Source organism: Sabethes cyaneus, chromosome 1 (assembly GCF_943734655.1).
Source record: "Sabethes cyaneus chromosome 1, idSabCyanKW18_F2, whole genome shotgun sequence".
Classification (NCBI taxonomy): Eukaryota; Metazoa; Arthropoda; class Insecta; order Diptera; family Culicidae; genus Sabethes; species Sabethes cyaneus.
The window spans coordinates 111,913,624-112,041,595 of NC_071353.1; the positions used below are offsets into that span (position 1 = coordinate 111,913,624).

At 41.7% G+C, this 127,972-nt stretch overlaps 9 protein-coding genes across 12 annotated transcripts; 6 read left to right on the forward strand and 3 right to left on the reverse strand.

The window, feature by feature from the left end:
• The first annotated feature begins 2,608 nt into the window (after nucleotides 1-2,608).
• LOC128735121 (phosphatidylglycerophosphatase and protein-tyrosine phosphatase 1) lies at nucleotides 2,609-10,947 on the forward strand. Of its 4 annotated transcripts, none has more exons than XM_053829627.1 (5): nucleotides 2,609-2,712; nucleotides 2,820-3,020; nucleotides 3,295-3,339; nucleotides 3,470-3,943; nucleotides 10,608-10,947. In XM_053829627.1, exons 2-5 carry the CDS (start codon nucleotides 3,012-3,014, stop codon nucleotides 10,770-10,772), a joined length of 693 nt encoding a protein of 230 aa, XP_053685602.1. In that variant the 5' UTR covers nucleotides 2,609-2,712; nucleotides 2,820-3,011; the 3' UTR covers nucleotides 10,773-10,947. The 4 variants fall into 4 exon arrangements, with proteins under 4 accessions (XP_053685602.1, XP_053685593.1, XP_053685610.1 ...); XM_053829618.1 differs by having other exon boundaries at nucleotides 2,637-2,712; nucleotides 2,796-3,020; XM_053829635.1 differs by having other exon boundaries at nucleotides 2,637-2,712; nucleotides 2,796-3,020; nucleotides 3,298-3,339.
• LOC128735151 (succinate dehydrogenase [ubiquinone] cytochrome b small subunit, mitochondrial) lies at nucleotides 10,887-11,829 on the reverse strand. Its single transcript, XM_053829650.1, has 3 exons — nucleotides 11,635-11,829; nucleotides 11,270-11,552; nucleotides 10,887-11,208 (listed from the first exon to the last, which is right to left on the reverse strand). Exons 1-3 carry the CDS (start codon nucleotides 11,675-11,677, stop codon nucleotides 11,019-11,021), a joined length of 516 nt encoding a protein of 171 aa, XP_053685625.1. The 5' UTR covers nucleotides 11,678-11,829; the 3' UTR covers nucleotides 10,887-11,018.
• Nucleotides 11,830-12,460: 631 nt separating this feature from the next.
• LOC128732487 (mediator of RNA polymerase II transcription subunit 10) lies at nucleotides 12,461-13,075 on the reverse strand. The gene is made up of 2 exons (XM_053825745.1): nucleotides 12,899-13,075; nucleotides 12,461-12,838 (listed from the first exon to the last, which is right to left on the reverse strand). The coding sequence occupies exons 1-2, from the start codon at nucleotides 13,018-13,020 to the stop codon at nucleotides 12,568-12,570; spliced, it is 393 nt and encodes a 130-aa protein (XP_053681720.1). The 5' UTR covers nucleotides 13,021-13,075; the 3' UTR covers nucleotides 12,461-12,567.
• Nucleotides 13,076-17,552: 4,477 nt separating this feature from the next.
• LOC128733487 (5-demethoxyubiquinone hydroxylase, mitochondrial) lies at nucleotides 17,553-30,953 on the forward strand. Its single transcript, XM_053827105.1, has 3 exons — nucleotides 17,553-17,621; nucleotides 17,745-17,923; nucleotides 30,457-30,953. Exons 2-3 carry the CDS (start codon nucleotides 17,752-17,754, stop codon nucleotides 30,885-30,887), a joined length of 603 nt encoding a protein of 200 aa, XP_053683080.1. The 5' UTR covers nucleotides 17,553-17,621; nucleotides 17,745-17,751; the 3' UTR covers nucleotides 30,888-30,953.
• LOC128733479 (protein shifted) lies at nucleotides 30,927-33,490 on the reverse strand. Its single transcript, XM_053827092.1, has 6 exons — nucleotides 33,076-33,490; nucleotides 32,823-33,005; nucleotides 31,627-31,827; nucleotides 31,472-31,567; nucleotides 31,210-31,413; nucleotides 30,927-31,144 (listed from the first exon to the last, which is right to left on the reverse strand). Exons 1-6 carry the CDS (start codon nucleotides 33,488-33,490, stop codon nucleotides 31,101-31,103), a joined length of 1,143 nt encoding a protein of 380 aa, XP_053683067.1. The 3' UTR covers nucleotides 30,927-31,100.
• A 6,905-nt stretch (nucleotides 33,491-40,395) lies between these two features.
• Nucleotides 40,396-43,065, forward strand: LOC128746106 (uncharacterized). The gene has a single exon (XM_053843155.1). The coding sequence runs from the start codon at nucleotides 40,396-40,398 to the stop codon at nucleotides 43,063-43,065; it is 2,670 nt and encodes an 889-aa protein (XP_053699130.1).
• A 3,834-nt stretch (nucleotides 43,066-46,899) lies between these two features.
• On the forward strand, nucleotides 46,900-48,409 carry LOC128745325 (non-structural maintenance of chromosomes element 3 homolog). Its single transcript, XM_053842367.1, has 3 exons — nucleotides 46,900-47,003; nucleotides 47,063-47,370; nucleotides 47,434-48,409. The coding sequence occupies exons 2-3, from the start codon at nucleotides 47,089-47,091 to the stop codon at nucleotides 47,932-47,934; spliced, it is 783 nt and encodes a 260-aa protein (XP_053698342.1). The 5' UTR covers nucleotides 46,900-47,003; nucleotides 47,063-47,088; the 3' UTR covers nucleotides 47,935-48,409.
• A 1,364-nt stretch (nucleotides 48,410-49,773) lies between these two features.
• LOC128733168 (nuclear pore complex protein Nup205) lies at nucleotides 49,774-56,298 on the forward strand. The gene is made up of 5 exons (XM_053826816.1): nucleotides 49,774-49,895; nucleotides 50,018-53,139; nucleotides 53,222-55,721; nucleotides 55,779-55,955; nucleotides 56,015-56,298. Exons 1-5 carry the CDS (start codon nucleotides 49,868-49,870, stop codon nucleotides 56,224-56,226), a joined length of 6,039 nt encoding a protein of 2,012 aa, XP_053682791.1. The 5' UTR covers nucleotides 49,774-49,867; the 3' UTR covers nucleotides 56,227-56,298.
• Nucleotides 56,299-61,576: 5,278 nt separating this feature from the next.
• On the forward strand, nucleotides 61,577-88,891 carry LOC128737666 (cytosolic endo-beta-N-acetylglucosaminidase). The gene is made up of 4 exons (XM_053832346.1): nucleotides 61,577-61,725; nucleotides 72,097-72,605; nucleotides 72,659-73,728; nucleotides 88,410-88,891. The coding sequence occupies exons 1-4, from the start codon at nucleotides 61,701-61,703 to the stop codon at nucleotides 88,588-88,590; spliced, it is 1,785 nt and encodes a 594-aa protein (XP_053688321.1). The 5' UTR covers nucleotides 61,577-61,700; the 3' UTR covers nucleotides 88,591-88,891.
• Nucleotides 88,892-127,972: the final 39,081 nt, after the last annotated feature.

Genomic DNA, 127,972 nt, shown 5'->3' on the forward strand with positions numbered 1-127,972 from the left:
CGCGTTTTGTTACCAAAGAAATGGGCAATATATTTAGCACCCGGGTAAAAGTATGTAAATATCAAGGGTAAGTCGCTGAGAACATTCCGTTCACCTCATTCATATGTCGAATTTGTTTATTCAATCTGGGTTGGAACTGGATGAACTTTTTGTGTTAATTTTCTCCTATCTGACAGATAAAATTCATCCAGTTTCAACTCGGATTGAATAAACAAATTCGACAATAGAAATTATGTTCAGTCTGTGCCTTACTGTGCCGCTGAAGTGCTGATCGTGTGAAACCTGTCAAATTCGCCTGCGCCCAGCCAGACTGTTTTGATCAGCGGGGTGCTATCCCTATCTTAACGAACGGTGTTTGACAGTCGACTTAACGAAGGGCGCTATTGCAAGAAAAGCGCCCGTCTGACAGGTAAATTTGCTGCCAACCATGTCGAGATGTGCTGAGATGTTGGAAACAGAAACATGGCACCCATCGCAAGCCCCTGCCCGCTTACGAAAAAGTCGGATGCCTGGCAGAAATCGAACAGAACCAATATGGCGCCGGCTGAATTTGACATTCAGAACCGGTTCATCTTCTTCGTTTTTCGCTCTACTCTCTTTATGTCAGAACAAGTGACAAGAGACGACACGCGCTGCTCGTTGCAGTTTCCGATTCTAGGTAAGGAAATTACAAATTCATATCTGCAAACTTCAGTTTTTGTTCGTATAGCCACACTAAACAAATTAAACAATCTGCATCTATAACTAATCACAAAAATGTTTGTTTTGTTTAGTGTGATACATTTATAACCAGACCTTTTTTCAGAAAATTGTTTCCAGTGCCGGTGTTCTTTTGTGCGCCATTTAGGATGTGCTTATGATAATGTAAATAAAAAGCTAGAAAAATAAATATAAATTTGGTTTAACGTAATTTGTATGATGACATTCTATCTTTAATATTGAAAAATAATACAAAAAAGGAAAATCAGCCGAACCGGTTCCTGCACCGGTTCTGTTCGATATGACTGGCAGAAATCGAACAGAACTGGGGCAGAAAAATCAAAACAAAACCGTTAGGCGAAATTTCTGCCCGAATCGGTTGTTGCATTTCTGCTAGTTTTCACGGGTGACGGCGGCCAGAAATCCGGCAGAATGTCCAATTTTGCCCGGTTACGAAAATTTCGGATGCCTGGCAGAAATCCTACAGAATCGACATGGCGCCGACAGAACTTGACAACTAGAACCGGTTCGTTTTTGATGATTCGTGATAATAGTGTTAGTTTTTCGCCCTGTCATGTCAAAGTGGACATTCAAGAAACAAGCTTTCTGCCATGTGTTGCTTGTGTTCGCATTTGGCACAGAGAATACATGTAAATTTAGTATCAAAGGTAAGAAAATAATGTTTATTATAATATGCAATCTCCAGAGTTGTTTTGTTTTCAGTTATCTACAACGCATAAACACCAAGGCTCGTCATATTTTTATGCCAACAGTGGAAGTGCACAAAATGCGCCAGTGCAGGATAACTGGAAGCTTCTTGGTGACGCTTCAATACTGTAGTACCTATACACTAGAGTAACTGCAATTTAATATGTGTAATAATAAATATTTCTTGTCTCTATATGAAACAAGTATTGCTTTTAACGATGACAATTTTTGCATCAGAAAAAAAAATAAACGAAAAATCCCAACCGGTTCGAGAACCGGTTCTGTTCGGCATGGCTGGTAGAAATCGAACAGAAATCCGGCAGCAAAATTAAAACAAAACCGTTAGGCGAAATGTCTGCCGGAATCGGTTGTTGCATTTCTGCCAGTTTTCACGGGTGACGGCGGCCAGAAATCCGGCAGAATGTCTGGCAGAAAAAGTTTTTCGCTGACAGATTTTTATTCGATTTCTGCCGGACGCGCCTAAGCGGGTGGCTACTTGCTACCGATAATTGAATTATTCTCTATGACAAATAACGCAATTTTAAGTTCCTACTACCAATTTTTTGGTTGAAAAACTACTCAAAATCTGAGTTTGTACACTTTAAGGGCATTTTGAGTAGTTTCAACCTAACTTTAACTAAATCCGACCAATTTACAGGTAGAATCATTTAAGAGTGTGGGTGGTCGTCTGAAATTCCGTCGATTTGGCAGCCCTGCATACGTTTTTAAAAACCAGCAACGTTGCCAAAGGTGCAAACATATGCGTGGTTGCGTGATTTTATCAATATTAGCAGCTTATTGTATGTTTCGTGTTGACTCAATTTCTATTGTTTATTGACTGTTAACATTTAAAATTGGAACGTTTTCTTCAAAAATGAAGTATTTTTTGTCATTCTACTTAAGTTTAATCACAGAGAATTCTACAAACAGCTTTTATGAATGTTAAACACTAGAAATCCTCGCCGTAAGCGGCCTGTATTGTGTGAGCTTATTTAGTCACAGAAGAAGTTAGTCAAAACAATGTAACTTTTTAAATTATATCTTGGTGCTAATCGACCTGAGCCAGGTTAATTTATGAATTCGCTAATTAGATTTTTATTTTTGACCAAGTATTTCGTTAATCCGCCCACAGTGTCGTAAAAATTACACTCATGATGCTTATTGTTTGCGTTCTGTGTTCCTGTCACCGAACCAACTGATTATGTCAAAATAAAATTTGAACTGACTGAAAAATGTAAAACATAATGTAAACAGTGTTGTGTTGGAAGAAAAAATTAATTTTTTTAAAACAATGGGTTACTAGTGGTAGGTTTTATTTATTTTTAGCTGATTGATAAAAATACTACCTACTATTAATTTTTGAAAAACTACATAAGTGATAAATAAAGTTATATTTCCCGCAAACAAAATAGACGAGAAATCGCATAACCAGGCCGAAAAGTAAATCCAAGATCCACGTTTTGAACACTTTGATCAAGAGAGAGAGAGAGAAGAGCGATCGTCGTCGCGACGGTGGAGAGCGAGCCGAAAAGTTATCACCGCGGATCGATCTTCAATTTTACCACAAGCAACGGTAGTGGAGGCTCCGGCAGTCCATTCTCAGGATGACGACGGTAGAGTAAACTTTCACTTACATTTGTTCGTGTGCTTATTAAGCTTTTTATGTCTCGAAGAGAGTGCCCGTCTGTGAAATATTCGGGTTCGTTGCTTGATTTGCTATATGTAGTACATGTTTCCTCACTGATAAGAGTAGTGTGTGAATAAAATAGTAGAATTTATGTTACTGGACGAAATTTTGTGTACTAATTGTGTTACGTCTTTTGTATCTGCATGGGCTTTGGTTGTGCCTTTGCTTTAAAATTTACACCCGACGTTGTTGGATTTTAGCAGCAGCAGCATCAACCACGTAGAAATAATCAGCAATTGAAGCAGGTATGCCACCTATTCACATAGCTGGGTTTATATGTCATCATTGTCGTCACACAGTACCACTCAAGCCGCGTGCTTGTAAAACTGGTTCTAATATTTAAATCAGTATTTTTCTTTTTTTTTTTTTCTTCAGGCGATGTTTGCACGAGTCTCATTCTATCCGACGTTGTTCTACAACGTGTTTATGGAGAAAGTGACCAAACGTAACTGGTATGATAGAGTCGATGAAAACATGATCCTCGGGGCTCTGCCGTTTCGCTCTATGGCACCGGAAATGGTGCGGCAAGAGAACATTAAAGCGGTAGTATCAATGAACGAAGACTACGAGTTGTGGGTGTTTTCGAACAATCGAGAACGATGGGCCAAACTGGGAGTGGACTTTCTGCAGTTGGCCACTACCGACATTTTTGAGTCACCATGTCAGGAGAAATTGTGGAACGGTGTTAAATTTATCAATCAGTTTCTGCCGAGGGAGAAACGCGTTAGCGCGTTGAAAGAAGACGGCACGGAGGATGGATTTCGGGAAGATCGCGTAGGAACCGTGTATGTACACTGTAAAGCTGGAAGAACGAGAAGTGCCACGCTGGTCGGATGCTACCTGATGATGGTGAGTCGATATTTAACATGTATGATGTAATTAGTCTCTATACTATAGAATAAGATGAGTGATGATTGCTTGAAGTGATTTTTGTGTGTGCAACGAGTTGTTGCACAAAAAGTTGGGCCAGCTTTTTATGAGAGAAATGTTCTTTAGCATGTTTAAACTCTTCAAAAGATCATGTGACACATTCCTAAATGAATTTTTGATAGGAAAGTGTCAGATCATAGTTCACAAAAGGCATTACTAAAACGAGGATAAAGACAACGAGTACAGCCAACTTTACCATGAAGATATGCCAAATTAGTGTTTAAATTGTAACAGCAAGCAAAGCAAAGCGCCTAGGTACTATACACTCCGTTATCGAAACCTTCTGTTTTTGTTACGACAGACTACGCAGCCAGCTGTTGCAGGACAATTGCAATGCATTGCAGTTGCTACGATCCTATTGACTCTAATTGTAACAGCATAAGGGACTAAACTTCCACACGATTGTGCTGCTTGAGTCACACATGCTGATATCTGCTGAATATCATATTAATTATGAAATAAATGTTATTCATCATTGCTTAATTCTGTGCAAGAATAGTTAGCAGCAAGCTGGACGATGTAGAAAATCCTTAACAAGCGGGGAAGGAGCCATCGCTATTTCGGGAGCCTTAACTTAAACACTAGCAAAACATAAATCGAGAACGCGACTATTTTCGTGAACAATGTTGTTGACTTGTTGAATGGTAGTAGCAGAGGGATGGAGGGAGAATGGAAGCTTGAGTCAGCATACATGAAACCATTGCCGCGTTTGCGCCACTATCTCAGGCAGGATAGACACCGCCTTGTCAGCATACCGATAGAGAAAGAGGACTTTATAACAGCAAGAGATAAAATGTACGAAGCTGCTAGAATCGACGGTTTCGATAATAATTTTGTCGATAAAATAATTCGTTGTCATGAGCGCAAGAGATGAAGGAATAATGCCGCTACATTACAGCCACAGAAAGATGATGTACAAAGAATCAGCATGCCATTCTACCCGAAAGCCACCAATCCGATTAGCCAACGCCTTAAACGACATGGGTATCATGTAGTGTACAAAAGTAATAATACACTACGGGATCTACTTTGTAACGCGAAAGATAATATCCCCACCGAAGAAAAATCGGGAATTTATCAAATCGAGTGCCAAGATTGCCCGGCGATATATATCGGCCAAACCAGAACGAAAGCGTGCTTGTGGGCGTGCGAGAGCCTATACTTGTTTATTTTGTTTATTTTGTTTATTTAAAAATTTTCCATCTGACAATGATGTCTTAATGAATAAAATTGGCTAATATCTACGGTTAATTACTAATGACCTAATTCTATTCATAAAATTCCTAGTCGGTTCGTTAAACTCAAAGTGTTCTTCAACTGTCGTGAAAGCGCGAATGCATGCAGAAACCGGTTCATTGTATCCAAACAACGTTCGATGGAAATTTGATTGCAGTAGCGTCGTATTTCGAAGAGATCTGCTTGGTATGCGAAAGTTCAAAATTGAGAGTAGTTCAGGGGCATCGATTTCACTATTAAGTAACTTGGCTATAAACAGCGCTTGCTGAATTTTCCGTCGTTGTTCCAGAGTATCAAGGCCCAAAAGCCGGCATCTATCAGGATACGGTGGCAAGTTTTCGGGATCACGCCAAGGCAAGTTTCTCAGCGCCAGACGTATAAACCGTTTCTGAACTCGCTCAATCCTAAGGCACCATGTGAGTTGGTAAGGATGCCATACGACAGACGCATTTTCCAAAATTGGACGAACGAGTGCACAATACAATGACTTCCAGCAATACGGGTCCGAAAAATCCTTTGCTACCTTGGCAACAAACCCCAACTGTCGCGAAGCCTTGGATATGATTGTTGAACAATGCAGATCGAATGACATTTTTGCATCTAGGAGAATTCCTAAATCAGTTACTTTAGTAACTCTTGCCAAAGTAACACCGCCGATGTGGTAGTCGAATAATATTGGCTGGACCGTACGATGAAACGTGATCACTTGGCATTTTCCAACACTGATAATCAGTTTGTTTGTGTGGCACCAATTCGCAAATGCTATTAGCGAGTTTTGTAGGCGCCAACAGTCCTCTAGCGTGCGCACTGTTACGTATAACTTTAAATCGTCTGCATAAACGAGCTGGAAGCTCTCGTCCAATGTGAAAGTAGCGTCATTGAAAAATAAAATGAACAGCAGTGGCCCAAGATTGCTGCCTTGTGGAACTCCGGAGCTGTTCGAGAAAGGTTGCGACACATAACCATCAACCTTGACCCTTAGTTCGCGTTCCGTAAGGTAGGATTCTAACCAAGCTGTCAGTTGCGTAGAAATACCAAGACGGGATAGTTTGTATAGCAGTATTTTGTGGTCTATTTTGTCGAAAGCTGCCTTCAAGTCTGTATAAATGACATCCACTTGCGCTTTTTCCTCCATGCTATGTATTACCTTCGTCGCAAACGTCACTAAATTTGTAGTGACAGACCGTTTGGGCATAAAACCGTGTTGAATCGTGGATATAGAATGTTTTGCGGCATTGTGCAGTTGTTTATGCACTATAATTTCAAACAATTTTGAAACGGCTGAAAGACTCGTAATCCCTCGATAATTTTCGACGTTATGGCGGTCACCACGTTTGAAAACCGGTGTCATGAACGACTGCTTCCAGACACGAGGGAATCTGGCTTGTTGGAATGAGCAGTTAAATATATCGCACAAAGGCTGAGCTAAAAAATCAACACAACGACATATTAAAATTGCGGGTAGACCGTCAGGACCAGGAGCAAACGATCGTTTTAGTTGTTTGGCAGCTAATGAGACCATGTCGGGATTTACGGTGAATATTCCAGCATTGATTAAATCAATAGGAACATCGCGAATGGCTTCATCAATTTCTATCCTTGAGGTCGCATCTGGTGCGAAAACAGATGCAAAATGCTCAGCAAATAACTGGCATGAGTCTATGGTAGATTCTGCAATTACGTCATTTTTACGGATATTCTTTGGGATTGTAGTACTTTTCCGTTTTGAATTTACGAAACGCCAAAACCCTCGCGGATTGGATTTCAAATTTGTTTGCACACGTAATACATATGACTTGTACAAAGAAGCGTTCAAAAGTCTGTATGCATTACTAGCTTGCTTAAACCGCTGCTTATTGCTTATCGTTCGCTGACGTCGCAGTTTCCGTTGACAAGCATTCCGTACGCGTTTTAATGAATGTAAATGCGAATTACTCCATACGGGCGTAAGTGGGGGCTGGACTCGTGGGACATTCAAAACCAGCCAATCGTTCAGCACAGAACAGAAACTTTCCGCCATTGCATCTACGTTGTCAAACGTAAAAATTGCATTCCAGTCTACAGTTAACAAATAATCCGAAAGCGCTGTGAAATCAAGCTTCCGAAAATTCAACGGCTGGTCAACTTGCCTTTCAATCGGCTCGTCATACACCACATGAACAGGCAAAGAGATTTCAAGCGGGGGGTGGTGTGAATCGACAGGCAGCAGCGGTACTGTGCAGCTCATCACATTGGCCTCACAGTTAGGCAAACAAAAAACAAGATCGAGAATGCGATTGAGTGCGTTGTGTACGAGGTTTCTCTGGCTAAGGCACAAATAATCCATGCCGTCTAAAAGAGTGCTACTGGACGGCGGCAGCTGAGTACAATCGCATTGGATAACACTGTCCACTGAACACCAGCGCATGCGTGGTTGGTTAAAATCACCACATATCAATACATCGTCACCGGGTTTGCATACTTGCTCGACGGGCAACCAATCGATGTCACGTCGATGACGGAGGCCTGCTACCGGCGGTGGACTGCAATCAAAACTCCGCCTCCCGTAGCTTTGCGGCTGTTGTGCACAGTTCGTTCACAGCGAAAGACCTCGTATCTCGGCCCATATACTTGCTGAGAGTACGTACGGTTGTCAAGCAAAGTCAAGGTTAGGGTCAGCACGATTATCTCGTACTGTATTACTACTCGGGCTGTCGGAGCATGCTAGCAGATAGTCAGAAACGCTCGCGACACTAACGTTCTGGCAATAGACATCAATTGCATGGAGTTCTGGGAGGTTCAGCCGATAAGCTGCAAAAAAAAGAACGGATCAGCAAAGGGGCTGAGATTAGCGATTTCAAACTTGCTTGACACTTTGACAGGCAATTTTGGAAACCCCGTTCGCTAGTTGTCCGATCCTAAAAGGTTAACTGCTGGTGTGAGACAGGACTGCATTTTATCACCGGTGTTGGTTCTCATCGTCATGGATGAAATATTTGGAGTTGGAGCGAATAGCGATTGACAGTAGACCAAATCGAGCATTTCCTTGAAGTCCTTTAACGATGGAGCAGCTAAATGGCCTCACCCTAACCGATGGCATTGTTTTGCTCGCACAACACGAAATCGATATTCAGAGCAAGTTAGATGACCTATCCGAGAGGCAGGCAACAGGTCTCACAGTCAATATGGTAGTGAACTTACTACAAAAGTTCAATTCAATGGACAAAGTAGTCTAAGTCCCCCCTAACAAAAAAAATGGTAGTGAACACTGATAATCTCACCAACATTACTCTAGCGGGACAACTGGTTGAGCAGGTTTAAATATCTTGGTAGCCAGACAACGCCCGATGGTATGAAGATATAGCCGTACAAAAATTAGGAAGGTGAGGGGTGCCTTTGCAGGTCTGTGAAGTATTTTCGTTCAACACAGGTCCCTACAAACGAAAACCCGAATTTTCAACCCAAACGATAAATCCGTATTACTGTGCGCCTGAAAAAACGTGGTGCGTATCAGCGGAGACAACGCAAAAACTACAGGTATTTAATAATTGCTTCCGGTGAAGTATCATTCGTGCCAGATGCCGTGACAGCTGGATTACAGAGAACAGACATCCAAGCGAAAGGTCCCCAATTGGATAAAACTTATGTCAAATTAGTTGGGAAACTATAGTGATGGTGTCGCTAAAGGCGCATAAAATTCTACACTAAACTCACAACAGCTATCTTCTGGCGCTAGCATAACGCATATAGTCCATATATACTAGCGCAGAGGAGCCAAAGGTTGTCAGCGTGCAAATCAAAAGAATAATTTAGTTGGGAAACTAAAGGGGTGGTGTCGCTAGCATATTAGGTGATTTTAATTTAAAATTTTATCCAAGAATTCCCGAAAAATTTGTTCCTGAATGGATGTCTGTTCTCTGTGGCTAGATATCAAACGAGGAACTCGATTGTCGATGTCCTCAACGGCCGATAGCAACAGAAACTAGTGAACGTAGGTGAAAGTGAATCGAACACACCTCGATGAAAACAACGAACGAGATATGCAGAGAAGCACCTGTCCTGGCGACAGGTAATAGCCATGGCGGGTAACTGTCAGCAGTCGATATCTCTGATTGAATTCCTTTGTTCTGCCGGAACGGCGGACATAGATACATAAGTAAAGTAAGTGAATTCAAGCTGGACGCTTCGATCAAGAAGCATACGCTGCCGCACAAAGTTGTCGACGTGCAAACCGCTAATTAGACCAGTAGTCCTCTACGCTCTACAACTCTACGTATACGTGCTCTATGATGCTAGAAGTTAGCAAGTAATGTTATGGTGCTAGAGAGCCCAAGCTCGGTTGCATGGTCTTTTATTATATAGTGATACCTTCGCTGTAAATGTTCCGTGACGCCGTATCAGCCGATCGCTGTCACTTATTGCGAACAGATCCCGCTGACCTGGGTGGTCCGGAAGCAAAAGGACAAGTTTAGGCCTTGTCACGAGAGAGATTGAGTTTGAGAGGTGGCACAGGTCTCAAGTTGTCCCTTAACCTCAAGTTGCGTCGCTGAATCGGGGAATTCGTCTGTGCAACCCGCCCAGTTAGCTCCGAGGTACGATGCTGGTCGAACAAGCCAGTCGTCGTAGGTTCGAGTCCCGACTGAACGGTGCCGTTATTGAGTCAATAGGATCTTTACACTAGCCCCGTTGTTTTCCTGTACTCTAATAAACGGCTGCGAAGTCTTGTCGGTAAAGAAGGGTCAAGTTTTTGAGCACGTTTATACCAATGGCTTTGCTTTGCTTTTGTCTGTGCAACCTGTCGTCTGCTGTCGTAGTTGAAGTCCTGTTCCAGCTCCATGTCCATCAACACGTTAAAAATGCGTACTGCTAACCAAGCATTTATGCCTAGGCAATAGGCATGCATCGCATTACATCGAGGATTATAGTCTCCTTCCGGAACTTACTTTGTATTAAGCATGCGCCAATGCTGCTTAATACATTGAGCGTAAATTTTTTAACGAGATGCATCACGGAAGAGTTTGTTGCTGGAACAAAAGAACGCTGGAACGCATTCAACGACGTAGGCAATATCAATTAAAATTTTGTGTTAAAGTCAAATGGGCATTATTTGCCAAAGTAATGCGTATTATTGTCACAATCAGCCTTGCATTTAGCTCATATTACAATTTAGGCAGGGATCAAGAGTACTCGCTTTGAGTAAGATAGTTGAACGACTGAGAAAATAAATGACAGAAAGACGAATAATGTTAAACGCTTGTCCAATCTCAAGAATTCATAATGGGAGGAACGCGACTACTCGGATAAGACTATTGGAAAGTTTTGATCAGACGATGTTGCTCATTTTCCTTTTTCATTATTTTATCTGCAGCGCAACGGTTGGAGCCCTGAACGAGCGGTGGAACATATGCGTGCCTGTCGACCACACGTGCTGCTCGGCAGCAAACAGTGGGAAGCCCTACGGATATTCCGCAGCACCCGAGTGACCTCTAACTCTAACGGGGATCAGCAAGGGTCTCCCGGAGCAATGAACTAACGAAACGCTCAGTAGTCGTCACTAACAACGTAGGACTATTCAATTGTAAATAGACCGGTGCATGTTCAATACACATGATAATGGATAGGTTTGAAAGAAAAAACATACTCTGATTTGAATCAATATTTATTTAAATATGAAACGGCTTTGCGTTATGCAAATTTCGCCCAGTAAGATCATATCACTAGCTCCCTTTTGTGTTTTATTTTTTCGTTCCGAAATACTTCTTTGTTCCTGATTGAATACTTAAGCCTTCGTTTTGGTGGCCCAGATAGTGCGAATAGTGTTGGCAATACCGATATCGTTGTGGATAAAGTAAAACAGTCCTCCGAGGGTGGCCGCGGAAACAACTATCAGTAGAGCGTGGCAAATTTTCGGCACGGTATGACCAACAAGAATTGGGCGGACATAATCGGTAACAATAGCTTCCAATCCCCTATGGAAAAGAAGAGTGAATTAACACATCTAGATTGAAATGATGCAATTTTCATCCCTACCAGTGCATATGCATTACGACGCCAACGGCAATAGCAGCATCAGTGACCTGGGAAGGGTACAACAAGCCAACCGGCAGAATACCCAGCAGTGCGAGGGAAAGTGCTTTTTCTGCGGTCCATAGCGTAGAATGGTTTCCACCGGCAGCCGCCCGGCGGACTGGTGTTGCAGTGAAATGACGCAGAGAGCCGCTCAGCAGAGTAGGAGCACTGACTTTCGGAACCAGCGAGCGAGTCACCGGCACCGACAAGCGGCCGGCATTAACCAACGAACCAAACAGTGGAGCTGCCGGGTAAAAATAATAAAGATTATGTAATCGGAACTCTTCCTGCGACAATTTTTGTTTGGAAACCTTGAACGAACTTACCCGAGCTACGGCAGGTCGAACGAAGGACAAAATTGAGAGCCATAGAGGTAGTGTGTATTATTGCCTTAGATTTTCGTAAAAATTGCTCAAGTTAAACCCGACCGGGCTAGTTTGTTAGAAAAACTAATGCACAGATGAAAATACTGACCGAAATTTTTCGTTATGTTCGCGATCGCGAATACGTGAATCGTGAATGTGTCATTTTAGATGCGAGCAAAAATGCTGCGTAAATAGTTGCCAGGTTTTATATTGAAATTCTAAAGTCCATAAAAATATTATAAATAGCTAATATTTATGTAACTAATGATTTTAAAGCTGTTTTATTTGTTATAATTTTGCCTCAATCAGTCAAGATGTTACGGAATTGATCTTCAATGCGGTATCTGAATTGCAATTATAATATTTGTAAACATATTTTCAACTGGCATCCCTGCAGTCAATTATAAAACTTGTCTGTGATCACTGTGACATATATGCGACCAATAGAGATGTGAGCCGATTTTTATTTATTTTCATGTTGTGTACCGTATTTCCTTAGGTAATTTTTAAAGGTCACTAAAATCTAAATTGCCAAAATGGTTAATCGGGATAATCCTTTGTTCAAATGAAGCATAAGTTAGTTTTTTGATTGAATCACAATTATTCAAAATCTAACCTGCATGCTACAAGCTACAACATACTTTTGATGAAATGACGCTATCAATCAAGAACATTTTATGGTCTAAGTTATCGGACATGGATCTACCGTCAGCTTTTAAATGCCATACGACAAATACTTCAATGATACGGTCAGATAGAACAGAATCATTAAGAAAATAGTTATAACTTTTGGTTACCTCAGAAAATATATTTATTCATGTAATCCGATAGAGAACTTAATTCGTACTTAACTCTAAATATAAACGACCGATGCCGACAACGCATTCGCTAATACTATTCATCACCGCGGATTGCCTTATATTTGCTGATCTCGACGGGAAACATTTCGCCTAGCTCTTTCAGCAGATTGCTCTTGAACTTCCGATAGGAATCGATCTTACCCTTGACCTCTTCGTTCTTGGTTAATGCCTTATCGATGCAGTCCTTGGTGTACAGTTGCGGATTTCTACCCTGATCAATGTAATCGAATACCTCTAGCGGTACGTTTACATCGACTTGGTTTTTGAGCTTGTCGATTTCTTGTAGTCCCGTCACCAGAGATTGACTGAAAGTGAGGATGTGTATTTTTGATCTAAAACAGCGAGCTAGTCACCAGCATACTTACATTTTCTGATTCAACACGTTTTGACCTTGCGGTTGGAAGTCGCTAACAATTATCCGTATTTGACGCACGTTCTCAATGAACATTTCCAAATGATTTTCAAGATTTTCCAGTGGGGAAGTCATCTTTTGCTAAGATTTCGGCAGGCAATCTCACTAAAACTAAACGGAGCTTTGCAGATGGACGCTTTTGTTTTGAATTGGCATTTGGCATTGGCTGCCCCTGTCAGTAGTGTCAGTGAACTGTAAGCTGTCACTGTGATGACGTTTAGTACTTTTTCAAAAAGGCGTATAATCAGAGATGCCATATTTTCTGAACAAAAGTCTGGAACTGCTCGAAAACCGAAAAAATCGAGCAGTTTTCCGGCTACTCGAATTTTCTGATTTGAAAATAATCTGCGAAAATCTGCACACTTTTTTAGGAAGTCTGTGAAAGTTTAAAGAGCTTCGAACAAAAATCTGCACCAAAACAATAAAAGTAATAAAAACTGCAAATATCTGCAAATTTATAATGATCTGCAAGACCGTTCCAAAAATCTGGAATTTGCAGACAAATCTGCAAGTCTGGTATCCCTGCGTATAATCCGTAAAGTGAACAGAGCAGAGATGCCAGATTTTTCTAGAAATGTGCAACTACTCGAAAACCAAAAAAAGAACTGTTTGAAATCTGTTATAGCGAATTCATAAATTAACCTGGCTCAGGTCGATTAGCACTCAGTTTTAATCGAAGTGCTGTCAAAGTGTTCATAAATTAACCGAGATTGCACCCAGGTTAATTTATGAATTCGCTATTAGAAATGTTGCTTCAAGCAAATCATTCCACTGGCAACTGTAATACTGGCAACTCTGCCAAAAGTCGAGAAACAGTAACAGGAACACCATCTGCCGAGTCAAAGTTGAACTAACACATACTACCGTGGACCCCCGTTCGTTTGACCGTTTTTAATTTGAACACTTTTTAATTTGAACTCCGTTGGTTTGCACGACGTGCAAATTAAAAATGGTTCAAATGTCATTCTCAATATGGCATCATTTGTTTATTCAGTTAATGCACATTAACACGATTTGTTTGTACCGATCTAGCGTGTTTAATCTGTTTCACAATGCGTTTTCTCAACGATTATGGTAGAAATCTGATCGGAGAATGAAATATTCGCTGCTTGCAACTGCCAACTGAATCAAACCACCAAAACAATAACAAAGAACAGGGCAGCCAGTTCACATAAGCTCCAGCATATTTAGGGTTACCAGTGGTTCAAATTAAAAGCTAACCCTGTTAGTTTGCATGAGGAATCGTTCAAACGAACGGGGGTCCACTGTAGTACACTCAAGTCGCTTTTTACGCTAAGGATACGTTCCGCGTAAATCAAAATCCCGTAGAAAAAACCGCGTAAATTCCGAAATTCGCGTAAAAAACCGTGTTAACTCCAAAATTTGCTTAAAAAAAACTTGAAGAAATAGACCAATTGAGCACATCCGCGTAAACGCCGAAATTCGCGTAAAAAACCGCGTAAATTCCGAAAGTCGCGTAAAAAAACCGCGTAAATTCCGAAATTCGCATAAAAATAGTCGTTATGTATATTCGCTATGTGCGCGAAAAGATGTTGCAACTAACTCAAGTTTGTTCTATTTGTGAAGCAGAATATGGGTTTGTTACAGAGTGCAAAGGATAGCCAATACTTTACACAAATCTTCACAAACTTTCCATATATGGCAGTTCTATGAGAGTACAAGAGATCCATTGATACTGAATAAATATGCTGAATCACGGGGCGAATCACTTCAAATTTATTAAATATACACGGTAAAAAATCGTCACGCTCAAATCAAGTGTTCTTGCATTTGAATCAATCTGTTACGCAGCATTGCATATTGAAGTGATTTAGTGTTGATTTTCGAGAGATTTCCATTTTTCGAAGAAGAGATCTTCCATTGAATACTATTCAATGGAAATCACCATCGAATCATAATCCATATCTATTGAATTTGCAACTAATCATTTTTCGCTTTCACAACTGTCAAAAACTCGCGAAGTTTACTTCAGTAATTGAAAAGCAAAGTATCCTTCAGTAGGCAATCGAAAAAAAAATCATAAACCCAGAAGGTGAAAATACGTTTTCGACTGAAATTAATGCTTTTCTAGAGTGTGAGTATAGCTAAATTATGTATGTCGGTAAAACTAATAAATCGTTATCTATTTTCAGGTTGTTTCTGGTTTCAGGTTGGACCACCTCTGTTATGACAACAATCAACCATATTTGGACATGCCTGCATTACATAGAGTAATCCACTTTATTATCAACTGAGGTTAATTTTTTTTATTTGTATATTGTTTAATAAAATTAATAAAAACAATCAAACATTATTGATTTTGAATCGAATACATTTAATTCATTTGACAGCTCAAAAGTTTAAAACATAGTGCATTGGAAATTAAAGTGATTTTCTGTTGATTTCATTTTGCTTTGTGTTGATTCATTTTCAGTGGATTTTCATTTCGAATCGTAATGATAGGCAAGTAGTGCGAATCCAACGTTAAATCACTTCGCTTCAATGCGTTATTTTTCTACCGTGTATTAAATATATCCGGAGTGATTCGCGATAAGGGCGCAACTAGCAAAGTGTAAACAAGTGAGCTTGCTGACGTTTATCGTACGCACACATCGACGCGCGATTTGTTGTTGCTGTTGTTAGATTTTACATTGATTTTACACGTTTGTTTTTGTTTTCCCCCAGTTGTACCCCGGTATAAAAACATACATTTGAGTGAAAAACGATTAGTTTTTGTAGCCTTTTGCACTGGGCTTAGCAAGCTCTATGAGGAATATCACTATGATAATTTGCAAGTACATTTTTAAGTCATAATATAAATAGAGTTACAAAAATCGAGTTTAAAGACATATATTGGTGTAGAATAAATCAATCTTATATTGCGCTCTTCACACTCAATTGGACTCCACAGTTATTAAGTGCAACCTTCAAAACTGTTCTTCTTGGCTTGTTATTATTTTAACATTTTTGTTCTCTTTCTTACGTATTTTTGCCTATACTGTTATAATATCGTTATTAATTATTAACGATAAGAAAACTTTATCAATAATCGTTATGGATTTTGATCGGCATTTCCCATCATTACAACTCTCCCATCTGAGCTGACATTTGATTTAGCAGTGGCGCCAGTACCAGTTGGTGGAAAAGCAAAAAGTATTTAATTTTTCATTTATTTCATATATGCTGCATATTTGTTAAAGTTATGAATTATGCGTGGAATTATGTATTTAGAAACTATTTTTATATTATTCGTAGCGTCGATAACAATTGTACGTAAGCATTAGAATTCAAATAGGAATCAACCAAGATTCATGGGTTTTCCCACGAAATTTTGGCAACTTTTCTCACCTACAAAATGTGTGACTGAACAAGTGTGTTCAAAATCCAACTTTCAATGCAAAGAGCAATAATTTCACAACAATACTGCATAAAATTTGTGCATTCAAACTCAAAATCTAAGTTTTATAGTTTAACCCCTTGGAATGAGCCTCAAAGCATGTTGACAATGAGATTCGCCCAGCCCTGTTTCGCCTTGTTTTGATTTTTTATTTAGTTTCGCCTGTTTACAATGGCCTGTGTTTTGAAAACAACCCAGTTTCGCTCTTTACTATCGCCTGTTTACAAAACGGTTTGCAAATAAGCCTGTTACTTCATAACAATGAAGGGGCTAAACTGCAAATTTTTGTTTTGATTAAACACTTCTATCGCACATCACTAAAAACTTGTTTTAAATAATTCTAACGATTAAAACAGAAGATAGGATTCTTGCCATGGATATTATCAGTCTTTTTAAGGCTGATGGTGTAATAAAAAGATTTGTTTACAATTTGCTAGCACAGACATAACTCTTGGAAGAAAAATCAACCAAAATTATCGTACCTCACATTTAGCCTGAACACTAGCACCATCTATGATCGACATTCCCAAATATCAAATAGCAACATGGGAGACATTCCCAACTACGAACAAATTTGAAATGACGGTTTAATCGGTACGACGAATGGATAACGAGTGTTATGCCTGATTGTCTGTGTTGCTAGTTTACCCCCAATCGCGAATCACTCCGGATATTTATGCATATTTATTGTTGTTGCAGTTGAAAACCGTAATAATCGATGTGCGACATTCGGTTTTATTCTTGTGCTGTGTGCCGTAACTACGTCGCACGTGGTGCGCTGTATTCGCACATTGCTGCGCTATACAGCGAAATTGATTTGCGTTTGCCGCCTTTTTCATGTGAGCAACGAAAATGTGACGTCATATCAGCCCCCTGAGCCCCTAGGCTTTGGCTTTGCTAAACCTACGGGGTGAAGTGGCTGTCAAATTCATACATTTTCGATGTCCCACGCATAGGTATCAAAATGTTAATTTTGACAGGTATCAAAAAATTTGCTGGGAATTCTCCTTTACCGAGGACCATTTGAAGGTTGCTCTCTTCACTCCTACATGAGAAAGAGATAGCAACACACCATGCCCTTGTGCTAAACAACAAAATAATCGCTCTGCTTAGTTTGGCTTATTGGCCCTTTTCAAATGTTGGTCGAGAAATAGTTATAAAACTGAGAGCCCTGCCGTTAATGACAGTCCGGACTTAGAGATGTTAGGCGTTATTTGTTGATCTTTCTAAGTTCATATTTCCAATTTAAAGAGCGGTGAAAACGCTGAAAAGTAATTCGGTAATACTTGAAGAAATACGCCTGCTTTTTGCAGAATGTGATCAATGATCTGATCAGTCATCAGCAAAATATATCGCTTTAATCTCATTTTAATATTCTCGTTTTATGTCTTCCCCGAAATAGGTTAATCATGATCAAGTTCAATGGCGCACTGTTAAGGAGCATTCACACGAGCGCAGTGCTTGCAAACAACAGCGATGTGACGAAACGTTGTCCGGAGCTGATAGACCGTATTATTCGGGTTGACCATGCTGGCGAGCTAGGGGCCAATCAAATCTATCGCGGACAAATGGCCGTCTTGGGTAAGTATGGATTGTCGATTGGAGTTTTAGCCTAATTGTAATATAAATTGCTTTTACTCAACAAGATAATGTGCACTCTTAAATGATTCTACCTGTAAATAGGTCAGATTTAGTTAAAGCTAGGTTGAAACTACTCAAAATGCCCTTAAAGTGTACAAACTCAAACTTTGGGTAAAAATTTCAACCAATTTTGGCTACTTGCTACCGATAATTGAATTATTCTCTATGACAAATAACGCACTTGTAAGTTCCTACTACCAATTTTTTGGTTAAAAAACTACTCAAAATCTGAGTTTGTACACTTTAAGGGCATTTTGAGTAGTTTCAACCTAGCTTTAACTAAATCCGACCAATTTACAGGTAGAATCATTTAAGAGTGTGGAGCATCATCGTTAGTATCAAACCAACCTTATTAAGTCAGCGCAATATTTATACCAAAAGCCAATAAAAAAGATAAGTCCTCTCCCAAATCATTCAGACCAATTAGTCTCTCGTCAATTTTCTTGAAATTAATGGTGTTGGAGACGTGGACATCCCTACATCGTTACTGTCGGAGACGTCGACATTCGTAACCTCGTTACGGCCAAGCTCTCTGGTCACAGTGACAGCTGTCATCAGTTGATGCTCGCCAGTGCTGACAACAGGACGTTCACGTTCCTGTTCCGTTTTACCGCGAAAATGAGACTCGCACAATTGTACCTCGTTATATTTTAATAAAGTTAAGTTTTAATTTGTTTAATGTACGGGTCGTGTTCTACATTCATCATTTCGGTCACCTCCGAACGCGAACCGTAACAGTGGCGACGCGAACGTAACAGTGACGACGAGTAGTGAAACGAGGAATTTACCCATCAGTCAAAATTCCCTCACCCACGTGGACAATTAAGCGGGTTCATCAGGACATAACCCCAAACAGCAGCAGCAACCACCGGGAGTTAGTCAGCAGCAAGGCCTATTTCAAGCAACAGTAGGTCAAAGGCATCCCACGATGCAGCAGAATGGTACAATTCCACCCGGACAGCAATCTCCAGATGCACCGTTCGCCCAGTTCTTCCAGCAATTGATGCAGCAGCAGCTGATCTTCATGCAACAGCAACAGCAGCAGCTAATGCACCAGCAACAGGAATTCTTCAGGAACGTTATGTCGTCCATACATGTCCAAGTTCTATCAAACCCTGAGATAATTCTCAATTCACTGGCAAATAACATGAAGGAGTTCCACTACTGTCCAGAGCACAACAACAATATCCTGGAACATTTTTTGGAAGACTGCCAACGGTCGATGTGTTCAAAACGGGACACGGCAATGATAGATTCGACACCGACGTCATCAGTTCAGTATATCGGTCGAAAAAAGCAGTTCTCAAATCGTCCGTCAAAACCTTCAGTAAATTCTGGCAGCAGTGCCGAAAACATACCAGCTACGCCTTATTGGTATTGCGGCGCAATGCACTTCGTCAAAGATTGCAGCTACAAAAGTCACGAATGCGAAGAGTGCGGTATCATCGGGCACCGTGAAGGTTATTGTTCTAGTGTAAAACAAAATCGGAAAGCAACACACCGTAAACGCCAGCAGCCAGAGAGGAACGAGACAAAAGCAGTAAATCTGTCATTGAATGCAGCAAACAATAGGCGCCGATACGTACAGTCGCAGCTCAACGGTGTGGAAGTGCAGCTTCAGTTGGACACAGGGTCCGACGTCAGTATTGTTTCAAAACAAACGTGGGAGAGAATAGGCAGACCGCCAACATCGACTGCTAGGAAAAAAGTAACGACAGCAACAGGAGATCCTCTGCAGTTCCTGTTCACATTTGAGTGTGATATCTGCATTAATAATATTCATCAGCAAGGACAGTTTTATGTTGTGAAGAAACAAATTCATCTTCTTGGCAATGATTTGCTCGATGCGTTCTCGTTATGGACAGAACCGATCAGTGAATATTGCAACAACATTGTTAATCAAACACAGCGCACTCAACAGTTCTACCCCAGAAAAAAAAATCACCAGCAGAAATCATATTCAGAACCAGTTTAGAAAAGCTTCGTCCATCGTTAATAATCGAAAAAGTGACACTGGAGTAAATCGTCAGTACAGCAGAGGTGGTTATGTGTACACCAAAATTTTTATCAAAAATCAATGGCACTGGCCATCAGGCAAAATTTTGGAACGTGTTGGTCATGTAATGTATAATGTTTTGGTAAACGATCGCAAGCTGGTACGATCTCACGTAAACCATATTCGAGATTGTAACACACACAGTAAACCAGTATCAAAGAAACGTAAGCATCTACCGCTCAGTATCCTGCTAGATGATTGGAATACCAGCATTCCCGCTAGTGTCAATTCGTCAGCACAGTCTACACAGTAAGCTAGCAATCATCAAAAGCACATGCTGAGCCACCGGTTGTCCCAACGTTATCAACATGATCTTCGTCATCAAGTTCGTCATACGACTTCATGTCTGCAACCGAAAATGAATCAGCTGTTCAGGTTCCTCGCCGCTCTTCCCGTGCACGAAGGGCTTCGCAACGGTTTAACCCTTACCAGGTGAATTAGAGGGGAGATGTTGGAGACGTGGACATCCCTACATCGTTACTGTCGGAGACGTCGACATTCGTAACCTCGTTACGGCCAAGCTCTCTGGTCACAGTGACAGCTGTCATCAGTTGATGCTCGCCAGTGCTGACAACAGGACGTTCACGTTCCTGTTCCGTTTTACCGCGAAAATGAGACTCGCACAATTGTACCTCGTTATATTTTAATAAAGTTAAGTTTTAATTTGTTTAATGTACGGGTCGTGTTCTACATTCATCATTTCGGTCACCTCCGAACGCGAACCGTAACAGTGGCGACGCGAACGTAACAAATGGAAAAACTGATCGATGAGTACGTTAAATCTGAAATACTTCCTAAAAATCCACTAACCAAAGAGCAATTTGCTTATCAAGCAGGCAAATCAACGATAACAGCTCTTCACACTCTTGTAACAAAAATTGAAAAATCTTTCGCTACCAAAGAAATTCTTTTAGCGTCATTTCTTGATATTGAAGGTGCTTTTGATAATGCATCTTTCCTATCCATGAAGAATGCCATGAGAAATCGTGGCTTCAATGTAAGTATAATCGATTGGGTTGTGGAAATGCTATCAAACAGGGAAATATCAGCTAATCTTGGAGACACAGAAGTAAAAGTAATAGCTGTCAAAGGCTGTCCTCAAGGGGGTGTCCTGTCCCCTCTTTTGTGGTCTCTAGTAGTTGATGATCTTCTCGTTAAACTGAAGCATAAAGGATTTGAAACAATCGGATTTGCGGATGATATTGTTATCATTGTCCGCGGAAAGTACGATACTGATCATATCTGATAGAATGCAAAGCGCATTAAACTTCACATTATCATGGTGCAAATGCGAGGGATTGAGCATAAATCCTACGAAAACAACAATTGTGCCATTTACTAAAAGACGCAAAGTGTCTTTCACCGATTTAAAACTAGGAGACGTAAAGTTGTCTCTATCTACAGATGTCAAGTATTTGGGCGTTACCTTAGATAAACAACTTTGTTGGAACACGCATATCGAACAACAAACAAGTAAAGCAATAAATGCTTTTTGGGTCTGTAAAAGAACCTTCGGTAAAAAATGGGGTCTTAAACCAAATATGATTTACTGGATATACTCAGCAATAGTTAAACCTAGAATCACTTATGCATCGCTTATCTGGTGGCCGAAAACAAAACAAAAAACGGCTCAAATTAAGTTGAACAAGTTACAAAGGCTTGCTACCATCTCCATAACAGGAGCTATGAGTAGCACTCCCTCTAAAGCCTTAGAAGCTCTACTCAATCTTCTTCCTCTACATCAATTCATCCAATTAGATGCTATGAAAAGTGCTTTGAGGCTCTAGCGATCCATGAGGTTCTTCGATGGGGATCTCGTTGGACACTCAAAGAGTTTTCCATAAATCCCTTAATATTAATGAACGAAGATCATATGCCTAAGCGTAACTACTTCGATCGCAAATTTCGTGTTCTTGATTTTACGCGTTCTGATTGGAATGTCAGAGAACCTAACTTTCGCTCAGGATCACTGGTGTTCTACACAGACGGATCAAGACAAAATAACATGGCAGGTGCTGGTATAACAGGCCCAGGGATTAACGTTTCGATTTCAATGGGAAAACATCCCACTGTATTTCAAGCAGAAATTTATGCAATACTAGAGTGTGTATCTATCTGCATAAAAAGAAACTAGAAAAATGCAAATATCTGCATTTGCTCGGATAGTCAAGCAGCATTGAATGCTTTAAAATCAAAAACTCACACTTCCAAATTGGTGTGGGAATGCATAAAACTGTTGGAAAAACTTTCCTGTCGCAATATGGTCAACCTCTATTGGGTCCCTGGTCACTGCCGAATCAAAGGGAATGAAACTGCTGATCAACTGGCAAAGAAGGGGTCAGCCATGCAGTTCATAGGACCCGAACCTTTTTTTGGACTATCTTCATGTGCCCTTAAAATGGAACTTAGGAATTTGGAAAAACTAAAGGTACAGTCTAACTGGAATATTACCTCGAATGCCCGGCAATCGAAACGTTTTATAGAGCCAAATGCCCTTCAATCACAAAAACTATTAAACCTTTCAAAATCCGTCTTGAGCACATACACCGGTTTGATAACAGGACATTGTCCTTGTAAGTACCACCTGAAACTCATCGGTAAACTTAATGAAGCTAACTGTCGCTTTTGTAATCATGAAATTGAAAGCTCCGAACATTTGTTGTGCGACTGTGTTGCACTATATCATAAACGACGTAGATATCTTGATAAGGGGCTGACTCAGCCCTGTGATATTTGGAATGCTGCTCCTAATCAGGTGATAAATTTCATACGAAATGCATCACCTGATTGGGATAAATGCCGACAGTAGTTGAGGTGGCTCATCAAACTTTGATAGCTCACTGATACGACATGGCATAAATTAAAAGAGAACACACCACAATAGATCAAAATAATGGTCGCGGTGGTAAGTCCCCAACACGGGAAAAAAAACCTTATTAAGCGAGCATAACAAATTTATAAAGAAATCCATCGTGATTTTTAGAGATCAGATTTTTAGTGGAACACGCGTAATATATGAATTCCGAATAATATCACCAAAACCAAACCAGTACCGCAGGTCTCCCGCGCGACGTATGATTATGCTTGGCATCCTTATGGTTAAATTGCTTGGTAGTGACCATTTACCTATTTTAATTTCAACTAGTAATGAGTCATACTGCAGCCGATCGATTGGTATTCCTTATGACCAGACATGGAATATTATTCTACAAATGTCTCATATATAACTTTGTCAAATTTTTCTCGGCTGAGACGGTATTTACTGCCCAACAAACATTTTCGCTGTATAATTCTAGATAGAATTAACAAAAGGGCGTATGTCGCAAATGTAAACAAAACGGGTGAGAGTTATTTTTTGCTGGACCAGCATAGGAGAATCAACCCTCACTCGGTTTGTTTACGCTTGCAATACTCGCCCTTTTGTTAATTCTGTCTTCAATTGATTATCAAGCGCTTAGTTATTGAATATGGGCTGTGTAACGGTTGAATAATCTACTATTCAAATAAAATGTTTAATGCCAAATGAATCAAAATTGAGTGAAAGTGATTGAACCATCCCTGATGGTATCCAAACAGAACGAGACAAGGCGTGAAGGGGAAATAGTGGAAAATAAGGATGTGGAGTGGAGATAAGGAACGGTAATTGAAGCAACGCTTAAGAAGTTGTGCACCGTCGCTCACCTTAGCTGCGCAATCCGCGGGTAGAAACAAGCTACGATCGGAGCAAATTATAACCGGTCTCGAACCCACTTCTCCCCGGCCCTGTCGATCAAAGATACCTGTGATCCTTTAAACCACAGTGAACTGGATATAAAGGGGACTCCACAACCTCCTTATTAAACGTGCGACATATTTCAAACTTCAACACTGGCGGGTTCACCGAAAAGAATCAACAAGCTCTAATACTATTAGTGCCACGGTGATCTAAATAAGCAAATAACTTGCGAGTTGAGGTATTTTTAGATACAAATTGTGCCTCTTCCTCCGTCTATTATAGTTAAACTACCGAAAGAGAAGTTTAATTTAACTCGTTTTACTGACGGGACGACGAAAATGTACAGGAACTTGCTACTAGCATTGGGCGATACTGCGAGAAGTATCGATATTCGAATATCGATATAAATTTTTTTAAAGTATCGATCCGACTGAAATATCGGGCGGCAAGCATCGATACCAGTGGTATCGATATCGGTATCGATACACTGGCAGGGTACACGCAACCACAACGAAAACCATACTTTTGTTTAACCTTCCTAGTGCATTGGGGTCGTTTTCGACCCATCGGCATACTTACAAAGCTTGATACTCAGTAACGGTACGAGCTAGAGACTTGAAATTTTCTGACTTTTCCTAACTTTGGAAAATTAGCATTGTGGGGGAGTTTCAGCTTTCAGCGACATCTAGAAGAGCCACAGCAAAAAAAGTTACATATTATGCATTAAGGGTCGAAAACGACCCAAGTTTTGAAATTGCTCTCATTCATCCATTTTCAATCCGAATTTCGTTTTCTTTACCTCGTTTGAAAGATATGGCCAAAACCTAGCACCCAAGGTATGTTGGGGAATATTTGTTGACTGATGGCCACTTCTGCGTCGGTTCCGGAACACCCACTACCAGGTCCCGGGGAATATTTTTATATTTTGAGATAATTCATTTTGCGGCACATCAAATCACATTGGCTTGATAAAATAAGACTAGTGGAAGTACAATGGGGACATTTTGGACCCGAATGGCCACTTCCCCATCGGTTACGGAACATCCGGTACCTGGTTTTTGAGGCCATTTTTGAATTTTAGGATGATTTCTATTGCGGCACGTCAAATTTCATCACATTGATAACATAAGACTATTGAAAGTATAATAAACACATGTTGAAGGCAAATGGCCACATCAGCATCGGTCCTGGAACACCCGGTACCCGGTTTTTGGGGACATTTTTGTATTTTAGGATAACTCATCTTGCGACATATCAAATCACATCGGCTTTATAAAATAAGACTGATGGAAGTATAACAATGTCATTTAGAACCCAAATGGCCACTTTACCATCGGTACTGGGTCATCCGGTACAAGTTTCGGGGGACATTTTTGGCTTTTGATATAACTCACCATGCGGCACCTCAAATCACATCGGGTTGATAAAATAACAACAATGGAAGTATAATGCGGCGTCAGTCGCATATAATCCGGTACCCGGTATTTATACCGGGGGAGATGGATTACCCTGTAATCCAAAAATGACCCCAAAACCCGGATACCGGATAGTCCGGAACCGATGGTGAAATGGTAATTTTGGCTTCCATTAGTGTTATTTCATCAAGCCAATGTGATTTGATGTGCTGCATGATGAATTATCCTATCCAAAAATGTTCTCATAAACCGTGCACACGAAGTTTCGGAACAGTTCGGTAACTGTCTTATTTGTTCAAGGCGTTGTGATTCGATGTGCCGCACGATGAGTTATTTCAAAATCCAAAAATGTCCCGCGGAACCAGGTACCGGATGTTCCAGAACCGGTGGTAAAGTGGCCATTTGGCTTTTAAATGACCTTATTTCACTTCCATTAGTCTTATTTAATCAAGCCGATGTGATTTGATGTGTCGCAAGATGAGTTATCCTAAAATACAAAAATGGGCCCAAAAACCGGGTACTGGATGTTCCGGGACCAAAGCTGATGAGGCCATTTGCTTTCAAAATGTCTTTATTATACTTTCAATAGTCTAATGATATCAAGCTGACGTAATTTGACGTGTGGCAAGATAAATCATCCTAAAATTCAAAATTGTCCTCAAAAACCGGGTACCGGATGTTTCAGAACCAATGAGGAAATGGCCGCTTGGGTCCAAAATGTTCCCATTGCACTTCCATTAATCTTATTTTATCAAGTCAATGTGATTTGATGTGCCGCAAAATGAATTATCTCAAAATATAAAAATGTCCCCCGGGACCTGGTAGTGGGTGTTCCGGAACCGACGCAGAAGTGGCCATCAGTCAACAAATATTCCCCAACATACCTTGGGTGCTAGTTTTTGGCCATATCTTTCAAACGAGGTGAAGAAAACGAAATTCGGATTGAAAATGGATGAATGAGAGCAATTTCAAAACTTGGGTCGTTTTCGACCCTTAATGCATAATATGTAACTTTTTTCTAATGCATTAGGAAGGTTAAGTTTATTAAGCTAAATAAGCTTAATTTTTAAAAAATTATATGCGTGTGCTTTTGCTGCTGTTGATTCTCTTTCCTACTCATACGAAATCTCGTTAGGAACGAAATAATAGCTGATGTCGGACTGGTTAGGCCTGCGGTTTTAAACTCTTTTGACCGGAAACTGCAACGAATTGCTCAGGATTGCTAATACATTTATTAGAAAATCTAGCGGAATGATGGAAATAAAAAATAAATTTTAAAAATCGAACAAAAAATACAAATCCGTTTTCTTAAGTCGGTAAACCAACTTTTTGCCAGATTGACCGGTCACCGGCTTTGCAAGTGAAAAACCGGCCGGGCCGGCCAGAAATCGACCACTCAGCAACCTTACAGACAATAATGCTAGAAATGGAACTTATAAATATTAAACGAGGTAACCATATCGGTCGACCTAAAAATTCAGAACATTTTCTGCCCAAACATGCGGATTAAGATTTAGATTCGACAAACCAACTAATTTAACCCCCTTCCACTTCTGTTTACGCTACAGAAGGTACAAGCCATACAAAGCTGGACAAATATGATGACCGTGAGAATGTACCTCTACAACCATACACTCAAAATATATTTCACGTCGAAGTTACCTGAAAAGTTATGTGAATATTTTCCACCCAGCTTTTCCTGTACTATTTACGTGATTTTCAGGTAGTTCGCACGCATACTAATGCGTTAACGTGAAAATCAGATAGATGTTATTATTTTTTCCAATAACGATCATTTGAAAGTCAGGTAAATCCCTGTAGAGAAATTTACGTGATTTTTCACGTGGAAAGGACGTGTGGATTATTTTGAGTGTACATATAACCAAATTAAACACCTTGCTCTACAAGTGTTTTGGAGACTTCAGATCAGAGATGACCAAACTGCCCCTTTTAGAAATGAACCGTGCGACATGCGGATTGTATTGAGGTGGAGGAGAATTGTAAATTATTTTTTTAATGGCTGAGGGTATATCTAATTTAACCGAGGTGCCTAGTGCTCGTGCGCGCTGTGGAGCCAAATGCTTTCTAGTATGAACGCTATGGCGAAGTTAGCTAATCTTAACTATCATGGAAATTGCACCGAAAACCAATGCAAAAGCCGCCAAGAAATCTGTCAAGTTTCAGAAAAACATTTATTACTTTATCATAACTTTACTAACAGGAAACAATGCCCCAATGGCCCTTAACACCTAATACAGTAAACATCGAAACATTAAAATAAATGTAGAACGTAACACTTGCTGAGACAGATGAAATCAAACATTGCTGAAATTTGGTTGAATGCACGTTGCAGACCAGTGATGGCGCTATCAGCAAGAGAGCCAAGAAAAAAAATGCTACGTCGTAACGAGCCGGGGTGGATTGTGCTATATCAAGAACTCGCAAGTCAGTTTCAACCTGGTGCCGATGGTGCATTCGTACAACATGCCAGCCGGCAGGTGTACGATGGGAATCTTTCAAAGTAGTGCCTGCAGCTCGTGGTTTATACGCCTGGACCGCTCTCTGCTTCCAGTTACCAACACCTTGCGTTCAAATACGGCAAATGCACTTATATTTTGCGTACGGTTTATGCTCCTTGATCGAAATCGCTTACGAAGGGAAAAGTAGACCAGATATAGCTAGAATGCGTCGATGAATCTGCCTACTCGTATTATTAACGGCGGTTGCCAGAAATCCCTAATTTATGAATTCATCAACCCCTTCCAGTTCATCTCCGTCAAAAGTCACTCCATGCACTCAGGGTTTCTTCACTTAACAACGCGGTTGACAGTCTAGCGTATCCAACGACATCCATCTTCGAGTGCCAAGACAGCTAGCTCCATTGAAGAAAGCAAAGCTTCACTCAGCAAGTGCGCGTAGTTCTCAGCAACTTGCGAGTTGTCTAATTGATCACATTTGAAATTAATTTTAAAATCGGAGCACTTGAAATTTTACTTAAAATTGAACCTGAAATTAAACTTGATATTGAACTTGAAATGGGAACTGAAATTTAACTTAGAATTAAGCATGGCATTATGCTTAAAATAGAATTTCAAATTGATATTGTGCTTTGCAGCTGTACCTGGATTAATCCAGATTATTTTCTCTAATGCCAATGTATATGACAAAACAAAACAGCAACATTGTAGTTGTTACTCTTTCTCTTTCTCACTCACAGCATTCGCATTGTCGCAGTTTTTGTGCCAGTCGCACTTTTAGACTGCGGTGTTCAGTAAGGTGCAAAATGCGGGATATTGACCCAGGTAACCAATAAGCATTTCCAATGCAATTTAAAAGCAAGCCAATAAGCATTTAAGTTGCCTTAAATGCTACTTAAATGCTATTTTGGCAAAATATGCGGCTACTTTACTGCTAGCCCTCTTATAGTGCTGACAATGCTTATTTGCAGCTAGTTACCAACAAGAAGAATTTAAATAGAATTGTGGATGCCACTTTACAACAGTTATGCAGTCAATAAGCTGATAAACAACAACCTGCAGTAGAAAACGCCAGGGATGCTAATAAACGACTGATTTACTGCTTATTTTAATGCTTATTGGTTACCTGGGGATGATCAAATGATATTGGACTTCAGTTTGCATCAATTTCAACTTAAATTTGCACTGGAATTAAGACTTTAAATTGAACTTAAAATTAAACTAAAAGTGAAACTTGAATTTGGACTTCAAATTACACTTAAAATTGGACGTGAAGTTAAACTTAAGTTTGGACCAATTCAGACTACAATATATAAATTGGACTTGAAATTACACATGAAATAGGACTTGAAGACATGAGAAAATGAGACATGAAATTGAACTTGAAATAGGACACAATAGAGAACTTAAAATTTTACTTGAAACTAACCTTGAATTGGATGTAAAATTTGACTAGAAAGTATGCTTACAACTTTGCCAGAAATTGGAGTTAAATTGCCCAAGTAACAATTTGGGTTTTATTACACTCTCATGATGGCATTTAAGACCAAAATTGGTCTTGAAGACCACCATAAGAGTACAATAAAACTCACATTGTGGCTTGGGCGGATTAAAAATGGAACTTCGAATTGGACTTGAAATTGAATTTGTTTTTTTACATCGCCCAAGAAATCCGACTTGAAATTGTATTTCAAATTGAAATTGAAATTTTACTTAAAATTTGATTTAAGACTGGAACTAGGAATGCATCTATTTTTGCAGAGTTAGTTTATCTATCGAAAAAAATTAGCCGCCGTACTTTTAATTAGGTACACCTCTTATTTTAATTTCTAAAAGTTCGAGGTGGTGAACGAGTTTGTGTACTTCGGGTCGTTGATGACGTCGGATAACAACTGCAGCAGAGAAATGCACCTCACCATTCTTGCTGGAAGTCGTGCTTACTACGGATTCTACAAGACCATAAAATCTGGCAAGCTTCATCCTTGTACCAAATGTACCATGTACAAAGCGCAAATAAGACCGATAGTCTACGGGCACGAAACGTGACCAATGCTCGACAGAGACTTGAAAGCGCTACAGCGGCCATGGCCACTTTTGGACGTTGTGTGCTCATCTTTGGTGGTGTATGTGAGTACGGTGTATGGAGGAAAAACATGAATCACAAGTTGACGCAGCTTTTCGGCGAACCCAGTATTCAGAAGTATTGCTGAGGCTGGAAGGGTACAATGGGTGGGACATGTTGTGAGTATGCCGGAAAACAATCCCGTAAAAATGATGTTTGCCTCGAATTCGGTTGGTACAAGGCGCAGAGGTACGCAGCGTGCTCGACGGTTAGACCAAATGGACTCCATTTAATGGAGCAAGTCCTGGAAAGTGTGGGACATTCGAGAAATTGGAGGCGAACAGCCATGGACCGAGTTTGTTATGCAGATGAAATCCTAACGGACATCGCATTAGGATAAGTAAGGTTATTAATTAGGATAAGCATTTTAGTTTCTCTAGCTTTTACTATAAAGGTATCGATACAAATATCGGCGTTTTAGCATCGATACTGACCGGTATCGGGACATTCAGTATCGATCCAAAATATCGATGTATCGGCCCAAAAGTATCGATTTTTTCGATACAGATACAGTATCGCCCAATGCTACTTGCTACTTACAGGCGCTGTATGTCAGTATGTTAATCGCGTTTCTCAACGCGGGGAGGGCTCCGTTCCTATCGAACGATCAGTGCCTTGTAAGTAGCAAGTGTAAGTAACTGTTGCAAAAGCTTCAACTTTTTATGAAACTGCTTTGTTTACTCCGAAGGTCACACGAAGATGGGCGATACCATCCAACACATGTGGGAACAGGAGAAAGTACACAAGGCAGAGTTTGATCGCTTGATGAACAAGTATCGTGCTAGGCCAACTGCCCTACTTCCACTGTGGAACATTGCTGGCTTCGCTCTCGGAGCCGGCAGTGCACTTCTGGGAGAGAAGGCAGCGATGGCCTGTACGGTAGCGGTCGAGTCCGTCATCGTTGAACACTACAACGATCAGCTGCGCACATTGATGGAAGATCCCAGTTTCAAAGAGCAGGATCTACTGGAAGTGATTACCCGATGCCGAGATGAAGAACAGGAACATCACGATACCGGCATGGATGAAGGAGCCGAACAGGCGCCATTCTATCAGGCACTCACCGGCGTCATCAAGTTCGGCTGTCGAGCGGCGATAAAAATAGCTGAACGAGTGTGAATAGATGTCATTAAGTTTGTTTAGTTTTAGTACCGAGAAACTATAAATTTTCGTTTATTTATCACAACAAAATACACATGTGGCTTTATTCTCTCTTGGAGCGTTGGCTGGAGAGGCATAAGGAAAGAAACCAATAAAATGTCAAACGCAAATGCAGGGCGTTTATGGACAAACAGCAGGCGTTGCGATTTCTCTAGGAAACAATTATCGTTATTATCTTTTCGGCAGTTTGGAACTATGGCGCTGTTTCTTCTCTCCTGTAATAATAATAAATATTCAATATTATTGTGTGATTCACCCTTTTCGAGGAAACGCATTTTACTTCTATTGCAAAGCTTCCCGAACCATCCGGAATCGCAGGCACAGTTATGGTCTGGTTTGCATGTCCCGTGTTTGCATGGTCTCTTGCAGGTCGATCGCTGGCGACGTCCAATCTGGCAGTGGTCCCCACTGAGACCTGGTTTACAGCGGCACTTGTTCACTCCTTTGCACTTGCCCTCGTGCAGACAGGGGATTACACATTTCGCTGAAATTATGTAAAATAAAATTAAAATCGGAAAATAATTTATTCAACGAGTACCTACTGAATTCACATCGTAATCCGTAGTAACCCTTGGTGCATTCGCATTTATCCTTTTGGATGCATTTTCCTCCGTTCAGACACTTTTCCGAACAAATTCCTGGTTAAAAATGGGTGTTAGAATAGTGTTGATAACTACAATCAAATTGTAGCACTTACCTCCTTCGCAGTGTCGTCCCTGGTAACCGGGTGGACATGAGCAGTTGCCGGGTGCTGTGCAGTTGCCTCCGTTCATGCACTGAGGATAGCAGAGCGCCGTCTGACAATACTGGCCCATATAACCCTCAGGACAGACGCAGATCTTGTCTTCGTTGCAGACGCCCTTATTGGCGCATTTACGATCACATTCCGGATCAGGTCCTTCAAAGTTTTAGGTGGGTGCGTGCGAGCGTGCGTGCGTTTGCAATTCGTGTCAGTAATATCGTGATGGATTCAAGATTTGGACCAGGATAGCCGGCAAACCACCGTTGGTCGATGGTTTCCGTTGAAAGGTTCCGTGAAAATGGGTGGGGAGCGGGAGAAAAAAGGGATCGAGGGATACGCCAGTGATGACAGAGACTTGAGAATAATTTTCCACCCTTTTTGGTTTTGTTTGTTTTTTTTTTTAGTTTTAGCATTTATCACATATGTAGTTACCATGCGTTCAAGGCTTGTTTTTTGAAGGGGCGTGACACAGCATTTCTTCACCGGGTTTGGCCGAAAAAAGCAGTTTACCGTACCGTATCTTTGGGTTGGCAAGCAAAAATTTGGACGTTTAGAAATGCTCTGATGGTACAAGTGGTATCAAGCGATCTACTTTTTTGTAAGAAAATGAAACAAATATTAGCTTTCAACTAAGCGGCCATTCGTTCAAGCGGTTCTACAGCCAAGCGAATAAAAAAATAAATAAATAAACAATCACACCGCGCCGAAGCAAAGAAGAGCGGCTAGCTCTTCTTTGCAATACATTTCCGACCGGTCGTAATTGATTATGAACACCGTACGATGGTTAATTAAAAGACGCAGGCTCGTTTCGATAATTGAGCACCCGAAAACGCAGGCACGAATCGTGCGAGGAAGAACCAACATGTTGAATAAACAAACGTATTGCGCTGGAATTTCGATTTAAATGTGCCGGAAAAAAGCAGAAAAACAATCGGCGTGCGCACGTGAGATTGGACAAAAGAGATGCCGAGATAACGTTACGTTTGTCACTATAGGAGAGTGGATCTTCGCTCGCGCAAAACCAAAAGAGGAGAAATTACCACACGAGAGGCAGTAACAAAGAGTGAGAGAAAGTATGTATAGGTAGAAAAGCGATAGCGACAGAGAGAAGATAGGGAGTGAGTAATATTAAATAAAAAGGCATACACTACCTTGCGAAGATGCTAGAGAAGAAGTTCTATCATACACACCTCTATGTGCACATTCCTTACGAAGCTTGATTCGGAGTGGCGTACCGGGCACCGGTTTACCCTTGCGACTTTGTATCAGAAGCCCAATACTGAAAACCGCGGTGCCCGACACATTGCCAGAGCAGGGCAGTGTGACACTAAATTCTAAAATGTGGAACATAAGTGGATTATTATTTCTACCCTGATCAATTCTGTACAGGAATTACAAACTCACCCTTTGCATTTTTCGGTACACGTCCACTGGTTTTGATCGATATGGTCGGCGGTTTCAAAACGGACTCGTCCTCGGACATAAGCCGATCGAAGTTGTAGTGGTACTTTTTCGTCCCGGCTTTCCAAGTAAAGTTAACGCAGCTCACTTCGGAAGGGATAACCGGTAGATACTGGCTGAACATCGGATCGCGAATATGCGGGGATACGCGTCCATTGTCGATAGCGTAAATCTTCATAGCTACTCCGCTAAAGATCTTCACCTGCTGCTCGTTGATCCACAGCGAAAGATCGTCATCGTATGGATCCTGGTAGCTGTAGTAGTGGTCCTGGCGTGAACGCACATGACTGACGATCATCACCAGCATCAGTATCAGCGAGTGCTTGATTACTGTCCGGATCAGCTTATGTTTCACCATGCTTGCGTAGCGGACGGTCTGTTTCGGACAGCGAAGAAAAACCTGCAATACCGAGGCGATAAGATCACCTGGAGGGGAAATTTCAAAATGATAAACGATCCGTACAACATTGTTGCAATCTTCTGGCGTTAAGAAAGCACAATCGCTTATCTGATCGGATGCATAAAGGAGAATAATAATGGGCAATTCATCGATCCGATCACTTGATCGTTTGTTACCGATAACAGCAAGGAACATTGTTTCTGACGGGCAAGAAGTGTCAATAACGATCATTGATTTTCAATTTACCCATGGTAAGATATATTCTGTCATGGAACGTAATCACGAAAATCGATCGCTCCTTAAGAGAAGAAACATTGGGAGGAGAGAGAGAGAGAGAGAGAGAGAGAGAGAGAGCGAGATTTTTTGCTGGCACAGCCATAACATGCTGGTTTATGAATGAGAACTGCATATATAGGCTGCTCGTTAAATTAACCCATAAGAGCCGACAAACGAAGCGAGTAATACTAATGAGCAGCCTCAGCCGCGTGAGCCGAAAGGGTGGCACCTTCAGGCACACACAAAAAAGGCATAGAATGCAAAACCAAGAACAGCACAGGCAAAATATTCTACCACAGTATGATTATGATCGCCTGGTACGAACGTTCTTAATATGGAAATGTGAGTAGGCGATGTTGTTGGTGTGATCACTGCAGGACGGACCTCGATATTGCGTTTGGCCTATAGGTTGCAATCCCCAGGAGACTTGATCCAATTTGTCAGATGACACTTTACGTGTAAGCCTTTCACGTTCAAACCAATTTGCGCCTTAATATCGGAAAACTATCATCAATCTTAATTATTCACTTCCTTTTTAATTTTATTTAACTAATTGTATTCGTTGCCCGTCGCACTCGCTCTCTCAAGGCATCGTCTGCCATTTCGCTCAGCTCCACCCTCTTCGTTTGCAGCGAGCGTGCCCGCGCACACGATCGTTGCCCGCTCATTGCCGCCAGTATGCGCAGACAGGCAGGCAGCGTGAGAGAGTTCGCGTAAGCATCGAAAATTGAAGTTAATCCACTTAAATGTTTAATTGTTGGTGCTTCTCTGGCCTGTTTTCCTCTTCGGTTTGAAAGAGCCGCATTAAGGAGTTTTTAGTACAATGTAGCTTCGAAGCAGGAACAATCGTTAAGTCAAACGTAAACGTTAAAGTTTGAATCAAGTTAACGTGATCACTGTTTGGCCAAATTCACACAGGTTTCTGAAGCATGAGAATAGTGCCCAAATCAGCATCTTATATTGACACAATTCAAGTATTTTATTTCAAAGCGGGTAGTACGAAACATGGTAATGCACTTTATATTTGACAAACTGTTATAAGCGAATTGGGTGGGGCAGAATCTATTTAAACAAAACAGTAGTGCAGAGTTTAAAACAACCACAGTTTTTGGACATCAAAATATTGGACTTAGTTTTCATTAATCTCTGGTATACTGATGATTACTGATCGAACTCATTGTGTTGGACCACTGTATTACTTCGTAATTATTAACTGTTACTATATTATTATCTCACTTTGCCATTTGTTCACCAAGAACTAATAGCATTCTAATTTGCTATACTAAAATCAATCAACTAAAATCAGTTAGATCGCATGTGACTCTTCCTCTGTATTGATACAGTATCAAACTCCGATTCAGTTTTTCTTCAATTTCCCACTACCGACACACATCCGTAATCCGTCTCTGCCTTCCATTCATTGCCGGTTTCGTTTTTGCGCATCTTCGCGTTCGCGTTGTTTCGTTCCCTGTGTGCACTTCGTCTACCCTCTTTTTTCGCCTATGCCTGCCGCATCTGTTTTCTCTCCTCCTCTTCCTCCTCGTCGTCCTCTCGCACGGCCGTTGATTCGGTCGACACTTTTTCCATCAACCGACGGCAGTCATCGTCGTCGTTTGCGGACTTTTCCCAGCAGACGTGAAGGCGATCGTTTTCTCTTCTTTTTTGCCCCATATGCGATTCGTGATCGGAAGATTTTTGCTCCCGCACAGTAAAATTTAAAACGCATCCAATAAATTTTACTCGCTTGGACATGCCGAAGCCGTTATGATGCTGTCTCCTAGAGAGCACAACATTTGGTTTCAGCATTTTAAAACGGATGTTTGTCGCCATTAATAATGTATATGATAGTCAAATTAATATTTAACAAAAAAAATACGCACTATAAAAAGCTTCTTCGGTAGGCTCCGCCCACTTGAAAACAGGTGTCCCTGGCACCAGCAAGATCTAACGATTACAATAATCGAAAGAAAAAAAACTATTGCAATAAATTTACTACAGCCGCAGTCTAATATAAACGAGTTTCAATAATCGTAAAACACCGTTGTTATGAAACCGAACTAATCCCGTCGACGTTAACTGCTGCACTGAGGACCTCTCTGGTTCCAGATTTGACGAGCGAAGGAGGAACCTGTTCTCATCTCCGATCAGTTGGACTCAGAGACTCATGCCAAACATGTGCCGGGCTGGTTTCAGAGAGCGGGTATCAGAGCAAGAGACCATCATAACAGAGAGTAAATTTAGCTGAGAGCGTTGCGCATGAATGATCGATTCTGGTCAATTTAAACTGATGAATTTCAAATCAAAGAATTATTAACGTGTGCAGCAACTGATAAAAACTGTTCCGCCTTTGGTCGAACATTGGTATGATGATGCTCATCTTGTATGCACACGTTTTCTACGAAAATTTTATCCACTGTATAAATAAATGCGTAAGTAATTAATCTCACTCTGTCATTAAACTGCCTTTATCATTGTTGATAGTTTCGACCTTTTCGCGCGGTTAATGGCGGCTAGTGGGTACACTTTTCGACAACGTTTATCCATCTTTTCGCGCAGTTAACGCCGGCTAGTGGGTACACTTTTCGACAATGTTTATTTGCTTTTGGGAACTCCGCTCACGTATGTTTGAAAGTTCTACAACAACAATTAAAGCTGGAAATATCAACTTGATGTGAATAAAGTTGCCAAAGGCATGCTAAAGTTTTCCGAAAGTTGTACCCACTACTGTTTTACCTGACTCACTGCGAATATGTGTATTATTGAAATAAAACGTAACCATACGTTTTATTCGTTAATATCGATAACAAACGATTTTTTATAAGTTGTGCTTTTGATATTGCATTTAATTTGTAAAAAGTTGCATAAATAACAATTCAGTTTCACAATACAATTATTGCGTACTACTGTCACATGAAATATAACGTTTAAGTACGTTATTTTTAGTGATCAAACAACGCATATTCGCAGTGAGTCAGGTAACACAGTAGCCGCCATTACGCACGCGAAAAGGTCGGTAGATAGTAGGGTAACCAACCGAATTTGGACCCCTAGAGGAAGTAATTTTACATTTATTGGAATAAAATATTTATTACCTTCTTTTGTTATGCAATTCATGCACGTCTCTCTTTTAGAACAACTTACCTAAATTGCAAAGTATTGTTGGGTCATCTATATCACAGAGAACAGACATCCAAGCAAAAGGTCCCCACTTGGATAAAACTTATGTCAAATTAGTTGGGAAACTATAGTGATGATGTCGCCGAAGGCGCATAAAATTCTACACTAAACTCACAACAGCTAGCTTCTGGCGCTAGCATAACGCATATAGTCCATATATACTAGCGCCAGGAGAGCCAAAGGTTGTCAGTGTGCAAATCAAAAGAATCATTTAGTTGGGAAACTATAGTGGTGGTGACGCTAGCATATTAGGTGATTTTAATTTGAAATTTTATCCAAGAATTGGGTATTTTAATTTTCCCAAAAAAGTGGATTTTTCTATCTCATTTGATAGCCCGTCGTTTCCTGAATCTAGCAGTTCTTTTTATATTTCAATTAAGTCAATATTCGATTAAAAAATTAATAAAAATCAAAACTAGAATGATTTGCTGTTTGACAGATATCAACCAAGCCGATTGATTGACTTGATGTCAGAAGTTCTCTCCCTCTCTTCTATCTCTCTGATAGAGCTCTTCATTTTAACCGAGCTTTTAAAGCTCTCATATGAAACCTGTATCGTTCGATGACCATAGTGTATCTATTCACTGTGTTGTCTAAGACGAGCTAAAAAGAAAAGTGGTTTACTTGTAAGCTATCGTCTTATTCCAAAATTTTTTTTCAAATATAAAAAAAATGTTTTTTCATTACTTCCATTAGTCAAATTCGGAAAAGTCTTCATGTAGCGATTGAATGGCATCCAATTGGATGAGATCGTAAATTTGAATATAAAGTCAAACGCGACTTTATATGGTTTAAATTCGTTATTTAATTATGCTTTTTTGGAAGACTTTTCAGCAACATTTGATTACTGTAAATAAAATACCCTCCGTTTATCATGTAACATTACAGTTATCTGTCTTCATGTTTATTGATTATATCGGACGTGAAATTTAAATAGTTGAAACGTTAGCAAATATCCTCAGGCAGGAGGATAAAATATTCAAAATTTAATGTAACCAAAGTCCAAATTATTGCATTCTTGGTATCGGATTCGTCGAGAAAATCCTATCGAGAAATACTTCCTTCTGCGTCCGATTGAATTACTGGAAACGTTTTCAGGGTTGTTAGAGCTCTAATTTGCAGCTCACTACCAGTCTCGATTAGCGAATCATTTTGTTCATGATACGGTATTTAGTGACAGGGCATCTGTTGCGGACAACTGTGACCGCTAATGCTACGATCGTTTGGCCGATGAGGCGAGAAAAAATTTGACAAGCGATAGAAAGTTAAAATGACAAACCGGAAGGGATAGTAGAAGATAAAAAAAAAAGGTAACAAGTAAGAAGACAGAATAGAAGTGGGCATTGAGGATTTTTTGATAATTTGATTAAAGAAAAGATAGTGAAAAGAAACTTAGTACATATTATTAGATCTAAAAGTGTTATTTAATAAAGATTGAAGAAGTAAGTTTAAAATATAATTAAAAGAAACGTTTAATTATAAATTAAAATCATATAGGTGCGAGCTGTAAATTAGAGGTTAGGTTTATACGTGCTATCGTGGAATTCGTATAACCGTAACCGTGAGTATTCACACTTATCGAAAATAACATCAACTAATTTACAAATGCCTTTAAGGTAAAGAGGAAAAGCAGAAGAGTAGAGCGGTTGATAGAAGGAAGAGGAGGTTGGATAGGAAAGATAAAAGGGAAACATTAATGTAAGTACTGATACACATTTGGAAAGTAAAACGAAGCATAACGGCTAGTTTAAAATATATTTTTAGCTTTGATCGGCTAAGGAGTCGATTTACAGAGATTGTTTGTCGTCAGTTCCAATTCCGAACAAAATCAAAGATTAATCCTTTGCATTGGATTGCTCTACAATGGCTTCATCAGCTTCCGAAGGAAAACACGATGATCTCTGTCTAGCATGTGGAAAGGTGGAATCCGACGACGTCGATTGTCCAATGTAAGAATTGTGAGCGTCATGCGTTAACGTAGACGAGAAGATAGTCGAAGTGGATTGACTTTGCCCACAATGCGGCCCTAATGTCCAGTCGTTATCCGTTCCGAAGCAGTCGAAGAAGAGTTCGAAAAAGATCTCGAAAAGTGACGTTGGTTCTCATCGTAGAACTGGTTCTGTCCTAAATCTAACTGAGCAGCAGTTAGAGGAAGAACAGCTCGCACGTGAAACGGAATTCGCGAAGCAGATGGAGATTCGAAGGAAGCGAATTGCGCTTGAAATGGCTTGGAACGAGAAACAGATGGAACAAGAACGAGAGATTCGAAAAATGGAATTGCAGGCTCGGCGCGAAATGCAAAATCGGCAGCTAATGGAAGAAAACCAAATGTTGAAAGCTGAGTTGGCGGATGAGCAGAATTTTATAAGACAACGTGATGAAATTCGGACTAAAATGAACAGAAGTATCCAAAACGTCAGAATGCAATTAAAAAACGCAAACGGTGTTGGAAGAACATTAGAGCCGAAGAAAACAAAAACGGTGAATGACTGGTTGAAAAGACAAGATAGCTGCGATAATCAAGAGCATGGAAGAAGCGAAAATGTAGTGGGAATGGGAACTTCGAATAGAATAAATGAAATCGATGAAGGTCCCGCCGAGTCACTTGCTAGTGGAGAAGCTGAACGCGAATCTGACTTTGGTGATGCAAACTCGAATGTTCGAATAAATACCCTTCCAGCTAGAAGTGGGCAAAACGGCTCTTTTGTATGAGCGGTACCGAACCGTTCATTTGCTGCTGCGAACCGATTCAAATGAGCGGCTCATGGCTCACAGTTCGTTGTTCGGCAGGTTGACAGTTCGGTAAATTACGATTCCCGAACCAAACTTCGTGTCGCCTTCGGGTGCGTTTGAGGAACCGTGGTTCTTTTTCAAGAGCCGTTCGTTTGAACGTTCTTTTTTGTGAACCGGTTCATTTGAACGGCTCGTGAGCCGTTCGCCCATCTCTACTTCCAGCTAACAGATTCGGTGAAGGAACGGTGAACCAGGTTGCTAGGCTCACTCCGGATCAATTAGCGACTCGCATAGCTATTTGCAATAGCTTGCCCAAGTTTAATGGAGATGCTCAAATCTGGCCACTTTTTATCAGTAGCTATGATCACTCTACTGCAGCTTGCGGGTACAACAATTTAGAAAACCTTAAGCGCTTCCAAGATAGCCTTGAAGGTGATGCTTTGAACGCAGTTCGCAGTATGTTAGTGCTTCCAGACTCAGTACCAGAAGTTATTGAGGATTTACGTAGGCTTTTCGGGCAACCGGAAAAGTTAATGAGGACGTTTGAAAAAGTAAAACACGCTCCAGCTCCAAAAGCCGATAGATTAGGCACGTTTATTTCATTCGGCATCACAGTGAAACAGCTTTGCGACCATCTAGAGGCTGCGCGTTTGAATGACCATTTAAATAACCCTATGATGGTGCAAGAGCTAGTGGACAAGCTACCGCCAAGCTACAAGCTGGAATGGGTCAGATTTAAACGAGGAAGAGAAGGCACGCCTATAAGAAAATTCACTAATTTCATCACCGAGATCGTTGCGGATGTATCCGAAGTGGCAGATTTCTCCGTGGCTGAAAAGGAACAAATGCGACCTGCCAGGACAAGCCCTAGTAAAAAGGAGTATGTGCATTTACATGACTCAGGCCCAGAGCGAAGCGTCACTTCACAATGCGGAACATTCAGCAAGGCGTGTTGGATTTGCAATAGAACGGATCACATGATCAAATTCTGTGACGATTTCAAGAAAATGAACCTAGCGGATCGCTTGAAAGCGGTCGAACGAGAAAAGTTGTGCGGTATTTGTCTGAACAAACACGGTAGCCACCGGTTTAATTCTAAGATTCGCTGTAATATCAGGAATTGTCGAGGAAACCACCATCCTCTTCCACATCGTGCAGAAGGGACGGTCCAGATGCAGAAGGTCGTATGCAACACGCACGATGAAGGAAGAACAGTAATTTTCCGCGTGGTACCAGTAACGCTGCACGCTGGAAATAACAGATTTGATACACTGGCCTTTCTTGACGAGGGATCGTCCACGACTCTTGTGGATGAAATAGTAGCGAATCACCTACAAGTGACTGGCAAATGTGAGCCTCTTATTGTTACGTGGACTGGAAACGTTAACCGTTTTGAAAATAGTTCACGAAAGATAGAAATTTCACTATCAGCGAGAGGTTCGAAGCGAATGTTTCCATTAGAAAATGTACGAACAGTTACAAAACTAGACTTGCCGAAACAGGAGCTACGATTTTCACAGATAGCGGTCAAATATAAGCATTTGGAAAGTGTACCCGTGCTAGATTATCCGTTGGAGCAACCGACGATTCTCATTGGTTTGGACAATTTACATTTATTTGCGCCACTAGAATCGCGGGTTGGTGCTAAGAATGAGCCGATTGCTGTACGTAAGAAAATGGGTTGGACCATCTACGGGCCAGAAAAGAATAAGGTGGGGGCGAAAGCTTATTTGAATCTACACTCGACTTTACCAGTCAGTAACCAACAATTGCACGATATGCTGCAGACCCAGTACGTGCTGGATGAAACCGGTGTGTCGTGTTTCGCTATCCCTGAGCCGAAGGAAGATATGCGGGCGAAGGATATTCTCAAAACGACGACGAAGCGAGTGGGAAAGCATTTCGAAACCGGATTATTATGGCGCGAGGATAAACGACGTTTTCCGGATAACTATTCAATGGCTGTGCGCAGAATGCAAGCCTTGGAACGTAAGCTAAGCAAAAACCCAGCGTTGAAACAGAACGTGTGTCAGCAAATTGTGGATTACCAAGTCAAGGGGTATGCGCATAAAGCGACGGAATCAGAGCTCACTGAAACGCCGCTTAAGATAGTATGGTATTTACCGCTAAATGTTGTGGTTAACCCACGGAAGCCTGAAAAGGTGCGCCTAGTATGGGACGCGGCTGCATCGGTTGGTGGTATTTCCCTTAATTCTGAGCTTATAAAAGGGCCGGATATGCTTGTGGCACTCCCTAGGGTGATATGTCACTTCCGAGAACGTCCTGTCGCATTCGGAGGTGACATTAAAGAAATGTATCACCAGATACTAATTCGACAGGAGGATAAACAAGCGCAACGGTTTCTATTCAGAGCGAGCTCGGCAGAGGCCCCGCAGGTATATGTTATGGATGTGGCCACCTTCGGGTCCACCTGTTCGCCTTGCCAGGCACAATATGTAAAAAATCGGAACGCGGAATCATTCGCGGAAAATTACCCAGAAGCAGTGGAAGCGATTATCAGTCGGCACTATGTTGACGACTATTATGACAGCGTTAACACCACGGAAGAGGCAATCAAAAGGGCCGACGAAGTTAAATATATTCATTCGCAGGCTGGGTTTCATATGAGAAACTGGGTTTCAAACTCAGCTGCGTTTCTAGAGCATTTTGGCGAGGGGATTGCGGATTCGACTGTGCATTTCAACCGGGACAAAGGTACTGAATATGAACGCCTGCTTGGTGTCGTATGGGAGTCGACTGAGGATGTTTTCTGTTTCGCATCAGCCTCGAAGACAGAGTTTTCCGAGATTCTACAGGGAAAGCAATGTCCTACAAAAAGAATGGTTCTTAGCTTCGTGATGGCGCAATTTGATCCGGCGGGCTTTCTGGCGCCGCTCGTTGTTCGGGGGAAGATGCTAGTACAGGATTTATGGAGATCTGGCTGCGAATGGGACGATCGCATTGATGATGTTTCATTTAAGAAATGGATGCGGTGGACGCAACTTATGCGTCAGGTTAAATTAATCAAAATTCCACGAAGCTATTTTGGCAACGCAATGTCGCACGAAATACAGGATCTACAGCTGCATATTTTTGCAGACGCCAGTGAGACCGCATACGGTTGTGTGGCCTACCTCACCTGTCGGGCGATTATACGAGAGCGGGTAGGCTGCGCATTAGTCATGAGTCGCTCGAAAGTGGCTCCATTGAAGCAAATCTCGATTCCTCGCCTCGAACTTTTGGCAGCGGTTCTAGCCGCACGGCTTCAGCGAACAGTGGTTGAGAACCATACGTTCACTATAAACAAAGTGGTCTACTGGATCGATGCAAATGTAGTTCTATCGTGAATTAGATCCGACCAGCGCAGATACAAGCCATTTGTAGGATTTCGGATTGGCGAGATTCTTAGCTTAACGAAACTGGACGGGTGGCGGTGGGTGCCCACCAGGCTTAATGTTGCCGACACACTGACGAAGTGGGACTGTGATTTGGAGTTTCATTCTGATAGTTCATGGGTGCACGGTCCAGCGTTTCTGTATAAGAAAGAAAGCGAGTGGCCACAACGACAATTACCGCCAGCAAATACGACAGAAGAGCTGCGTGTACATTTATTGTTGCACAACGTGGTTGTGCCCGAAGATATCATTAATGCAAATAACATATCCAAATGGCTCAGACACAATGTTTTGTCGACGAGCTGAAAGCGCTGAAAAGAAATAAAGAGTTTCCCGTCAATCAGTGGCTTGCATTCGAAAGGAGTAGTCCATTACATAAGTTAACTCCAATGTTAGACGAAAGCGGTTTGATACGAATGGAAGGCCGATGTGAGAGAACCGATTGTTTTCCCTTCGATTTACGGTTTCCAGTAATCTTACCGGCTAACAACAGAGTGACGTATTTGATAATTCAACATTACCACGAGAAGAGCGGTCACGCGTACCGTCAGACGGTGAAGAATAACTTGAGGCAATCATACTACGTTATACATATCGACGCAATGATTAAAAAGGTGTCAAAATTGTGCATGTGGTGTAAGATAAACCGCAATCGACCTTCGGTTCCACGGATGGCCCCCTTACCGGAACAGCGAATTACACCGTATTTGCGACCATTTAGTTATGTAGGAATTGATTACCTGGGACCATTCGAGGTGGCAGTTGGACGTAAGAGAGAAAAACGGTGGATTGTGCTTTTCACATGCCTGGTTGCTCGGGCGGTTCATCTAGAGGTAGCGCATCGATTGACGACACAATCGTGTTTAATGGCGATACACAGATTCGCGAGCCGCAGAGGCTGGCCACTTTGAATTCTTTTCAGACAACGGCACGAACTTTTTGGGAGCGAGTAAGGAATTGGCAAAAACATTGCGCGAGATTGCTGGCGATTGTACGGATCAGCTGACTAGTGCGAGAATGAAATGGTCATTTAATCCCCCAGCTGCGTCTCACATGGGAGGCGTCTGGGAGCGTCTTGTTCGCTCGGTAAAGGAAATTTTAAAGACTCGACGACGGAAAACAGTTAACCGATGAAATATTATGGACCGCTTTAGCGGAAGCAGAGGATATCATAAATTCACGCCCGCTTACGTATGTGACACACGAGTCGGATGAACCTGAAGCTATCACCCCCAATCACTTTTTGCGTGTAGCTTCATTCGATCGACTGTAGGGTGACCATATCGATCCAACTAAAAATCAGGACATTTTGTGCCCAAACATGCCGATGAATATTTACTTACCTACTTAAGTATGTATCTTGCCGTCCTAAGTCAACGCCTGTTGAACAACGTTTCGCCAGTCAACTCGGCTGTGGGCAACTGCTCTCCAATTCCTCGGACACCGAGTACTCTCCGCCCGATCTCCACCTGGTCTAACCACTTTGCTCGCTGCGCTCCTGCTCGTCTTCTTCCTACTGGATTTGAGACAAACACCTTCTTTGCAGGGTGGTTGTCCGGCATTCTTGCAACATGCCCTGCCTATCGTATCCGTCCAGCTTTAGCCACCTTTTGAGATACTGGGTTCGCTATAGAGCTGTGCCAGTTTATGCATCCTCCACCTCCATACTCTGTTTTCCTGTACGCCGCCGAAGATCGTTCTTAGTACTCGTATTCCAAAAACTCTGAGTTGTAACTGACGGGGTCGTAACTACCCAACACTTACGACACCCCCTGAAACAATCCTCAGGGACTGCAAACGTTCGCGACTTATTGTCAAGAAAACACCTGAAAATCTTCTGCTTAAACTGTTCCCTTTATTAACGGCTTTCCCACGGTAACTCCTACCGTTTGACATTTAGGGGTTTCACTTCCGGCGGAGTTACTGACCGGGATCCGTTTGCGGTCAGGTCGATAACTTTTGGCACGGAGCTTGATGGTCTACTCTCGGCTTTCCGGCTGCGGGCGCACTTGTGGCTCTGAATAAGCGCTATGGCGACGACGCGGCGTAACTGTGATGGCGTCGTTGGCAGGGACGCTCCTTCAGCTTTAAGATTGACCGATGTAGTGGTAACGGCGGATGTGAGGACCAAATTCGGTTGGTAACCGTCAGGTAAACGCAGGAAACTCAGGGGTCCTAAGAGCGAGATGGTTTGTTTAGCGTCGAGTTTTGGAGCGGTCATGGTCGGGAATATGCCGTAAGAATTTTCTGATACATAGCTATATCTGTTGTATTCAATTCAATGATTGTTGTGCGTGACTCTGTTCAAACTGTACGATACAAATTTGATTGCCTGGTGCTTTTGTTAGGCAGCACGGATCGATTTCGTGATGATAAGATGATATTTGTTGCCGTTTGCTTGCAGTCAATATCTTCTGCCGCATTCATCGACTCCGCAAGTTTTCGAGCAAATGATTCAGAAGGTTTCATCGAGATTCATGCACACTTGGTTTCGACGAACCGTTAATGAGCTCCGATGTCATTTCTTTAGTCAGTTTCTTTAATTGATTATACTGAATAAACCCACACACTTAGTTTTTATTCAGATCTTCGGTAATTTATTTTGCGGATTAAATCAGCACATTTGGAAAAATGCTGAGCAATTCGGTAATTTTTCAAGGAATGCTGAGTATCGTCACTACTTGACATTTCTTAATACAGATCTTCATCAACCGGTGGCGAGTTCGTTAATATTTTTCGCTGTATTTTTTCGCAAAGCGATTCCATTTCGTAACTGTCAATAGTTCAGCAATTGTTTAACGAACTATCAGTATTTATTACGGGATAGTCCGCAAAAGCTATGCTGAGATCAGAAAAAATTGCGGAAGTTGTCATCAAGCATTTATTAGCTGTCAAAATGACACGCAATCAAGAAAATACTTTATTGCGTGTTTAAAGTGTGTGGAAATTGTTCAAAATATGAACAATTATAGTTCTTCTTAAGATATAAGTGGCGCATAGCAGAGCTTCGCTACGTTATTTAACCTTCTTTATATAAGGTATGCCAATTTATTATGTAATTTGTGTTTTAAATATATATCCCTCCAACTCTCATTCAGTTAATATTGATTTAAATTGTAAATCTTCATTTTCCCTCTCATTCAAAATTTTGTCATCATAAAACAAAGCAGCAAATGCTACTTAGTGCTTCAGTGCAGACTTCGCAGGTAGCTGCAGAACTAGATGACTGTTGCGGGGCTGGTGCTACAGATAGGTTAACTCGGAGCAACCTCTTTTAGTTCAGATTCGAACATGCGGCGGCTGGCAGAGCCATACCTCGAGACCAAGTTAGAACCATATCTGTGCATCATAGATTCTATATAATTAATTGTATTTATTTTTAAGACATGATTTCAATAAAAATATTTTTTTAATTTATGACGACAATTCAGTACACATTACCGAAGTATCAGCACTATAATTACGGCTTTCAGCAATGATTTTTGCTGAGAAATTTGTTAATTTATACTGAACAGTCCGCAAGTTTTGACATTTCATAAAAATATTTTCATTGCCGACTGTTCGTCAAGCAAATTAATTACCGAACTGACCACCGAACGTTCAGCAGTTCTAATTTCGTCAAAAAATTACGGTGTTCGGTAAAATTTTTTAAGTGTGCAGGTTAAAAAAACGCTATTAGTTTGCCACTTACAGCTCGAGAGGTTCTCGTGGTATTATTTATATGGTATTTTTTTCAGTGTATTTCTACGAGTTTTCAGAGATGTAAGCCGATAGTTGAAAATGGCAAATGAAGCGCAAAAATCGTAATCGTTGTTTACGTTAATGTTGCCTGCTGCAATTGGACAAAACTCCAGAAAATAACAAAAGGTCTCGCTCAGGATTTTATCTAGGTTTGTAAAACTATACGTAATGTAATTTCAGCATTATACCGATGGTATTACATTTTCAGTTTCTGCTAATTCAACGATTTGTACTATGCCCCGCCGCAACGAGCTCAGTCAACCGACACCTTCCACTTCAAGGGGTCGGCCATCGCAGCAACAAACGCCCCAACCGTTTGGTAGCCAAGGCACGCAACCGGCTACCCCAGTAGACAGTGAGCTTGACCAACTGGTCATCAATATGGTGCGTACGGTGTTAAATCTTTCTGTTAACAAACATCCAATCAAAAAGAGTGACTTGGTTAAGAATGCCCTTGGAGGAAATGGGCGCATTTTCGCAAAAATTATTGGACCGGTCGTGGCTGAACTGAGTGATGTTAGTATCAATTGCATCTAAGATTGGTGACTGTATGAATTACTTCTATAGGTTTTGTTCTAGGTCTACGGTTATAAACTTGTCGAAATGGAGCATAACAAGACGTATCTTCTGGTGTCCAATTTGCCATGCGCCTCGATTTTGGAGCTCAACGAAGATTATCGGCGAAAGTACACGTTGCTCTACATGGTATTGGGGTACATATTTATGAAGAATGGCAGCGTGCCGGAGCAAGGTTTGTGGGACTTTCTAGCGAAGCTGAACATCAAGGAAGAAGAACATCATGTTTATTTCGGAAATGTGGGCAAATTGATAACGGAAACTTTCCTTAAGCAGGCCTATCTTGTCCGAGTTAAGCAGGTCGTGGAAGGCATGAACGATGATCGTTTCTACTATAGCTGGGGTTTACGGGCTGAGCAGGAGCTGAGCAAAAAGGACATTCTAGAGTCGATCTGTAAATTGCTCGGTAAGCCATCGATTTGCTACGTTACGCAGTACACAGCGGTCTACGGTGATAGGATGAATACTGATGATGAGCCAATGGAAACATCACAAGCACAATGATTTTTTTTACTGTTAGTGGTTTATATATTTTAAGGATTCTAACTCAGTTAATGAATAACAGCCATATGTAATTCATCTGCCTAATTACATACCTAATTAGGTTTTCGTGTAGTAGCAGCATCTACTAATGCTTTGCTGGATTAAAAAGAAATCTTGTATCTTGAATAGGGCGAGGAAAACTACATAGAAATATGAAAAATTAATCCACGCTCGTTGCTAACTTATACAAAAGAGTAACAGAAATATTACTTAGCAATATCCATGACCAAAAAGAGTAAAAAGCCCAAATTAGGCAAATATCCTCTGTTGGCAAGCCTGTTTGTGATATCTTGTTAGGGGTTTTTGTATTTACTAAAGGTTCTTAGAAACGTACGCTCATAATTTATAGGATACAATTTCAAAAGGATAACCAATAATTCATCTGGTATGTAATAACTATGTAAAACATAGAAATTTGATAGTCTATTTACTTATATCATACACTAGCTGACATAAATCTTGAATCTCGGATGACCTTTATCACAATCTCGAGTTTTGCAAGTTTCTGAGGAGTTCATGGGTGTTTTAATATACAAATTTTCCTCACAATAAAATAGAAAACAGCTCCTCCCATTGCTTAGCCTGATAAAATAAAGCGGATAGCATTTAAATATTCACCATCATTACAAACCACCAAGCATTTCACGGAAAATCTTTTCATAGTACCATTTCGCAGGGGTTACCCACTGAAGGAAAATAATAGAGGTCAGTAGATCTAGGAAAATAAATAAACCTAGATAGAAGTGATCTCTACGGGGGGCTGCTCCCGCAGTGGCCGGCGCTTTCGACGGCAGGTCGCCGGTAACACTTGCGGCCTGTGTCCGTCTCACCCTGAATCATCTAATGTTACTACTGATAATTTCTGGTGGTCCCTCCTAAAAAGGTAAGGGGTCCTAATCCATCATAGAAAAAATTCTTGCCTTCAAAAACACCCACATGCCAAATATGGTTCCATTTGATTGATTAGTTCTCGAGTTATGAGGAAATTTGTATTTCATTTGTATAGGAGCCCCCCCGCTCCTAAAGTGGGGAGGGGTCCTAATTTACCATAGAAAAAATTCTTGCCTCTAAAAACCTTCACATGCCAAATTTGGTTCCATTTGCTAGCTTAGTTCTCGAGTTATGAGAAAATTTGTATATCATTTGTATGGAAGCCCCCCCTCTTAAAGGGGAGTGGATTCATAATTCTCCTTCTAAAGAGGGGAGGGGTCTCAATTTATCATAGAAAAAAATCTTGTCACCAAAAACACTTACATGCCAAATTTCGCTCCATATGCTTGATAAGTTCGCGAATTATGCAGAAATTGGTGTTTAATTTGTATGGGAGCCCCCCGTCTTAGTGGAGGGAGAGGTCTCTAACCATCATAAGAACCTTCCCTGGCCCCAAAAACGTCTATATGCAAATTTTCATGCCGATTGATTCAGTAGTTTTCGATTCTGTAAGGAACATCCCGACAGACAGACAGACAGAAAATAATCCATTTTTATATATAAGATTATTGATTGACAACCACATTTTGTTTCGGTGTTTCATTTTACTATTTATGTAAAAACTTTGATTTAAAAATAATGAATAATAATTATTCGACATTCCGTTGTGTTGGTCCGTTGCTTTGTGTTTTGTTTGTTGTCTTGTTGCTGAAGTTAGTCTGAATCGGACTTTATTCACTTTATTCGGGCAGTTTTGTTTCGATTTTCGAGCAGTTGTAATGAAGGCTAAGCTGGCATCTCTGCTCTGTCAGTGTTGGTTCGGTTTGTTTGATGGAATTTCGGTGCGGTCTGCGGTTGATGATTAGTGGCTGGTTTTTTACCGCTCCGTTATTTGTAAAAAGTGCTAGGTAAAAACCTAAAAATACGCTAAAGAGCTTCCCAGTTGTATTTCAAAAATAGTTTAATGCCCGCTTTAACAACTATGGCAGAAGGTAAATACAAAATTTATAGATTTTTAATAATATTTCAGACGCCCCAGCAATGTTTGATAGTCGTTTGGGAAAGTATGGTTATGTTTATAACTTTTTTTTTGCTTACAATTTTCGGTATGAAGCGACGGCAGCTACACCGGACGATATGTGGACACCGTTCAAGCATTTGTTCAATAGTATTGAAACATTCCTGCTTCCGACGGATACCGGCGGACAACAACAGGAGCAGAATGTGGCCAATTTGGATGCACTGCTACGGAATCACAAGCAAAACTTTACTACCTTGCTACGGAATCCGCCAAAAAATAGCAAGAGTCGCGACGCGATCCGGCAGGGCATAACGGAAGGTATTACGCTGCCCGAGTTCGGTCATACGATACTGTCAAAGGATCTTGTCGACGAAAGTGTAATTATTTCGGATATGTACGGACTGAATGAGTATATCGCGTTGGAATTGCTATGCACTGCCCAGCAGCAGATGCCGAATCATCCGGGCCTGCCGCGCGGGCTGGTAGCGGTACTGTTGTATTATGACGGCCGCAAATCGTTGGTCGCTAGTTTGAAGGAACTTTTTCAGGCGAGGGCAGGCGTAAGTTGGTGTACGGATGCGGCACAGGAAATTACACAGCTGATTACGGCGTACACGGACGGTTTGGTTGCGGATGGTATATTGGATAAGATTCTAGCCCTGTTGGAGGAGTTGGATGTTACGAAAGAGCTGGATGTGTTGACTACGAACCGAGCGTTGGGCCCTCCGAAACATCACCGGCAGGTGTTGGACTTGTTCGAGGAAATTCGGCTGCTTTTGGCTACATGTTTGTTTAACTGGTCGGCGCAATGTGGATTACCACGGGAAACGACTTTGAAATTAATTCGTCACCTCGCGAAATACAAATCGACCGTTTCGTCTGGTGGTATTGATAATGTAACGCTGGCTTTGCAAATGGCTTTGATGTATGGATTGGATATGAGTGTTATTCAGCGAAGGGAAGACGGGGAGGATATAGTTAAGCGCTTGCCAATGGTGAAGGATACGGAGTTTATTGAGACGGTTATGGAAGCGTTGTCCAGCAGCTGGGAATGCGAGGGACTTCGATCGATTTCGCTGTTCACCTTTGGTCTAGCAATTGCCACCCTCAGATTGGCGCCGCAAAATTTATATACAAATACAGCTAGAATAATCGACCAGGATGAATTGCTTGTGGATGCTGCCATTCAGGGTCGAGTGTTTGATTTTATTCACTACACATTTCTGGAGAATGAAGTGATTTTTCGAACGGAATTTTACTACCGGAGAATGCATGTACTGTTTACGGATTTCATCGAATTGATGCACTCAAAAGTGACGGAATTGAGGGCAAGAGCAGATGAAACAGCCCGAACCGTGCAAGCCTTTCAGCAGCAGGGACTCGATCCTCCGGCAAATCTGTGTCGCAATTTCGAAGCATTGCTTCTGTCGGTTGGTAGATTATACCAAAATGATAAGATGCGTTTGAATTTATCGCTAGAGTACTGGGGCCCCATGGAGGTCGCAACGAATTATCAACGTGCTTCATCGCGTTCTGTTTGCCTGTTTAAGTTTATTCGTTTGGCTGGAGAACTTCTTCCTCCGATACTGTTTATTCCATACCTAAAAATGCTGGCTGGACTGTCAAGTTGCTCTCAGTCCGCTCGAAACGCCTTCAACTTGCTGAAACAAGGAGGCGGGGCTTCCGGAGCATCGGCTACAATTTCGTGGGACCACTTTTTCAATTCGCTTTTCCGTTACTATCAAAACCTTCGTCAGGAACAAAATCCGGGCAGCGAAACCGTCTACCGTAACCGCGCTTTGAGCAGAAACATTAACCCGCAAGAAATTGCGGGTTTACAAGCGGTGTTACAGGTTATCCGTGCGGTGGCTAATCACGATGAAGTTGCCAGAGTAGCACTCTGTGAACACCCGAATTGGTCCCCGTTGCATGTGCTTCTAGGGTTGATTAGCTGTTCTGTTCCTATTGCACTGAAAGCCGAGTTAGTCCATACCTTAGCCGCGCTTGGAAAGAGCAAAGAAACCGCTCTGCAGCTGTGGACAAATCTGGAAGCTTCGCAAATCATTGCTACAATTCCTACGACTAGCACTTTTGTCAATCGTGGCATCGAATCCGAATTGGAGGAAATCGAAAGTCGCAACGAAACCTATCCGCTGACGCTCGGAATGCTAGATCTGTTGTATACGTTGTGTCAAACGGCCATTCCGAAAGGACTCGGTGCAGGACCGCGGAAACCAGGTCTCGATCCATACGTTACGTTCATCATCGATGCCGTCTTCTTGCGCTTCTATAATCGAAATTACAAGAATGCAGTTGAAAAATGGCAGATTGCCTCGAAATGTCTTCGTCTGCTGCACGCCTTCGTGAAAAACTATCAGCCGACTCCGCTAGACTTTCCTTCCCCGAATCAACCGCGCGAAGAAAACGCCGCTCCCGGTTTTCACATTCTTCTGCAAGTGAACACTAAATCGGATTTTTTGCGACTGCTTCTACACATCGTAGATGAATCCGTAGGTCTGTTCGACACATATTCACCTTTCCCGGGGCGAAAAGCATTGGAAGCTACCTCGCTGTATGCTTTGCAGATAATTGAACGAGCTTTAGAAATGCAGGAAGACTTTTTTAACGCTCACTTTGCCTCCAACTGTTCTATTTTGTTGGCCGGCGCTAACAAACTGTTGCTTGGGATGAACCCTAGAAGCGGCCGAGCCGACCACATGCTAAACATTACCCGATTCGTTACGTATAGCAGCTGGCTGCCGGAAAACGCTTTGGTCGCCATACGCATTCTTACGGCCATTATGCGTCAGCCCAATGTCAGTCAACAGATTGTCGGTCTTCTGACGCAAACCGATCGCATTCGGAACGAAATTCGACAGGGTTTCGTTGAATGTTTGGAAAGCGAAACGGTCACGTATGCTTCAAGAAATGGCGCCTGTGGCGAAAGTGCTCCCGATGATCAGGATCAAGAGCTGGACGAATATGCGGCGGTTGGAGCCGCTGGCTCCTGCCTCGAGCTGCAAATAAAGGAAGCGATCGTCGGGCTGCTGCAGGAATGTCTGCCACAGCAAAGCACCCCCAATCTGGCTCACTTTTTGCTTGGATTCGAGCTGAATAAGGAACTGCGGTTGACCAATTTGCAGCAGCCAGGAGTGATGAACTTCCCCAGCAACTGTGCTAAATCGTTGATTTCGCTGTTGGATAATGCATTGGAGGTTAGTAAAAATCAAATTAGCTTACAAAATTTAATACAAGTAATGAGTATCAATTTAAACATTATTTTGCATTCCGTTCCAGAACTCAAAAGCGGGAAAGCAACCCAACTCAGCCCAAGAGCGTCTGGTTGAAAATGGCTACACGCTGCTGTACTCACTGTGTTGCAATAGTCGTACGTCGGAGGTAATCCTGCGATTCCTACGCTCGTGCAACGATTTCCTCTGCCGGCACATAAACGGTCTTCCGTTCGCAAACTTCCGTGGTGCACATGTACTTAATCAAATGACCGGATTGCTGAAGTGTGTCGCCATTGAGTTGAAGTTGACTTCGGACAAAAGTCAGGTGTCCCAGTTCGGGAACATTTGCAAAATTTTGCTCGGTGTTGTCCAGCAGTCACCGGCGGTTGAGCCAGCTACGCTGGAAATGTCGCATCATTACAGTACGGTCAACATAAGCATGCTCTCCAACGCTACTGGTGGGCTGGAAGTTACTTCGGTTATGCGCAAGGGCACGGACTCGGCGAAGCTACTACTTTGTCAGTTACTTGATTGCCTGAACTTTGAGATTAAATCTCTCGAAAAACCTAAATGGGATTACTTCGACAACGCACTGTTGCAGGGTTTGTTGCAAAATTGCGAATTGCCGGTCATTGGTGGAGGGCTGAAGCTGATTGACATAAAGAAACTGCACGACGTCTTGAAGGATGAGTTGAATTCAGTTCAAACAACGATTGCTGCCGGTCAGAGAGCACACATTCTGGCGGAGATTGAAGCCATTCTGGTATATGCACTGCAGGTCAATAGCCAGCGAAACCTGTGTGCTTCGACGGTACGTTTCCTGGAGGCATGGGGACAGGTCACGGAGGTGTTGTTCAGTGTGACTCCGGCTATGTTCGTGTCATTGGATGTCAAGCAAGGGTTACTGGTGGAAATTATTCAAGCTATGCTGACGAAAGTTGTGCCCAATCAGATTATGCCCGAGTTAGCCAGCATAGCTTCTTCAACAGTGCTACTGCTGATGGTAAACTTGAGGCATTGTTATTCGTTGAAAAACAGTGGAGCTGGAACACAACATCAACAGGACGTTAATCAGAGCCAGTTGGTCGGCAGTAGCTTCGGGGGAGTTAGTGGACCGACCGGAAGGATGTTTTCGCCGAAAACTAATACACTGAGCTTGCGATATATATTACAGAATACTTTGGATTGGATCTTGATCAGCGGGGTCGGATCGCAGAAGTTGAGAATCAATTTATATGCTGCCCTGTTGAATTACATGCACATTGTTAAGGGCAATCGGGATCGAACCGAACAGGAGCAAGAGAATGTGAGGGATGAGTTCTATGTATCTCGATTGGACAAAAGCTTGCACGCTGGAAAGTCTCACAGTGCAGCGATTGATGAGTCCAATGCACAGATCGAAATGGTGGTGGAAATTTTCCAACAATTTGGAGATAAGTTGATCGATATACTGTGTCATGATTGTACTGGAGGACATGACATTTGTAAAATGCTGGCGCTATCCTGCATTGACATGCTCCTGGATATGGACTCAATGACCAACTTCATACAGTTTATCTCGAAACGAGGATATCTTGCCCATCTGATTGATAGTCTACTAAAGAATGATGGAAAATTGTGCCGAATTTTGGATAATCAGCCGGAGAATATGAAAGCACTGTATGTTTACGAATCGAAAATGGCTATGCTGAGCCGAATTGGAGGATCACACATCGGAGCTGAGCTTTTGTTGGAAGAAAAAGCTCTCAGTGTTCTCGCGGGCATGAAAGTTTTCGATCTTCATCCTGACTTTCAGGTGTTGAGCTATTCTGCTCACTACCCAGTCTCGTCCAGCTTCATCCCGCCGATCGAAGCCCGTTATCAGCAGATTCTATTCCCGGCTCTTAATTTGTGCGATTCAATTCTCTCCACGTTAGGCCAGGAAAATCACTCAGCCATAACGCAAATTGTTCATTTCCTTCTCTCCCACGGGGATACAATCGAGATAGTTCTTCGTGCTGGAACACCTTTTCTCAATATTGGACTTCTCCAGGAGCTATCCGGAATAACTAGCCTGATTGCCCGAGCGGCCAATCAGGAAATTTCCAATCTCATCACTCCGAATGCTAACCAAGACCTGGGCGCCCATCTGTACCGTCTGCAGAAGCTAATGTTGACACTGTTCCCACGCTTCACACTTACCGAACAAACTTTAAAGGAGCTTAACCAGAACATTTTGACGCATTGTAGCGAAAGTGAACGATCGGCTCATTTAAAACACTTCCTGCAGATCGCAGCCAATCTCGCCTTGTACGCTCGGAATAGTATTTCCAATCATTCCGTCGATCACCGAACTATCAACGTACTATTTTCCCCGCAAATCAGTGAATCGAGCATTCATCATGTACATCCTGGAAGACAGGATAATCGTAGCGTAACAAACCTGGACAGCTCTCACAGCAGTTTGAGCATGATCGTGCAACAGCTCCGATGCTCGGTCGAGTTCTACCACAACGGCAAACTTGCTTACGAAAGTTTGCTACGTCAACGCAACTCCTTGCCAGGGCTTAGCTTGGATTCAAACAGTAAGTGTTGGTTCAAACTTTAAAACAAAATCCCGCATCACATATTTACTTTTTCAGTTCAAGTTCAACACGACAGCCTAACGGAACGGATAGCCGCCCGCCAAGAGGAGTTGAAACGATGCGTTTTTATTACTGAACATTGTCTCTACCTTTTGTGGGCACATTTGGATTTCTTCATGCTGCGGGCAATCCCAGTTAACACGCTTCACTTCAACGCACCATACGCAGTTGATAGTAAGATAATGACCGTTTATTTTGACGTACATTTTAAAATGCTTCACTTTGTTCCTCAGATTATCTGACGTCGCAGACGGAAGTTTCCTGGAAGATTACTGCCGACGATGTGGCCATTCTGAAGAAAACGTTAATTGGAGTTTTTAACGAAACATTCTGCAAGCAGCTGCTCGCCACCGCACAGGATCATACCCGTGTCTCGGACAAGGGTTTCATCGAGGCACTGATGAGAAGAATTAAGCGGCTCATTCAGTTCGTGCCGGTCAAGTAAGTCAGTGGTACCAGCGCCATAGTCCGTAATCAATTTTACTGCCCGTTTGTTCGAACGATCAAACTCATACAATTACACTGTTTTCCGATATGATTGGTTTTTGTTTTGTTCACTTCTGGCTGAGTAAATATCACAGGGGCCTGCCACAATAGATCTAATAACTGGTAGCAGTGGAAAATGTACCCAACAAAGAAAAAAAATATAGCAGCCACTAACAACGCGATATCTACCTTACGCACAATCTCGTTTATTAGCATCAACGATCGTCTTGTGCTCTCTGCGGCAGTCAAATTGAAGTATTCGACGTCTCCCGACCTCGGTGAAATACCCGTCACATTACTAAAACAATCCATTGCTGGTTTACTTACACCCCTCTCACACCTGTTTCGGCTATCTCTGGACATCGGACGTTTCTCCGAAACATGGAAGCAAGCTGTTCCCAGTCTTCAAGAAAGGGGCTCGGACTAAAGCCGACAACTACAGGGCAATATCAGCCCTTTGTGCTGCATTCAAGCTGTTCGAGTTGGTGGTCACAGAGCCTATTTTCTCCCATTGCCAACAAGCGTTACCCGACAAACAACATGGATTTCTCCCTAAGCGGTCCTGTGCTACTTTGTTTTACTGAATAAGTAACTAATAGTTTCACCGAACGTTATCAACCTGACGCAATTTACACCAATTTCTCTGCTACCTTCGACGAAGTCAACCATTGTACTGCGGTTGCCAAGCTAGACCGGCTCGAATTTAGTGGAAGTTTGCTAAATTGGTTTGGCTCCTATTTAATTGGACGAACTTTGCATGTAAGCACTGATCACGAAATTTCCGAATCGTTCTCCGCTGCTGGGATCGCTCAAGGCAGCCATCTGGGTCCGTTGGTTTTCCTGCTATACTTACAAACGTAACACTGAAGCCTCATTCCATCGCCAATAAAAACGATCATTTCAAATTTTCACTTAAGCCAAGACTCAAACAACAATCGCTGCGCGAGAACGCCGCTGAACTGCGCTGGCGCAGTTGTCAGATAATGTACAAGTACATTAGTAGCATTGCTAAATTTATAGCGACCTGCTTTGCGTAGCGCGATGACTACACCAGGTGATGCCAGTGTTTGTTTTCCAAGTTTTAGGGGTGTCATTGAAACGATGTTTTGTTAGAAAATTTATTCGAACTGTTACGTCTTGGTACTACGCTCAAAAATCATTTTAATATTAAGATGAATCATTAGAGCAACCATTGTCTGTTGATTTATACGAAATAAATAACGGAATAGTTATTCCGGATAAATGACACGCGCAAGTTTCACGAGAAGCTGGACCAAACTCGTAAGGACTACACACCTAAACTTGACATGTGTAGGGACGAGGGAGGGGATCTAAATACAAACTAGCGCGAAGTGGTCGACAGGTGGAAGCAGTATTTCGATGAGCGCCTCAACGGCGATATACCAGAAGGAGACGCAACGGAAGTTAAGCTCGGGGTGCCTACAAACGACAGCAGGGTGGCGGCTCCCGATCTCGAAGAGATGCGGCGAGAAATTCGGCAGCTGAAGAATAATAGAGCCGCCGGAAAGGACCGACTCCCGGCGGAGCTCTTCAAAAATGGCCAAGAAGCGCTAGCAACAACACTTCATTGCATAATGTCTAGAATTTGGGAGGAGGAGAAACTACCGGAGGAGTGAATGGAAGGTGTAGTCTGTCCCATTTACAAAAAGGTTGACAGACTAGACTGCTGTAATTACCGCGGCATCGCGTTGCTCAACGCCGCCTATAAGCTGCTTTCTCCTGCCCAGTAGGGCAGTATCAGGCGGGCTTTATGAGCTTCTATAAAAATTAAATTAAATTATTTATGGGGGCCCGTGCTACTACGGATCAAATTTTTACTCTCCGACAAATCCTCCAGAAGTGTCGAGAGTACAACGTGCCCACGCATCATATTTTCGTAGGATTTCAGAGCAGCACACGATACAGTTAAGCGCGAACAGCTATGGCAGATAATGTACGAGTACGGTTTTCCGGAGAAACTGAAACAGAGCGTTGCGACAAAGGAATGGATTGTCCTGTATGTTATTTAATCACCTATTCTATATTTTCAACGACTTGTGATTTCGAGCGAAAGTTCTTTCGGACGAAATTTCCGCCAGCAAAATCAAATGGGCAAAACATCTCGTTCGAAGCAAGTCGAACGAAATAAAGACTCGTTAGAAATACAGAATAGGGGTGTTAATATCGGTGCGAAGGTGTGATCCGGCGAGCGGGCATCAAAACGAGAGGAACGATCTTCAGCAAGAGTAGCCAACTCCTAGCCTTCGCAGGCGACCTCGACGACTAAAAACGGAGGCTAGGAAGATAGGGTTACAAATCAATGCGTCGAAAACTAAATATATGTTAGAAAGAGGCTCCAGAGGGCAAAGTTTGCCTCCTACGGACAGCGATGGCGATGGCGATGAACTGGAAGTGGTTGGTGAGTTCGTATATTTGGCATCTCTGGTCAACGCCAACAATAATAGGAGTAAGGAGATCCAACGACGCATTCAAGCTGAAAATCGAGCCTACTTTTCCCTCCGCAAGATGCTTCGATCTGGGAGCATACGCCGCCGCACAAAGCTGACGATGTACAAAACACTAATCAGACCGGTATACCTCTACGGACTTGAGCCAGTAACTTTGCTTACGGAGGACATACGTGCACTAGCCGTATTTGAACGAAAGCTGTTGCGGACTATTTTTGGCGGAGTATAAACGGAAAGCGGAGAGTGGCGGAGGAGTATGAATCACAAGCTACAGGCACTGCTCGTAGAAATTCCCATCGTAAACCTGGCGAAAGTTGGGAGACGACGGTAGGCCGGCCACGTCGCAAGGATGCCGGACGACTGTGCAGTGAAACCAGTTCTCTTCAAGAACCCCACCGGCACCAGGACTAGAGGGGTCCAACGTGCTAGATGGGTTGACCAGGTTGAAGCCGACTTGCGTGTGTCGAGACTCGCAACGAATTGTCGACGTGTAGCCCAGGATCGAGTACAATGGAGAGGAATTCTTGATATGGCCAAAGCCATCCCGGTTTTCGGCTGGTAAAAGAAGAAGAATCGGAATAGTTTGTGTGTGATATTAGATAGTGTGAAACCAGATGATGGGTTATCAAACTTACTGTTCAACATTGGAAGGTGCTATTCGAAGGACAGATGTGGAGAGCAGCGGTACCATCTGTAAACCTCACATGCTCCTAGGGTTCGCGGATTAAATCGGTTCTGTCGGTGTTAGCCGTGAGTTTTATGCGTATTTTAAAAAGGAAGCTCCCAAGCCTTATATTAACAGGTCTTTTCACATATTACCAATACGAAGCATATGGCGGCTGCAAAAGAACGTGGTAGAACTTCGGAACTGCGATGCCATTGGTGATATGCGACAACGATGTGAGCCGTGAAGTAAAACGGCAAATAGTGTGCAAACAGGGCTTTCTGTGGATTGTTTAGGCAGCTGAGGTCCCACAGCCTGCAAGTACGTGCAAAACCCGTGCTCTACAAGACGCTAATTCTTCGAGTGATACTCTACGGCCAGGGAGCGTTAAAGAAGCGTAAGATCCAGCACCATGCGATCAATCCCTGGTGTCAAATTAAAGGGAGTGTACGTATGCCTCTCAGTTGGTCTTGAAGCGACACTGGTCTAACAAGCCATCTTCTACCCAGGTAACCAATAAGCATTTCCAATACAATTCAAAAGCAAGCCAATAAGCATTTAAGTTGCCTTAAATGCTATTTTGGCAAAACATACGGCTACTTTACTGCTAGCCCTCTTATAGTGCTGACAATGCTTATTTGCAGCTAGTTACCAACAAGAAGAATTTAAATAGAATTGTGGATGCCAATTTACAACAGTTATGCAGTCAAAAAGCTGATAAACAACAACCTGCAGTATAAAACGCCAGGGATGATAATAAACGATTGGTTTAATGCTTATTTTAATTCTTATTGGTTACCTGGGTAATCTTGTTTAGAAGAGGCTATAAAAGAGTCAAGCACCGCAATGGTTCTGTACTCATAGCTGGCTGCGAAGTCTGTCGTATAAAAGCAGACGGTCAACTGTCGAAATGGAATGTAGCACCCAGGCTTTGCTATCCAGCTTTTTACGAGCCATAATGGCGTACGGCATAATTTGTGTTCATAATAATTGAACAGCATTTTTGATATTTCTGTATACATTTAGCTGCTCCATCGTTAGAGGCTTCCAAAACAATCCTCGATTGGGTCTACTATCAACTGCTCCAAATAATATCTCATCCATAACGATGAGAAGCCGAACAAAAAGCAACCCTTCTAACGCCAGCAGTAACCCTTATAGGGTCGAACAAGACGCCGTTGTGCAACAATCCTACTAACTCTTTCCAGCGGCACCGCCTAACCGAGATTCGAACATACGATGATTATACGATTATACAATTAAGTCAACTTAATTGCTACTTAAATGCTACTTTGTTTTCTTATAATGCTAACAATGCTTGTTACCAGCTGATTACCGACAAGAAGATTTAAAACAGAATTTTGCATGCTAATTTACAACAGTTACGCACTCAAAAAGCTAATATAAAGCAGCGTGCTGTATAAAATGCCAGAAATGCCAATAAGCGATTGGTTTACTGCTTATGGTCATGCTTGTTGTTTACCTGGGTTCTCTAAGAGATTTTTCTCATAAAAATGCTACTTTAACTAAAGGCAAACATTATGAGACTAATCTGCGAAAGAAGCAAAATCGAGAGAAAACCGGACAAGATAATTTTTCTCGTCCGGGGCCGCCTTTTACAGACCTGCGGCTTCAAGTTAGGATGGAACGCGGTCACCTTTGAAAGATGCGCTTCTCAGACACCTGCACAAGGCTCTGTATGCCATTTCCCAAAACTCATTCATGCCTACTTATAAGGGGCATGGATTGAGATTTGGGGTGGTATGGTTTGCTCCGGACAATGAGCAAAGCTCTGCTTGGCACAAGGAGACATTAGGCTTGATAAACAAAAAGGCCGGCGAGCATAGCTTTGTCATTGAGCCTTTTAGCCTCGCTCAAAATAGAATCAACTTACGCATTCCTTGGGATCCCATGGAGAGCCTAAGCGAGACATTTATTCTGAGCAGACTTATAAAACAAAATACTATAATACAGGAGCATACGTGGAGAATATTAAGGACCGCAGATGCTACAGCAAGGTATCGCACCATCGTCTGTAGCATCGATTGTGGCTCTTTAAAACTAGAAAGTAGAAAACTTCAAAATGTTGAAATGTGTAGAAAAATCTGCGTAGCTGGTAACCCTGCATAGCAGCGAAATTATTCCCGTACATGTTTATGTTTTGCAACGTAACCGCATATCCGTCAAAATCAGCTGCGTTCGACTACCGGTTTTTGTCTCACAGTTTACGGTTCAGATTGGTTGTTTGCTGTATTCGTTTTGTACATTAAAAAATCTGTTTTAAATATTAGAGTGACAATTATGGATAAAAGCAACGTATGTGAAGGTAACAACAGAAATGATGGACGGTGCTTTTTATGACTATCATTTCCATTTCCACTTACCGTGTTTTGAGAAAAAAGTTGATGCTAATGTCTTGGTTCAATGTTCAAATGATAAAATCCATCGAACAGCAGTAGTTTTACACGTTTACAAGATTGTTTCCTTTCAGGACGTCAGCTTCGTCCTGGTTATATAGAAATAAAGAATTTTTGACCTGTTGGGAGAAAAGGATTCTGTTATTTGCTTCTAGAATCGAAGCATGCGAGATTGCAAGTGTATAAGATTTTCGTACCGCGCCTGGGAAGCAAAAGCGTGCTTATATGTGATTGGCTGATTCGTTCATTCTTGACAATGCCTGATATTCATGCTTATTTCAATAGTGATTCTACAAATTTTTATTATGTTCTCTGTGTTAATCAATGCTGCAATAATTAATCAGTCTTAACCGCAAAGTTAGCTTCGATGTATAATGCCGGTCTTACAAGCCAGTCGTCGTATGTTCGAATTTTAATTGGGCGGTGTTGCTAAAGTCAAGTAGGATCGTTGCACTAGCCCCGTAATTGTCGTGCACTCTAATAACCGGCTGCGAAGTTTGTCGATAAAAAAGGGTCAAGTTTTAAACACGTTTATAACCCATGCTTTGTATTAATCAATGCATAGAAAAATTTCTTATCGATTGATACATATTTCTCTAAAATCCATTGAAAATGGCTGAATTGGCGTGTAAAACGTAACCGCTTTTCGTTACATGTTCTAAAGTGTACTCCATTATAGTACACAAAAACTTAGCTCTACGTTAAAAGATCCGCTATCCTACTAGATTATTTTCATGCCAAAACATGCTTTTGAAAGGTCGGTGTTCGGTGCCGTACCTTCTGTTTACGCCTGGTAAGCCAGTAGACACAAACCTGCATACTTTTTCGTCGATACCGTTCTGATTCGAACTTCAAAAACTCCATTATTTTACTTCCCAAAATGGCTTAAAAGCATGACATTTTATTTCTTTTCACGGGAAAATGTTTAACATTAAGACAATATTGTTTTAATATAAGACACTAGCTGACCCGACAAACTTCGTATTGCCACAAATTAACCTGTGTTGTACATAAATCATGAATCTCGGATGATCTTTGTCACAATCTCGAGTTTTGCAAGCCCCCCAGTGGGCGGCGCTTCCGACGGCGGGTCACCGGCAACACTCGCGACCGTCTCGTCCTGAATGATCTAGTGTTACTATAGATAGTTTTTGTGGTCTTGTATTGACTAATGTTTTATGGAAGAGTCTCGAATTTCTCGAGTTCGATTAGTTTTTGAGTTTCGCAAAAATTTCTGTTTTATTTGTATGAGAGTCCATATCCCCCTACCACAGGGGTGAGAGGTCTCTAACTATCGTAAAATAAATTCAAGACTCCAAAATCTCCCACATGCCAAATTTGGTTCCATTTGCTTGATTAGTTCTCGAATTATGAGGAAATTTGTATTTCATTTGTGTAGAAGCACCCCCTCTTAAAGTTGGGAGGGGTCCTAATTCACCATATAAAATATTCTTGCCCTCGAAAACTTTCACATGCCAAATTTGGTTTCATTTGCTTGATTAGCTCTCGAGTTATGAGGAAATTTGTATTTCATTTGTATAGGAGCCCCCCCCTCCTAAAGTGGGGAAGGGTCCCAATTCATCATAGAAAAAAAATTTGTCTCCAAAAACACCCACGTGTCAAATTTGGTTCCATTTGCTTGATTAGTTCTCGAGTTATGAGGAAATTTGTATTCCGTTTGTATAGGAACCCCCCCTCTTAAAGTAGGGAGGGGTTTTAATTCACCATAGAAAATATTCATGCCCTAGAAAACTTTCACATGCCAAATTTGGTTCCATTTGCTTGATTAATTCTCGAGTTATGAGGAAATTTGCATTTCATTTGTATGAGAGCCCCCCTTCCTAAAGTGGGGAGGGGTCCCAATTCATCATAGAAAAAAAATTTGTCTCCAAAAACACCCACGTGCCAAATTTTGTTCCATTTGCTTGATTGGTTCTCGAGTTATGAGGAAATTTGTATTTCATTTGTATAGGAGCCCCCCCTCTTAAAGTGGGGAGGGGTCCTTATTCACCATATAAAATATTCTTGCCCTCGAAAACCTTCACATGCCAAATTTGGTTCCATTTGCTTGATTAGCTCTTGAGTTATGAGGAAATTTGTATTTCATTTGTATAGGAGCCCCCCCTCTTAAAGTGGGGAGGGGTCCTTATTCACCATATAAAATATTCTTGCCCTCGAAAACTTTCACATGCCAAATTTGGTTTCATTTGCTTGATTAGCTCTCGAGTTATGAGGAAATTTGTATTTCATTTGTATAGGAGCCCCCCCTCCTAAAGTGGGGAAGGGTCCCAATTCATCATAGAAAAAAATTTTGTCTCCAAAAACACCCACGTGTCAAATTGGGTTCCATTTGCTTGATTAGTTCTCGAGTTATGAGGAAATTTGTATTTCGTTTGTATAGGAACCCCCCCTCTTAAAGTAGGGAGGGGTTTTAATTCACCATATAAAATATTCATGCCCTAGAAAACTTTCACATGCCAAATTTGGTTCCATTTGCTTGATTAATTCTCGAGTTATGAGGAAATTTGCATTTCATTTGTATAGGAGCCCCCCTTCCTAAGGTGGGGAAGGGTCCCAATTCATCATAGAAAAAAAATTTGTCTCCAAAAACACCCACATGCCAAATTTGGTTCCATTTGCTTAATTACTTCTCGAGTTATGAGGAAAATTGTGTTTCTTTGGTACAGGAGCCCCCCCTCTTAAAGTGGGGAGGGGTCCTAATTTATTATAGAAAATATTCTTGCCCTCGAAAACCTTCACATGCCAAATTTGGTTCCATTTGCTTGATTAATTCTCGAGTTATAAGGAAATTTGTATGGAAGCCCCCCCTTTTAAAGAGGAGAGGAGTTATAATTCCCCTTATAAAGAGGGGAGGGGTCTCAATTTACCATAGAATAAATTCTTGTCACCGAAAACACCCACATGCCAAATTTTGTTCTATTTGCTTGATTAGTTGTCGAGTTATGCAGAAATTTGTGTTTCATTTGTATGGGAGCCCCCCCTCTTAGTGGGGGGAGGGGTTTCTAACCATCACTAAAACCTTTCCTGGCCCCAAAAAACCTCTACATGCATATTTTCATGCCGATTGGTTCAGTAGTTTTCGATTCTATAAGGAACATACGGACAGACAGACAGACAGACAGACAGACAGACAGACAGACAGACAGACAGAAATCCTTCTTTATAGGTATAGATTAAGTGAAAATGTAATGTAAATATAATGTAAAACATTAAAAAGTTACAGCTTGGCTTTGATCGAAGACTACAGAGCGCAAGACTGGGCATTCTGTCAAATCGAGGGTATTGACGTAGGACTGTGTTTTACCGCAAGGTGTCATACCATAAATGCCCTGACACAATGCATGCGGTTTTGAAATGAAACGCAAATTTGACAGAATATCCATGGAAAAATTGTCAAATTTCCGCAACGTATTAACATCCGTATGCATTGTGTCTGGGCCTTAATTTAGATTCTAGTTCGTTACGAAAATATGAAAGATTTTGAACGCTAATAGCTCTGCCAATTATGAATGGATTTTCATAGTTTAGATACCGATCGACTCATAACAGATGTAGCCAGGGCTGTCATTCGCTCACACTATGCGCCCAATGTTCCAATATTATGCCTTGTCGCACAGAGCGATTCGGCAACACACCTCTACAGCTAATATGCACACAGCGTACGAGCGAAAGCGGAGTAGGAGCGAACGACAGCACTCGGTGAAAATCGCCCAGTGAGTGATCATCCAAACAGCACTTGGTGCTGCCCTTTGCCACACTCCGTGCGGAATTGCACGAAAAAATTGTTTTGTATTTACAAATTTTCTGCCCTTTTAAAAGTGAAAATACACGCTGCACTGAACAACTAATATGGTCTATGTTAAGTTAGTACGGATCAGGCGACGCAACAGTAAAAATGTTTTTTTCAATCACACCACTTCAACTGACCCAGCGCAGGGTGTACAATCCAGCCGCGCAGAGTGCGGCTCTTGGTGTGGTAAAGCACGCAGCAAATTTATCACTCTGCGTTTGCGACTGCCTTTTCTTGGTGCGCGTAAAACACGAAAGAGCGTGTTTATAGCAAAAGAGACACTGAAGGGAGTTTGTGGGCGAACACACACCGCATGGCGAGTGTTGTGTTGTTTAAGAATGTGTGTCTTTTGGTCTGCGCTGCGGTTTATGCCACCTCTGGATGTAGCAATTATGTGGTTTCTATTATAATTTTCTTTTTCATTCACGAATGAGTAAAAATTGACGAAAAATTTCAAGGTCAAATATCCCCAACACCACCATTTTCGTGATCGCCTTGCTTCACAGGCAGGGACGCTGTTTACTGTGATTTCGATTGCTTTATTTTCAGAAAAAAAGTGACAAAACCCCCTCGTCCCAACAGGCTGTAGATCCTTTACGACGTTCAGACTTATACTAATTTGATATCTGTGTTTGGAAAGTACGTCAGAAGAAGTGATAAAACTCTCTTGTTCTCTCGTTCTAACAAATTTTCTTAGGGCCGATATAAACCTAGACCAATTTGATGTCTATGGTAGAGAAGTGCGCCAGTGATAAATTTCATTCCTACAAGATTTGTTAGGACTGCAATAAAGCTAATCCAATTTGATGTCCTGAAAGTGAACAGTTGTAAAAAAAGTGAGAGACCAACCTTATCTTTCGTCCGATTGTAACCACATACTGCAAGAAGTTATTCAACAGTGAACTCTTCCCAAGCAACAATGTAAACTTTATTGTACTTTTATGGCGGTTTTCATGACCAATTTTGGTCTTAAATGCCATCATAAGAGTGCAATAAAACCCAAGTTGTTACTTGGGAAAAGGGGGTTAACGGAATATTCATGCAGCAATTTTCAAAGTGAGGAAGAATTAGCAAACGTCTGCTCCGAAAATAGGTTTTCGGCGTTTAATTTGTTGCTTTGCAATTAGTTGCATGCAATTGTTTACATACTTGCGACTGAATTGCTGTCAAGTGTAAAATAACTGATAAAAAGAGTGTGAAAAAGAACTATTAATGTACAGAGGATGTTAGCTAATTGATAATATTTTAACTGTCATAATCTTAACTCGTTCGTATTTCAAATCAATCTGTCACAATAAATGGTGCTATATATATCAACTATTTGTAAGGAAATTGACGAATGTGAACCAGCGGTAAAGGATAACCCAGATTATTTATTTATCTTTTCCGTTCAACCGTAAGTTGTGCGTCGAATTACAAAAATTTTATGTTTTGAGCAGTTAGCATTCATCCTCTCAAGCCAATTACCTAAAGTTGACTAGTGCTACAAGTCACACAAAAATGTTCAAAATGCGATATCGTCGCCAATCACCAGAAGAATTGTGATTGTGGCCTGATGAAACTTTTGAAATTACAAACTCTAAGAAACGGATAAAACTGATATACAGAGGACAGGCATTTAGGAAATTTAAACTTGTCTTCTTGTATCCAATTTATAGGGACGTTTAAGAGTATTGACACAATAAATTAAAAATTGGCTAATTGGGTATGCCACAAGGGCATTGGATTAAAAGGCCACTGTGAGAGTGTTAATGATCATCTGTTGGGGTAGGCTCCGATTGCTCTATAGCGTTTACGGACTGGTTATACCCATTGATGGAGTTGAGTTAAATAGTTGTAATCTTGCGCTTCAATTCGGTATTACATGGTTAACCAAATCAATTACCTTTTTGAAAGCCCCAATAAAAAAAGAAAAAAAACCTTTTGGAATTTGGGTTCTAGGAAGGAAACTTCCCAAGAAGTTATGCTTAGATAAAGCAAGAGCCCCGTAATTTCAGAGCAGATGCGCTCAGCCTTCAAGTTCACAGTTACATAAGCGGAAGGTTTCGGTATCATCCGATATTCTTTAAATGATAAAGAGCGGGACAGTGTCCAGTTAGAAGTCCCGAGGTTGTGCATAGTTCACTACGAGGTAAATTGAGTAGTTGTTTTAACTACTGTACGATTTCAGTAGATAATCTGTTAAAACTGTTTAGTCTACAACCCTTTATTTGATTCCGACGGAATGCTTTCTTAACAGCATTGTCGAGGTGGGCAGCCCAGTTAAGTTTTTTTTATTAAGAATTATTCCGAGTAGTTTAACAACATTACTGAAGCTCAGCCTGACACCAGTCACTATAGGGTAGGTAATAGCATGTTTACTTCGCATAATGAATATTACTGACTGTTTTTGTGGGGTTTAACATGGTGTCTAAAGCTCCTAACAAACAACTTGACAGTACTGCGTCAAACTTTCCTCTGACGATAAGTTTTATCTCGGTGGCCTAACCTCCATGCCCACCGGTCAGGCAGAACAAAGGGATGAAATCAGAGATCTCTACAATAACAGAACGATCACAGAAGCAATAGTCTCATAACCAAGCTGTGATACCTTGAGAAGGAGTGCGTCGGACACCAGTGACCAGAGCAAGAGGAAGAGAACTACTCGTTGTGGACATACTTTGATCACCGAAATCGTGACCGACGTATCTCTCACTGATGCTGTTTGTTTTGTTTGCTCGAAAGCATTGCTTAAGTCCAGCGCATTGTAATGTGGTCGATTCCCTTTCGTCAGAGAGCCGTATTAATTGATGCGAAGGACGTGTTATCATAAGCGCCATCAATATTAAGGAAAGCACAAAGTGCCGTCTCTTGATAATTGAGCGATTTCTCAATTAACGTCACTAAGCAGTGCAGTGCGGTTTTCGTAGATTTACCGTGTTGGTATGCATGTCTATTTCCATGCAACGGAGAGTTTTTTAAAAACTCATTGCATAGGGTATGTTGCTGCTTCGTCGTAATTGCCTATTCCCGTTCTATCCAACACAAATTATAAAAAATATCAGCAATTTTTATAACACGCAATGCAAAATTAGTTATTCCCTGATATTTTAGTTAATTGACTATCATATGCGATCAATCAAAGTGAACTGAGCTGAGAAAATGTCGACTAATCGTTTCAATTTCTGTCATTCATAAAATGAAAACAACTCACGCAACGCACTGTCATTATTTTGCAGCCGGGAAAACTTGCATGACCAGCAGAAATTTTGCAGAATAACATTTGTAATGCCGTCCTACACAAATACATGCGCGCTAGCTTCGTAAACATTATTGTGATTTTTAGTTCGGACGATGAAAAATTTTGATGGACGAATTTTAAAACGGTACGACGAACCGCTTTTTAGTGAATTCAAAGTGCACGGATCGGAAGGTAAATGTGTTTGAGTCAAATCAGCACAAGAACTTTTGGGGTATTCATTAAATCCACCTAAGAAATGATGAAAATTAGAGTGGCTTTCCTACGACGGGAATTAGAAATAAACCCTATATATTTATCCGTGATTTTATCCATCATCTTAAGAAGCGTTGAAGTCAGACTTATCGGTCTCAAAGCCTTAGGCATGGTTTTGTCTTTTTTACCAGCCTTAGGTGTAAACACGACCTTTGCTTTCCGCCAATTCTCCGGGATGTGTCCCAAAGCGAAAATGGATCGAAAAAGGTTGATGAGCTCGGACATTATAACACCGTCCGTTTTTCGTAGGGAAATGGGTAGAATATCATCTGGACCTGGCGATTGCATTGCTATTGTCGAGGCAGGGAAGTGCATGTTCATTGAACTTCCAGAGTTTCCCTAGTGGTAACAGTGAGACTCTCATGCTCTTTTTTAATTGCCCTAGACCACTACTGTGGTCCTTGGACATGGCTTTCTGCAGACGCGTAGCCTCTGGCAGAGTTTGTATGCTTTCACAAAATTTAATTCTTGATTTACTTTTGCGTAGCTCAGCGTTGTATTTGGTAGAGATCGTCGGGTAGCAGAAAATTTACCCGAAACCCGCACCCGTACTCGTATCCAGCGGGTTCGGGTAACAAAAAAAAATTGCGGGTCTGGGCCGGGTATGGGTCTTTAATTTTTTTCTTAATCGGGTACAGCTATTCAAATTTCCATACCCGACCATTTCTAGTACTTGGTGAGGAAATCTCTGTACTCTTCCCAGAGGTTTTAGGTTTTAAAGTCAATCTGTGTTCCGAACAAAGCTGGCATTTAAAATTTTATTCAAATTCTACTTATCGAATATCAGCTGCGAATAAGCATTCTCAGCATTATGAGAGAGCAGTAAAATAGCCGTATATTTCGCCAAAGCTATTCAAATAGTATTTAAGGCGACCCAAATACTTGTTGGTTTTTAAATTGCATTCATAATGCTTACTGGTTACTTGGTGATGCTTGATTTATTAGATACTAGCTGTAAACCCCGCGCGTCGCCTCGCGTCTAATTGAGAGCAAATTGGAGGTACGCTACCCAGGTAACCAATAAGCATTTCCAATGCAATTTAAAAGCAAGACAATTAGCATTTAAGTTGCCTTAAATGCTACTTAAATGCTATTTTGGCAAAATATGCGGCTACTTCACTGCTGGCCCTCTTATAGTGCTGACAATGCTTATTTGCAGCTAGTTACCAACAAGAAGAATTTAAATAGAATTGTGGATGCCAATTTACAACAGTTATGCAGTCGAAAAGCTGATAAACAATAACCTGCAGTATAAAACGCCAGGGATGCTAATAAACGATTTACTGCTTATTTAAAGGCTTATTTACTGCTTATTTTAATGCTTATTGGTTACCTGGGTATGTAACGCTAACGCTATGTAACTCTATGAAGTGCAACTACGTTACTTTTGCTCGTCTTGAATGTAATCTGCTATGATTAGTTTGGGTCTTTGCTTAATGTGGGCGATTATTACCACAAAAATACATATAGCGCCCCCTCGTTTTGGCGACAGACATAAGCCTCTTATATTTATGATGATGATGAATTTTTAAAGTGGTCAGGAACAACAACAAACACTGCCGTGAAATTTTTACCATTGAAAGATTAGACATTAACAAAAAAGAGAATATTTATTTTGGAACGATGATTCTAGCTTGGTTCGACCCATGCACCTTCCAGCATTGGACAAAAGATAGGAGTCACAACGACAACTTGTTAACCATAGCTACCTATTACCCCCCCCCCCCCCTTCCTTTCCACCCTTCCCCTTCATTCCCGAAAAAATCCTTCTTCATTACTTTCCCTTACCGTCCCTTCATCAATTGTAGAATCATCGTTTCAAAATAAATATTTATACATGCCTGACCGCATTTCAAGGTCATGACTAAAGTCATGAGTTTGGTCAAAAAAGAGAATAATATATTTAAAAATTCTCTACCGTTGTAAAAACCTTCACAATTTTTACTGAATTGTTGAGAAAATTGGCTACTTGCGAATCACGAGTGAATAAAAAACATCCTTTAGAGTTTCCAGAGAAAATAGAAGAGCACGAATCATTTAAATACTTTGTAAATTAGGCACGTGTACAAAAAACTTCATGGAACTCTACTATCTTCGATTCCATATATGATAATTTTAAAAATGCTCCGATGCTAAGTGTTTTGTGATTATTTCACGGTATTCTTTGTATATCAGTTTGTTGATGGGTTCTATCGATTTTGTTTATGGAAAATGATAAATATCGTAATATTTTTAACATTCACTTAGTTTTTTACCCTTAGGCTGTACAGATATAGATTAAATGTCATCGTTCAATTTATTCCCTAGATAACTAATTTTCGTTTCCGCATTTCAATTGAAAAAGGTTTACTGGATGTGCAACTTCATATTCGTTTTAAGCAGAAAAAGAATGACCCAGTTATCATCACTGTCGTAGCCGCATGTTTATGTGTCTGCTGGAATCAAAACAAAGCAAACTATTAAAATCCAAGCCAAGGCTAGTTCTATACGATTCCGTAGTAAACTGAGAAATAAATGTGAAAATACAGAACGTCGATTGATAAGCATTTTTCCACCCGCAATATGTATCACAAAGGGAAACACGTTGAGCTGCATTTTTAATCAGCACTTGTACGTCCATAAAGAACGTAATCGTTTATCTGAAATCTTAAAATTTAAGAGCATACTTTTTATCTTTTTTTGATGTTTTGCATATTCCGAAATACTAAAATCATTAGGGAATCGCTCATACTTCATTCAACGAAAACCCTCTCGGTTGAAGTGCATTCCCCAAGGAATGCACTTGTACCGATGGAAAGATGCTGTGCTGCAACAGCAACGCGCATTCAGTTGACCTAGTCGCATTCTGAAGTGAAGTTCAACTGAAATCAACTGCCTTTGTGGCATTTTCTCTTTCTTATCTTTTTTTTGCTGCGAATTTCGGGTGTGTCGCAATGTCCCGCCAACAACCAATTTACAACCGCTCACGCGCCCCAGAAAGTCACGTGTGTCAGCCGATACATACGGTTGAGGATTTGCTGCAGTTTGAGCAGAACCCGGTGCGCTGGAGGAATCTGGTACTGCCGATTACGCCCCGTTCTAAGTCACGCCATCTCGGTGACCGATATCAGGAGATTGATTTCGATAATGGTATCGTTGAGTTCGTCGAAGATCGTCAGAGACCGCAGGTGCTGTTGTGTCACGATTTCAAGGGGAACTATCTCGCCGACCGGTACATCAACGGAACGACCGGAGAGCAGTGGGTTGATTACCGGTTTTACAACTGGGCCGCCGTTGATGTGTTTTGCTACTTTAGCCATAACTTTGTAACTATTCCTACCTTGCAATGGCTGAATTGTGCCCACAAAAATGGAGTCAGAGTGATCGGAACATTCATCATCGAAGGCGGTAATGTAACATTACTAAAAGAGATTTTGAAGTCCAGTGAGTTTCTGAAGAAGGTAGCCGATGCATTGGTGACGGTGGCGAAGGTTTGTCAGTTTCAGGTAAGTTTGAAGCTGAGAAAGTGTTTGGATGATTGTAGAGGTATTTGTTTTAGGGCTGGTTACTGAATATTGAATGTACGTTGGAATCAGAGAAGATCCCGCTCTTGAAGGAGTTTGTGTCTTACTTAACAAGCAGATCTCATGAGCAGATTCCAGATAGTGAGATTATTTGGTATGACGCTATCACGGAGCAAGGTTTACTTAGTTGGCAAAACGAGTTAAACAGTCAGAATAAATGCTTCTTTGAAGCTTGTGATGGGATATTTCTGAATTACACCTGGTCTCGGCTTCATTTGGAACGAACGGAAAACTTAATTCGAAACCATTTTGCCAATCGTAAACTGGACGTGTACGTTGGTATCGATGTGTTCGGTCGGGGTCAGAAAGCCAAACTGGATACACACGCTACGCTGGCCGCAATTATGGAGTTTAAATTTTCCGTGGCAATTTTTGCACCCGGTTGGACTTTCGAATCGCTGGAGGACTCAATGCGGCGTGATCAGCTCGATCAAGAAAGCTCCAATTTACGGTTTCTGAAATTGAACGATCGTTTTTGGAATCTTCTATGGAGATACTTTTTCGTTCGCGGACCCCAGCAGCTGCCGTTTTATACCTCATTTTGCCTTGGATCGGGAAAGATACGAAACAGATTGGGAAAACAACAATCGGAGTCCTGGTTCAATTTGTCACGCCAGCGGTTTCAGCCGAGTATACCGTATACTCCACCTAAAGAGTATGAGCATGACAATGTTGGTCCGGTCTACTGGACTCATAGTTTTGATACTGCACTGGATGGTGGATCCTGTGTGAAACTGGAGGAGGCGCACCCGAATTGCCGTTTGTTTGCCTGCGATTTTGCGTGTGATTCGGATCTGATAGTATCCTATGCGTTCCAGCGAAGCAATCCAGCGAGCGCCGATGTGTGCGTACTGTTGAAGGCGTACAACCGACGCTACCATGATTCGCTCAAGATAGTCTGCGGTTCAGATGAATGCCACTTGAGCGGACGGCGGAATGAGATGAAAGCAAATTTGCTAACCGTAGAGGACTGCCGAACACTGTTGAAGTTGAAAGCCGACGTAAAGCTTCCCGCTATGACCGATATCAATGGGTGGGAGATAAGGTGAGTTTGCATTCTGCTTTAATTAGAAACTTTAAGCGTTACCCGTTTACCATATTTGACATTTATTTGTAAATTCATACAGCAGATAAGATGATGGAGATGATATAAGATTATCGGGACGATTCGTGTTCCATGATTTGATAATTTCATTTGCAGGCTAGTAAAAAATATACATGTTGAATTACACAAATTTGTACAAAAAGTTGGCGAGGTCGGCATTTCCGTTTCGGTTTACTTACTTACTCATGTGTCCATGTCCGCCAGTCCGGTAGAACAAAGGGGTGAAATCAGAAGTCTCCACTACCGACGGTTACCTGACTCTCGTTTGCAGCCCACATGTCGTTGGCTAAGCTGTGTCGCCATGAACCTCTGGGTCTGCCTTTTCTACGCTGTCCCTGCGGATTCCAATCGAGTGTTTCCCTGCAGATCTCGTTCGCTCCTTTCCTCAAAGTGTGTCCGATCCACTTCCACCTACGGTCACGAATTTCTGTTGCTATCGCTCATTGCTAACATTGACGACGAAGTTTCACATTGGATATCCAGTTGTCAGGCCACCAGGCATATCATTCGTGCGTCGTAGGCACCGATTAATAAATATCTTCAGTTTTTGCGTTGTCTCCGCTGAGACGCACCACCCTTTCGAAGGCATACGACAGTACGGATTTGACGTTTGATTTGATTATTCGGGTTTTCGTATGTAGAGAGATCTGGTTTGAGCGCCAAACGTTTCGCAGACTTGCAACGGCACCCCTGGCTTTCCAGATCCATGTACTACCATCGTACGTTGTCTAGCTACTAAGATATTGTAAGCTGTTCACCTGCTCAACTTGTTGTCCGGTTGAGTCCAGATTGGCGGTTGAGTCGCTCAAACGCTTTTTCGAAGTCAACGAACACCAGTAGAAGGGAGTCCTGGAATTCGTTGATCTGCTACAATATAATGCGGAGCGTTGTGATATGGTCTACACATGATCGGCTAGCACGGAATTCAGCTTGCTACCAGAGAGTAGCGACGATCTTCAACCGGATCCAGGGTTGAGCATTACCTTACAGAGAACTTTGAGAGTAATACAGAGCAACGTGATGCCACGCCGGATTCCGCATTCAGTTGGGTCCCCTTTTTTTGGGACGTTGACCAATATGTCATGAAAACAGTCCACAGGAAAAGTTGCAGTGTCCCATAAATTGCTGAAAAACTGATGTATTATCTGAGTTGACAAAAATGGATAAGCCTTGAGTCCATCCCTGGCACTCTATTGGTTTTGTTGGTCTTTGATATTTGAAACTCGGAAGGGTTGTTCAAAATGTTCAGTCCATCATTTAAGCTGTTCGGTTCGGTCAGTCAGCAGCTGACCAGCTCTGTCATTTAGTGGCATCTTGGTATTCATCCCGGCACTACTAAGGCGGCCAGAAGTATCGTAAAACAAACGGATATCACATTGGTGGCGGCGGTTTCTCCTTGTTCGGCTAGGCAGTTAGTCGAGGCTCTCTTGTTCCGCCTACAAGCTCGTTTAACAGCCTTCTCCAGTTCGGCATATCGTCGACGGGCAGCTGTCTTAGCCGATTTGACCTGATGCCGTTCCATTGCTCTTCGACGGTTCCAGCAGGTCGCAAAACCGAGGCTCGGGATTCAAGCTGTTCGACAAATGCTCGCGGCAAAATCTACTACTTTCTACTTTCTCCTCCCGTCGTTGGACACGTGTGACACGCAAACGTATCTCAGCAATAACAAGATGATGGTCGGATGCAATATAAGCGCTGCGTTTGTTGGGCACATCAAGAAGGTTCCTTCGCCATTTTTGGCTGATGGAGATGTGGTCGGTTTGGTTTTCTGTTCGGTCGTTGTAGGAAACTCACGTGACTTTATGTGCTGGTCTATGGGGAAAGAGCGATCCACCAATGATCATGTTGTTATTACCAAAAAATTTTGTAAACAGCTTCCCGTTTTCGCTCATCTCTCTTAGGCCATGGCGTCCCATGACTCGTGCAAGGTCCGCGTTGTTAGAGCCAATCTCCGCGTTGAAGTCGCCCAAGTGGATTTGGATATCGCCCTTCGGGATTTTCTCAACCACGCTGTTCAGCTGACTATAGAAACTCGCTTTCTCCTGCAGATCAGCAGCATCTGTTGGTGAGCTTCTAGTTGGTTAGTGCGAAGGATAGCAATGCGTCTAGATATTGTCGGTTAAATAGAAACCACGTTCTGTTTGAGCGAAAGCAGAACTGTGGATGGCTTTCTGAGTTGCAAGTTACCGTGCGATGGAAGTGTTCCTTGCAGGCAGCTTCTTCTACAGCGTAAGACTCCTGCTCCTTCACTCTTTTCCTCCTTCTGAATTTCTTTAGTGGGATGTGGAGAGCTTGCATAGTGACGCAGCATGCTGCTGAAAATACGGCCGGCGCTTTTCCGACACTACCCGGCCAAGGAAACAGTTATTAGTATAGGGAGATTGTCGTCAAGTGAAATTTTGCCAAATATCATAAACAGCTAAAACAAAAGGGGTATTCACGTAGCGCTGGACGGCTGGATGTTCAACCGCATCTTCCTCTTTGTTTTTGAATTGGATGCTTTGGACAGCCGAGTGACTATCTTGCATACGACGAGATAGTGGACCGAGCCGACATTAGATCCCGGGAGGACCGCACTGCTGCACCATCCAAAAAGTGCCGACCATCAATCAGAATGCAGGCAAGCTGCTCCATTAAGTTATTTCCTGGTATACTTCCGAATGTTCTGTGAATAAGCTTCACACACTATTTGTGCTCACAATCCTTATGTCATGTCCCATCTTCTCGAGAACTTCGTCGAACTCCCTTTTGTCATTCGTCGGTGAATACACGTTAATAAGGCAGTTGTTGAAGAATTAACCAGTAAACGTCAACAGGCATAGATGATCATTTATGGGTCTTCGCCGAATGACTCGTTCGATTTGCTTTCCTTGTAATACGAACGTGACACAATGCTCTTATATTGCCACTCCTAAAGATGTGATATGTCGTGTCCGAATTTGTATCCGCTACTCAGAACTCTCTTTCCAGTGGTTCAAGTCGAGAGTGGATTTTTTAGGCTTGCCATATTACTAGGAATGCGATGTCCAGTCTTAGACTCAAACGCGCTCCTGGTACGACGATTCATATTGCGGTGAATTCATCGTTATGATTCGCCTCTGATCCAGGAACAAACAGGGTAGCATGTGCATAAAAACATTCAGCGAAAGCATGCGCGATCTAGACTTCCAACGGGGTTAGTTACCTGATTTCCTAAACGAAGAGGTACATCACTAATTACAGTCGACTAAATCTCGCATCAAAACCATAGAACAGCGGATCTTAAAATCCAAACACGTACATACTACATACTACACTATAGCAGATACTACCGAACTTGGCAGCAGAGACGAACACATCGAACGCACACGAATACATACGAAAGCATATTGCAGCGAAAGTCCGCTGTGATTCAAAGGCTCACTAACATCTACGATCCACAGGGCCTGTGGGAGCAGTTGAGTTCGAATCCGGTTATAATTGGCTCCCATTAGAGCTTGATTTGACCCACGGATCCCCCAGCATGGGTAAAGAGAAACGTTATACAATCTTGGTAAGCGTTGCTTCAATGCCAATGACCCTCCCTTACCTAATTTTCTTTACCTTCTTCTGCCGTTCCCTCCGTCGATTTCAAAAAACTAGTGTTATGCGTTATAAAAATCAAACTACAAATTAGACTTAAACTAAGACATGAAATAGGCCTTGAACTAGGACTTGAAATTGTATTTGAAATTGGAGCCAAATTGTAATTAACATATACTTGAAATTTGACTCATCTTGAACCTGAAATTTGACTTGAAGTTAACGTACTTAAACTTAACGTTGGACTTGAAAATAGACATGAAATTGGGCTTAAATTGCACTTTAAACTAGATTTGAAATAGAACTTGTAATTGGGGTTGAAAGTGGATTTGAAATTTTACATAGAATTGGCATGAAAGTAAACCGCCCAGTTAGCTTCGAGGTACGATACTGGTCTAATAAGCCAGTCGTCGTATATTTAAATCTCGCCTAGACGGTGCTGCTAGATAAAGCCAGTAGAAATTTTGCACTAGCCGTGTAACTGACCGTACGGTTTTGCCTGAACTGTATAAAAGGATGTTTGGCACGATACCTGTGAATTGAGCGGTAGCGTGTAATTGGACAGCTGGTTATTTAGTCAAATACAACATTGGCGATCTTGCAATGATGGATTCTGGATAGAGTCGTGTTGGTACCTACATGGTATGTAAAATTTAGATATCCTGTATCCGTGAAAGAAGACTTCAAGTTGCCGAAGGAACTTGCTTTGGAGCGTACCGAAGCAAAGTGTATCCACATAGCAGTGATAAAATTCTAATTTATGCGGTTTTCACTCAAAGCAGCACTTCTGCAAAAAAGGTTAATTTATATAAAAGCAGAATATTGGCCCAAAATTGACCCATTTTCTGATCGGTTGACTCTGAACTGCTAATGGTTGCAGTTGGAAAATATAACACGATAACGCTTTTAGTATTGCTGATATTCGTTAGGGAGAATCCTAAGTTGAATAATTATTTCCGAATTTTGATTTTGTTGTAGTATGTAGTTCAGTGTTAGTGTTGTTTATTAGCAAATTTTAATCTTCAAAATGAAATGCGAAACATGACGTCGAGAATAAACAAACAAACAAAAATCTAAATGAGAAATAGTTTGCACAGTGTTTAGCTCATCGCCAAACAGGAAAAATTAAGAACACGCTTATGAAGATTGGATATTAAGGTCTCGTCGGGAAACCCAAGACCAACACTTATTAAGGTTTAGCCGAGAAGAACCCAAGGTCAACGCTCGAAAAGATTGAGTCCGAATAACGCGAAGACCAACACGTCAGTTCAAAATCAGTTTACCGGAATTAGGTACTGAAAAGACTATGCGTCACATAACTGTGAGACGTATGAAAGTAAGTTAACTTCAATATGGCAAACTAGAATAATTAAATTACTGCCTCAATCAGAGGTTGGAGAATTCGCAAATTGAATATATACACCAAGCATCGGTAAGCAACTTTATCACGAGTATTGACCAAAATGAACGCTTCAATTCGCCACATCGAATGAACCGCATACATTCACTCTTCATAGCATCGCTGAATGGAGAATAAATGGAGACCCAAGCTCTCAGATCAATCATGTCTTGATTGACGATCGACACTTTCCGGATGTTATCGATGTACGGTCTTTTCCGGGACCAAATATCGACTCTGACCACTATCTCGTAGTGGGTAAGATTCGCGCAAGGCTGTCGAACACGGCGAAAGCTCGCACTGAGAGGACGCTGCGTTTCAACATCCAGCGGTTAACGGCAGACGGCGTAGCAGCGGAGTACGCCAGGAAGCTTGACCAACGAATCACAGAACAGCAGGTAGAAGGAGAAGATATAAATGGGCTGTGGAGGACCATCCATGGTGCCATCGAAACAGCTGCGAGAGAGGTGGTTGGCACGACGCGTGGAAGACAACGTAACAGCTGGTTTGATGCCGAATGCCAGAGAGTGACAAATGAAAAGAACCAGGCCAGGATACGCCAGCAACGACACACGGAGTTTCTGTAAAACTGTGAGATGCAGGAATTTTGCCATGCCTGTGATGTGCAATGATAGTGCTGGCAACCTGCTTGCCGACAAAATGGCGGTAGCAGCCAGGTGGAAGGAGCACTTCCAGACACTGTTGAATGGAGAGGTAAATGCGGAGATCAGCAGGGACACGATAGGAATTGTAAGCGATGGTCAAGCCGTGGAGCCACCAACATAGGAGGAGGTTAAAAAGACAATCAGTGAGCTGTAAAACGGTAAGGCTGCTGGGAAGGTCGGTATCCCGGCTGAACTTCTAAAAGCGGGGAGCGAGCGGCTGTACGAAGAAACCACCGGATCACTGTCAGGATCTGAGAGGAAGAACAAATGCCGGAGGAGTGGTTAGATGGCCTCATTTGCCCAACTTTCAAAAAGGGACATCGGCTGGAGTGTAAAAACTATCGAGGAATTACAATGCTTAATTCTGCCTACAAGGTGCTTTTCCGTATCCTGTTCTGTAGACTGAGACCGTTTGCGAAGTCCTTCGTCGGCGAGTACCAAGCTGGCTTTCGTGAGGATCGCTCCACGACGGATAGGATGTTTACCCTCGTGCTAGATAAGTTCCGGGAGTACAATGTGCAGACACACCATCTGTTTGTGGACTTTAAAGCGGTGTACGATTCAGTTACACGAAATGAGCTGGGGCAGATAATGCTAGAACATGGTTTTCCGACGAAACTAGTTACGCTAATTCGTGTGACGCTAGACGGATCCAAATCATGCGTTAAAATAGCGGGTGAGACCTCAGCTGATTTTGTGACGTTGGAGGGACTGAAGCAAGGGGATGCACTCTTTAACCTGCTATTCAACATTGCCTTGGAAGGTGCATTACGAACGGCAAACATGGGAAGGAATGGAACTATCATCACGAAATCTCACATGCTTCTTAGTTTTGCGGATGATGTCGATATCATCGGAATCAACCGTAGAGTAGTGGAAGAGGCCTTCAGGCCTTTTAAAAGGGAAGCGTCGAGTTTGGGACTTACCATTAACACCGCCAAAACGAAGTACCGTGAACGCGGATAATTCCGATCAGCTCCTAATTCCGATCACTCAACTAAAGTAGTCGATTTTTAGAAGATGGAATCAAAAACCATAGTTTATGGGAATCCTCATGATCAAAGCTTGCCAATGAGCTATAAATTTTAATTCAATCTTTTAAAAATCGGCTACTTTCGTTGAGTGATCGGAATTAGGAACGGATCGGAATTACCTGCGTTCACGGTACATGGTTGCTGGTAGGGAACGTGGGAGCCCAAGTGGTGTTGGTGCCGAGGTGGAGTTAGATGGGGAACGATATGAAGTAGTGGAGAAATTTATATACCTTGGTACACTCGTGACATGCGACAACGATTTAAGCCGCGAAGTGAAACAACGAGTTGCAGCCGCCAATCGTGCTTTCTATGGATTACGTAGCCAGCTGAAGTCCCGTAGTTTGCAAATTCGCACAAAACTGATAGAACACTAATCCTCCCGGTGGCCCTTTACGGACACGAATCATGGACGCTAAAGGAAGCTGATCGGCGAGTGCTTTGGGTTTTTGAGCGTAAAATTCTGTGATCTATACTTGGTGCAAAATGGAAAATGGAGTGTAGCGCAGACGCATGAATCACGAGCTGTACCAAGTATACTGTACAAATATGCTGATATAGTGAAGGTAGTACAATGTGGCAGGCTGCGGTGGGCTGGACGAGTGGTCAGAATGCCCGACAAAAGAGTATCCAAAACTATTTTCAGCAGAGAACCAGGAAAAGGCCGTAGACTCCGAGGGAAACCCCGCACCCGGTGGGTGTGTGCTGTCGAATATACGATTATCGTATACAGCGTAAAAGTGTGAAATCAAACGTTTTGTTGATTCAAAAGCCACTAACACTACTTTAAACTATTCTCTATTCACGGTAATGCGATTTAGGACACTTTCTGGCATTCCTGGGTATATTATATCCATTAAATCGGCCGCGTTCAAAGTTCAATATTCAATTTTTGAACGAACTTGCGATGTTCATGTTGAGCTATACTCGTGATAAAGTCAAACGCCGATAAATGGATCATCGGCAACAGAAGCGAATAGTGTATGTTCATGAGGGACGTTTATCGATTCAAATGTTCATTTTTTCGTGAATTCTCCAACCACTGGCCTCAATACATAAATAATATAAATATTCTTCATAATTGACCTAGAACTATAACTTAAATATAAACTGTTTATTTTGTGCAAGGGGAGGATGTGATATCCTGTTATTTATACTATATAGTAAGGCTTTGCCTGAAGTGTATAAAGGAATGTTTGGCACGATACTTGACAAATGAGTGGTAGCGTGTAACTAGTCGGTTAACAGAGTGTGGTCGAGTATTGAGTGGGTGTCCGCGACAAGGCAGTTTTGAGTAGCAAGAAATGGACAGTTAGTCAAATAACACAATACGGACTTCCGGGCTACACTTTGAGGAATTATTTTATTCTATAGAGTAAGGAGGGCTAAAAGTGCGATTCAATGATTTATCAGTGCGGATTCCGAGTAAATTGACTACATTGGCATGGATGGCATTACATCACTCAGATATCTATCTTGAAATTGCGGTGAGAAGAATTTACAAAATATATTTCGTTTTTCTATAATTTAATCAAACCCCGTCAAGCGCCTAGCGGGGCAAAAGTTCGATTTACTGACGGGGTAAAAGTTCTATTCTTAGATCGAGAAACTAACTCATTTTACTGACGGGACGACGACACTATGCAAGTCCTTGCGACTTGTAAGGTGCTGCGCGCGACGCTGTTCGTTTGTCAGCGTTAACGGGGTTGTTCGGGGAAAGGTTTCATTTCTATCACGGAGCGAAAGAAATCCAATTTGTTTCAAACGAAGTTTTTATAACAACCTAGAAATATTTTTCGAAATTCTATTTGAATCAAGAAAATAACAATTTTGAATTAAAAGTAAAGTATTGTCAAATTGAATTTTCGATATAACAATAAATATTTTCATTTCAATCATACATAGCAGTTTGAAACAAAATGAAATTTCTGTTTGTGCGTAAAACAACTATAAATGTGGTTGAAACTACATTTTTAACTTTGTTATAGCGTAAGGAGGGGTAAAAGGGCGATTTAATGATCGGTGCAGATTCCGAGTAAATTGACTACATTGGCATTAATGGGTGACTACTTTGACAGCTTGAATCTAACGTAAACTTTGGTTGCTTATGAAGCATAGTTGTTGAGTTATGTGCAAATGTTATTTTAGGGTGGTTTTGATGTAATTTTTTGTAACAGTGTTTCACATCACTCGCATATCTGTTTTGAAAATACGGTGAAAAGAGTTTACAAAATATATTTCGCTTTTCCATAATTTAATCAAACCCCGTCAAGCGCCTAGCGGGGTAAAAGTGGGATTCACGGACGGAGCAAAATTGCGATTCATGGACGAGGCAAAAATGTATAGCTAAATACAAAAATGTATATTATATACAGCTTTTGGCACTATATTACAGATACTAGAAATGGAAGATCTGCAGAAAACTGTGTGCTCTACAGATGTTGGTCAAAGGAAAACAATGTTTTTCCGCTGAAGAAACAAAAAACGTTCGAGAAAGTTTCGATCTGTCGGAGGCTTCAATTCACCAGCGCCAAATAGAAAAGGTGCAAATTGAGAATAATCCTTACCAAAACATACCACAGATTGGAGATAATATGGTTTTGTTAGCTACTGTTGTGCTAATTTCATGGGTTCGAGCTTCGCACTTTTGCCCCGTGGTATTCGTACTTTTGCCCCGCTAGTGGGGTAAAAGTGCGAATCGGCACTTGATCAGAAGTAGGGATGGGAACTATCAATTAAAATCGTTACTGATAACTATCAATAGTTTCCTGTACGTTACTGATAAATATCAGTAAATATCAGTAATTTTATCCATCAAAACATTGAAGCAAAAAATAGGAAATTGTAATATTATAACTGCGTTCTTCATTGTAAGTTTACTTCAAGCGGTTCAAGCGGGCTTTATGGAGGCTCGCGCAACTACGGACCAGATTTTTACCACCCAGCAGATATGTTGGGAGCACATCGTGAACACGCATCACACGATACAGTCGATCGAGACCAGCAATGGCACATAATATACGAACACGGTTTCCCAGGTAAACTGAAGCTACTGATCAGAGCTATCATTGGATCGAGTGGTGTGTTTCATGTGCATCTCGGGTACATACTCGAGTCCCTTTGAGACGCGGTGAGGGTTGAGACAAGGGGGCAAGATGACTGATATCTTAGATATTATCTTGAAATCTACGCTGGATTGAAAGTAGAAAGTAGATAGCAGTAGTAGCAGATTGAAAATAAATGCGTCAAAGATCAACTACATGAAAGGAAGAGGCTCCAAGGAAACAAACGCGTGCCTCTCACGGATGGTAATCCTTGACGAAATAGAAGTGGTAGATGAATTCGTGTATTTGGGATTGTTGGTGACCGTGGACAAAATTAGTAAGGAAATCCAGCGGTGCATTCAAGCGGGAAATCGAGCCTACATTGCCTTTTGCAAAACGCTACGATCAAGAAGCATACGCTACCGTACGAAACTGACAATGCACAACATTTTTATTAGGCCAGTAGATCTTTATGGACTTTAAGTCATGAGGTTGCTCAAGAACGATATACGCGCCCTTGCCGTGTTCGAACGAAAGGTACTACGGATATTTAGCGGAGTACAAACTGAAAGCGCAGAGTGGCGGAGACGTATGAATCACGAGCTATAGGTATTGTTTGGAGAGAATCCCATCGTACATTTGGCGAAAGTCAGTAGGCTACGGTGGGCCGGACACGTCGTAAGAATGCCGGGCGACAGTGTGACGAAAACAGTTGTTTTCAACAAACCCACCGGCACCAGGAACAGGGGCTCAACGTGCGAGATGGCTCGACCAGGTCGAAAGTGATTTGTGACAATGGCACGACTGGGAAATTGGCGACGAATGGCCCAAGTTCGAGTTAACCCTTTATAAGGCAGTGGCAACTATATTGCCACCAACAAAAAATTTTTATTTTGCTTCTATAATTATATTGATGTCATTATAGACGCAAAACAAATATTTTTCGTTGGTGGCAATATAATTGCCACGGCCTTATAAAGGGTTAAATGGAGACGGCTGCTTGAATCAGCACAAGCTACCCCGGCTTTAGGCTATTGGCGATGACGACGATATATTGTGTCATCCACGTTTATTGTACCCAACTACCGACTAATAACTTTAATCTAACTAATTTTTCTAATCAGTAAATCAGTATATCAGTAAATATCAATAACAGCGATGTCTTACTGATACTTAGTGATATTATTGCTTACTGATAACTATCAGTAGTTAATGATAGTTTTCCCATCCCTAATAGCTGGTGACCGTCATATACTGCTGGCAATGCTTGTTTGCAGCTGATTACTAGAAAGGAGAATTTTTTTGACGTAGGACTACGTCTTTGTTTACTATACTGGGACTGGGTAGCACTTTGTGAAAACGAAAATAGATGTGTAACGTTTGAATGAAAGATTTAAAGTGCTAATAACTACTAAACTACTGAACGAAACTGAACAATTTATGTGTCGTTGGATAGATAAAATGACCAGCAATTTTTTAGGGGAGTAAGAGAGCAATTTTAAGGGGGGCGTAAGAGGGCGGGGGGGGGGGGCTCCTATGCAAATGAATCACAAATTTCCTCAAAACTCGAGAACTAATCAAGCAAATGGAACCAAATTTGGAATGTAGGGGTTTCAAAAGGCAAGAATTATTTCTATGGTAAATTAAGATCCCTCCTCTCTTTAGGAGGGGGAGGGGGACCCATATAAATAATCAAATTTCCTCATAACTCGAGAACAATTCGAGCAAAAAACCAAAATTGGCTTGTGAGGGTTTTTGGAGGTAAGTTGTTTTTCTATGGTGTACTGAGACCCCTTCTTCTTTTAAGAAGGGGAGCTCCCATACAAATGAAATACAAATTTCCTCATAACTCTAGAACTAATCAAGCAAATGAAACCGGTTATGTGTACGCTGATGATATTCTCTTGGTTGCTCATGGAACCTACAGGAAGTGCTTACGGGCTAAAATCCAACATGCTGCAGAGGGCGCATTAGAATGGTTGTCGTCAGTCGATTTTAAAGTTTCTGTTCCAAAATGCCAATTATTACATGTATGCAATAATCGCCGTCACCGAGGAGCCACTCCAGCTATTAGATTGGATAATACAACCATTCCTACAGTGAAACAAATGAAATTATTGGGAGTATACCTGGATCACAGGCTAACATTCCTGAAGCATGCTGGAGTCAGAAAATCCGCGGCGTCCGGAATTTTAAACGTACTAAAAATGATAGCTGGAAAAGTTCGCGGTTCTCGAGAGATACTAATCAGACTAGTTCACAGTTTAATTGTACCTCGTCTGCTGTATGGATTTACAATAGCCAGTAGGAGAAAGGAGAAAGTATTACCTGTAATCAATCCGGTTTATAACAAAGCGATGCGTATTGCATCAGGTGCATTTCCGACAAGCCCCATCAAAGCGATTATGTGTGAAGCCGGGCAACTTCCCCTCGAATATCTTGCTAGTCTATTTGAAGCAAAAACGGCGGTGCGTTTTATGGAAATGAGTAGAATTTCTCCAGAACTTGCTTTTATAAAGAGGGTGAACCGATCATTTTACGCTGTAGCCGATTCGGAACTTCCAAAAATTACTTATCTTTGGCATATCGGACCTCAACGATGGAACAATCAAGCTGTGAAGGTCGATTGGTCTATTCAGCATATGGTTAAAGCAGGTGACAGCTCAGCCAAAGCATTGGCTGCATATAGAATGACTATTAATAACAAGTATATTGAGTACTACAAAATGTACACTGATGGCTCCAAAAAAGAAGGATTGGTGGGTTTTGGCGTTTATTCAGAGTCTATGGAAATTTGTGGGAGAATCAACGATGAATGCTCGGTTTTATCGGCAGAGGTAATGGCCATCTGCACTGCTATTCGTCATGCACCAGATCACATGAAAACTGTAATTTTTTCCGTCAGTGCAAGCAGTCTTAGATCAATAGAAACTGGTTCTTCGAAAAACCCTTGGATTCAAGCATGTGAAAATGCGGCCTTTAGTAAGGATGTTGTTCTAGTCTGGGTTCCAAGCCATGCAGGGATTCCTGGTAATGAATCAGCCGACTCATTAGCAAACGACGGTAGACTCTCAGACATGGTGTACGAAAAAATGCCTAGATTTGATGCTACTAGATATATTAAACGTAAAATTTGGGAAGCTTGGCAATGGGAATGGAGTTCGTGTAACCCGGGGACTCAGTTGAATATAATTAAAGAAAAAGTAGTTAGGTGGAAGGACCGGCTTAATCAATATGAACAACGTGTACTTACTAGAATTAGAATAGGGCACACTCGGTTAACACATAGTTATCTATTAACTCCTTATCAAGATGCACCCCTTTGTTCACGTTGCAATATTAATCTGACAATTTCTCACATTTTGCTAGACTGTAAGCAATTTGAAAAACCTAGGAAAAAATACTACAAAAATGAACTACTTATAGAAATACTCAAAAATGACAAAAAGGAGGAAGACAGGTTAATTAAATTTATAAATAAGATAGGATTAATCAATATTTTGTAACTAATGTAAAATACGTATAATATCAAAGACGCGAATGACCACAACAGGTTAAAGCGTCTCTAGTAAAAAAAAAGAAGCAAATGAAACCAAATTTGGCATGTGGGGGTTTAGAAGACAAGAATATTTTTTCTACGGTATAATGAGACCCATCCGTCTTTTAACAGGGGGGGGGGGTTCTATGGTGGATTAGAAACTTTGCTTTCTTTAAGAAGGGGAGATCCCATACAAATGAAATACAAATTTCTTCATAACTCGAGAACTAATCAAGCAAATGGCAACAAATTTGGCGTGTGGGGTTTTTTGGAACCATGAATTTATTTATTTAATGATGCTTTGAGACCCGTCACCCCTGTGGTAGGGGGATTCATTACCATTTCAACCTTTATGATGCACACAAGTGATTTTTAAAAGAAATTGCTATGTCTCAAAGGTTGCAGACATTGTACACTCAAAATAAATTTCACGTCGAAAGCATAGGAAAAGTTATGTGAATATTTTCCATCTAGCTTTTCCTGTACTACTTACGTGATTTTCAGGTAGTTCGCACGCACTAATGCGCTAACGAGAAAATCAGATAGATGTTATTATTTTTTCCAATAACAATCAGCTGAAAGTCACGTAACTCCCTGTAGAGAAATTTACGTGATTTTTCACGTGGAAAGGACGTGGATTTTTTTGAGTGTACTTATGAACCCCCGTCCACGTATTTTCAAAGCCACCATTGCATTAAATGAAGAATTGAATCTGAATATTTCGCTCTTCTCTTTTAAACATTCACTTAAACAATGGCACTCACAGATTCTTATAAACATACATATGTCAGAAATGCAGTTTACAGTTTACAGTTTATAGTCTTTGATCTGATGATCTGATATAGTCCTACGTCACCCTTTCGTACAACCCTTAGGGCTGTATACCTTGTAGTTTTTTGTTTAATTATAGTCACTTTAACAGTTTGGATCATTCATGACTTCTGTGGGGTTGGGAATTGAACCCAGGTCCTCGGTGTGAGAGGCGTGAATGCTAACCACTACACTGGGATTGACCCCCGCAAGGAGAATTTGAATAGAATCTTGGATATGAATTTGCAATAGCTTAACTGCATAGCTGTATTAGGTATACAGCAACGTAGGTACAATGAAAAATGCCATTGAACGGCCGATTTACTGCTTAGGTCAATGCAAGGAAAAACAGAAGAAAATCATAAGAAATAATTTGGCGGTATCTTGTCCAATAGGTCCAATTGCAGAATGCAAACAAACCAAGTAGGCTTTTCATTTCCTATGCTTGTCTAGCAGAAAATAACCGACTCGGTTTGTTTTCATTCTGCAATTGGGCCCCTTACGATTATAAATTGCAACTACGACATATTTGGTCTTTTAATCGGTTCTTGTTCTTCACCACTTCCATTGTAGGTATTATTATCTCTCATTCGAGTCCCACCAGCAGCCAGTTTCGCTCGTGGACATAGGAATCGAAATCTGGAAGGATCACCCGAAGGACTACATTCTGCTCGGAGCCGTTTCGCTGCAGGCCGGTTTTCCCGCAAGCCGCACTCGCATCGCAAAGCGCACGAATGTGAGCTTCGACATGTGATCGACGCGACGATGACCGACCTCGCCGGACGTGGTGGATTAATTGGTGCTGCTAAAACTAAATGACATTCGACCGGTTCTTGTAAGCATCGCTGAACGTACCTATACCTAACCTACCACCATTGCCGACAGCTAGCTGCATTTTGGAAGGTCAACTGGTTGCAGCTGTGGGTTTTCTGATTTATCTTCTTTTATTTGTTGCTAATGTTTGATCACAACGTGTCGGAGATCTCGGAGATCGACAAGCATTGTCATTATTTTAATTAGGTTTTCTCTACATGCCATTATATTATACTGTATTATATTGGACAATCGTTTATGTTATTTTGAAGATGGCCAATGATGAAATTTCAGTCATTGATTCAAAAACGTAGATTAATATATTAAGGGTTTTCGCAGTTGTCTTGTGATTTGCTAGTTTCGTTATTTTGATGGTATGAATGAGCCTTAAGCATACAATTTTTCAACCCTCTAGCCTGCTGATTACGAGCATTTCTAGCGAGATGGAATAGAGTCAATTTCCTAAACAAACAGGAGATAATTTCAGTAGTTAAACCTACAAATTACAGACCACCGGAGAAAGTTCACGTGCAGTGTAACCATTTATTGCGCACAATGCAACAGTGGAAAAGGTTAATATGCTTGCTAATCGACATCATAAAATTCCCATGACATCTAATAATAATCGTCACACATTTCAGTCGTTTGCCTTGCGAATGTGAGCCGGTGTGGGCAAAAGTTAGTTCTTCGCAGTTCACTTTCTTATACTGTGAAACGGGCAAATTGTAAAAAAATAGTTTGCTTCATGAAAGTAAAACGTACTTGCATGTGCCAATGTATAACTATACATTGCACTTTTTTCGTGATGATGACAATTATGTGCTTCGCGTGATTACGCTATTGTCGCCGCATAACATTGTAGCAACGGCGGAAAGAGGTAAACTTGTGGATTGAGGGAACAAATAAAATTGTTGGCCTTCCTTCAGCCTTGCAGCTCAACTATGATGAAACTGTTAGAGTGTTTGAATACTTTATAGTTATTTGCTGTAGAATGTCGATTGTTACGTACAGAAACAAATTATTTTTAACTTGCGTAAACAGGTACAAACAGCACTTTGAATAACCAATTTGTTGCTCAGTTTGCTTCACTGTGAGTAAACGTGTCATTCCTATGGAAAAAGGGTTTTCCATGCTCAATCTTTTAATACATTTAGGATAACGGCTATGTCCTGCAACAGTGGACAGTGTGATAGTTGTAGAGGGTAATGTTTGCGACACTCCGCATTGTTGATGTTTTGATATTGTTTTTCTGATTTGCGCCACATACCTAGCATTTCAGATGCTAGTTGTTGATGGGTTTGAAATTTGATTCACCAGTATTGATTGTGGCGATTAAATAAAACGTTTTTCTTTGCTCTCTTCTTAGCCAAGCCGAGTCCCAAGGATAGCGCTGACATCCACTTCATCAATCGCCACCAGCGATCATACTTTTGTTTATGTTTGTGGGTTGTATCAACTTCCTAGTAGATACCAGTTATTGGCCAAAAAGCTTTACGTTCCAATAATATCGGTTAAAATACTCGCACAAGAGTTGCTGCAGACCATACATTCACTTAACTTTTTCTATAAGACACTCAACATAGGGAACTCATTTGAAAAAGCTTTCGGGAGCTGAGAGTCGTAAGAGAGTGTAAAGATATAATCTCGTGACCAAAATTGATGCTCATGGTGCTCATGTGATCATGGTTTTGAGAACCCGCACACGCGGCTTGCTGCACCACCGTACAACCGCATCCGCAGCGACATTTGCGATCGCAATCGGAAGCATGAGAGAGCGCACCCGTTAGCCGCCACAGCACAACACAGCACACAGGTGAGATGCGGAAAAGTGCGCATGGGACGTACGGCGTGTGCCTCATGGAGATCGGGTATCGTAAAAGGTAAGTTGAAAAGTGAAAGTACAACAACCAGCCGCAGTCATCGCAGTCATGTTTGCAAAGTGTATGGTTCGAGCAAACAGAGAGTAATGTTTCGAGATAATGTTTCACACTATCAAGATTGTGACAATGATCTTTGAGGTTAGGTCGCACTATCAAAAGATTGATCCGCAGGCCGCAGCACGATGTTCAGTTTGCTATAGCTGGAACCGAATAGATGCAAATCAAACTGTTATTTCGGGATCGTAACATTTGCGCAGTTATGCGTGGCAAATACCGCTATTGCCGCATTTGCGGGGGTCCAGCCGGGAAACCGGTTGGGTCCATTTATTGCTGCTCTTAGGCGAGGAATTTCGTATTTTCTTCTGTTGCCATCATTATGCTTTATTTTTTGGGAAGCTTACGGGTGACGGGGTTTAAATTGCGCATATGCATAACATTTGAGTTTTCGGTGTGGTATAATATCCTCCACACTGGTAACTCTCGCGGTTTGTTTCATTATGCAATAGCAGATTCGGAACTTTCGAAAATAAGATTCATTCATTCGCGGGCGATACGGAGATAAAACCTGTTATTTGTTTATTGCTGTATAGCTTCGTGACATGTAACGGAACAGTGAAGTTGCATAGGGTGAGAAACGTTACATGTCGCATGTGATACAGTATTATATCATCTGTGAATGGATCGGATCGCTTCACCAAGATCTAGATTAATCTGATTAATCGGTGCAGCATTCTATAATATGACAACTTATAACGGAATTTAATTATGCTACCTACAGGTTGATACCATTTTTTCTTCAGGTTTTTCTCAGCGAGGCATCTCCCTCGGTCCGTATTCAGTGTTCCATTTTGAAGTATAACCATTTGACAGTTTAACCCAGGGAGTTGATATGACGTCATATTTTCGTTGCTCACATGAAAAAGGCGGCAAACGCAAAACGATTTCACAAAACGAATTTAACTAACCATTTTCACAATTTCACATATTTCGAATCAATTGCCTGCCTAGCATTGGCTATGTGATGTTAAAACCTTGGCTAAAATCAAACAAAAACCAACAAAATTCAACAATTCACACATCCGATTCAGTTGCCGAAGCGCTCAACGTCTACCAATCTACTAACGCTTACTACGTACGTAACGGACTGCTTTGACGACCGATCCCAGACGGACGTTATTTACACTGACCTCTCCGCCGCCTTCGACAAGCTAAATCATCAAATCGCCGTTGCAAAACTGGACAAACTGGGTATTGGAGGGCCGCTGCTTCAGTGGTTTAAATCGTATCTGACGAACCGTCTTATCAACGTGTCTATCAATGGCTTCACCTCACCGGCTTTCACCGCTTTTTTTGGAGTTCCACAAGGTAGCCATCTCGGACCGTTGGTCTTTTTTATTTATTTCAACGACGTCAACTTAATGCTCAAAGGTCCTCGGCTTGTGTTCGCCGACGACCTGAAACTGTTTTCGAAAGTTAACGATTTAACGGACACACTCGCACTCCAGGAGCAACTGTTGATATTCGCTGGATGGTGCAAACACAATCGCTTGGTACTAAACCCCGACAAATGTGAAGTGATAACGTTCTCGAGAAAGCTGAACCCTATAATATTCGATTACCGATTATCAAGCGTACCTTTACGCCGTGTAGATTGCGTCTAGGATCTTGGGGTACTGCTGGACTCTAAATTGACTTTCAAACAGCATGTTTCATTCGTTGTCGACAAGGCCTGCAGAAACCTGGGATTCATCATGCGCATCGCCAAAAACTTCAACGATATTTATTGTTTGAAATCACTCTTCTGTGCGTTAGTTCGCTCCAACCTCGAGTATTGCGCACCCGTATGGAACCCGTATTACCAAAACGGCGTCATTCGAATAGAGTCGGTACAACGGAGGTTCATCCGCTTTGCCCTCCGTAGGTTACCATGGAACGATCCGTTCCGGCTACCAAGCTACGAACAGCGCTGCAGGTTAATCAACTTGGACACCCTGCAAACACGTCGGGACGTAACTAGAGCCGTCTTCGTATCAGATGTTCTGACATCCCGGATTGACTGTCCTTGGATTCTAGGAAGACTAGACATCTTAACTCGGTCTCACTTAACGCGGAACAATTCCTTCTTGCATATACCACATCGGAGAACTAACTACAGTACTTTCGGTACTATAATCGGCTTACAACGGAACTTCAACCGTTTTGTGTCCTACTTCGACTTTGACGTCAGCCGCAACGCGCTGAACCCGATTTAGAGCTCTTGCTATTAGTTTTTAAGTAGTCAGTAGGATAGAAAAATCTGTTGACTTTTAATCAATCTATACCTATAAAGAAGGATTTCTGTCTGTCTGTCTGTCTGTCTGTCCTGTGTTCCTTATAGAATCAAAAACTACTGAACCAATCGGCGTGAAAATTTGCATGTAGAGATTTTTGGGGCCAGGAAAGGTTTTAGTGATGGTTAGAGACCCCTTCCCCCACTAAGAGGGGGGGCTCCCATACAAATGAAACACTAATTTCTGCATAACTCGAGAACTAATCAAGCAAATAGAACCAAATTTGGCAGTTGGGTGTTTTCGGTGACAAGAATTTATTCTAGGGTAATTTGATACCCCTCCCCTCTTTATAAGGGGAATTATAACTCCTCTCCCCTTTAAGAGGGGGGGTTTCCATACAAATTTCCTCATAACTCGAGAACTAATCAAGCAAATGGAACCAAATTTGGCATGTGAAAGTTTTCGAGGGCAAGAAAATTTTCTATGTTGAATTAGGACCCCTCCTCACTTTAAGAGGGGGGGCTCCTGTACAAATGAAATACCAATTTCCTCATAACTCGAGAACTAATCAAGCAAATGGAACCAAATTTGGCATGTGGGTGTTTTCGGTGACAAGAATTTATTCTATGGTAAATTGAGACCCCTCCCTCTTTATAAGGGGAATTGCAACTCCTCTCCCCTTTAAGAGGGGGGGCTTCCATACAAATTTCCTCATAACTCGAGAACTAATCAAGCAAATGGAACCAAATTTGGCATGTGAAGGTTTTCGAGGGCAGGAAAATTTTCTACGGTGAATTAGGACCCCTCCCCACTCTAAGAGGGGGGGCTCCTGTACAAATGAAATACAAATTTCCTCAAAACTCGAGAACTAATCAAGCAAATAGAACAACATTTGGCATGTGGGTGTTTTTTTTGTTGACAAGAATTTATTCTATGGTGAATTGAGACCCCTCCCCTCTTTATAAGTGGAATTATAACTCCTCTCCCCTTTAAGAGGGGGGGCTTCCATACAAATTTCCTCATAACTCGAGAACTAATCAAGCAAATGCAACCAAATTTGGCATGTGAAGGTTTTCGAGAGCAAGAAAATTTTCTATGGTGAATTAGGACCCCTCCCCACTTTAAGAGGAGGGGCTCCTGTACAAATGAAATACAAATTTCCTCATAACTCGAGAACTAATCAAGCGAATTGAACCAAATTTGGCATATGTGTGTTTTTGGAGACAATTTTTTTTTCAATGATGAATTGGGACCCCTCCCCACTTTAGGAGGGGGGGTCCTATACAAACGAAATACAAATTTCCTCATAACTCGAGAACTAATCCAGCAAATGGAACCAAGTTTGGCGTGTAGGTGTTTTTGGAGGCAAGAATTTTTTCTGTGATGAATTAGGACTTCTTCCCACATTAGGAAGGGGGGCTCCAATAGAAATGAAATACAAATTTCCCCATAACTCTAGAACTAATCAAGCAAATAGAACCAAATTCGGCATGTGGAGGTTTTGGAGGCAAAAATATTTTCTACGGTGAATTAGGATCCTTCCACACTTCAAGAGGGGGGGCTTTTACACAAATGAAATACAAATTTCCTCATAATTCGAGAACTAATCAAGCAAATGGAACCATATTTGGCATGTCGGTGTTTTTGGAGGCAACCATTTTTCCCATTATGAATTAGGACTTCTTACCTTTTTAGGAGGGGGGGGGCTCCCATTCAAACGAAATACAAATTTGCTCATAACTTTAGAACTAATCAAGCAAATGGAACCAAATTTAGCATGTAGGAGATTTTTGAGTCTTGAATTTATTTTATGATAGTTAGAGACCTCTCACCCCTGTGGTAGGGGGATATGGACTCTCATACAAATAAAACAGAAATTTTTGCGAAACTCAAAAACTAATCCAACTCGAGAAATTCGAGACTCTTCCATAAAACATTAATCAATAACAAGACCACAAAAACTATCTATAGTAACACTAGATCATTCAGGACGAGCCGGTCGCGAGTGTTGCCGGTGACCCGCCGTCGGAAGCGCTGCCCACTGGGGGGCTTGCAAAACTCGAGATAGTGACAAAGATCATCCGAGATTCATGATTTATGTACAACACAGGTTAATTTGTGGCAATACGAAGTTTGTCGGGTCAGCTAGTAAACAATAAACAATAAACAATAAACAAGTTGTCAGCTTGAGCCCATCTATGAAGCTGTCAGCTTGGGCCCGCTCTATGTTGGCTACGTTTTTTTAGACTGATCTCAAGTTTTTAGTCTTGACCTTGAAATGAGGTCATACATATAAATTAATATTTTTTTTTGAAACGATGGTTCTACAATTGATGAAGGGACGGTAGGGGAAAGAAATGAAAATTTTTTGGTGAAGGAGGGGAAGAGCGGAAAGGAAGGGGGGGGTATTACTTACTTACTTATGTGTCCATGTCCGCCGGTCCGGCAGAACAAAGGGATGAAATCAGAGATCTCCACTGCTGACGGTTACCCGCCATGGCTTTTACCTGTCGCCAGGACAGGTTCTCGCCTACAGTCCGGATGTCGTTGGCTAAGCTCCGTCTCCATGAGCCTCTGGGTCTGCCTCTTCTACGCTGTCCTTGTGGATTCCAGTCGAGTGCTGCTCTGCAAACCTCGTTCGCTCCTTTCCTCAAGGTGTGTCCGATCCACTTCCACCTACGCTCACGAATTTCTGTGGCTATCGGCCGTTGATGACACCGACGATGGAGTTCCTCATTGGATATCCAATTATCAGGCCACCAGGCACGAATAATATATCGCAGGCACCGGTTAATGAATACCTGCAGTTTTTGCGTTGTTCCGCTGAGACGCACCACGTTTCGCAGGCATACAGCAGTACGGATTTAACGTTTGAATTAAAGATTCGGGTTTTCGTACGTAGAGTGATCTGGTTTGAGCGCCAAATGTTTCGCAGACCTGCAAAGGCACCCCTGGCCTTCCTGATCCGTGTGGCTATATCAGTCTTGGTACCACCATCGGGCGTTGTTTGGCTACCAAGATATTGAAAGACGGCTACCTGCTCAACTTGTTGTCCCGCTACTGTAAAGTTGGTGGAATTGTCAGTGTTCACTACCATAGACTTAGTTTTCGCTACATTGACTGTGAGACCTGCTACCTGGGAGCTCTCGGAGAGGTAGGTTAACTTGCTCTGCATATCGTTTCGGCGTTGTGCGAGCAAGACAATGTCGTCGGCTAGGTCGAGGTCATTTAGCTGCTCCATCGTTAGAGGATTCCAAGGCAATCCTCGATTTGGTCGGGGGGGTCATTGGTAACGTTTTTTTATACAGGTTGGTATAACAAGTATCATTCCCGTGGTTTAACCACTACGAGATTGGCTGAAATCGTATTCATCAATAGTCAATTCGACACTAATGATGCATGTTTACATGGCATGGCTGGTAAACGGCCGGATAATGCGGAATATAGACCCCATAGTGGTCGTTAGCCTCTTATCTAGCCACTCCGATCCCGACCTCCTCGTGGTACCAGCCGGAATACGAGCAACCTTAGCGGAGATCGGGTAACCAACCCCGGTGGAAACTAAGGTCGTATACTAACCGGGAAGGAGGTAGTGAGTCTCGGCACTATAAGATGGCAGCCCCATCACGAGACTCGGTAGTGTTGCCCCAGTACGGCTACACACCTAAATAAACTTAAACTAACAACATTCAAGCATATTCGGAGCGGAATATTCGGCATCGACCTAGGCGACGGAATAAGAACGACGAATGGAGACTCGGGACTTGGAACTGCAGATCGCTAAATTTCGCAGGTTGCGAGCGGGTGCTGATTGAACAGCTGGAACCCCGCAAACTCGATATCGTAGCTCTGCAGGAAATCTGTCGCAAAGGAGAGAAGGTATGGAAGATACGTGGCGGAAAGGCCCAGTTTTACCAGAGCGGTGGCGCTACCAACGAACTGGGAACGGGCTTTGTAGTGCTGGGCGGAATGCAGGATCGCGTGATAGATTGGAAGGCGATCAACGAGAGAATGTGTGTATTGAGGATAAAGGGTCGTTTCTTCAATTATAGCATCATTAACGTGCACTGCCCGCACGAAGGTAGACCCGACGATGAGAAAGAAGCGTTCTACGCGAGGCTGGAGGCAACGTACGACAGCTGCTCGTCACGGGACATCAAGATCGTCATCGGGGATATGAACGCCCAGGTCGGTAGGGAAGAAATGTATAGACCGGTGGTAGGACCCCACAGCCTGCACACCGACACAAACGATAACGGCCAACGATGTATAAACTTCGCAGCTTCCCGAGGCCTGGTGATCCGAAGCACCTTTTTCCCGCGCAAGGATATCCACAAAGCCACCTGGAGATCACCTGACCAACGTACAATGAACCAAATTGACCACGTTCTCATAGAGGGCCGGTTCTTCTCTAACATCACGAACGTACGCTCCCGTCGGGGTGCGGATATCGATTCTGACCATTACCTAGTAGCAGTACATGTGCGCTCAAAGCTGTCCACCGTATACCGGACACGTCAAAGCCGCCCTCCTCGGCTGAACATCAGGCAGCTAGATAACCCACAAGCTGCCGAGAACTACGCGCGAGTACTGAATGAGGCACTGCCTTCTTCCGAGGAGTTAGGTGCTTCAAACCTCGAAGACGGTTGGGGCAGAATACGCTCGGCCATCGGAGAGGCCGCTACCGCGGCACTAGGTATTGAACCTCGGAGTACACAAAATGATTGGTTTGATGGGGAATGCCAACAAGCGGTGGAGGAGAAAAAAAATGCTTGGAAAAATTATCTAAGTATTGCCACTAGAGAGAACCTGGCCAAGTACCGACGAGCTAGGAACAAGTTGACCACGATCCTGAGGAGAAAAAAGCGCCAAAAGGAGGACAGAGATCGTGAAGAATTGGAGCAACTATTCCGAGCTAATGACACGCGCAAGTTTTATGAGAAGGTGAACCAAACTCGGAAGGGCTACACACCGAAACCTGACATGTGTAGGGACGAGGGAGGGAATCTAATTACAAACGAGCGCGAGGTGGTCGACAGGTGGAAGCAGTTCTTCGATGAACACCTCAATGGCGAAGTCGCAGAAGGAGGCGGAACGGAAATTAACCTAGGAGCGCCCATGGAAGATAGTGATGTCCTAGCACCTGATCTCCAAGAAGTCAAACGAGAAATCAGGTTGCTGAAGACCAATAAAGCCGCTGGGAAGGACCGCTTACCGGCAGAGCTTTATAAACATGGCGGAGAAACGCTAGCAAAGGCTCTACACTGGGTTATTTCGAGGATTTGGGAGGAGGAAAAGCTACCGGAGGAATGGATGGAAGGAGTGGTTTGTCCCATCTACAAAAAGGGTGATCGGCTAGACTGCTGCAACTATCGCGGTATTACGCTGGTAAATGCCGCCTACAAGGTACTCTCCCAGATCCTGTTACGCCGGCTGTCACCGATAGCACAAGGTTTCGTAGGGAATTATCAGGCGGGTTTCATGGGGGCTCGCGCAACTACGGACCAAATTTTTACTATCCGACAGATCTTGCAGAAATGTTGGGAGTACAACGTGCCCACGCATCACATCTTTATTGATTTCAAAGCAGCATACGATACAGTCGATCGAGACAAGCTATGGCAGATAATGCACGAATACGGTTTTCCGGACAAACTGACGCGACTGATCAGAGCTACATTGGATCGAGTGATGTGTTTCGTACGCATCTCTGGGACACTCTCGAGTTCCTTCGAGACGCGACGAGGGTTGAGACAAGGTGACGGTCTATCCTGCATGCTGTTCAACATCGCTCTTGAGGGGGTGATCCGACGAGCGGGCATCGAAACGAGTGGCACGATTTTTACCAAGAGTAGCCAACTTCTAGGCTTTGCAGATGACTTCGATATCATTGCCAGGAACTTTGCGACGGCGGAGGCAATCTACGCCAGACTGAAAGCGGAGTCTAGGAGAATTGGGCTAAAAATAAATGCGTCGAAGACCAAATACATGAAAGGAAGAGGCTCAAAGGAAACAAATGTGCGCCTCCCACGGACGGTAACCGTTGACGGCGACGAACTAGAAGTGGTAGAAGAGTTCGTGTATTTGGGATCGCTGGTGACCGCGGACAACAACACTAGTAAGGAGATCCAGCGGCGCATCCAAGCGGGAAATCGGGCCTACTTTGCCCTTCGTAGAACGCTACGATCAGGAAGCATACGCCGCCGCACGAAGCTAACAATGTACAAAACCATTATTAGACCAGTAGTTCTTTATGGACTTGAAGCCGTGACGCTGCTTACGGAGGACATACGCGCCCTTGCCGTGTTTGAGCGGAAAGTGCTGCGGACGATATTTGGCGGAGTACAAACTGAAAGCGGAGAGTGGCGGAGGCGTATGAATCACGAGCTACAGGCACTGCTTGGGGAGACTCCCATCGTACATCTAGCGAAAGTTAGCAGGCTACGGTGGGCCGGACACGTCGTAAGGATGCCGGACGACTGTGCGACGAAAATAGTCCTCTTCAACAACCCCACCGGCACCAGGAACAGGGGGGCCCAACGTGCACGATGGCTCGACCAGGTCGAGAGCGATTTGCGACTTCTGAGACGACTAGGAAATTGGCGACGAGTGGCCCAAGACCGAGTTGAATGGAGACGAGTGCTTGAAACAGCACGAGCCACCCCGGCTCTATGCTGCTGAAGAAGAAGAAGATGCATGTTTACATCACGTGACACAGTGTGAGGCTCTAACCCAGTAAAAACCTCACGGCCGGCTGACCTAAACCCCCCCGGAAACTATCGTTAAGTATTACTTCGGCAGGGGGCGGTGTCTGCACAATACTCCGTAGACCTGTCGCGCCGTGTACCAATTCGGGGATGGCGGCTGTCATAATGTCCATTCCTTCACAGCTTACTTACTTTACAAGCCGAGAGCCGGGGTGGCTCTTGCCGTATCAAGAATTGCTCTCCATTGCACTCGGTCTTGGGCTACTCGTTTCCAATTCGTTGCGCGTCTCGACACATGCAAGTTGGCTTCAACCTAGTCGATGCATCTAGCACGTTGGGTCCCTCTATTCCTAGTGCCGGTGGGGTTCTTGAAGAGAACGGATTTCACTGCGCAGTTGCCCGGCGTCCTTGCGCCGTAGCCGGCCCACCGTAGTCTCTCAACTTTCGCCAGGTGGACGATGGGAATCTCTGCAAGCAGCACCTGAAGCTTGTGATTCATGCGCCCCTCTTCACTTTTCGTTTGTACTCCGCTAAAAATAGTCCGCAACACCTTTCGTTCAAATATGGCAGGTGCACGTATGTCTTTCGTAGGCTCGCTTTCCAGCTTGAATCCGTCGTTGGATCTTCTTACTCGTATTATTGTCAGTGGTGACCAGAGATCCTAAATATACGAATTCATCAACCACTTCCAGTTCATTGCCGTCAATAGTCACTGTCCGTGGGAGGCAAACGTTGCTGTCCAGAGCCGGCGTTACATCGTTCGAGGCCCTGTGCAGATTAAGCAGCGACGCCCTTTTTTGTATGCAACAAGAGCATGGAGTTGAAAAGTCACTGTGACAGTCTTAGCCCGTCATTTGAGGCGGGCTTCGCTTGCTGTTTACAGTTTCCGGACTGCTCGCACCCATTGATGAAGTTGAGCTAGATCAGTGGTGCCCAGGCATAGGTTTAAATCAGTTAATGGGTGCGGGTTAAGTCAGATTGCTCCATGAATGCCGCGGCCGCAGTAACCTGGCCAGTCCTAAGCATAACAAAATGTAAAACATGTAAACCAGGAATTTTCTAGAAATCACCACAAGATTTAAGCCGGAAAGCATTCCGATCAACAACAAATACGAGGCATTACGACTAAACTAAGTGACCCTTTGTCCTCAAAAAATTTATTTAGAAGTCCACCATCCTGATCAGTCGGTGGGTCACACGAATCATCTCGAAGGGCCGCATACGGTCATGGTTTGGCCGTCTCTGAACTAGATAGTTGTAATCCTGTGCCGTGATATTCGGTACGTGCTTAATGAAATCAATGACCCTTTGGGATTAGAAGTTATGCCTAGATAAAGCAGACACGCTGAGATTTCAAGTGCAGATTTACAAAAGCGGAAGGTGTCGGTATCATTCGGTATTGTTTAAATGATAAAAAGCGCGACCGTATCCACTTGGGAGTCCCCTGATTGTGCGTAACTCACTGTTCAACTGTTTTGTCTACAACCTTGCATTTAATTCCAACGAGATGCTTCCTTAACAGCATAATCTATTTAGCCCAAACTTTTCTCTGACGATAAGTACTACGTCTTTGGCGTAAAAAATATTTTCGTACCCAAGATGCGCTGCTTGTGAAGGAATGCGTTAGTCACCAGTGACCAAAGCAAGGGTGAGAGAGCTCCTTGTGGACTTTCTTTCATCGCCAAAATCGTGACCGATGTATCTCCCAATAAGGCTGTGATTTCTCTGCTTGAAAGCATTCCTAGAATCTAGCTTATTGCAGTTGATTCTGTTTTGAAAGAGAGCCATAAAATTTAAACCGAAGGACACGTTATCGAAAGCGCCTCCAATATCAAAGAAAACCCAAAGTGCCGTCTCTTGATATTTGAGCGATTTTTCAATTAACATCACAACGCAGAGCAATTCAGTTTCCGTATATTTACCATGTTGGTATTCATCGTCCATACAACGGAGAGTTTTTTGAAAATTCATTGCATATATAGTTTTCTGCGATTTCCTTTACCAACTTCAGAAGCGTTGTTGTCAAACTGATTGGTCTGCAAGCCTGCATGGTTTTCTCTTTTTTTATCTGCCTGAGGTATGACTTTAGGTATCTACCTACTTTCCGCCAGTTCTCCGGGATATGTCCCAAAGAGAAACTGACTCGAAAAATGTTGATAAGTTCGAACATTATAATGCTGTCAATTTTATGTAAGAAAACGGGTAGAATACCATCCGGATCTAGGGACTTCATTGGTTCAAAAGAGCTAAGTGCCCATTTGAATGAATCTTCCGTAAACAATCTGCGTGCAAGCAGAGCGGAATCGTTTGGCACATTATATAACGATACATTCCAAAGCAACGAGGTATTATTTCATCGATGTTTTCTCTTAACACTTTACACTCTACATTTAAATAAACGAGGAAAGGAAACAATAAAAGTCATACGAATATTTCTGATCTGCCAATTGTGTATACAGACAGGGATTGCCCACTAGAGTTTTTAACATTTTTCTCTAATTATCACCAAGCGCGAGGCTCCGTTCCACCGCACGGGTTTGCCGGCCTAAACGACTGCTCTGTTGCTTTCTCTGGAGCCTCTTGCTATCATATATTTGGTTTTTGACGCATTGATTTGTAACCCTATCCTCCTACCCTCCGTTTTTAGTCTGGCATAGATTGCCTTCGCTGTCCCGAGGTTTCTAATAATGATTATAATAATCGTATAATAATCGTTCCTCTCGTTTTGATGCCCGCTCGCCGGATTAGCGATATTGAATAACATACAGGACAGTCCATCCCCTTGCCGCAACCCTCTGCGCAATTCGAAAGGACTCGAGTGTGTTCGTGAAACGCGCACGTAATCCTCCTGAGCAGAGGTGGGCACCGCTACACTATGGGCCAGAAATTGAAATTTCGGGACAAATATATTTGCGGTTAAACGGCGTGTCTCAGCTCAATGTAGTCTTCGGCAACTTTTTGAATGAAAAAATGACGCATCTTTTAAAGGGGTCGTCCAATATTTACGTGTTACTTTAACAACAATTTAAGTAATAACTTTTTGAGTAAATTTTTTTTCACCTTTTTGGTTTCAGAATACTAAAGATAAACCAATTCCAAGTATTTTTTCTGAAGATATCAAACTTCTACCTTATACCCATTTTCAGCAATAACCTAAAATCAGTTATATCTTATTAATTAATGCATATAGAGCAAAACAGTCTTCAGCAAAAATATTTCTCTTTTATGTGCAAAATATTTTTTAGAACATCACATTGAGCTGTCTGTTGAAATAAACATGTTACAAGAAGAAATGTGATTTGAGGGGTCGTTTATAGCAAAGGTTTGCTGAATTGCTGAAAATGGGTAATAGGTAGAAGTTTCATACCTTCACAAAAATTACATGAAATTGGTTTATCTTTAATATTTTGAAACCAAAAAGGTAAAAAAAAGTTTACTCAGAAAGTTATTACTCAAATTGTTGTTTAAGTAACGCTTAAATATTGGACGACCCCTTCAAAATATGCATCATTTTTTTATTCAAAAATTGCCGAAGACCACATGGAGCTGAGACATGCTGTTTAACCACAAATATTTTTGTCCCGAAATTTTAATTTCTGGCCCATAGTGCGCTAATCAGCTAACCGCTTTTAGCGAGCGAGTAGTGCGTGCGCTAGGTTTTAAATGTGTTAGCGCTTTAATTATCTTCCGATAAGTTAAAGTACCCCTAATTAAACTACTATCCGCTAATTTTTGAAAATAATAGCAAAAATAAGTGTGCGATTTCTTGCAAATTGGTAAAATTACTCGCTGCTATTCGCGACGCGAGCAAATATAGTTCATTCATGGCTAGTTGTACTATTTCCAGCAATTATTTCCAAAAATTAGTGGCTGGTAGTTTATTTAGTAGTACTTATATTTATCGGAAGCTAATAGAAGTGCAAGCACGTTTAAAACTTAGCGAACGTGCTACTCGCTAGCTAAAATGTTAGCGGTTAGCTGATTAGCAGTGCCCACCTCTGCTCCTGAGTATCTTTGATCAGCCGCGTCAGTTTGTTCGGAAAACCGCACTCGTCGTACCAGCTGTTCACGTTCAGCTGTACCGTGTGCTGCTCTGAAATCCACGAAAGTATGATGCGTTGGCACGTCGTACTCTCGACATTTCTGGAGGATTTGTCGGAGGGTAAAAATATGATCCGTAGTAGCACGGGCCGCTATAAAGCCCGCCTGATACTGCTCTAAGAATTCTCTTGCTATTGGGGACAGACGACGCAGCAAAATCTGGGATAGCACCTTGTAGGCGGCGTTGACCAACGTGATTGCGCGATAAATACGACTACCGGCGACTTTCCAGCAGCTTTATTATTCGTCAGCTGATGAATTTCTCGCCGGATCTCTTCGAGATCGAGAGCTGGCATGCTGTTATCGTTTGTGAGCACTCCGAGGTTAACTTCCGTTGCGTCTCATTTTACTATATCGCCGTTGAGGTGTTAATCGAAATACTGCTTCCACTTTTCGACCACCTCGCGCTCGTTTGTGATCCCCTATTTCGTCCTTACACATGTCGATGTCAGATTTTGGTGTGTAGCCCTTCGTGCACACGAGGTTTCTACTTCTAGCACCGCGGTTGCAGTCTCGTTGACGACCGAGCGTATCGTATTCCATCCGTTTTCGAGGGTTGAAGTTTTCGGCTCCACAGAGGAAGACAGAGCTTCACCCAGCACGCGCGCGTAGTTTTCGGCCCAGCGGCTGCGGGTTCTGCGGTTTATATAAATGCTGTCCATTGACTACGAACTCATTTTTGGTTATTTCAGACCTCCCCGGGTTATTTTCGTTCATACTTTTTATATGATGCGTTGTTTTGGGTCGGCCCCCTGCCCCTAATAGTCCACTTAGATCATGGACGGCCCCATATGAACTACTTTATACTGATATTTATGTGTATCTTCTATACCTATAAAGAAGGATTTCTGTCTGTCTGTCCGTATGTTCCTTATAGAATCGAAAACTACTGAACCAATCGGCATGCAAATATGCATGTAGAGGTTTTTTGGGGCCAGAAAAGGTTTTAGTGATGGTTAGAAACCCCTCCCCCCACTAAGAGGGGGGGCCCCATACAAATGAAACACAAATTTCTGCATAACTCGACAACTAATCAAGCAAATAGAACAAAATTTGGCATGTGGGTGTTTTCGGTGACAAGAATTTATTCTATGGTAAATTGAGACCCCTCCCCTCTTTATAAGGGGAATTATAACTCCTCTCCTCTCTAAAAGGGGGGGGCTTCCATACAAATTTCCTCATAACTCGATAACTAATCAAGCAAATGGAACCAAATTTGGCATGTGAAGGTTTTTGAGGACAAGAATATTTTCTATAGTAAATTAGGACCCCTCCCCACTTTAAGCGGGGGGGGGGCTCCTGTACCAAAGAAACACAATTTTCCTCATAACTCGAGAAGTAATTAAGCAAATGGAACCAAATTTGACACGTGGGTGTTTTTGGAGACAAAAATATTTTCTATGATGAACTGGGACCCCTCCTCACTTTAGGAGGGGGGGGCTCCTATACAAATGAAATACAAATTTTCTCATAACTCGAGAGCTAATCAAGCAAATGAAACCAAATTTGGCATGTGAAAGTTTTCGAGGGCAAGAATATTTTCTATGGTGAATTAGGACCCCTCCCAACTTTAAGAGGGGGGCTCCTATACAAACGAAATACAAATTTCCTCATAACTCGAGAACTAATCAAGCAAATGGAACCAAATTTGGCACGTGGGTGTTTTTGGAGACAAAAATTTTTTCTATGATGAACTGGGACCCCTACACACTTTAGAAGGGGGGGGCTCCTATACAAATGAAATTCAAATTTCCTCATAACTCGAGAACTAATCAAGCAAATAGAACCAAATTTGGCATGTGGAGGTTTCTGGAGGCAAAAATATTTTCTATGGTGAATTGGGACCCCTCCCAACTTTAAGAGGGGGTGCTTCTACACAAATGAAATACAAATTTCCTCATAACTCTAGAACTAATCAAGCAAATGGAACCAAATTTGACATGTAAGTGGTTTTGGACGCAAGATTTTTTTCTATGGTGAATTGAGACCCCTCTCTTCTTTAGAGAGCGAGTTATGGCCCATCTCCCCTTTAAGAGGGTGGGCTTCCATACAAATGAAATGCAAATTTCCTCTTATCTCGAGAACTAATCAATCAAATGGAACCAAATTTGGCATGTGGGAGTTTTAGATGGCAGAAATTTTTTCTATGGTGAATTACGACCCCTTCCCCTTTTAAGAGGGGAGCTCCCATACAAATGAAATTCAAATTTCCTTATAACTTGAGAACTAATCAAGCAAATGGAACCAAATTTGGCATGTGGGAGATTTTGGAGTATTGAATTTATTTTACGATAGTTAGAGACCTCTCACCCCTGTGGTAGGGGGATATGGACTCTCATACAAATAAAACAGAAATTTTTGCGAAACTCAAAAACTAATCGAACTCGAGAAATTCGAGACTCTTCCATAAAACAGTAGTCAATACAAGACCACAAATACTATCTATAGTAACACTAGATCATTCAGGACGAAAAGGTCGCGAGTGTTGCCGGTGACCCGCCGTCGGAAGCGCCGCCCACTGGGGGGCTTGCAAAACTCGAGATTGTGACAAAGATCATCCGAGATTCATGATTTATGTACAACACAGGTTAATTTGTGGCAATACGAAGTTTGTCGGGTCAGCTAGTTGTTTATAAACATGCTAATGTTCACTGTTTAGGTATTTACCTTAACTTTATGTTTCTAAGGGGTGACATTGTGCCAAAGTTCATACACTTCCAGTAAAATTAGGTTTCATTGTAACTAAACCATCACTACGGTAGTTGTTAATTAAACAATGTAGTATATATTGACAGGTTTTCAATCAACTAGGTTCCTAAATTATGTGTATACTGAGCTCAAGAACAAAAACATATGCTTTTTTGGCACAATCTCGCCCCGGATGACGGTAGCTTTTGAATTAACTGATACGAGCGTTCCTCCAAAATAATGCCTTTTTCTGTTTGTCAACCTACACATGGTAGAAAGTGCAATAAAACTTGTTCGAGGTAGCATGTACTGTGAAACAGTTACAAGTATCATTCTTTCGAATGTTAATTAAATCATAGATTTGCATCGAGAATATCAACGCGGTCAATTTCACTAATAAATATGTATAATTATTGGTATGCTATAGATAAAAATTATTGTACAAGTCGGCAAATAATCGCCTCAGTCATATATTTAGGTTATGTGTCGCTTGTTAATCACCGGTAAGCACCAGATAAATATCGCGTGAATTTTCAGAAGAACCTAAGTAACAGTGAGAGATTTTCTTCGAGTAGTCTCATCTTTTGTGCTAATTACTGCGATTGAAATGCAATTTAACGCATCAGCTTTGCATGTATCGCTTGCTACACATTTTGAAAAAATCCTGTAAATTTACGTCTTTTGACATGCACATAAGTGCAATATCGTAAAGCATATAAAATTACGTGCCCAGTAAACAATTTGGTTTGTATATTTCGGTTGCAACTGAGAGATACGAAATCATATCCGCACGAAAAAGTTATATTTCACACCACATAAGAACATATACGCACCAAAGTGGAGGCAATATACGTGCAAAAATTTTGATAATTCTATCTTGCATTCTATACAACAATTTTTGGAACATGCAACTTAATAATCCTCAATATACGATTAAGATATAACTAAATGTTACAATCATCTATACTGCTTTACAATTCACAGCCATAAGTTGTATATGATGACACGCACGACCGCAAAACAACTTATTGTACACTTCGCCTTGACATACTCTAATCATTATGCAATTCCAATGTAAAATTGACATGCATACGGCTTAATGTGCACTTTCTATTACGATCTTGTGTTATCTGGGTGTTGTTTCACAATATAAAATGTCGTAGCGAATGTTGCATATATGGCAACCTGCTTATCGACAAAACGGCGGTAGCAGCCAGGTGGAAGGAGCACTTCCAGACACTGTTGAATGGAGAGGTAAATGCGGAGATGCAGGGACAGGATAGGAATTGTAAGCAATGGTCAAGCTTTGGAGCCACCAACACAGGAGAAGGTTAAAAAGGCAATCAGTGAGCTGAAAACCCCCCGCTGCTGCGAAGGACCGTATCCCGGCTGAACTTCTAAAAGCGGGGGGCGAGCGGCTGTACGAAGCAATCCACCGTATTATTGTTAGGATCTGGGAGGAAGAACAAATGCCGGAGGAGTGGTTGGATGGCCCCATTTGCCCAATTTTCAAAAAGAGACTAAATCATGCGTTAAAATAGCGGGTGAGACCTCAGCTGCTTTCGTGACGTTGGATGGACTGAAGCTAGGGGCTCTCTAACCTGCTATTCAACATTGCCTTGGAAGGTGCATTACGAAGGGCAAACGTGGAAAGGAATGGAACTATCATCACGAAATCTCACATGCTTCTTGGTTTTGCAGATGACGTCGATGTCATCGGAATCAACCGTAGAGTAGTGGAAGAGGCCTTCAGGCCTGTAAGAGCGTGAAACGACGAGTTGCAGCCGCGAATCGGGGTTTCTAAGGATTACGTAGGCAGCTGAAGTCCCGTAGTTTGCAAATTCGCACAAAACTGGCGCTCTATAGAACACTAATCCTCCTGGTGGCCTTTTACGGACACGAATCATGGACGCTAAAGGAAGCTGATCGGCGAGTGCTTTGGGTTTTTGAGCGTAAAATTCTGCGATCTATACTTGGTGGCAAAATGGAAAATGGAGTGTGACGCAGACGCATGAATCACTGTACCAAGTATACAAACATGCTGATATAGTGAAGGTAGTGCAATGTGGCAGGTTGCGGTGGGCTGGACACGTGGCCAGAATGCCCGATGAAAGAGTAACCAGAACTATTTTCAGCAGAGAACCAGGAAGAGGCCGTAGACTCCGAAGTCCGAAGACTTCAGCTGGTGTTCGTGGGGTTTGGAGAACGGCAGCTCAGGGTACTGGAGGACCATAATTCGTTCGGCGCAGGATCGGTAACCGTTGTCACCCGATCGTTGTCGGATGTAAAAATAGATCTTTAAAAACGGTTTAGGCTATTTACGTATTTCATTAATAGAATATTTAATAGAATTTAGTTTTCTGTTGATAAAAATTTAATAAAATAATGTGTGTGATTTTTGTTCCCTGTTTATTAATTTATATGCATTAATTTCAGTTAACGCTGTTGTAGTTTCCCCGTTATAATCAAGCCCCGTAAGCCCGTAATAATCGTTCTGTTCTGTCGTCGCAACTACGACGCACGCGGCGCGCTTTGATCGCACATTGATGTGCTATACAGCGCACCACGTGCGAACAAGAATAAAACCGAATGTCGCAAGTCGTTTATTACGGTTTTCCACTGCAGCAGCAATAGAATCAAAGTGATCTAACCATCCATGACAACGAGTATAACCATCAAAACTGAACAACGAATTAAATTGTAATTAAAAATATCTTATAAAAAGCTTTTCTGTGACCTACATCAAAAGTAAATTAAGAAGCAATAATTTTCCGTGACCTTGACAGTATGGAGTAATTAGCGGTAACGTTACTAACGAAAAGGACATTAGCTGATGGGGCTCGTTTATGTAGGATTGAGAGCGGAGCAAAGAGTGGAGTAGATGAGCCGAGTGTTTGAAATTTGTTGTTGTTGATGTTGAAAAAAATCATCAAAGGCGTACGTCGAAAAAATTTTATTGATGCCCAATGGCTTAAAAATGCATGAAACGTCGAGATCTGGTGTTTTTTTTGACAATAACCGACTTTTTGGGATGTTTTTTTTGAAATATAAGGTAGAACACATGGTCCAATATAAGCAATGTATACAAACATCATGTCATTATGTTTGATTCATTTTCGGAAACAGTTAGAGCTGGGGGATTGGATATGTACACAAACCGAAAAATATCAATTGCTCCATTATTGTAGAACATATATTTCGGTCAAATTTTAAATCGTGTTCCAAATTCAAGTGAACAGTTTGAAAATCTACTGGCATTTAAGCTGACGGAAGATGAAGTTTATTTCGTGCCTTGGTGACAAAGGAATGCATCTCTTTTGTTTACTGCCTTGTTTGCCTCAATTTCGAGCACCAACAAAATCATCGCTCAAAAGGGATTACCTACGAATGGCCGAAACACAAATGGCCGAATCACGAATGGCCGAAACACAAATGGCCGAAATAACGAATGGCATAATATACCAAATGGCCGAATCACGAATGGCCGAATCACAAAAGGCCGAATCACGATTGGCCGAATCACAAATGACCGAAACACGAATGGCCGAATGTCATATTCGACCGAAAATATTCATAGCCTTCAACCTGCGCAAACGTTGGGTATATGCTGTCCTTACTCGCTGCCGCTCGTTCGGACTTAACTAAGGGATAATCCCTAATAGACAGTAAACCTAGGAAAATGCATGCACCTAAATAGTAGTGGTTTCTGCAGGGGGGCTGCCCCCCCGCAGTGGCCGGCGCTTCCGACGGCGGGTCACCGGCGCACACTCGCGGCCTACGGCCGTCTCGCCCTGAATCATCTAGGAAACATTTGCTACTAACACGGTAAATACGTCTCGCACCTTATAATGAAGATGTATTTATAATTAAGAAATATGAGATAAAAACCAGGTAAAAACAAGTTTATTACCCTATCACTAAAGCGACCGAAATATTTCATTCAATATCCCGCCGTGTCCATCTTTGTTGACCGCACATAGCAAAGCCAACAGTTGTGTCCATTGTTGTTGAACACAGTTTGCTTTCCGCACGGTAGTTGGTAGTTGTTCTGTGAAAAATGAGTGCAACCGGCGATTCATCCGATGTTGCTGGTTTCAACGATGAAGAAAGTGCACCTGTCGTCAAAATTGTGTTGTCGCAGAGAGGAAAACCGATGCTTTCCATTGATGGAGTACTATTCAATAAAAACAAGCAGGTAATGTACGCAACTATTGTTGGTTCCCATCACCTGTCAATGACCAGGATCATCACAGAGCTGCGGGTGGAGCAAAAGGCGATAGAGAGGAACATCCTTAGAATTCTTCAAGGGGATGTTCCGAATTCGCGCCGAGAAATAGACGAAAAAATCTACTCGAAATGTGTTAATGCTCACAAAATGAGCAGCAAAAATTTTGTTGACGCAGTTGCGGTTTTATTAAGCGCTAAACAAAGGCGTTCATAAAGCATGTTTTGTTTGTTTAATAGTAGTAGTTTGTTTTTTGTTTGATTAAAGTTATTTGTTAGCTACTTACCCATTACTTTTTTTTATTGAGTAGTTATTTAGGCATTCCGAAAAATTTCGGCCTTTCGTGATTCGGCCATTCGTGATTCGGCCTTCTGTGACTGTTATTGAAATTCGGCCATTTGGATTTCGGCCATTCGTGATTCGGCCATTTGTGTTTCGGCCATTCGGTACCAGCCCCTCAAAAGCTCTATATATTACAGAGAACATAGATTACAGAGGCGACAAGGCACTCAAAAACCACTAAATTTTGAATCAAAGCGGAGAGTTACCTTGATTCAAAATTTAGCGGTTTTAAGTGCCTTGTCGCCTCTGTACGCTACGCAGAACGAAAAAATGTATTATAAATTCTCGTTGAAACTGGTCCACTACCGACACGAGGTCTTCAAATATTAGAACTTTTGTACTTGATCGGTTGAAAATGGTTAAAAAATGAGAATTGCTCTTTTAATACCTCGAAACAGTGGACTTCTCGTTCGCCAAGGGGCCCTACAGTTTAAAAATGTGGAGTTTTTGGCAAACTTTGATATCTGCATCATGTGATATTTTCCAAATTTGCATTCATAAAACTAACAAATGGCACTGAAGAAAAACTAGACTTTCAAATGGAGAAAACATTTTTTGGCGGCCATCTTGGATTTGGTCGTCATATTGGATTTCATCAAAAAATCGCTGTTTTCGCCATGACCCTTCAAACGATTTTCATTTTAAGACCACCATTGGAAAGCTGAGAAAAAAATACTACAAGCAACAATAATCAAATTAGGTGTAGGGGAGTGTCGTCGTGGTTGGGCCACGTTTTGGAAGTCGCCTATAACTTACGTTTCAAAAGGAGTTTTGGAAATCTAAACACATCGTTGCAAAGGTCTAAGAATAAGGTATATTCTCGAAAAGTTTTGAACTGATTGCTTGAAAAACAAAAAAAGTTATAGGCATTTTCGTGAAGACAAAAAATGTTGTCATAGTCGGGCCATGTTGTACAGGTTGGGCCACCGAAGAAAATCCAAGACATACGTATTGAAATTCTATATAGAGACATGAGAAGAATGAATTCTGTGAACAACTGTTCATATAGGTACAAATACCCTATTTTTAATTGTATTTTTGCGAAATTTTGGCGATCTTGTAAAATCAATATTGCTACAATCGCCTTTTCCGAAGTGCACAACTACAATAAAAAAACAACAAAAATCTAGGTTTTTATCCTGTTAGTTGTGCTTTATTTCATCACATTTTACGTGACTGACACTCTCTAGCGATTATTGCGCTTCTGCGCTTAAAATTATGGTGGCCCAACCATGACTACTCAAGTGGCCCGACCTTTACAAATAGCGCTTTTCTAGTATTTGACCTTAGCCTTCCCAAACACCTTACTGGAGGGGATTTTTCTATAGTCTTCGTGTGCAGCAATACACACTTCATACATTTTCAAAATTTACCTCGATAATTGCATTTCATGAGTCATTTCTTGAAGGAAAGTTCATTGCACCTGGAAAACTTTTTTTGTAAGCTTTAGTCACTGAATTCAGTACGGGTGTTTTGAATACGTGATTGAAAATCACAATATTGTGAAAAGTTAGCTATCACATGTTATTGCTGAGGCCAGAGGGGCCTCAGCTAAGTTCACCTCAGGTTCCTGGTCGAACCACTGGGAACCGTGTAGGGGCTGGGCTCTCACGGCCTCTTCTCTGGCTAGCTCAGCTTTGAGGAACACGAAGGCTCTCAGAGTCGGCTCCGGGTCTACTTTTCGATCAAGGAATCAAAATCACTCTACTTACTGTTCATACAACTAATTTTTATTAATTAACCTATAAACTCACTGTACTTTTCTTCTTTCTCTACGGGGTCGGCCGACCATTCACTTGACGATGACAAATTCTCGATGACAAACGGCGAACTGCGAATGTTGTGTGGGATCGGGCAGCAGCTTCAGGTGTACCCAGGCCCGTCACGGCCTCTAGCGCGAGCGCACGTGACCTCGAAGGCGGGGTGGAACTGCTGGCCTTACAAAGGTGTTTGTATTCTGCGGGATTTCGGCTTCGTATTAACCCAGGCCCGTCACCGCCTCCGGCTGGAGTGCGAGTGACCTCACAGGCGGGGTTTGACTGCGGTTGCGGGGTAAGTTTTCCCGGTGGTACTAGAATCGTTGCTGTATCCAAGCTCGTCACCGCCTCTGGCATGAGCGCGTGTGACCTCGAAGGCAGGGATCGTCCGCGGTTGCGGGAGGTTATACTTAATCGCTTAGCGGCGGGCCGCTAAATGGCACTGGCACACACATGGGCACTGTTCGACCTACGACACCGGTCCAATGCGAACCTCCTGTCCTGTTGCGAATTCATGAAATAGTGGTCTTTTAGAATACGGTCTTGCAGGTAAGGTTTCGGCCTGCCCTATAATTCTCTTTTTATCCTACCTGACTGGGATTCTTTAATTTTCTTAACGGAATGTATTGCACTGTACTACTGATTTGACTTGCACTGTAGCACTTTGAAGATATCGAAATATAACGCAAGCTTAATAGGTAAAACTTGCTCTGTTCGCCACTCGATCCAAAATGATCGCCTATAACTTATCAGGGACAAGCCGGATCTTCTACTCGGTTCAGGATTTCACTCCACTGAACTCTACTTATGCGTTTTACGTTCGCCCTCTAGGTTTTGGTGCAGTTATGTTTGTCTTTCGTTAAGCACAGTGAGCCGTTTTATCTTGCCTAATTTTAACCTCTTTTTAATTACTCGGAATGCTTAGTTTATTCTTATTTTGTCCCTAATGTATATATTTTAGTCTCTAATATTTTAGTTTTATTTATATTTATTTTAATTTGTAACAACCTAATTTTAATATAATGTTAATCGCATACCCAACCTAACTCTAAAATTATATAAATCAAATTCATACTGAACTCTAGTATGTTGCTGGCTCATTGCGTTTTTCTCCAATTATACCTAAGGGTATAGGGTAAAGATGTGAAACGGTAACACACAGTAAGAAGTTTTACAATGGTTGTATCATAGATATCATGAGTTACTAAAATTGTAAAATCGTGATGGCCCGACCATAACAGTGGCCCGACGATAACGACAATACCCTATAGAGGAATCAACTCGATTAAACTATTAACTTTCTGTAGCAAGATTTAACATTAGATGACAAATATAAAGCTTGCTACAGAGAGTTTAAACCCGATTAAACAGGGTTAATTCTACTGCACGTTTCTTGTAGTATTTTTTCTCGGCTTACTACAGACATTGTGTCAGTAGTGGCCCCGTTTCAACGAGAATTACTCAAACTCCCATTCAACGTAAACTGAAATTCATATAAATTAATGAATATCCCTCTCTAGTGGTTATTACGGCAACATTAATGCATTTTAACGAAAATGGTTTTAACGTTTAGCAAAATAGAGACGCTAACAACCGACTAATGCAAAGCTGACGTTTGAAAGTGCATTTGCATCTTCGTGGCAAGCGAAAGAGAAGGTACAAAGAAAATCTCTAATTATTATTTAGGTCCTTTTAAAAAGTTACGCGAGAGTTAAAGAGGGGAGACGGAATAAGATGATCACCGACCAGAATACGTTCTATGATTTTAAAGTGTATTTCGTACATTTTGACAGCATCGTTTTATATTATACTGGGGCATTGGATGCTATTTTCGGCATGCTTCTAACTATTGGGCCTACTCTGTTTTCGTGTTATCTGTACCTGAAGAACCAATTTATCACCAAGAAACAAATATGCAACCATAGTAGTGTATATTGGTAAGAATTAGTAATCATTTTCGCCCTAAGATGCGGAGAGCAGACGGTAGGCCCAAAATAGAAACAGGCTGAAGAACTAGTACCGCAGTCCTATCTATAATAATGTTCTCTACAATATAAAGTACGAAGCGCCCGAAGCTCCAGTTAGTTTTATTCTGACTTTTCAATCACTTTCCCAGCTTCGAGCAATTTCAAATCGATAATCGTCGGATAATACCGGATTATATAGACGATTTTTACAACCAATCATTTATTCATTGCGATACCGTTGCGTAGTTGCAGCTTCTGTAGAATTCAACAACAACTGCAAAACTCGACCTAGTTTGATCGCTTAGAGCCGTGCGTATATTTGCCAAAGACCGTATGTAGGCAGAGTGTATAGTTCAACGGTTCGCGCATAAAACCAACCGACACAACATATTCTAGCTATGCCGTGGTATAGGAGGTAGGGAAGCGGACAAGATGTGGCAGGTGGTGAATAGCAGAGCAAAAATTTTATGCCGGTTGCCGAAGACCGCGAACGCGAACCAGGGTGCCACAGGTGGCAAGGAACTTGGCTACTTTGCGTGGTCTATTGCGCAAAGGTGAAGGGCCTTCCCCGGGCATATGGTGTGCGGGTAACGCGCACAGCAGCTGACAAAGCAAAGTTCAAATTTGCGCAAATGGTAATGTGGCTGGAATGTGGGTGAAAATAATTGCTTTGAGCATAAATGTGAGTGAAAACAAACTGCCTTTGACGGCGCTCCTCGTTGGTTGACATATACGGCCGATGTGGGTAGTTGGCGTAAAAGGAACAGTCCGGATCCGGCTTCATGGCGGCTTTGAATGTAAACCAGCACTTGAGGTTATTGGAATGTGCGAGCAGAAGATGGAGCGCGGCTTTTTGTACCATCCGATAAAATCTAACACTCTTTCTATTATTTGGACCGTACGCCAAAGTAAAACAAACACGGCAGGTGAATTATTATTGCACAACTCGCGCCGTTAATCCAATTGCGATCGAAAATAGAACATACATAGATATAACATTTATCATAACGCCACAAGAAAGTTTGAATAACATAAGCTATCTGATTCGTAGCATATCGTAAATTATACATCTTTCTGCTGACCCACTGCTATATACAAGTGTTCCAGGCTTATCTTACAAAAAAAAATGCTAAAATTACTGTTCTTCTTGTGGGGCACAAGTGGCTGACCAATAGCAGCAGGCTTAAGCATAAAAGATCGCCGTGCGCGAGATTAAGCAAACTACATTATCGAGTGTGGGTTACATTATAAGTTCTACTCACATACGTCGGTTTTCACACAGACACAGTGCCAAGCAAAATTATGTTGACCGCGTAAAAACTAATAATGACTGTGATAGGCAGACTTAGAACTTTCCTTTTAGTAGTAGGTTTGATTAAGGTTGAATTCGAAGTGTATTACTGATCTAAAAGCGGCCTACGATCGTGGCGATCATGATATCTTATTAACGAAACTCGACCAAACTGCCGACCAAACAGGGGTGTCACCAAGCCTGCTTTCCTGGCTCAGCTCATAAAACGTAAAATCGCAGTTAAATTGGGCCCTACTCAATCGCGATGGTTCCGGAGTTCCACAAGGTAGCATTTTGGGACCTTTGCTATACTCGCTATTTGTAAGCGACGTCTCTCGACTGTTGCCTCCTGGAATAAGACTGTGCTGGTTGGGATTACCCCTTTTGAGCAGCGACGAAAGGATATCATCGTCAAAATTGCTCATAAGATTCTGTTGGATACACTTGATTAGCTTGCTGTTCTGCAGCGGCTTCAGTGACACTGCTCTCCTTGACCGCCACGAAACCAATAGCTTCTACGTGTCGATTTGCACCGCATTAACTGTGGGCTTCATGAACTAATTCGTTGGATGGCCTTGGAGTACAATCATCGCGAAAATAACATAACTTTTTTATCTACTTTTGATTATTTCACTAATCAGTTGTCACCGTGATGAACGCCTGCACGCATTTTGAAATCACTTAATCCTCCCTGTACAGTGTAGCGACTTCCGCTAATGGCGTCCAGTCACACCGCACCTGTTCTCGAGTAAGGAGAAAGGGTTTTCCAACCAGCCAACCAGCAGGCAAGCAACGTGTCTTCGGTACATTGATATTCTTCCAATACATTTGCATTCTTTTAGTCATACACCGTTAATCACTGAAGCGAAGGAAGTTGAATGCGGGTGCTTACGCGATCCTATTTCTGATTGCTTACATTCCTCCAGTCCTTATTCTGGATACGAGTTAAAGAAAAGTTTTCTGTTTTATTCTGTTACATAATCACAAACAGAACGACTACCGGAGGAGTGGAAAGACAGCGTTATTTTTCATATTTACAAGAGAGGCGATAAGCTGAATTGTGAGAACTACCGAGCAAACACTATCCTGAATGCCGCCTACACTACAAAGTGCCAAGTCATCTTTCATCGACTGTCGCCAATAGCTAATAGATTCGTCGGAAGTTATCAGGCCGACTTCATGGAGGGTCGACCTACAATGGACCAAATCTTCAGCCTGCGGCAGATCCTTCAGAAATACCGCGAATTCCGAGTCCCCACACATCACGTGTTCATTGTTTTCAAAGCTGCATATGATAATGTAAACCGACAAGAGCTATGGAAAATTCTGATCGAAAACGGCTTTCCGGGTAAGCTTACAAGACTTATATTCGCTACGATGGATGGGATCCAGTGCTGTGTGAGAATCTCGGTTGGATTGTCGGACTCATTCGAATCTCGCAGGGGGCTTCGACAAGGAGATGGTCTTTGCTGCCTGCTAATCAACATTGCGCTTGAAGGTGTTATAAGACGATAAATCCAGTCAAATCCAGGCAAAGCAGATGCCGACGACGTGGATGCTGTGAACATTTGTGGCGATAGAAGATCAGTACACCAGACTCAAATGCGAAGCGGAGAAGATTCGGTTGAAGATAAATACGTCTTAAACGAAGTATGGGCTGACGGGCGGGATCGAACGCGACAGGGCTTGCTTAGACAGTACTGTGGTAATCGACGGGCATGAGTTTGAGGAAGTCTACGAGTTCCTATACAGAGGATAACAGTATCAGCCATGAGATTAAAATACCTATTATCAACGGAAGTCGGGCCGGCAAACACTTACGCTCGAACAATCTGAGCTTGCGTACAAAGTGCATATTGTACAAAACGCTAATTAGACAGGTTGTCGTCTACGGGCATGAAACGTGGAAATTGCTAGAAGAGGACCTGCGAACATTGGGAGTTTTCGAACGGCGGGTACTAAGAATCGTCTTTGGCGGCATTCAAGAGAATGTCTCTACAACGAACCCAGTATTCAGAAAGTGCCTAATGCTGGACGGATACGTTGGACAGGACATATTGCTAGAATGCTGGACAACTATCCTGTAAAAATGCTTTTCACATCGAATCCGGTAGGAACAAGACGAAGAGGGGCACAGCGTGCGAGGTGATAAAACCAGGTGAAGCGAGATCTGGAGAGCATTGGGTGCCCGCGAAACTGGAGACTAGCTGCCATAAACCGAATTAGATGGACGAATCATTTTACGCAGGCCTCGTCATAAGACGTAAGGCCAACTAAGTATGTAAGTAATCAAAAACCATAGCGAATCACTTTGCGAATAATTACAATTTATTCTGGAGCAACTGGTTCTTCCTGCCTATAATCTATTCTAGTATCTAGTTTGAATCGGAGATTCGTCGCCCCCGGGGATGCACTGCAGTTAACATTATGGAAGCCCCGAAGCCCTCCGCCACACTTCGGGTATTAAACCCAGTCGTCTCGGTCCTACAAATGGTAATAGCGCCTTCTAGCCAATAACGTCAGGCAACTATATTCGTTATTTCGAACTTTTCATACCTGATGTTGTTTGACGTCCTAGCACCTGGGTTCTCTGGTATGATACGAGCACTAGCCTGACAGTGAACAACCTTTCATCGGTGATTTATTTATTTATTTACTTGATACGGGAACATGTAGCGCCATGTCGCATTTTGGTGTGCTTATCGCTAAGGTGCATGCATAAAAATAATATTATGCTTTATGTACTATTCTACAGGGTGTTCAATAAATTCGAATGCACTTTAAAAATGTGTTTTAAAAAATTAAAATACAAGATATTCTTTTCTGAGTCAATTTTTATTGAAGCAGTGTTTATTGAGAACCTTTACGATATAGGGTACGGAAGGGTATTCCCAGCACGCTACTAATTTCGGCATACATTACCTTTTTTGGCTACACTTTACCAAATAAAAACTTTGCCGCTATATAACAATACTGAAATGAATGTAGCACTCAGAAGCCTTAATGTGTTATAACTATTTTCATAAAAATGTGAGTAATTTGCTAAATTTTGTTCAATAAACATCAAAACCACTGTTTTTCCACTGGCACGTAATTAGGCTGAAAAAACCAGCAGTAATCGCTTACGCGTCTCCGCTCTTGATGATGGTTTGGAAAACACACTATTATGATCACGTTTACTTATTCTAGAGACTAAACAGCTGCGAATATGGTAACACAGAACAATTCTACTTCTCTTTATCACGGAAGAACATAAAAATTCCCTTCTGATATGAAAATATAAATCCATTTTCATTCACTAGCACTTGCAGCATTTTGTTTTTAATTTCAGCATATGGTGCAACTAGTGTAACTAGAGCACACTACTACCAATGTGTGAGGCAATTACTCCTGAAACTCTTCCTCTTCTAACATACCTAGTAACACCACTGATAACCACTTGCTTCTGGTGCTAGTGTATATGCACGATTCAATGATACACTAGCACCAGCAGCAAGCTGTTGTCACTGCAAACTAGTTATCTGCAATCAGCCGGTATCTAGGCAATACCGACATGTTATCTATCGGAATCTCTGTTTGATCTGTTTTTGAAAAGCATTTAATCCCTGTGCTGGCTAGGTCGGCCTGTCGGATTTAAAAAACACAGACACCACTATAGGAAATGGGCCCAATTTAGTCGCAGCGACTTCGTCATTTCTTGCGACTATAACTCAAATTCAGAAGCGTTTCATTAAGATCAAAATACACGCCGATATTCAGTAAATATTATTCTATCAACTGGTATAAAAATCTTGTCTCGAATAAATATAGTTTTAACGTAATTCCTGAATATTGTTCAGGCTACCGCTTAATCGGCTGGAAATACCCTCCCGTACCCTATTTGGTGGAAGCATCCCCGCTTTGTGCTTTATAACAAGCTTGAGTCGTTTCTCTAAAGAATCACACGCGACACGTACCTGGTTCATGGGCATCTCGTCCCAGATCTTGGAAATGAGCTTCTTAAATTGGTCCATAGTGCGCACTTTATGTTCGCTCTGCTTAGCCAGCATGTACGATCATACATAAAAGTCCAGGGGATAAAGATCCGGGGAGCTAGGAGGCCATAAAGTCTTATAGAGAAAATCAGTCAAATTCTCCCGACAACACGCTTGGACGATATTTGCCGTGTGGGCCGGTGCGCCGTCTTGTTGAAAGACGTATCTTTCCTGTAGAGGTCACGAAGTGCAGGGGCCACAAGGGTGTTATAGACGAAATTCCCCTTCACCCCGTGAGATTTCAATCGCCGAAATATGTCGCCGGGTCGCTTACCTCTCGCAAACAACTTTACTGCGAGGTTGCGGTACTCCTTCATCGCGCGCGGTGAACAAATAACAAATGACATTAAGTCGACACCTTGCGCGTCGGTTAGCCTATATATTAGGCTAAAGCTGACACCAATACCAATTCACAGAATGCACATGATGCGCACTTACACAACGATGAAAAGTTGTAACGGAACTTTTATTGAACACCCTGTACAACATCCCGATCTTAATGGCAGCTGGTTAAGTCGGACCAGAACTTCACGGGAACTTGTTAAGTTGTCCCTTTATAGTTGTTCAAGTGATGAAAACCTTTGTTTTTCCCACAACTACAGATATTTTGCCAAATCATCAACTTGCGAGCGAATTGACAACAATTGAACTTACCCGGAGAAGGTAAAATAATACTTTTGACCCGAGATTTGTTCAAAACACATTTTTACATATATGTTTCGTCGTTCATTAAAATACATACATCGTTCACGACTTGAGGCCAGCTAGTTCCGTTTCAGCGTCGTGTTGGGATATTTGCTTGCATGGTACAACTGAAATCCTTCCTGCATATAGATTCGCCGTAGTGTGCCGTTTACCGCAGTGAACCTTTTCACCAAATCACGTCCGCAGATCCCAGGATTAAAGGGTGTCCACGGTAAAATTGCAACACACAAAATTAATTCGCAAAATTCGAGTTTTTATCCGATTATCATCAAACTTTCAGGGCATTAAATGAAACAATTAAACTTATTATTAGCACAGACAAACAGACATAACACTCGTTTTCCATTCATCGTACCGATTAAACTGTCATTTCAAAATTGGGCTTAGTTGGGAATGTCTCCGTTTTGGTCAAAATGGCGCTTTTTGACGAAAGAAGGGGAATTCTCCATAAAAAATACTTGCTACTTCGAGGGATACCCATATTGTTATTTGATATTTGGGAATGTCGATTATAGATGGTGCTAGTGTTCAGGCTAAATGTGAGGTACGATAATTTTTGTTGTTTTTTCTTCCAAGAGTTATGTCTGTTTGTCTGTGGTATTAGCGTTTTTATTTCATTAAATTTCGCCTCCGTATCCGAATGCCGGTACTTTGGCCTTAACCCCATCCATGCCATGCACAACCTCAAAATCTTTCTTCATTTCTTCAACTGTTTTGACTACTTTAGGATGTTTTAGAAGATTCTGGTTCATAATAGCCTAGTATATCTCGATTGGCCGCAGCATCGGTGTATTTGAGGGGTTAAGATCTTTCGGCACGAAATCGACATTATTTGTCTTATGCCACTCCAGCACGGCCTTTGCACAATGGCATGAAGTCAAATCCTACCAGAAGATCGTAGGACAGTTGTGAGACTTCACAAGAGGAAGAAATCGCTTTTGGAGACACTCTTTCAAACACACCTGTCTATGTTTATGGTACCTGGAGTTGCGAAAGGTGTACTCCGCTTTCCACATGAACAAATTGCTTGCCAAATCAAGAATTCCTTGGCAAAGTTGGACATTTTCTGGTTTCGGAGGTTCACTGGTCTAAAAAGACTCACACCGTATAAACAATGCACTTTGAACTTTCTCCATGCAAATTTTCAACGACTACCCAAAAATAAGAGCAATTTGAGTGTGTTGCAATTTTACCGTGGATACCCTTTATTCAGACTGCCGGGCATATGATACACTTCTACGTTTGGTGTGCTTTGCACGATCTAACGTCAATGTTTCCCGGTAACGTATCAGCACAGAGAACAGACATCCAAGCAAAAGGTCCCCACTTGGATAAAACTTATGTAAAATTAGTTGGGAAACTATAATGATGATGTCGCTATAGGCGCATAAAATTCTACACTAAACTCACAATAGCTAGCTTCTGGCGCTAGCATAACACTTACAGTCCATATATACTAGCGCCAGAGGAGCCAAAGGTTGTCAGTGTGCAAATCAAAAGAATCATTTAGTTGGGAAACCATAGTTGGTGTGTCGCTAGCATATCATGTGATTTTAATTTGAAATTTTATCCAAGAATACCCGAAAAATTTGTTTCTGAATGGATGTCTGTTCTCTGTGGTATGAGTACGGTATTTACAGTCAATTTTGGAGCTTTGAGAACGTTGGTGATCATTCTTACTGACCACGATTGGTTTCAACGTCTCTCGCTTTCCTTCTTTGACAGATTTTTACCGCGCGTAAAATTCCTGATGAAATTTCCATCACTAAGTGAACAATTCTTGCAGCTCAAAAGGCTGTCATTAGTTTCTTGGCACGATAACAAGGGGTGCTGCGACCAAATACTAACTGGAACAGACGTTGTATAGTTGCATAGTTATCTTCTGCCCAATTCGAGTACCAAGTTGCACTCGTTCTGAAAACTTCGACCGTCACTGTGGTCCCAGTTCGCAGCAGCACGAACGAAAAAGGTGTTACGGGGTAGTTTGGTACGAGAAAATAAACCGTAGCATTTCGGCTAAAACTGGATCCGACTAATTAAATGTATAGAATATGTGCGAGTGAATGTTAATTAGAATTGAGTCGCTCGACTGAACCACCACCGGCAACTGTGTCGAAACTGATTCCTATCGGCAGCCGTGCACTGGATTTTGCCCCTTCTGGGTTACCAGGGTTTCGCTATGCGCATGCCGACGCTTTCAGCTCAAGCAATTCACTTGTATGTTAAAATATATGTATGTACTGTTGTTTTGCGTAAAAGCAACATGTGTGGGGAAGAATTCGAAACTTCACCGACCGCGATGGAAGTAAGTCACCGTCAACACGCAAGAAGTTTGGTTAGGTTCAGTTGACACAGATAAAAAAACGAATCTGAGTGCTAAACTGTCAATACAGGTGATTACCTGTCAATTACAAACCAATTCAAATACCGTTAACGTTCCCTGGAAAATATGGTTTTCCGCTAGTTACGGTTTGATGGTGAAACTGGGCTTCTATATTAACACCTATGTAGTTACGGGCTCCCGCGTTGAAGTATACACAACATGCTGGGAAAGCGTTTGCGAAAGAAGCAAATCATATCACACCTGAAAAACTTTAAGTTTGTTTTCTGTTGCTAGTAGAGAAGCACTTGCCAAACACGAGTGAGCCTGAAAAGATAGGTCAAATTAACTGCTTTTCCATTTGTTTCCACCTTATTTGGATACTGGATGGTTTTAAAATTGGCCCCTGATGGATGGGAGAAGCCGTTTTGTAGGTGGTCTGTAAGCAATAACGAGAGAAAATCTCGTTAACATTCACCTGCCGGTGGAGTGAGTTTCAATTTTAATTATCTTAAACGTATACACATCTCGATATAGGGGTCAACATGGAACGGGCCTCCAATTATTAATGGAACAAACAATAACTGAACTGAATCCGGGTGCGAATCAGTTCTCACGAGGCTAATAATATTTTCGCCAGTGCGGTCTTTAAAGTCAGTTGTGTGGATTGGAGGGATTTGAAATGGCACAGCTGATCGTATGCTATAAAATTAATGAAGATCATCTCTTTGCAACGCCGAATCAGCAATTCAAACGAAGACACTATCATTGAATTTTTTGGAATACACTTTCGAATTATTCTTTATTATTTTAATATATATTGAGGGGTAAATTGGGCAAAATGGACTATTCTTGCATTTCGTACAATATGGAATGGATGGCATTTAATTCTTCTGAAGCTTTGACAACATTTGGAAACGCTTTGAATTCAATTCACGGGCGGCAAATAAGTTTTTATATTGTTTAATTATTTACATAGAAATAGGTATCTTGCACGCAGAAAAATAAATTGTAATTGCAAAAGAATTCTGTATAAATTCAACAAAAAATATTGTTGACTGAAGGCTAACCCAGATATTTTTTTGATTCTAACTGTTTGACCTTTTGGTTCAACAATAAGGTATGTTATTTCGAATAATAGCTAGTTTCTATCAAAGAAAAAATTGGAAAATCAAAAATAAGTATTTTTGGGTTTATAAACGATCTAGTAGAAGCAAAAGGAGTACGAATTCAGTTTAAACAATATTTTGTTGATTCAAAAATATGATTCCAGTTGAACTCAACAACTGGTAATTGTTGTTTCAAACTATCATCATTTTTCTGCGTGTGTAAGATTCCAAACTAGCAGCTTCAATTAATTGGTATTACGAGCTCGTTTTTGCCCATTGTGAATTGGAGGTACCTATCAAGAAGGGACGTCTAAATAAGCAAAATTGGGTTGTGTCATAGCATTATGCGAATGCATTATAAATTTCCGGAGCGATAACAGATGTAAAAGTGGTTGAGAGACAATAAGGGAGTCTAAAAACAGGCCATTGACAAAGGCAAAAAAAAGCAAAGCCTGGGTGCTAATCCCGTTCTCGAAATTCGACCTCCTGTTTTTATACGACAGACTTCGCAACCAGTTGTTAGAATACAGGACAGTGCGGGGTCAGTGCTACGATCCTATTGACTCTAACAGCCTCTCCCAGCCGAGATTCGATCTTACGACGACTGGCTTATTAGACCAGCGTCTTACTTCGAGGCTAACTAGGAGGCCATTGAAAAGGGGGGGAGGGAGGGTTTTTTCAAAAAAGACTTTTTCTATCTTAATAGAGATTTACGTAAAGAAGACAGATGTACACTGCCGCTACCCCATAACAGTTGCATTTTTATGAGAAACTTCACAGAAAACGGGACTGTTAAACGATTATAGGCAGTACAAGTGTGTGACAGAAAAAAGGGGTGAGTTGACAAGGGGAGGACGGACGTCAAAGTGAAGAAAGGGGTTTTTTACACTATGGAAATATCCAAAATGAGAAGTACAAGTGGCTGGCAGACATACGAAGGGGTGGCTCCAGGCAAGAGCGGGCACTCAGCTAGTTTAAAAATAAAAGCGCGGAGTAAAAGATGAGAAATATGCCCAAAACGACAAGGCGTACCCAGGTGGAGGCCAAATTAGATCTTATGAAAGCCGCGGGTCGCAATGACGTTACAAGTTACAACAAATTATAAAATATTAGGCCTCAACAATCATATCGTAGAAATCACCACAGTCACAGTGGTCCAGAATCGCAAAAAGCGGATATTAGCAATTGTGTGCGTAAGCACAGAGAACAGACATCCATTCAGGAACAAATTTTTCGGGAATTCTTGGATAAAATTTCAAATTAAAAACACCTAATATGCTAGCGTCACCACCACTAAAGTTTCCCAACTAAATGATTCTTTTGATTTGCACACTGACAACTTTTGGCTCCTCTTTCGCTAGTATATATGGACTGTAAGCATTATGCTAGCGCCAGAAGCTAGCAGTTGTGAGTTTAGTATCGAATTTTATGCGCCTTTAGCGACACCATCACTATAGTTTCTCAACTAATTTGACATAAGTTTGATCCAAGTGGGGACCTTTCGTTTGGATGTCTGTTCTCTGTGGCGTAAGTGCGTAATTTTTCAAGGCCTTTGGAGAAGTTTGTTAATAAAATATTACGCATTTTTCTGCACTATTAGGCTGACCGTAAATTCTTTTATTAGGGTGATACAAACTTTTGTTTTTTTAAATAATTAAAAAAAATCCTCCAAAATAAGCAAGTTGAATATTGTTATTATCTATCTCTTACTGGTTGCAAAACCTAATGATGTGTTTAAAAAGAGGACTTAAAAATCAATTATGCTCCATAACATTGCACACAACTTTTTTATTACTTTCAAATGTTCTATAAAGTTATTCAGTATGTTAAAATACACATTTTTTCTGAAGACTGTTTGTCGCTAGGTCGCATATTTAATAATTTATGGAATATTAAAGAAAAAAAATCCACTATTCAAATTTCTCTTTCAATTTCGGGCAATTTCTAGCAAACCTACAATTTTCATAGAAAAGTATTATATTTTGTCTACAAAAAAATAAATTTCCGAAGCATCCTCGGAAAAAACTAATTGAAAAGTGTGTTACTTTTTGATAAAATATTTTATAACTTATTAAATATGCATTTTAGTGTAAAACAGACTTCACAGAAAATGTACATTTCAGCATACTAAATAGCTTTGTAGACCATTTGAAAGCAAGAAAAAAATCGTGTACAAAGTTATTAAACATAATTGATTATTAATTGCGCTTTTTAAACACATCTTTATATTTCGTAAACAGTAAGAAATAGAAAGTTAGTATATTCAGAAAAGTTGCTTATTTTAATATGTTTTTCGGAACTACAACTTTTCGGATATTTTTTTTTTGAATTAGGCCATTGCAAATCATTTTCAAAGTTTTTGTCACCCCCCTCCCCCCATTGGAAATTGGCTTGAAAAATCGGGGGGCAAAAATAATTTGTAGGATATGAGTTAAATTTTTTTATAAAATCAATTGTCTGCGGGCTCTACAGTCTGAAAAACTCGAAAAATGAGTGTACGAGTTGAGTTAACGCTTCTAGCACGAAATAGAAATGGAAGTTCAAACAGTGGAATTTCCGAAACTCGGGCAAAAAAAATTTCTTTCGTTTTTGTCTTTTTGTTCGTAGATTTTTGCTTGAAAAATAACAACGTATTTATTAAAAGCAAATCTATTTGGTTTTCACGTTTAAACTTTAAAATTCATATTTTTTTTGCTCTAATAAAAAATTCTCTTTGTTTTTTTTCGCCCCCCCCCCCTCAGTGGCCCAACACCGGAGGGACAAAAACTTTTTTAAATATTTGTAATGGCCTTATTTAAAAAATAAAAGTTTGTATCACCCTAAAAGGTGAAATCACGGTCACCCTAATAGTGCAGAAAGATGCGCTATATTTTATTAATAAACTTCTTCAAAGACACTATGCCTGAAAAATTATGTATTTTTTACCCAATGTCCCCTTTTTTGCGATTCTGGACCACTGTGCAGTGTAAGGGTGGCTGATATACGACAATACGACCAATGAAGGTTTTTAGAATCAGGAAACGATTTCACTACAGGAAAATTTGTCTAGATGAAAACATAGTCTACGGGACAGAAGGGGTTGGTTGGTAAACGGCTGGATAATGCGGAATATAGACCCCATAGTGGCCGTTAGCCGCTTATCCAGCAACTCCGATCCCGACCTTCTCGTGGTACCAGCCGGTAGAGATGGGAACTATCATTAAAAATCGTTACTGATAACTATCAGTAATTTCAGTACGTTACTGATAACTATCAGTAAATATCAGTAATTTTACTCATCAGGGCATTGAAGCAAAAAAAAGGAAATTGTAACTGCGTTATTCATTGTAAATTTACTTTGTAATTTACCAACCGGGCTTTATGGAGGTTCGCGCAACTTCGGACCAGATTTTTACCACCCAGCGGATATGTTGGGAGCACATCGTGCCTACGCATCACACGAACCAGTCGATCAAGACCAGCAATTGTACTTATTGGATGAACACGGTTTCCCAGATAAACTGACGCTATTCGATCGAGTGGTGTGTTTCGTGCGCATCTCGGGGACACACCCTTCGAGACGCGGCGAGGGTTGAGAGAAGGTGACAAGATGACTGATATCATAGCTAGGAACCTTGCGACGGTGGAGGCAACCTACGCCAGGTTGAAAGCAGTAGTCTAGGAAGATCAGATTAATAATAAATACGTCAACGATTACATACATGAAAGGAAGAGGCTCCAAGGAACCAAACGCGTGCCTTTCACGGATGGTAACTCTTGACGGCGACGAACTAGAAGTGGTAGATGAATTCGTGTATTTTGGATTGCTGGTGACCGCGGACAACATTAGTAAGGAAATCCTGCGGCGCATTCAAGCGAGAAATCAAGCCTACTTTGCCCTTCGCTATACGCTACGATCAAGAAGCATACGCTATTGTACGAAGCTGA

Excerpts from the sequence above, each read along its gene's own strand:
- LOC128737666 (XM_053832346.1), top strand. The coding sequence starts at position 61,701 with ATGGATAAAAGCAACGTATGTGAAG. Across the intron at positions 61,726-72,096 it reads TAAAAGCAACGTATGTGAAG|AAAGTCACGTGTGTCAGCCG; the intron begins GTAACAACAGAA and ends CACGCGCCCCAG. Across the intron at positions 72,606-72,658 it reads CGAAGGTTTGTCAGTTTCAG|GGCTGGTTACTGAATATTGA; the intron begins GTAAGTTTGAAG and ends TATTTGTTTTAG.
- LOC128735121 (XM_053829627.1), top strand. Across the intron at positions 3,340-3,469 it reads ATAATCAGCAATTGAAGCAG|GCGATGTTTGCACGAGTCTC; the intron begins GTATGCCACCTA and ends TTTTTTCTTCAG. Across the intron at positions 3,944-10,607 it reads TCGGATGCTACCTGATGATG|CGCAACGGTTGGAGCCCTGA; the intron begins GTGAGTCGATAT and ends TTTTATCTGCAG.
- LOC128745325 (XM_053842367.1), top strand. The coding sequence starts at position 47,089 with ATGCCCCGCCGCAACGAGCTCAGTCAACCGACACCTTCCACTTCAAGG. Across the intron at positions 47,371-47,433 it reads TCGTGGCTGAACTGAGTGAT|GTCTACGGTTATAAACTTGT; the intron begins GTTAGTATCAAT and ends GTTTTGTTCTAG.
- LOC128732487 (XM_053825745.1), bottom strand. The coding sequence starts at position 13,020 with ATGACTTCCCCACTGGAAAATCTTGAAAATCATTTGGAAATGTTCATT. Across the intron at positions 12,839-12,898 it reads AACGTGTTGAATCAGAAAAT|TCAATCTCTGGTGACGGGAC; the intron begins GTAAGTATGCTG and ends CCTCACTTTCAG.
- LOC128733479 (XM_053827092.1), bottom strand. The coding sequence starts at position 33,490 with ATGGTGAAACATAAGCTGATCCGGACAGTAATCAAGCACTCGCTGATA. Across the intron at positions 31,568-31,626 it reads GGGACGACACTGCGAAGGAG|GAATTTGTTCGGAAAAGTGT; the intron begins GTAAGTGCTACA and ends ATTTTTAACCAG. Across the intron at positions 31,145-31,209 it reads CGGGAAGCTTTGCAATAGAA|GAGAGAAGAAACAGCGCCAT; the intron begins GTAAAATGCGTT and ends TTATTATTACAG.
- LOC128733168 (XM_053826816.1), top strand. The coding sequence starts at position 49,868 with ATGCCCGCTTTAACAACTATGGCAGAAG. Across the intron at positions 53,140-53,221 it reads TGTTGGATAATGCATTGGAG|AACTCAAAAGCGGGAAAGCA; the intron begins GTTAGTAAAAAT and ends ATTCCGTTCCAG. Across the intron at positions 55,956-56,014 it reads CGCACCATACGCAGTTGATA|ATTATCTGACGTCGCAGACG; the intron begins GTAAGATAATGA and ends TTTGTTCCTCAG.
- LOC128733487 (XM_053827105.1), top strand. The coding sequence starts at position 17,752 with ATGATCAAGTTCAATGGCGCACTGTTAAGGAGCATTCACACGAGCGCA. Across the intron at positions 17,924-30,456 it reads CGGACAAATGGCCGTCTTGG|GTCACACGAAGATGGGCGAT; the intron begins GTAAGTATGGAT and ends TTTACTCCGAAG.
- LOC128735151 (XM_053829650.1), bottom strand. The coding sequence starts at position 11,677 with ATGGCTCTCAATTTTGTCCTTCGTTCGACCTGCCGTAGCTCGG. Across the intron at positions 11,553-11,634 it reads TTCGACCTGCCGTAGCTCGG|CTCCACTGTTTGGTTCGTTG; the intron begins GTAAGTTCGTTC and ends TTTACCCGGCAG. Across the intron at positions 11,209-11,269 it reads GTCGTAATGCATATGCACTG|GGGATTGGAAGCTATTGTTA; the intron begins GTAGGGATGAAA and ends TCTTTTCCATAG.
- LOC128746106 (XM_053843155.1), top strand. The coding sequence starts at position 40,396 with ATGGTGCAAGAGCTAGTGGACAAGCTACCGCCAAGCTACAAGCTGGAA.